This window comes from Anomaloglossus baeobatrachus, chromosome 8 (genome assembly GCF_048569485.1).
Source record: "Anomaloglossus baeobatrachus isolate aAnoBae1 chromosome 8, aAnoBae1.hap1, whole genome shotgun sequence".
NCBI classification, from domain to species: Eukaryota; Metazoa; Chordata; class Amphibia; order Anura; family Aromobatidae; genus Anomaloglossus; species Anomaloglossus baeobatrachus.
Window position 1 is genome coordinate 136,868,379 of NC_134360.1, and position 144,179 is coordinate 137,012,557.

General features: G+C 46.3%; 2 protein-coding genes across 3 annotated transcripts; one reads left to right on the top strand and one right to left on the bottom strand.

The window, feature by feature from the left end:
- Window positions 1-52,437: 52,437 nt before the first annotated feature.
- Window positions 52,438-73,871, bottom strand: LOC142249975 (uncharacterized). Its single transcript, XM_075322023.1, has 2 exons — window positions 73,360-73,871; window positions 52,438-53,790 (listed from the first exon to the last, which is right to left on the bottom strand). Exon 2 carries the CDS (start codon window positions 53,787-53,789, stop codon window positions 52,884-52,886), a length of 906 nt encoding a protein of 301 aa, XP_075178138.1. The 5' UTR covers window position 53,790; window positions 73,360-73,871; the 3' UTR covers window positions 52,438-52,883.
- Window positions 73,507-102,274, top strand: RNF2 (ring finger protein 2). 2 transcript variants are annotated; one of them, XM_075322021.1, is made up of 8 exons: window positions 73,507-73,589; window positions 78,056-78,147; window positions 78,227-78,387; window positions 82,895-83,110; window positions 87,811-88,083; window positions 93,451-93,528; window positions 96,754-96,925; window positions 101,546-102,274. In XM_075322021.1, exons 2-8 carry the CDS (start codon window positions 78,061-78,063, stop codon window positions 101,645-101,647), a joined length of 1,089 nt encoding a protein of 362 aa, XP_075178136.1. In that variant the 5' UTR covers window positions 73,507-73,589; window positions 78,056-78,060; the 3' UTR covers window positions 101,648-102,274. The 2 variants fall into 2 exon arrangements, with proteins under 2 accessions (XP_075178136.1, XP_075178137.1); XM_075322022.1 differs by lacking the exon at window positions 93,451-93,528.
- The last annotated feature ends 41,905 nt before the right edge of the window (window positions 102,275-144,179 follow it).

A 144,179-nucleotide genomic window follows, 5' to 3' on the forward strand; every position in this document is an offset into this window, starting at 1 on the left:
CCGCATTTCCTGGTCGGAATATGGCGGCGCCCTGGAAGGCGGCGTGTGATCCGGGACGGAACACTGGAGGAGGGAACGGGCCCTGTCGTCGCCCAAACAGGTATAAAACCTTGGGAACGGGGAAATGTGCATTCTGTGTGTTTCTGTATAACGACCTACTCACTGCTTATTACAATGGATGAAGGTGACAGGTCAGATGCTAGCCCCCCTGACGAGTCCCAGGGTCACGTAAGTGCAGGTGTGTCAGGAATCTGGCCTGTAGCGGTGTGGGTAGAGCCTGATTCTGTCTCCCCTTCCTTTTAGGATTCTTCCACGGCACGCACCGGCACTATCCCTAAAAAGGTTCAGAGGAAGTCGGCCAGAATAAAAAAGTGTGCAGTCTGTCATTCACATCTGTCAGAGTCCTGCACTAAAATTAGAAATTTAGCCTTGGAACTTTCTAAGTAGATTATGCTGCATGGTGAGGTTGCTGCCTCATGTTTTGCTGGGATCAGCAGACCTCATGTTTAAGTTCAGAATTTACCTGTTCATGGAACCTTATGTGGATCCTCCTGTTGTGGTTTAATAACACATTTGATTCCACTATTATCTCACCAGACCGGATTCTGTCTGATTTACTCCTTCTATAGGAGGGAAAATTGTGGCTATAACACATTATCTCACATTTGGAACTTGCCCTCCAGCTGAACCTCCAGATGAGTTAATTGGTTCAGGTGTGACTAATTTGGCATTTAGGATACCACTCATGAAGTAGGTGTATCCTGAAGTTCACAGGTGAATTACACTCTTAGGGGTAAGGGTATGTGCGCACGTTGCTTTTTACCTGCTTTTTTGCTGCTTTTTCTTCTGCGCTGTTTAATGCCAAAATGGATGTGTTCTTCTATTCAAGCAAAGTCTATGGGAATTTGGGTTTCTTGTTCACACTATGTTGTTCAAAATGCTGCCTTTTTGTGGCAGAACTTTGGTCAAAAACTCAGCTTTGCAGTGCAAAACCCAAATGGCAAAAACAATTGACATGTTGCTTCTTTGAAAAGCTGAGTTTTTGACCAAAGTTCTGCCACAAAAAGGCAGCATTTTGAACAACATAGTGTGAACAAGAAACCCAAATTCCCATAGACTTTGCTTGAATAGAAGAACACATCCATTTTGGCATTAAACAGCGCAGAAGAAAAAGCAGCAAAAAAGCAGGTAAAAAGCAACGTGCGCACATACCCTAACTCTGATGGGGCCTCACAACTCTGGCCTCGCGCCTCAGGGTTCTGGCCTCGTGATGACTCTGGCTCACGCCTCACTGCTCCGGCCTCCTGGCTCCGGCCTCCTGGCTCCAGCCTCGCGCCTCATGACTCCAGGCTCCGGCCTCGCGCCTCCTGGCTCGTACCTCACAACTTGGGGCTCCGGCATCGCGCCTCACGGCTTTGGCCTCGGCCCACATGCCACACAGCTCTGACCACACGTTGGCTTGCCACCTTGGGTCTGTCAAGGCCTCACTGCTTGACGTCTCTGGTCTTACTGTTTCTCAGCCTTGCCCTTCATGGCTTGGCTTCACTGGCTCTTGGCCTCTGGGCTTGTGCTTGGGCCTCTGGGCTTGTGCCTTGGGCCTCCGGGCTTGGGCCTTGTGCCTCTAGGCCTGTGCCTCTGGGCTTGTGGCTTGTGCCTCTGGGCTTGTGCCTCTGGACTTGTGCCTTGTGCCTCTAGGCTTGTGCCTCTGGGCTTGTGGCTTGTGCCTCTAGGCTTGTGCCTCTGGCCTTGTGGCTTGTGCCTCTAGGCTTGTGCCTCTGGCCTTGTGCCTTGTGCCTCTAGGCTTGTGCTTCTGGGCTTGTGCCTTGTGTCTCTAGGCTTGTGCCTCTGGGCTTGTGCCTTGTGTCTCTGGGCTTGTGCCTCTGGGCTTGTGCCTTGTGTCTCTAAGCTTGTGCATCTGGGCTTGTGCCTTGTGCCTCTGGGCTTATGCCTTGTGCCTCTAGGCTTGTGCCTCTGGGCTTGTGCCTTGTGCCTCAAGGCTTGTGCCTCTGGACTTGTGCCTTGTGCCTCTGGGCTTGTGCCTTGTGCCTCTGGGCTTGTGCCTTGTTCCTCTGGGATTGTGCCTTGTGCCTCCGGGCTTGTGCCTCCGGGCTTGCGCATTACGCTTCATGCTTCTGGCCTTGTGCGTCTGGCATTGCGCCTTGTGCCTCTGGCCTTGCGCCTATGGCATTGCGCCTTGTGCCTCTGGCCTTGCGCCTCTGGCATTGCGCCTTGCACCTCTGGCATTGCGCCTTGTGCCTCTGGCCTTGTGCCTCTGGCCTTGTGCCTCTGGCATTGCGCCTCTGGCCTTGCGCCTCTGGCATTGCGCCACTGGCCTTGCGCCTCTGGCATTGCGCCTTGCGCCTCTGGCATTGTGCCTTGCACCTCTGGCATTGTGCCCTGCGCCTCGGGACTTGCGCCTTGCGCTTCATGTTTCCGGCCTTGCGTGTCTGGCATTGCGCCTTGTGCCTCTGGCATTATGCCTTGTGCCTCTGACATTGCGCCTCTGGCATTGTGCCTTGCGCCTCTGACCTTGCGCCTCTGGCCTTGCGCCTCTGGCCTTGTGCCTTGCGCCTCTGGCCTTGCGCTTCCGGACTTGCGCCTTGCGTTTCATGTTCTGGCCTTGCGCGTCTGGCATTGGGCCTTGCGCCTCTGCGCCTTGCGCTTCTGCGCCTCTGCACCTTGGGCCTTGCGCCTCTGCGCCTTGGGCCTTGCGCCTCTGCGCCTTGGGCCTTGCGCTTCTGCGCCTTGGGCCTTATGCCTCTGCGCCTTTGGCCTTGCGCCTCTGCGCCTTTGGCCTTGCAGTGGCCTCGTCCCTTGCGCCTCGGGCTGCATACTTCGCATCTTGGGTCTTTAGCATCGGCTTTGGTTAGAGGGGCCTCACGCTTCTGGAACTGCAATTGGCTTAGCGTGATAGGCATCCATGTTTGAGTTAGCCTAGTATTTCTCCTTATTATGGCTTCAGAACTGGAATGTGAGTTCAGCTACGGTCCTTCCTTTCTAATCAGTAGTATTCAGCGGTGCTTAGTTGCTTAGCTCTGGTCTTTCATTTATAACTTATGACTAAAGAGAAATGTTTATCGAGTTCATCATATGGTGGAAAGAACTGAATGTAGCCGATCATGGTAATAGCCCCGTTTTACTGTGACGGGTCCTTTGATGGCAATTGGACTGGTTTTCTGTACCATTGTTCAACATACAGAATCTCGAAAATACCCTGAGGTTTTCCAACATCTTGTGGCAGGGAGCTCCATAGTCTCCCTCATAGGCTCACTGCTCTCACGAGATAAAATCCAGGGTCTCACCACTGTCAAATGAACTATCACTCTGTGATTATTAGAGGCCCTCACTCCTCTGGAAGATGTTCCCTGGTCACTATGGAAGACTGTGTGGTATGTTTACGCTAATGTCCGATATAGTGGTAATTACATGCTCATGGAGTATAGCAGTAGCATTTCTAGTTGGGTAGTCTGCCCAGGTGGTAGTGGTTTCTTTACACCAGCTCAGGGCAACACTAGACTCCTGTATTTGCAGCCACGGATATGACAAACCACTTCTTTAAATTCCAATATATATACTGTATACAGTGTATCTATGAGGTTTGGCCACCTACATTTTCTGGGACGCTTTCATCACATCCAGATTCCATACCCCGCTGTCCTTGGCATCTGCATCTTGGGAACAATGCTTCCTTCAAGTGGTCGGATGATGTACTTGGCTTGCTAATATCGGAAGACGTGCCTTCCGGACTCCAACTCTTCATGTCTTTAGTTTTCATGATGGTCCTTCTCATTACTCGAGGTCCAGTAGTTTATGCATTGACATCTTGGTCTTCTGGAGCCAAAATGTGAACTCTGGTGGTACGGTGGGCTGGTCTGTGACCAGGGGTAGTCGTTTGAACCTAGGAGAGCTGATGACAGTACTGACCTGGTTTATTAAGCTCGGACAAGTTTATTCTTGATCTAGCCGGTGGTCATTCTATCGGGCTGTGGTTTATTCATTCCTTGATAGGCTGTTAAGGACTTTAACATCTATTCTATAGTTGCGGTGTTAAGAATGTTCATTTAACCCATTTTCGGGTATATCTCACTATATCTGGTCTCTGTAGTATAAGCTGTCTACCTCATTTATTCTCATTCCCAACATGAAGAACACCTTCACTCTTTGGACGTCAGACGAGCGGTTCTGGCATATTTGGAGGCTACCCGGAGCTGGCGCGTAGATTCTGCCCTCTTGGTGCAATTTGCGGGAAGGAACCGAGGGAAGACGGTGTCTAAGACAACTCTGTCTCGGTGGGTTAGGTCCACTATTTCAGCTACTTACCAGTCCGCGGGTCGGGACCTCCCAACTCGCATTAGGGCCCACTCCGCCAGGGCTCTGTCCACTTCTTGGGCGGAGAGGGCGGGGGTTTCCTTGGAACTGATTTGTCGTACGGCAACGTGGTCGGGTGCCCACACGTTTTGTAAGCATTATAAACTGGGCCTTCTCAACGATCAGCACATGTTGTTCAGTAGAAGGGCTTTGCAGGCTGTGGTCCCCCCCTCATAGGGATTACTTTGGCATTCTCCTACCGTGCTGTCATGAGGCGTCCTGGAAAATAGGAATTACTACTTACCGGTAATGCTGTTTCCAGGAGCCATCATGACAGCACTATTGTTTCCCTCCCTTCTTGTTCTTTTATGTGTCTATTGTAAGATTATGCATTAATAAAATGGTGTTATCTACCATCCTGGTGTGGTACTTGAAAAATCACTGAGGAGAGGGGGATGGGGAGGGGCTTTTAACCTCTTGCGTTTCCTGTCCCTGTAAAGGTCAAAGGAGCAACTCCTACCGTGCTGTCATGATGGCTCCTGGAAACATCATTACCGGTAAGTAGTAATTCCTATTTTTTGTGCGCTTAAAAGTTGGGCCAAAATCATATCTGATTTGGGAATGTTTCGATTATAATGTTTTTCTATATGTACCCAACTATTTTTAAATTCTGTAATTAGACAATATTGGCTCTGTTTAATGAGACTAGTTAAATAATAAGGGTAAATATTGGTTAAACCTAGGCCTCCATTACTCTTATGTTTACATAAGATTTTTTGGGAAATTCTAGGTTTCTTATTTTGCCAGATGAATAGTGATAACTGAGATTGTAGTTTCTGGATCCAGGGCTTAGGAATTGTTGTTGTTAAACATCGGAATAGGTATAGAATTTTCGGCAAAATAATAGATTTATATGATATGACCTTTCCCATCCATTAATCTTCAGTCATCTTTAAATTTTTCAATTCATTTTGGATGTTGTTTAATAATGGGGTAATGTTCATAGATACAATTTTTTTGGTTCGGTTTGTGATGTATATCCCTAAACATTTCAATTTTTCAGTTTCCCACTTGAAGGCAAATTCCTTCTGAATACAATCTTTTAAATCAGGGTCTATGTTATAACCCAAAATTTAAGATAGGATAGAGAAGGGGTTAATGCCGCGCATCAGCCAAATGGAGACGTATAATGTTGATGAAATTTTCTTTTATTCCATAGGTCTACGCGTTTCGAGGTAAAACCTCTTTCTCAGGACCAATGTATCAACAACAAGTACAACATACATGAAGATGACAGATATATATACACACAACCGGTGAAAAGAACCGCCTACTGAAAGAAAAAAATCAGCGGGAAGATCCTCCACCTCCATGACATGGCAAATTCATAGTGGTACAACAAATTCACATATATTCAAGAATAATACATTATTGTGCAAAAAATATTACATCTATACATTTTAATAAAGAGAATTATAAACAAAAATAAAGAAAAGAAAAAAACAAAAAATTGTATGTGTGTGTGTTTATAAACGGACTAGAACCCTTGTATGGGTAATAACCCTATACTTAAAATCCAAGTCACCATTTTAGTGGTGCTCACCATCAATAGTTCCACAAGAAAGACCAAGAAAAAAAGAAACAAGGAGGAGTGGAAACAAAGAAAAAAAGAAAAAATATGTGAGCCAAGCAGACCTCTTCATTTGGGTCTCCAAATAGTGATTAGAACACTTGCAGTGAACAGAGCAAGGAGTTCACCAGTGCCTACAAGAAAAAAACATACTACAAAAGCATGTTCGTGTGTAAGAAGGGGTGTTCACAAGAAAAAAAATAAATATATATATATATAACTATTTTTTATAATATATAGAAAATATATACAAAATTATATATAATAGTGATATGTTAGTTCATATCCACATGTGCGTGCACTTAGAATTAAATGTGTAGAAACCCGTGAAAACATAAATGTGTATCATAAAATATATATCCATTTATATAAAAATATATATATATACATTAATATAAAAAGGTCCTGATGGATCATAAAAAATGAAGACCAGAAAAAAATAATATATAAATATATTTTCATTAAAAAAGATTTTTTTAAAAAATTATTAAATTAAAAATTACCCAATTAAAAACTATTAAAAACAAAACTTCTTGTGACCAAAAGATTTACACTGAAAAAGTATTCTATCCACGAAGGGGGAAGAGAGACAGGTAATACTATTCAGGCCGTGTTATACTAAAAGCTCCGGAGCGAGCGCTATACCAAGCCGTTGATCAGATCAGGTCACATAAGTTCTATATATTTACTATTATATATAATTTTGTATATATTTTCTATATATTATAAAAAATAGCTATATATATATTTTTTTTTTTTTATTTTTTTTTCTTGTGAACACCCCTTCTTACACACGAACATGCATTTGTAGTATATGTTTTTTTCTTGTAGGCACTGGTGAACTCCTTGCTCTCTTCACTGCAAGTGTTCTAATCACTATTTGGAGACCCGAATGAAGAGGTCTGCTTGGCTCACACATTTTTTCTTTTTCTTTTTTTCTTTTTTCTTTGTTTCCACTCCTCCTTGTTTCTTTTTTTCTTGGTCTTTCTTGTGGAACTATTGATGGTGAGCACCACTAGAATGGTGACTTGGATTTTAAGTATAGGGTTATTACCCATACAAGGGTTCTAGTCCGTTTATAAACACACACACATACAATTTTTTGTTTTTTTCTTTTCTTTATTTTTGTTTATAATTCTCTTTATTAAAATGTATAGATGTAATATTTTTTGCACAATAATGTATTATTCTTGAATATATGTGAATTTGTTGTACCACTATGAATTTGCCATGTCATAGAGGTGGAGGATCTTCCCGCTGATTTTTTTCTTTCAGTAGGCGGTTCTTTTCACCGGTTGTGTGTATATATATCTGTCATCTTCATGTATGTTGTACTTGTTGTTGATACATTGGTCCTGAGCAAGAGGTAAGAGGTTTTACCTCGAAACGCGTAGACCTATGGAATAAAAGAAAATTTCATCAACATTATACGTCTCCATTTGGCTGATGCGCGGCATTAACCCCTTCTCTATCCTATCTTATATGCTCATCCACGTGGGGCTGCAGCAGACGCCATTATCTCATGCGCACTAGTGGTTGTGACTGTCACAACTGATCCAGGTGAGTGTATAATTCTCCAGGTATACCCCACTGATCTCCTTTGGTGTTACACTATCAGCGCTCCTTATTTTCAGATCTATAACCCAAAATTTGGGACTTAGAATAATTGATTCTATAATATGATACGGGTGAGAAATCATCCAGAATATTAATTGTATTTCTAAGTGACTCTAGTGGGTCCGTTATACTAAGAATTACATTGTCAGCATATAGTGTGATTTTATACTGTTTGTGAATTGTGGCAATACCTTTTATATTTTTTCTTACTCTCATTTTTTTCAGCTAGGGGTTCTATCATTATGGCAAATAATAAAGGAGAGAGTGGGCAGCCCTGTCTGGTTCCATTGCTTATAGGGAAATTACTAGAGAGGAAGTTATTGACATAGATTTTTGCAGTGGGTTGGGAATAAATTTCTAATATTAATTTTAATTTCTGACCATTAAATCCGAATGTTTTTAAGGTTGCTATCATGTAACCCCAGTGGATCCTATCGAAAGCCTTCTCTGCATCCAACGAAAGGAGCAGAGAAGGCTCCCGATTTTTCTCAACCAGATCCACCAGGTTCAAAATTTTACGTGTCGCATCAGACGACTGCCTGTCTTTAATAAACCCCACCTGATCCAAGTAAATCAAATTAGGGAGAATTTTCTGAAGCCGGTTTGCAATAAGCTTAGAGATTAACTTCATATCTGTGTCAATCAAGGATATCGGCCTATAATTTGACATGTCTAAAGGATCACCTTTAGTTTTTGGGATAATAGTAATATTAGCTGTAAGCATTTCTTTTGGGATATGTCCTTCTGTAGATAAGTAGTTAATTAATCTCGTCAGATATGGGGATAATATATCTCCAAATGTTTTATAATATTCATTATTTAGCCCGTCGGGACCTGGTGATTTCTCTAATTTAAGCTGTTTGATGACTAATAAAACGTCTTCTTTTGTGTATGGCTTATTTAAAGTTTTTAAATCATTATTTGAAATTTTGGAAAGGTCAATTTTGTTTAGAAAATACTTTATTGATTTTTCAGTAGGTTGTATTAGGTTATCGTTATCTTTCAAGTTATATAAATCGTGGTAGTATCTTGCGAAGGAATTTGCAGTATCTTTAGGATGTTTACAAAGGATACTGTTTTTATTTTTAATTGCTGGTATTCTACTTTTAACTCTCTGTTGCTTAATTCTTGTCATCATTAATTTTGTGGTTCTATTATTAGAATGGTAAAAATTAGTTTTGTTTATTAACGTCACTTTGTTGTACTCTTGGGCTAGTAAAGAATTTAGTTCTAATCTCAGATTCAGAATGTGGGAGTGATTTGCATGCGATGGGTTTTTTATTTGTATGTGTTCAGCTTCCCTAATTTTGTCTGAAATTTCTTTGAATTTCTTCAATTTTTGCTTTTTATCTTTGCTGTTAATTTGTATCATTATCCCTCTTATGACCGCTTTATGTGCATTTCAAAGAGAGCTAATTAAAATGTCGCTTGTGTCATTTTCCTTGAAATAATTTTTAAGGGTTTCTTCAATTACTGCAGTATGTTTTGAGTTTCGAAGCAAATACAAATTGCACCTCCATATTCTATCACTATTATCTAATTTTCCAGAACCTATCTGAAAATTTACAGGGGAATGGTCAGACCAGGTTCTTTGACCTATGCTTACAGATTTAAATTTATTTATTGTAAATAATGTATTTAGAACCAAGTCTATTCTTGAAAAAGTCTTATGGGAGTCAGAATAATAAGTATACTCTCTTGGACTCGTATTTAAGCACCTGAACATATCAAACAATTCTTCATCTTTAAGCCAATTATCTAAAGTAAGTAAAAGATATCTTGTTTTAGATGTTGAATCTAGCATGCCATTTGGTACCATATTAAAATCACCAAAAAGAAGAAATCCCCCTTCTGAACTTCTCTGATAATAGTCATCAACTTATTAAGGAAGTGTATCTGGCCTCTATTTGGTGCATATACATTAACAAATGTGTATATTGTGTTGTTGATTTTGCACACTATTATGCAATACCTACCTGCATTATCAGATACCTTAGTAATAAGTTCAAAGGTTACAGAATCTCTAATTAGAATAGTCACTCCAGCCTTTTTGTTTTTCATTTGAGGAAGTATATTTGTGGGGAAAACGTCTATGGTTGAATAAAGACAGTTTGGATTTTTTAAATTTTGTCTCTTGGAGACCTACAACATCTGCCTTTGATTCTTTCAGGAATTTCCATACCGCAAATCTCTTTTTCGGACTGTTTAGTCCCCTGACATTATATGTCAAGAAGTGTCATTAGCAATAGTATTGAAAAAAGTGGTTATTCCGAATGTTGTGTGGAGTAACCAAAGATTAGATTTGTACAAACATATAACTTGACTATTATTTTGTTCCTGTATGGAAGGAAAAAGGTTAAACACAAGTAATACAAACAAGAAAACATAACTGTATGACAAAAGTCCCTAAGTCTTCCTGGAGGATTTTGATATGGAAATGAAATGAAACCCATTTCAAGGATCACTCCTGATGGGGGTAAAGTTCAAGAGCCAATGTCTTACTCCAACCTCTTTTACGAATGGATATCCAAATCCAGTGATAATGAAGTATTCTTCAATTCCAGGTGGTGGACCATAAATATTGTCCAACTAAATTGATGAGCCTAGGGAAGAAATAATAAATCAAGTTGTAATGAGTCCAAGATCCTTTAGCACCTTCTTGCCTTCTTTGGCAGAGATGATAGACAATGTCTTTCCTTGATGATAGATTAGAATCTTTGTAGGAAATCCCCATCTATATGATATGTTGTTCTGTCTAAGTACTTGAGTGATACTATTGAGACTTTTCCTCTGTAGAAGGGTTTCCTTAGCTAAAGCCGAAAAAAATCTTTAAATTTTTGTAGGGTGAAGGAAGATTCTTGTGAAGTCTTAGGTATTCAAATAGTTTTTCTTTCGTTTTATAGAAATGTATCCTGAGAATGGTATCCCTCGATGTGTCTTGTGATATAAATTTTGGTCTAGGTAGCCTATGAGCCCTATCTACAGTCAAATCCAATTCTGACATGTTAGGCAGGGTTGTTTTCAGTAGTTTCTGAAAGTAGTTCAGTTGTTTTTATTGCAAAAGTTCGTTACTTTTGACATTTTCAGCAATTCCTCTAACCTTCAAATTATTCCTGCAATTCCGGTCTTCTTGGTCAGTTAGTTTTTGTTTCAAAATTCTGATTTCTTCTTTCATTTTTAATTGCTCTATAGCGACCATTTTGGTATCTTTTTTCAATGAATCGACTTCAGTTTTTGGTTTTTTAATTCTTGTGGACATAGAATTATCAGTTGATTTCATCTCGTTGAACCGTTGATCTAAGTCCGACTGAATTGACAATCTGAAATTAGAAAGTGAGTCCGAAATGAATTTTTGGAGTGAGAGTATAGCTGGGTTTACACACAGCAACATCTCAAACGACATCGCTGTAACGTCACCGGTTTTGTGACGCAATAGCGATGTTGTTTGCGATGTTGCAGTGTGTGAAACCTATCAGCGACCTGGCCCCTGCTGTGAAGTTGTAATCGTTACAAATCGTTCAGGACCATTCCTAGGTCCTTTGTTTCCCGCTGTGCAGCATGAAGTTTCAGTGTGTGAAGACTTTGCAGCGACTTTGTTAGCAACTTCCCTTTCAAAAGGCTGCTTATCAACGTCCCCAACAACCAGCTAGGTCGCTCTGCAGGTCCGGATCGCTGTTGAGTTGTTGGCCAGGTTTCCCTGTTTGAACGCTCACCAGAGACTTAGCAGAGACTTAGGGAGGTCGCTATTGCGTCACCAAACCGGTGACGTTACAGCGATGTCCTTTGCGATGTTGCAGTGTGTAAACCCAGCTTATGTCTTGTGATAAACAAACATTTTAATTTTCGGCTCCTAAGTCCATAGGTGAGGTATCAGGTGAGTTATTTTCGACATCCAATCATGCCCTTTGTTTATCTGGACTGTTGAGTGAAGAAAAAAGTTAATTTCCAGAATCAATCTGAATCCATGGCCCAAGCATCCCAGTCAGCATCTCTGTTTTTTGACGCATCCTTTTCTTTTTGTCTTGAGCCTCTTTTCTTCCCTTGTTGGCGTTTGTCTTTAATTCTTTTGGGAATTGCTCCAGAGCTTGGATTCACAGGTGAAATATTTGTTGTGTTAGGCCTAAGCCACACGGCGAGAAAATCGGTGCGAGTGGAGTGCGATAAAACATCGCATTCCACTCGGACCAATTCTAGCCTGTGTGTCAGCGCACATGAGCGATTATTTTCTCAGCCCTAATCGGACCGAGAAAATAATCACAGCATGCTGCGATTGTAATGCGAGACTCTTTTCTCTCGCACCCATTCAAGTGAATAGGGCAAGGGAAAAAAAAAAAAAATCGCACTGCACTTGCGGTACACCGGTGTACCGCGCGTGCAGAGCGAGAATCGCAATAGCCGCCTACGGAGGAGAGAGGGAGAGAAATCACTCACTCTCCTCCGTGCCAGCCCGCCCCTCCACAGTGCCTGCCCACCCCTCCTGAGAGCCTGCCCGCCCCCTGCAGCTGAGGTCCGTTCGCACAGTCGGACCGCAGTCGCAGGGATACAAGCATGACACTCGGCTCCTGCTGTGCTGCCACCGTGAGTCGAGTGTCATGCGAGCATCGCAATAGTGCCTCGTGTGGCCCCAGCCTTAGTTGGTGCCTCTTTGGTGTTTGTTGATGTAGTCAAAGTATTTTCCACTTTTTCTTTTGTGTTATCTTTTTGAGACATTTTGTTTCAGAAATATTAATATTATATAGTAGGTCACTTAAGGGTTTAATTATAGTTTTTAAACTTGGTCTATAACTAGCTTGCCTAATCTATTATATCTCTTTGATGTCTAGAGAGCTTTACTATCTATTATTGCTGTCAGCAATCCCGCAATGTTTTAGGCTCACTAACTTTTTTGTGCCAGCTTTATTTTTCTTGAACAATGTCTAGAATTATGCAGGAGAGAGTCCTCTCTCCCTTGAGTATTGAGATTAGTTGGACCACACTTTAGTTTAGGCTGTCAGATGTTCAGAAGTGACTGACATGCAAGGGTTTATATTAAAGTTGCACTGGTATTCACCTATGCAGTTTACACAGGCAATAATAATAATAATTACGTTGTACCAGCTTAATTTTTCATAGGGAATGCCTAGAATCATTCAGTAAAGGGCTCTCTTTCTGCCAAGTGTCAAAACAAGTCAGACCAGGTTTTAGTATTAGTGGTCAGAAGTGTCGCAACTGAGGCTATATAAGATCTCTGATATGTAAACTGCATATAAGTCTCTGTCAGGCTGGCCACAGTTGTAGGCACCACTGATTTCAGCCGCCGATTTATCCTGTGAATTTGCACAGATATTATCAATTATGGTCTTAATATATATATATTAGGGTCTCTTCTTATCAAGAACAAGAACAATTTCTCCAAAAAGCTGTCAAGAATGATTCTGTCAGGGCAGTTATCCTGTCATAGATCATAGTTAAACATGGCTCATAGGCACCACTGACAGAAATTCAACACTGTCAATTTCAGCTTAATAATTCTCTTGTACCGAGTCAGAATTGCTCCAAAAAGATCTTAAATTGTAGGTGGGGATGTTTCTTACTCCTTTGAGGGCAAATTTACTCGAACCAAATCTCGTGAAGAGCTATAACTTATGCTTTCTAACGTATTCCCATGACAACTAGATGGCTCCCTCACTACATAAAAGCAGTTTCCAGTCTTCTCAGAGGGATGTTATTCAGCAGTGTGAGGAGATTAACCACAAATTGTGGGATAATTTAGATTATTGATAGGAGCAGATAAAGAATATTAGATTATTTTGTGAGAAATTATCTTCTCTGGTGTTTAGTAGTAGAATAATTGCCCTGTCACAAAGGCACCTCCATACGCCACTTACAGCCTACAGCCTACAGGAGACCTGGGTTACAACTATTTTGATATGAAATCTGTCAAATTTAGTCTCTATAGGCTCCTCGGCTCCTCATGTCTTCCTGAAGCTTTTTTACCAGAAATGGATCAGTTTTATCTTCTTCTATGTCGCTTTTGAGGTTGGAGATACAGCAGCAATTAAAAGATACGTCCTGTGTCGTCCATCATTAGGCCACGCCCCCCCATTCAGATCTGTTTGATGACAAGGGATGGAACCTTTGTTTTTTGTAACATACTTTCTTTGTCTCACAGGAGGTGATATGCCTCATTTCATACAGATTACAAGGCCATACTACAATATTGCCATCTTTGAGGGTTTATAGACAGCAGCTTTAAGTTTTTTTTAAACGATTAAGACAAAGTCGTTCATCAGATGATAATCCCTGGAGAGCTTAGTTGGTAGGTCTTCAAAAGCCTTACAGACTAGTTGGACAAAAATATCCACGTTTGTACAAACAGACAAAGGTTGAAATTTCCGCAATTTCTGCGATAAGGAATTGGAAACCTTGCCTAGTTCTGAGGATTCTTATTCACTGCTCAGTTCTTGCAGGATCTGTATAGCTTCTTTTTCTGCAGGTACAGGAAAATGTTTGTTCATATCACTATTCTGGAACCATTTTTTGAAGATGATTTATGTTGCAAATATGTTACGATCCTTTATGGCTATAGAGGGATCAAAACACATACAGGGCGAAAGAGATATTTATGGGCTAGAAAAATAATGATTTGATAAATTAATTACTGGTATCTTTGGGGTGTTGCCCACAGTCATTTTTACGTTTATTATTTGAGAGTTTTTGTGCTCCCATTTTTTTTTGGGTTCTTCCCAAAACAGGTTACAATACGTAATGTGAAGAAACTGATTGTTCACCATTAGAGTTCGTCCACATGATCAGTGTCTGTAGCGTTTTGGACACAGCATTTTTTTCACTGAGTTTAAAAATGCTGCATTGTACAGTACAAGCACAGTGGATGGGATTTATAGAAATCCCATGCCCACTGTGCTTTCTTCTGCAGCGTAAATTTCACATTAGTTACGGGGGAGTACCAAGCAAACGGCGGAAGGGAAGGGAAACACTGCGTCTAGAGAAGAGAGAGATGGTGATCCCTGACCAAACCTACCGCTGGCCTCTAAGGTCCCTCACCACCCTAGAAACGTTCTGTACCTATGCACCAAGCCAGATACCTAACCCTAGGATAACCCTAAAGCTGGACCATAGATAGGGAACAGATGGAATGAGCTCTTCCTCAACCACACTAAATGCTAAATAACACCCAGGGAGCACACACATGGGGAAAGCGCATGAACAACATATCTCCAGATGCCTCAGGAAGAAGTTCAACAAAGAGTTGCAACAATCCCAACAGATGAGTGCAAGCTGCCTGCTTGCATCCAGAGAAGGAACTGAATATCACTAGCACAAGTCCAGGGAAAATTAGAGTATTTAAACCAAAGGAGAAATAGAGATAATTAGCAGCTGAAGGGAAGAGGAGCTACGCTGGGTCCTTAAGGGAAAAGGATGAAAACCAAGCGGAGGAGATAGCTAGTGCACTGAATACTAACACAATGAATAATAGAAAGTCGGAGCATTTTGCGCAGCCGAAAGCTATGACCTTCTGTTGCTGGACACCACAGGGCTGTCTGTCACCCATGGCAGTACCCACCCTTTTACGAGTGATCTCCGGATGGACAGCATGAAATGAATAAAAAAAATCTTGTGGTATTAACATCGGATGCTGGGACCCACATCCTTTCCTCCGGTCCGTAACCCCTCCAGTGTACCAAGTATTGAAGTATTGAAGGGAATGATGTAGAAAACGAGAAACAACAATCTTAGCTGTTTGAAACTCCAGATTACCATCAACCATGATTGGGGCTGGTGGCAAGGAGGATGGCTCCAAAGGTACCACATACTTTTTGAGCAGTGCCCTGTGGAACATATTGTGGATCCTAAGAACCTGAGGTAACTCCAGATGAAATGCTACTGGGTTAATGATGGCGGTTATTTTATAGGGGCCAATAAACCTAGGTCCCAGCGTCCAGGAAGGAATCTTCAACTTTATGTTCCTGGTAGACAACCACACAGTCATTCACACCTAGGTCCAGACCTAGCAGGCGTTTTTTTATCAGCCATACGTTTGTATCTGTATCCCATCAGCCTCAAATTACTCTGAACCCCTTGCCATAAAGAAGAGAGCAATGAGGCAAAACGCTCCTCCTCAGGAACTCCCAAAGCACTCCTACCACTAAAAGGTACCATATTGCGGATGAAAACCATATACACCAAAGAATGGTCACTTGCCAGTAGACTTCCGGTGCTGATTATTTAAAGCAAATTCGGCCAGTGGTAAATAATATGCCCAATCCTCAAGGTTCTCAGAGACAAAGCATCTAAGGTAAGTTTCCGAATTTTGATTTATGCGCTCAGTCTGCCCACTCAACTGAGGATGGAAGGCAGAAGAGAAAGACAACTGTATGTACCCCCAGTCGAGCACAAAATGCTTTCCAAAATTTGGAAACAAACTGGGTTCCCCAATCTGAGACCACATCGAAATGAACCCTGTGAAGCTTCACGATCTCATTGGTGAACACCTGAGCCAGAGTCTTGGTATTCAGAAGTGTCGGCAACGCGATGAAATGCGTCATCCTACAGAACCGATTCACCACCACCAAAACTGCAGTCTTTCTGGAAGACAAAAGTAAGTCAGTAATGCAATCCATGGATAAATACGTCCATGATCTATTAGTGATAGCCAATGGCAGGAAAGATCCTGATGGATGAGTATGCGTTACCTTGGAGCGTGCTCAAATACTGCACGCAGACACATAGTTAATCACATCCTGATTAGAGATGAGCGAACTGGTCCCGGTTCGGCTCGAGGCCGGTTCGCCGAACGGGGGTCCCGTTCGAGTTCGGTTCGTCGAACGTTCGACGAACCGAACTCGAACGTATAGGCTATAATGGGAGGCAATCACAAACACATAAAAATGCATGATAAATGTACACAAACAGTTAATAAACATTGCCATAACACTTACCGGTCCTAGCGATCCCTTCTGCACTCTGTCTCCTGCCGCTATTCCATCCGATGATCGCTGAATCCTCCCGGTGACCTGCACTGCCAGCAGAGATGCAGGACCTATCGTGACGTCAAAATAGCCATGTGACCAGTCATGTGGCTATTATCTCATTGGCTACAGACTGGTCACATGACTATGACACGTCATGTAGGACCTGCGAGTGCATCTCTCCGGTACACGGTGCACATATGTGTATCGCCGTGTACCGGCGACATGCTCTAGCACACGGTCGACTCCCCGTTCCGTTAGGGACCGGCTGACACAGCCGGTCATTAACGGAGATCACCGTTGCCATAGCAACGCAGTTAGCGGTGACGTCACCGCTAACCGCGGCTCCAAGAGCACCGTTGCTATGGTAACGCGTCTGTCAGCGTTACCGCTAGCAGCCAGCAGTGATCACTCACGGAGTGAAGGCTGCACGCTGCTGCACGATTGTAGTGAGCATTGTAGTGAGGATGGAGGTTCCCCAGCCCCAAGTGATGAGCTGGTGATTCTCATCCTCACTACAATCGTCACTACTACTACACTAGAAAGAAAGAAGACAGAAGAGCAGGATCGTGGAGGGCTGACAGGGGTAATAAAGATGGAGTCTCTAATGTGTCTGTGTATTTATTTCTATTAAAGTATTTTTTCTCTGTGTGGTGTCTTTTTTTTAACCCTTTATTGGAGATTCTTAATGGCCGGGTCAAACGTGCCTGACATTAAGAATCTCTGGCTTAATACTGGCTGGTAAAACAAAGCCAGTATTAACTCATGATTACCCAACAAGCCACACGGCTCCAGGGCTGTTGGAAGAGTTGGATACAGCGCCAGATGATGGCGCTTCTATGAGAACGCCATTTTCTGGGACGGCTGCGGACTGAAATCCGCAGCAGAGGCGCCCACAAACCTCGGGCTAACCTGTGCTGCGGATTCCAATCCCCAGCTGCCTAGTTGTACCCGGCTGGACACAAAAATGGGGCGAAGCCCACGTCATTTGTTTTTTAATTATTTCATGAAATAAGTGAAATAATTAAAAAAAACGGGCTTCCCTATATTTTTGGTTCCCAGCCGGGTACAAATAGGCAACTGGGGGTTGGAGGCAGCCCGTGGCTGCCAGCTGTACCTGGCTAGCATACAAAAATATGGCGAAGCCCACGTCATTTTTTTGGTGGGCAAAAAACTTCTGCATACAGTCCTGGATGGAGTATGCTGAGCCTTGTAGTTCTGCAGCTGCTGTCTGCTCTTCTCCATACAGACAGACAGCAGCTGCAGAACTACAAGGCTCAGCATACTCCATCCAGGACTGTATGCAGAAGTTTTTTGCCCCCTGAAAAAATTATGTGGGCTTCGCCATATTTTTGTATGCTAGCCAGGTACAGCAGGCAGGTACGGCTGCCCCCAACCCCCAGTTGCCTATTTGTACCCGGCTGGGAACCAAAAATAAAGGGAAGCCCTTTTTTTATTATTTCATGAATTTCATGAAATAATTAGAAAACAAATGACGTAGGCTTTGCCCCATTTTTGTGTCCAGCCAGGTACAACTAGGCAGCTGGGGATTGGAATCCGCACCACAGGTTGGCCTGAGCTTTCTGGGCCCCACTGCTGCGAATTGCAGTCTGCAGCCACCTCAGAAAATGGCATTTTCATAGAAGCGCCATCTTCTGGCGCTGTATCCAACTCTTCCAGCACCTGCCTGCTATACCTGGCTAGCATACAAAAATATGGCGAAGGTCACGTCCTTTTTTTGTAGTTTTTTGGCAAAAAAAATAAAAAATGCTTCCCTGGATTTTCCATTGCCAGTGAAGGTAACACCAAGCAGTGGGGGTTAGCAGCCAGTAGCTGCTTGGATTACCCTTAGCTAGCAATACAAAAAATGCAGCGGGAGCCCATATATATTTTTTTTAATTATTTATTTAAATAACTAAAAATAAAATGGGCCTCCCTGTATTTTGATTGCTGGACATCACAGTGCTGTAAAAATAAATCTTTAAAAAAATGACGTAGCGCTCCGCGGTATTTTTGATTCTCAGCGCAGATAAAGCAGACAGCTATGGGTTGCCACCCCCATCTGCCTGCCGTTACCTTGGTTGGCAATCAAAATACAGGGAAGCCCATTAATTTTTTCTATTTAAAAAATAGTTAAAAAAAAAAAAATGACGTTGGGTCCCCCCATTTTTGATAGCCAGCTAGGGTAAAGCAGACGGCTGTAGCCTGAAAACCACAGCTGGCAGCTTTACCGTGGTTGGCGATCCAATGTGGAGGTCCCCTCAGGCTCTTTTTTATAATTATTTTATAAATATTAATAATTACACAATAAAAGTAGGGTCCCCCCCAAATTGGATCACCAGCCAAGGTAAAGCGGACAGCTGTGGTCTGGTATTCTCAGGGTGGGAAGGTCCATAGTTATTGGGCCTTCACAGCCTAAAAATAGCAGGCCGCAGGCACCCCAGACGTGGCGCATCCACTAGATGCGCCAATCCTGGCGCTTCACCCCAGCTCATCCCGTGCCCTGGTGCAGTGGCAAACGGGGTAATAAATCGGGTTGATACTAGCTGTAAAGTCACCTGAGATCAAGCCCAGCAGTTTGTGATGTCATGGCGTCTATTAGATACCCAACATCATAAACTGTCAGTACTAACAAAAACAAAAAAAATCGACAAAAGAAATTTATTTGAAAAAACAGTCCCCAAAACATTTCCTCTTTCACCAATTTATTGTAAGAAAAAAAATAAAGGGGTCCCACGACGACTCTGGACCGTCTAGAATATGGGGGGGGAGACACTCAGGGAACGTATCCCCCATTTTCTAGGAGTGCGGACCCTTCATGTGGGGAGTGTGGGTGCAATGAATCTGCACTCACTCTCCCCGGGTCCACAGCAGCAGAGTCCATGTCGTAATGGTTGCTACCAAAGCTGCAATGCCCTGCTCATGAGGTAAGGGCATGCCGAATCAGGAGAACTACTGTAGAGGAAACTCTGCTCACTGGTATATAGGTGCTCAGAGGTAATAATAGATAAAATTAGTGAGTAACCTCGGCACTCTAAATCTCCCAGACTAAGTCAGTAAGTCACAATGGATAGTAATGCAAAATCACTCTTTATTGGTCCATATTAAGAAAAAAATTTTTTTCATAAGCATATATGTTTTTGTCCAAAACAAGTTACAAATGACGTTTCGGCCTGAGCCTTCGTCAGATTGGACTTATCTGCATGTAATCATGAAAAATGACAATAATCACTATCACATAAGAGTGAGAGAACAATAACATAAACTCGAACAATGTAGAGGTACAATTGGGATGCAGCAAAAAAATTGCAACACAGCAAGAAATGAAACACATGATACAAATGTCATAATACAGTACAAGGACAATATAGTAATGACAAATATGGGGTCAGAGTAGACTTAGACAGCTCTGGTACGAAAGAGATGTCAATGATAAAGTAACATGTGCAGTAGGTGTAGAGCTACAGTATGCATGGCAGAGCTAATGGGTAGACCGACCATAGAAAAAGAACGGAGAAAAAGTGGAGAAAAAGTGGAGCATAAGAGGAGAAAAAGTGGAGAAAAAGTGGAGCATAAGAGGAGAAAAAGTGGAGATAAAGTGGAGAAAAAGTGGAGCATAAGAGGAGAAAAAGTGGAGAAAAAAGTGGAGAAAAAGTGGAGCATAAGAGGAGAAAAAGTGGAGAAAAAGTGGAGAAAAAGTGGAGCATAAGAGGAGAAAAAGTGGAGAAAAAGTGGAGAAAAAGTGGAGAAAAAGTGGAACATAAGAGGAGCATAAGAGGAGAAAAAGTGGAGATTAAGAGGAGAAAAAGTGGAGATTAAGAGGAGAAAAAGTGGAGAAAAAGTGGAGCATAAGAGGAGAAAAAGTGGAGATTAAGAGGAGAAAAAGTGGAGCATAAGAGAAGAAAAAGTGGAGAAAAAAGTGGAGAAAAAGTGGAGAAAAAGTGGAGAAAAAGTGGAGATTAAGAGGAGAAAAAGTGGAGAAAAAGTGGAGCATAAGAGGAGAAAAAGTGGAGAAAAAGTGGAGAAAAAGTGGAGAAAAAAGTGGAGAAAAAGTGGAGAAAAAGTGGAGAAAAAGTGGAGAAAAAGTGGAGATTAAGAGGAGAAAAAGTGGAGAAAAAGTGGAGCATAAGAGGAGAAAAAGTGGAGAAAAAGTGGAGAAAAAGTGGAGCATAAGAGGAGAAAAAGTGGAGAAAAAAGTAGAGATAAAGTGGAGAAAAAGTGGAGAAAAAGTGGAGAAAAAAATGGAGAAAAAGTGGAGAAAAAGTGGAGAAAAAGTGGAGAAAAAGTGGAGCATAAGAGGAGAAAAAGTGGAGAAAAAGTGGAGCATAAGAGGAGAAAAAGTGGAGAAAAAAAGTGGAGAAAAAGTGGAGAAAAAGTGGAGAAAAAGTGGAGAAAAAGTGGAGAAAAAAATGGAGAAAAAGTGGAGAAAAAGTGGAGAAAAAGTGGAGAAAAAGTGGAGCATAAGAGGAGAAAAAGTGGAGAAAAAAGTGGAGATTAAGAGGAGAAAAAGTGGAGATTAAGAGGAGAAAAAGTGGAGAAAAAGTGGAGCATAAGAGGAGAAAAAGTGGAGAAAAAGTGGAGCATATGAGGAGAAAAAGTGGAGAAAAAAGTGGAGAAAAAGTGGAGCATAGGAGGAGAAAAAGTGGAGAAAAAGTGGAGCATAAGAGGAGAAAAAGTGGAGAAAAAGTGGAGAAAAAGTGGAGAAAAAGTGGAGCATAAGAGGAGAAAAAGTGGAGAAAAAGTGGAGCATAAGAGGAGAAAAAGTGGAGAAAAAGTGGAGAAAAAGTGGAGAAAAAGTGGAGAAAAAGTGGAGAAAAAGTGGAGCATAAGAGGAGAAAAAGTGGAGATTAAGAGGAGAAAAAGTGGAGATTAAGAGGAGAAAAAGTGGAGAAAAAGTGGAGCATAAGAGGAGAAAAAGTGGAGAAAAAGTGGAGCATAAGAGGAGAAAAAGTGGAGAAAAAAGTGGAGAAAAAGTGGAGAAAAAAGTGGAGAAAAAAGTGGAGAAAAAGTGGAAAAAAAGTGGAGAAAAAGTGGAGAAAAAGTGGAGATTAAGAGGAGAAAAAGTGGAGAAAAAGTGGAGCATAAGAGGAGAAAAAGTGGAGAAAAAGTGGAGAAAAAGTGGAGAAAAAGTGGAGCATAAGAGGAGAAAAAGTGGAGAAAAAGTGGAGAAAAAGTGGAGATTAAGAGGAGAAAAAGTGGAGCATAAGAGGAGAAAAAGTGGAGAAAAAAGTGGAGAAAAAAGTGGAGAAAAAGTGGAGAAAAAAATGGAGAAAAAGTGGAGCACCCTTTGGTACCTTTCATGTGGCACTAAGGGGTGCTTAGCTTTGTATTTAGCCAAAAAAATGAAAAAAAAATGTCGTAGGGTTCCCCCTAGTTTTGTAGCCAGCTAGGGTAAAGCAGACGGCTGCAGCCTGCAGACCACAGCTGGCAACCTCACCTTGGCTGGTAATCCAAAACTGAGGGCACCCCACGCTGTTATTTTAAATTAAATAAATAATTAAAAAAAAAAACACGTAGGGGTCCCCCAAAATTGGATCACCAGCCAAGGTAAAGCAGACAGCTGGGGTCTGATATTCTCAGACTAGGGAGGTCCATGGTTATTGGACTCTCCCCAGCCTAAAAATAGCAGGCCGCAGCCGCCCCAGAAGTGGCGCATCCATTAGATGCGCCAATCCTGGTGCTTCGCCACAGCTCATCCCGCGCCCTGGTGCGGTGGCAAACGGGGTAATATATGGGGTTAATACCAGATGTGTAATGTCACCTGGCATCAAGCCCTGGGGTTGGTGAGGTCAGGCGTCTATCAGATACCCGACATCACCAACCCAGTCAGTAATAAAAAAAAATAGACGACAAACACATTTTTATTTGAAAAAACACTCCCCAAAACATTCCCTCTTTAACCAATTTATTAGATTGAAAAACAAATCCAGGTCTGGTGTAATCCAAGGGGTTGCCATGACGATCCACACTGTCCCAGTCAATGAAGAGCAGGATGTTCCCCATTGGCTGGGAGAGCAATGCAGTGACCTGAGCTAACATCAATGGGTCAGCCCAGGTCACTGCAGGGGGGTGACAAGTGCTGCTGTCAGCGAGGTACATTACCTGCGCTGATCTCCAGCACTGCCGACAGCCCCTGTCACTGAGGTCAATGACCGGCTCCTTCACAGCCAAACATCGTGAGAGGTCCGTGACGTCACCGCCAGTGTCAGTCTCGGGTCGGAAGCGATAGGTGATGTGACAAGCGGCGGCCATGGAGGACAGTGACAGCGCTGAGGTCGGGATGGCGGGACTTCATCACCGCAGGTAAGCCGAGCGGGGGGGGGGGGGGTGTGTGTGTGTGAGAGTGTGTGTGCGTGTGTGTATATGTATGTATACATGCCGCAGGCAGGAGGGGGCGGGGTGAGCTGAGCGGGAAGTGTGGGCTTCCTGCACGTAACTAAGATAAACATCGGGTTACTAACCAAAGCGCTTTGCTTGGATACCCGATGTTTATCTTGGTTACCAGCTTGTGGCAGGCTGCCAGCGATGGCTCCTGCACACTGTAGCTGGGAGGGGGGGGGGGGTGTGTGCGTGAGTGAGAGTGTGTGTGTGTGTGTGTGTATATATGTATGTATACATGCCGCGGGCAGGAGGGGGCGGAGTGAGCTGAGCGGGAAGTGTGGGCTTCCTGCACGTAACTAAGATAAACATCGGGTTACTAACCAAAGCGCTTTGCTTGGATACCCGATGTTTATCTTGGTTACCAGCTTGTGGCAGGCTGCCAGCGATGGCTCCTGCACACTGCAGCTGTAAAAAGCCCTGCTTTTTGCTGCTAGAACCGTTCTCGAACGTATCTAGAACTATCGAGCTTTTGCAAAAAGCTCGAGTTCTAGTTCGATCTCGAACAGCCCCAAAAATCACTCGAGCTTAGAACTGGAGAACCTCGAACCGCGAACCGCGCTCAACTCTAATCCTGATGCAACTTCGGCCACCAAAAACGAGAGAGGAGTTTTGAGGTTGCTTTACTACCTGGATGACCCGCAAGTACAGAATTTTGATGTTCCCCAATTAGTTTACAGAGCAAATTGGGTTGAACAAACAACCTCCCTGAAGGGCAAGATGCCGGGGGATCCCCTTGAGCCACCAAAACCCTCCAGGTGTGTGCACAAGGCCGAAACAACCACCCCCTTCTGCAAAATGGGTACAGGGTTCACATGATCACTACCACCAGGGATGCTCTGGGATAATGCATCTGCTTTGATGTGTTTAATCCCTGGACGGTAAATGACAGTAAAATTAAACCTGGTAAAAAACTAAAACCATCTAGCCTGCCTGGGATTGAAACGTTTGGCAGACTTGAGATATGGCAGGTTTTTATGGTCTGGGATTACCATAATGGGATGAACTGGCCCCTCCAGTCAATGGCGCCATTTTTCGACAGCTAACTTAATTCGCAAGAGCTCTCTATTGCCAACATCATAGTTTCTATCGGCCGAGGACAATTTCTTGGAACAGGAAGCACATGGACACGATTTACCAGGAGACAGACCTTATGACAACACAGTCCGAACCCCCACCTCAGATTAATCGACCTCCACGATATAAGACTGTGAAACATCAGGCTGACTGAGTATAGCTGCAGTGGAAAAACATGTTTTTAAAGAGGCAAAAGTCTGCTAGGTGGAGTCTGACCATTTAGAGAAATCTGTCACCTTTCTTTGTCATGTCAGTGAGAGGATTTACAATTACCGAATAGTTCTGAGTAAATTTCTGATACAAACTAGTAAACCCAAGAAAACGCTGTAACGCATTCAGGTTGTCTGGATGATCCCAGTCAAGTACAGCATAGACTTTCTCTGGAGACATCCAAAAACCAGAAAGAGACAACAGGTATAACAAAAATTGTACCTCTTGGACAGCGAAAACACACAACTACAGTTTAGCATACAGTTTGCTATCTATCTAGATCTGTAAATACCTGTTTAATATGTACCTGATGTGTCTCAATATCAGGTGAGTAGATCAAGATATCATCCAAATAAACCACCACAAACCTGCCTACCAAATGATGAAAAGTATCATTCGCAAAATGCTGGAAACCAGCAAGGGCATTAGTGAAACCTAATGGCATGACCAGACTTTCAAAGTAACCCTCAGGTGTATTAAAAGCTGTTTTCCATTCATTACCTTCTCTGATTCTAAACAGATTGTAAAGGTACCGTCGCGCTTAGCGACGCTCCAGCGATCCCACCAGCGATCTGACCTGGCAGGGATCGTTGGAGCGTCGCTACATGGTCGCTGGTGAGCTGTCAATCAGGCAGATCTCCACAGCGATGAGAGATCAGCCACCAGTCACCAGCGACCCGTGTAACGACGCTGTGCTTGGTAACCATAGTACACATCGGGTTACCAAGCAAAGCGCTTTGCTTAAAGTTACCCGATGTGTACCTTGGCTACGTGTGCAGGGAGCAGGGAGCCGGCTTCTAGAAGCTGTGGACGCTGGTAACCAAGGTAAATATTGGGTAACCAAGCAAAGTGCTTTGCTTGGTTACCCGATGTGTACCTTGGTTACCAGCGTCCGCAGAAGCCGGCTCCCTGCTCTCTGCACATTCAGATCTTTGCTCTCTCGCTGTCAAACACAGCGATGTGTGCTTCACAGCGGGAGAGCAACGACCAAAAAATGGTCCAGGACATTCAGCAACAACCGGCGACCTCACAGCAGGTGCCAGGTCATTGCTGGATGTCACACACAGCGACATCGCTAGCAAGATCGCTGTTGCATCACAAAAACCGTGATTCAGCAGCGACGTTGTAAGCGATGTCACTTATGAGACGTGACCTTTAGCCCTCCTTAAGTCCAACTTGGAAAACCACTTAGATCTGGAATCAGAGGGAGGGGATAAGGGTCACGGACAGTAATCTGATTCAATTCCTGAACATCCAAACAAGGGCTGAGACCCCCATCTTTCTTTTTAACGAAGAACCCTGCCGCGACAGGTGAAGAGGAGGGTCTCATATGTGCCTTCTCCAGACTCTTGCCAATGTAATCTTTCATGGCCTGTCTCTCTGGGCCAGAAAGATACAGTCTGGACTTGGGAAGTTTTGCTCTAGGAAGCAGATTAATGGGCCAGTTATATACACGATGAGGAGCCAAATCCTGACTCCCCCTCTCTGAAAAGTATGTCCTCAAATCCAGACAAAAATGCAGGTAAAGTCTCTGTAGAGACCACAGAGAGCCATGTTCAGACAATTATCAAAACAGTAGTTTCCCCACTCTACAATTTCCCTGGATTGCCAGTCTACCATAGGATCATGTTTCACCAACCAGGGTAGAACCAGTACAATGAGAGTGGGAAGGCCCTCCAAGACATAGCAGGAAATTACTTCATAACGCATGGGGCCTACCCTAAGTTTTATATCATGTACAGTCTGTGTCAGGCATCACTGTACAAGAGGTGTTAAGTCAGTGGCATAGATGGAGATGGGTTTAGATCAGGGCCGGCTCCAGGTTTTTGTGGGCCCCAGGTGGAAGAGTTGCAGCGGGCCCCATCCACACGCAGACACACAAATACACAGATACGTACATGTACATATACATATTTAAAGACAAACTCACAAAAATACATATAAAACAGACAAATCTATACAGTTATATACACTGACATACATAGATACACATCATACATGCATACAGACAGACATACACAGCTCTGCTGCATACAGATAGACACACACAGCTCTGCTGGCTTCATAAAGACAGACAGACACACAGCTATGTTGCATACAGACAGACACACACAGCTCTGCTGGATTTATATACGCAGAGACACACATAGCTATGCTGCATACATGCAGACAGACACACACAGTTCTGCTACATACATACAGACAGACACACACAGCTCTGCTGCATACATACAGACACACAGCTCTGCTGCATACATACAGACACACAGCTATGCTGCATACATACAGACAGACACTGCTCTGTTGCATACATACAGACAGACACATACTGCTCTGCTGCATGCATACAGACACGCACACTGCTCTGCTGCATACACACAGCTCTGCTACATAAATACAGACACACACAACTCTGCTGCATGCAGACACACTGCTCTGCTGCATGCATACATACAGACACACACTGCTCTGCTGCATACAGACACACAGCTCTGCTGCATGCATACAGACACACACTGCTCTGCTAAATACATAAGACAGATTGCTCTGCTGTATACAGACAGACTTCTCTGCTGCATACATACAGACACACACAGTGCTCTGCTGCATACATACACACACAGCTCTGCTACATACATACACACACAACTCTGCTGCATGCATACAGACACACACACTGCTCTGCTGCATGTATACATACAGACACACACTGCTGTGCTGCATACATACAGACACACAACTCTGCTGCATGCATACAGACACACACACACTGCTCTGCTGCATGCATACACACACACTGCTCTGCTGCATACATACACAGCTCTGCTACATACATACGGACACACACAACTCTGCTGCATGCATACAGATACACACACTGCTCTGCTACATACATAGACACACTGCTCTGCTGCATACATACATACAGACACACTGCTCTGCTGCATGCATACATACAGACACACTGCTCTGTTGCATACAGTGCAGTAAATGATACCTCGCTGTAATCAGGATCTCTGCCCCTATGTTATGCTGATTTCAGATTAGGTGGCAAAAACCTGGTGACAGATTCCCTTTAACGTTATTAAGGCTTGCTACTTAGTATCGTAGGAATTTATGGACAGGAATGAGTCCTCACTGTGTCAATCAAATTTATTCATTACAAAAAACAGTGGTACACACATTAAAAAGACAAATGTGGTATAAAAACATGTGTAAGGGGACACCTATGACTGTAGCATTAAGTATTCGGCAACACAAACCACTAAGTAAGAAACAGTCAGTGGCATGAAAATTGAGACCTAAAATCCTAGTGAGAGGATCAATGAATGTTACAGCTACACCCCCTTTTTTTAATTGTATAAGTATTAAACCCCAAAAATATATCTTATATAGGGGTAACGATTCAACCCAAATACCTAAAACAAAGACAATGATAGATGAAAACTACATCATGTCAGGGGCTCAGCAGGGGTACTAGTGTCTCACAAAGTCATGAATATATACAAAGTAAATGCTCATATCAAAAATTTGTGCCCAAGAGTAACCCTCTTGTACATACCGATATACAGTGCTGGCCAAAAGCAAAAGGGAAGGAAAAATCAGCTCACACCCAGGCTAATGAAGACTCCAATGAGGGACAGGTGCACGGAAAAAAGCCAAAAATAAACTTTATTCACATTTCATTAAAACAGGGGGGTGATAGAAATCACATCCAAGACATAAAAATCCCCATGGGAAATAACGTGATACAGATGGTACGCGTTTCGAGCTATTCGCTCTTAGGCTACTTTCACACATCCGGTTTGAGCCCTGCGGCTCAATCCGGCTGTGAAAACTATGCAACGGATGCGGTGAAAACACCGCATCCTTTGCATAAGTTTTTACATGCGGCCGGTCCGGTTTTTTCCGGTTGCGGCATGCTACTGAGCATGCGCAGTGGAAAATACCGCATGCGGCGACCGGATGCGGTTTTTTCCGCATCGCGCCGCATCCGGCCTCCATAGGGATGCATTGAAAAATGCGCCGCAGCGGCCGGATGCGGCGCGATGCGGTGTTTTTTGCCGGAGCAAAAAACGTTGCAGGGAACGTTCGATCCGGCCGCCGCATCGGCTACATCTGCCGCATGCGGCAAAAACCGGACCGAACGCAATCCCCTGCGGCACAATGCGGCACTAATGTAAGTCAATGCAAAAAAAACCGCAGTCGGCGTTACAAAAGCCGGTTGCGGTTTTTCTGCAGAACGCCGTATTGTGCCGCAGAGCAAAAATCCGGATGTGTGAAAGTAGCCTTAGTCCCAATCCATACTGTTTAGAGAACTAGTGGAGATTTAAAGAAGAAAGGGGAGGAGGAATAAAGGGGATATGACATCACAAATGTAAAAGAAAATAAAAAAATGTCAGACATGCTTGCGGGAAAATGTGACATGTATACTAGCAACAAACTTGGAAAACATAATTCACAGGAACAGCAATAAGGAAAATACATAAACAGATACAATGACAATGAATCATAAATATGCGTACACATAAAAATGCATACTAATAGATAAGAAAAATACCCCTATATATGCCACAAGGCTGTAGGGTTTGAAAAAAAGTAATAGTTCCACAAAATAACAAAAAATATATGGAAAATTCAACGGTGAATATAAAACATGCACACATATAAATACATTAATAAACAAGGAACATGTGCCAGGTATGAATCTGAGTGATACCATTATTCATATTAGGTTCAAAAAATAAAATACATTAATTAATTAATAAGTTTAGTATATATTTTTCAATTCATCTCTCAGATTCATACCCAGGGGTGATTTCTTTTATTATTATTTATTTATTTATTTTTCATACCTTGGACGTGGATGCTGGATCCCCCTTTTGTTCCTGGAATGCAGGCCAAACGTATTGGCACCCCTGCAATTCTGTCAGATAATACTCAGTTTCGTCTTGAAAATGATTGCAATCACAAATTCTTTGGTATTATTATCTTGATTTATTTTGCTTGCAAAGAAAAAACACAAAAGAGAATGAAACAAAAATCATTGATCATTTCACACAAAACTCCAAAAATGGGCCAGACAAAAGTATTGGCACCCTTAGCCTAATACTTGGTTGCACAACCTTTAGCCAAAATAACTGTGACCAACCGCTTCCGGTAACCATCAATGAGTTTCTTACAATGCTCTGCTGGAATTTTAGACCATTCTTCTTTGTCAAACTGCTCCAGGTCCCTGAGATTTGAAGGGTGCCTTCTCCAAACTGCCATTTTGAGATCTCTCCACAGGTGTTCTATGGGGTTCAGGTCTGGACTCATTGCTGGCCACTTTAGTAGTCTCCATTGCTTTCTATCAAACCATTTTCTAGTGCTTTTTGAAGTGTGTTTTGGGTCATTGTCCTGCTGGAAGACCCATGACCTCTGAGGAAGACCCAGTTTTCTCACACTGGGCCCTACATTATGCTGCAAAATTTGTTAGTAGTCTTCAGACTTTATAATCCCATGCACATGGTCAAGCAGTCCAGTGCCAGAGGCAGCAAAGCAACCCCAAAACATCAGGGAACCTCCGCCATGTTTGACTGCAGGGACCGTGTTCTTTTCTTTGAATGCCTCTTTTTTTTTTTTTTCTGTAAACTCTATGTTGATGGCTTTTCCCAAAAAGCTCTACTTTTGTCTCATCTGACCAGAGAAAATTCTTCCAAAACGTTTTAGGCTCTCTCAGGTACGTTTTGGCAAACTCCAGCCTGGCTTTTTTATGTCTCGGGATAACAAGTGGGGTCTTCCTGGGTATCCTACCATACAGACCCTTTTCATTCAGACACCGACGGATAGTACCGGTTGACACTGTTGTACCCTCGGACTGCAGGGCAGCTTGAACTTGTCTGGATGTTAGTCGAGGTTCTTAATCCACCATTCGCACAATCTTGCGTTGAAATCTCTCGTCAATTTTTCTTTTCCTTCCACATCTAGGGAGGTTAGCCACAGTGCCATGGGCTTTAAACTTCTTGATGACATTGCGCACCGTAGACACAGGAACTTTCAGGTCTTTGGAGATGGACTTGTAGCCTTGAGATTGCTCATGCTTCCTCACAATTTGGATTCTCAAGTCCTCAGACAGTTCTTTGGTCTTCTTTCTTTTCTCCATGCTCAATGTGGTACACACAAGGACACAGGTTGAGTCAACTTTAATCCATGTCAACTGGCTGCAAGTGTGATTTAGTTATTGCCAACACCTGTTAGGTGCCACAGGTAAGTTACAGGTGCTATTAATTACACAAATTAGGAGGAAGCATCACATGATTTTTCAAACAGTGCCAATACTTTTGTCCACTCCCTTTTTTATGTTTGGTGTGGAATTATATCCAATTTGGCTTTATGACTTTTTTTTTTTTTATTGAAGACAAATTAAATGAAGATAACAATACCAAAGAATTTGTGATTGCAATCATTTTCAAGAAAAAAATGAGTATTATCTGCCAGAATTGCAGGGGTGCCAATACTTTTGGCCAGCACTGTAAGGTGCCCATTGCAAGGTGCAGGAGTAGGGGTTCCAAAGAGGGAATGTTCCCCCAACACGCATTTCGCCAGAGAAAGCTGAATTTCGAATGCGGCTTCTTCAGAGATGGAGAGTACATTTGTCTTTTTAATGTGTGCACCACTGTTTTTTGTGATGAATAAATTTTGATTGATACACTGAGGAATCCTATTCTTCTGTTCATAAATTCTGGCATTATGGAGTTTGTGTTTTCAGTGGATTGACGATAGTCTGGCATCCATTTGCAAGTATGCTTTATACGGTTATAAGGAGTTTTGTATCTTTCATTAGGGTAGTAATATTGCACATAGACCTGGTATAATCCTGATTGTAAAGTGATCTGTACTGCTTATGATTATTCTGTACTACTTCTAATTCTTTGTTTTTATAAAGTAAATAACTTTTGTTAAGTCATCTTTGAGTCACCTTTACTGCACTGTTGCATCTCGCACCTGCTTCACAGGTACCGTATGTGTAATTTTAAAATGAAAATTATTTTCAGATGAATTTTTCAGCACAAGGTGAAGATACTTTTGTTTGTTTTTTTCTTGGTTTTATTTTCAAAACATGCTTTCCGTGACACCCCTGCTTTTGTAGCTACAGTTAGGTCCAGAAATATTTGGACAGTGACACAATTTTCGCGAGTTGGGCTCTGCATGCCACCGCATTGGATTTGAAATGAAACCTCTACAACAGAATTCAAGTGCAAATTGTAACGTTTAATTTGAAGGTTTGAACAAAAATATCTGATAGAAATTGTAGGAATTGTACACATTTCTTTACAAACACTCCACATTTTAGGAGGTCAAAAGTAATTGGACAAATAAACCAAACAAAATATTTTTATTTTCAATATTTTGTTGCGAATCCTTTGGAGGCAATCACTGCCTTAAGTCTGGAACCCATGGACATCACCAAACGCTGGGTTTCCTCCTTCTTAATGCTTTGCCAGGCCTTTACAGCCGCAGCCTTCAGGTCTTGCTTGTTTGTGGGTCTTTCCGTCTTAAGTCTGGATTTGAGCAAGTGAAATGCATGCTCAATTGGGTTAAGATCTGGTGATTGACTTGGCCATTGCAGAATGTTTCACTTTTTAGCACTCATGAACTCCTGGGTAGCTTTGGCTGTAAGCTTGGGGTCATTGTCCATCTGTACTATGAAGCGCCGTCCGATCAACTTTGCGGCATTTGGCTGAATCTGGGCTGAAAGTATATCCCTGTACACTTCAGAATTCATCCGGCTACTCTTGTCTGCTGTTATGTCATCAATAAACACAAGTGACCCAGTGCCATTGAAAGCCATGCATGCCCATGCCATCACGTTGCCTCCACCATGTTTTACAGAGGATGTGGTGTGCCTTGGATCATGTGCCGTTCCCTTTCTTCTCCAAACTTTTTTCTTCCCATCATTCTGGTACAGGTTGATCTTTGTCTCATCTGTCCATAGAATACTTTTCCAGAACTGAGCTGGCTTCATGAGGTGTTTTTCAGCAAATTTAACTCTGGCCTGTCTATTTTTGGAATTGATGAATGGTTTGCATCTAGATGTGAACCCTTTGTATTTACTTTCATGGAGTCTTCTCTTTACTGTTGACTTAGAGACAGATACACCTACTTCACTGAGAGTGTTCTGGACTTCAGTTGATGTTGTGAACGGGTTCTTCTTCACGAAAGAAAGTATGCGGCGATCATCCACCACTGTTGTCATCCGTGGACGCCCAGGCCTTTGAGTTCCCAAGCTCACCAGTCAATTCCTTTTTTCTCAGAATGTACCCGACAGTTGATTTTGCTACTCCAAGCATGTCTGCTATCTGTCTGATGGATTTTTTCTTTTTTTTCAGCCTCAGGATGTTCTGCTTCACCTCAATTGAGAGTTCCTTAGACCGCATGTTGTCTGGTCACAGCAACAGCTTCCAAATGCAAAACCACACACCTGTAATCAACCCCAGACCTTTTAACTACTTCATTGATTACAGGTTAACGAGGGAGACGCCTTCAGAGTTAATTGCAGCCCTTAGAGTCCCTTGTCCAATTACTTTTGGTCCCTTGAAAAAGAGGAGGCTATGCATTACAGAGCTATGATTCCTAAACCCTTTCTCCGATTTGGATGTGAAAACTCTCATATTGCAGCTGGGAGTGTGCACTTTCAGCCCATATTATATATATAATTGTATTTCTGAACATGTTTTTGTAAACAGCTAAAATAACAAAACTTGTGTCACTGTCCAAATATTTCTGGCCCTGACTGTATAAGTTAGGGACTCTGAGAAGTTAGGGAAAGGGAGTAGGGTGGTGTTCCTTGTGAACATATTGATATACTCAACCCTATCCATCAATGTGCATTTCTTGGACGCTTCATTGTGGGACACAAGAACCATGGTACAAAGTATATGAAGAAACACAAATATATACACAAACAGAGCAGATACATGGTCTAGGACACAACAGAAACAATATGAAAGTTGTTAAAAGGACAATAAAAGGTATCACAACTACAAGATTATAATTTTGTTTCTCCCACTGAGAGCAATCAATCTTTTGTGAAAAAAATAGTGGTGTCAATCAGCGTTTTTAACGACTGTCATCTGTATGTCTGCTTTTACCATCAGTGTGTCATCAGTATTTTTCATGGACAGATCACTAAATAAATTACTCAGCTTCTCCGATCCTTTTCATTGTTAAACATGTACAGCACACAGTTGTCAGACAGATGCCAGCCATGTGTTGTAAGTGCTTTTCATGGACCTAGAAATGTATTGGCCCTTGTCATCTGTGCTGCTGAAAAAAAAATATGTACATGCCTCAATGTGCTTTACATTGACACGATCAGTGTGAAAACATGGTCAATGTAACTATCATCATAGATTATAATGGGCATGTGCCAAAATCCGTAAAAGAAAAAAAAATGGATACTACATGTGCGTGCCACACAGATGTCTGAATGAGACCTTTGGTTGGTAGCAGAACAGAATGGTACCACTCTTTTTCACCCCAATAAACGACAGAGTACAGCCTGTAATGGTCAGTTGGTATCCTCTCTTGTCGGTAGGGCAAGCCTATTATACTTTAACGTAGAGAGCAAATGATAGATCCAGGACTCTCAGGATCATATGATCAAACCTCTTTAGGACAGTAAAGAAGTTCACTTAGGCTGCTTTCACACACCTGTTTTTTGCCGTCAGGCGCAATCCGGTTTGTGCCTGATGCAACGTATCCGTCGCAAATTGTGTTAAAACTGATGCGACGGATCCGATAAAAAACCGGATCCGTTGTAGCAGTTTGTACAGAGTATCCAGCTGTGGCCGCGGGTAACCTGAGTGACGTCACCGCTGACAGCGCGACTCACTTCAGTTGCTCCATGGAGCTCACAGTGAGCGGCGGTGTACCTGGATGGGTATTTGGGGAATAATAAAGTGGTGAAAGAGGGTATTTTTTTGTCTTATTTCAAATAAAAGGATTATTCGGTGTTTGTGTTTACAGTGGAACCTTGGTTTACGAGAACAATCTGTTTTGGGAGTGTGCTTGTAAACCAATTTACTCATCTAGGAAAGCAAGATTTCCCATAGGAAATCATTAGAATGCGGACAATTCGTTCCACAACTTGTAGTAATATCCCATCCTGGTCCCCCATTGTGCCATTCCACAAACGCACACACATGCACAAACACGTACGCGCACACACACACGCACATTATGCTCACTTATTATCCATTCCCTCGCTCTCCTGGTTCTTGCAGTCCACCGATAACCATGGCAGCCGATGCAAGATTTTACGGAGCCGCCGATGTTAGGAGTGCACCTCCCTCCTGAATGTGCTAGAACTCTGTCTCAGTGGGGAGCCAAGCTGAAGAAGGTGTCATTATCTTTGGTTATGGTCATAAAGTATCCAACAATTTCCTCTCTGTCCCTTGTGCATCTCCAAGAGTGAGTCAAACCCACCAACTAAGGCCTTACAGCTTTGTAACGCCCTTAGAGATCCTGAAATCCAGATGTTACACTGACTGCCGTCTAGAGTGAGTCTACCTTAAAGATGTAACCTCACATCTGTTGTATTCTACAGGTAAAACTGCAATCCGGAAGCTATTTGGACCACCTCCCACTACAGGAGGGATTGCATTTCAAAAGTGATCCATATACCATTCTGACCTCTTCCTTGGGTGAATTACATCTACCAAGAGCTACCTCCATATGGCAAACCCCATATGTAATGATCTGCAGGCTCTCTGACCACTTCCTTTAGTGAGTCAGAGCCCCTAGCAGAGACCTCTTGAAAGTGGTAGGTAATCTAGGTAGTGTCAGTTGTACCTTACAGTGCTCTGACCACTTGCCACCGTGTATCAGACCAACAAACAGATTTGGCTCAGAGGGGTGTATTACTCACAGTCAGTACCCTTAACTATTCTGACATATTCAGAAACCTGGTATCAAAGTCCTCCCAACATTATGTATTGTGAGGACAGTTATGGCTGTGCCCTCCCTTAGGGGTAGACCTTAGTGCAGACTATAGACGTTTGTGTAAACAATGCCCAAGAGGTCAGACCATTAAGTTCCAGTCTGTGCCTGACAGATCACTGATTTTACACTATTCTCTCTCTCTCCTAGATGGGATGAATTATCATATATATATATATTTTCCTTAGTAGGACATAACCACTAGAGAAGAGCGGGCCCGAACTTTAAAGTTTACAAAAAAAAAATCATTATTCAAGCTTGAGTGCTTTATGTATGCAAACCACTCGCTACGCTCGGTACTTGGCCACGTTCGGTGCTTGGCCCAGTGAGATCAGCTTGCAGTGTTTGAATGGCTCACACTGAGGAATAAATCAGCCAAATTGTTTTTTTTTACACTACAACCTAACAAAAACACACCTTTCCTTCCCCAGAAGTGCTTTGTTTATGGTTGGCTGTATGTGGGCGGAGAGTCGAACTGTGCAATCAATGACTTGCAATAAGGTTTGGGTCAAGTTCAGGTACAGAACAGAACTTTATCTAAAGTCTGACTGAAAAAGCAGAAACCAAACTTCCACAGGTCTGCTCATCTCTAATAATCACACAAAGGAAACCTGACTTTACTAGAGTGAGTCTGATGTTTCACCAGTGTCTTCTCTAATTTTTAGATCATATAGCTTAAGTGAACCACACAGTACACAGACCTCGCTCTGGGTATTTCAATCAAAAGTCTACAAAGTATACCTCAGGAAAAAAAAAATAACCTCTTCCAAAACTGCACCAGGAAAAAAAAAAATCCTCAAAAACACTCCCCAAGTCAAGAGTTTCCTGAAGCGTTTTTTGATCTCCTCAAACAACTCAGTGTGAACATACTTTCCAAGTAACCATAGCCAATTTTGACCACAAATAAAATTGACAACCAAAAGTTTAGCATTTTTTTTTAAAGTGTGATTACTTTTGTCTGGTTGTTGTGATGTCATTTTCCTGATGGTTTTAGTAAACTGGAAACAAATTGCTATCAGCTCTAAAGGATGAAAAATGTGCTTGCCATTGTTTTATCCCTTTATGTATTAGTTTTCCACATTTGCTGGTTCAAATGTTTTACATATTTTGCATGAGAAGTCTAATTTTGCCCAATTTTTTTGTGTGTGTTTTTTGATTAAAACATGGCAAAGACAAAGCTAAATTTATCACCAGATGTCAGGAAGCTTATTATTCTGAGAATGAAGTTAGACAAAAGCCAAAAAGAGCTAGCTATTGGACTTCATTTGTTCTCAGAATGAAGTGTCAGGTATAATAAAAAAAGAAAGTTATGGAACAGCTGACAAACTTAGAGGTGGACTACCAAGGAAAAGGTCCTCCAAAGTCAATCACATTATTAAGGAAAAGTCTGTATCTGATGTCCATAAAAGTAGTGTGCAGATATCGCAAGAAATTAATGAAGAATATGGGGTCAAAGTGAGTTGCCAAACTGTGGAGCGACGGTATGCTTGAATGCAAGAGTTCCAGTCAAGAAGCCTTTCATCTCTGCAAAGAACCTGAAGGTCCGAACTTGAGTTTGCCAAAGAACACAGCCATTGGAAAGAGACAGTTTGGTGTAAGGTGTTGTGGTCGGATGTATCCAAGTTGAATCTGTATGGTAATGATGGCAAGCACTATGTATACCTCCCAATTGGAAAACGTAATGATGTAAGGTACAAAAACCTACAGCGAAACATGGTGGTGGCAATGTAATGGTTTGGGGCTGCTTTTCTGCATCTGCCATTGGTCCTCTGCATAGAATTGCTGGAAATATGAATGCTACCATGTACAAGGATATACTGGAGAATGTAATGCTGCCCCGTGGTAAAACCACAGTAGGCAGGGGCTGGAAATTCCAGCAAGACAACGATTCTAAGCACACATCCAATTTAGTAAAAAATTGGATAGAAAAGAAAAATGTTCGCCTGTTGCAATGGCCAAGTCAAACACCGGATTTACACCCTATGGGGCACCTTTGGGATGAGTTAGGGAGATGAGTTGGGGCCAGTACCCAGAGCAGTAAAGATGGATTATTTGCAGATTTACAAAAGGAATTCAGCAAGATCCCTCAAGATGTCTTGGCCTAGTGGCTTCAATGCCCCGTCGCTGTTGCAGTAATTAAAGCAAAAGGCTATGCTACAAAAAAGAGAATTTTGTTACTTACCGTAAATTCTTTTTCGTATAGTTCCGTATTGGGAGACCCAGACCATGGGTGTTTAGCTTCTGCCTCCGGAGGACACACAAAGTAGTACACTTAAAAGTGTAGCTCCTCCCTCTGAGCTTATACACCCCCTGGTAGCCAGTCCTAGCCAGTTTAGTGCAAAAGCTGAAGGAGAATAGCCACCTACAAGTAGAACCGAGTAAGAACCGGAACAACCGGAGACTCTGTCCACGACAACAGCCGGTGATAACACACGGAACAAGAAAATTGCCAACAGGCAACAGGGAGGGAGCTGGGTCTCCCAATACGGAACTATAAGAAAAAGAATTTACGGTAAGTAACAAAATTCTCTTTTTCTTTATCGTTCCTTTGGGAGACCCAGACCATGGGACGTTCCAAAGCTGTCCCTGGGTGGGAATAAACAGAAAAAACTAAGAAGTAGGCGGAGCCTAACTTCACAAGTGGGCGACAGCCGCCTGAAGGATGCGTCTGCCCAAGCTCGCATCTGCCGAAGCATGAGCATGCACTTGGTAGTGCTTCGAAAAGGTATGCAGGCTAGTCCAAGTGACAGCCTGACAGACTTGTTGAGCCGTAGCCTGGTGCCTAAAAGCCCAAGAGGCACCGACAGCTCTGGTCGAGTGTGCTTTGATCCCCGGCGGGGGAGGCACCTGAGTACTCTGGTAGGCGTCCGAAATGGTCGATCTAATCCAACGGGCCAAGGTCGGCTTAGAAGCAGAGAGACCCTTGCCCCGCCCTGTGGTTAGGACAAAAAGAGAGGTGCACCGCCTAAGCGCAGCGGTGCGAGACACATAGATCCAGAGAGCACGCACCAGATCTAGAGTATGCAGCGCTTTCTCAAAGCGATGAACAGGGGCCGGACAGAAGGAAGGCAAGGAAATATCCTGGTTAAGGTGGAAGGGAGAGACCACCTTAGGAAGAAAGTCCGGGGTCGGACGGAGAACTACCTTGTCTTGGTGAAAAAACAAAAAAAAAAGGTGACTCCGAGGAGAGCGCAGCCAAATCAGAGACTCTCCTGAGAGAAGTTATGGCAACTAGAAATGCCACCTTTTGAGAAAGACGATACAAAGAAACCTTCCTAAGGGGCTCGAAAGGGGGTTTCTGCAATACCGTGAGGACCAAGTTAAGGTCCCAGGGATCCAAGGGCCGCCGATAAGGCAGAATGATGTGAGACGCACCTTGCATGAAGGTGCGGACCTGAGCCAGCCGGGCGAGACACCGCTGGAACAGCACTGATAGAGCTGAGACTTGTCCCTTGAGAGAGTTGAGGGACAGTCCTAGCTGCAGACCGGACTATAAAAAAGACAGAAGGGTCGGCAACAAGAATGGCCAAGGAGAATGGCCGGAAGAGCGACACCAGGACAGGAAAATTTTCCAAGTCCTGTGATAGATCTTGACGGAGGAAGACTTACGGGCCCGAGTCATAGTGGAGATGACTTCAGGAGGAATACCAGAAGCCGTCAAAATCCAAGACTCAAGAGCCACGCCGTCAATTTGAGTGCCGCAGAATTCGGGCGGAAAAACGGACCTTGCGAGAGCAGGTCTGGACGGTCCGGAAGATGCCACGGCATCTCCACGGACAGTTGGAGCAGGTCCGGATACCAAGCTCGCCTGGGCCAGTCCGGTGCAATGAGGATGACTCGACGGCCCTCCATTCTGATCTCGCGCAGGACTCTGGGCAAGAGAGCTAGAGGGGGAAACACGTAGGACAGACGAAACTGGGACCAGTCTTGAACCAGAGCGTCCGCGGCGAAGGCCTGAGGATCGTGGGAGCGAGCCACGTAAACCGGAACCTTGTTGTTGTGACAGGATGCCATTAGGTCCACGTCCGGAGTGCCCCACTTGCGGCAGATTGACTGAAACACTGCCGGGTGCAGGGACCACTCGCCACGGTCCACGGATTGACGGCTGAGATAATCTGCCTCCCAGTTTTCTACGCCAGGGATGTGGACTGCGGATATGGTGGACTTGGAGTCCTCCGCCCATTGAAGAATGCGTTGGACCTCCAACATTGCCAGGCGGCTACGTGTCCCGCCTTGGTGATTGATGTAGGCAACCGCTGTCGCGTTGTCTGACTGGACTCGAATGTGCCTGCCCGCCAACAGGTGGTGAAAGGCTAGGAGAGCTAGAAGCACAGCTCTGGTTTCCAGCCAATTGATTGAAAGGGCTGACTCGGACGGAGTCCAAGTGCCCTGTGCTCTGTGGTGGAGATGTACCGCTTCCCAGCCGGATAGGCTGGCATCCGTGGTGAGAATCACCCAGAACGGAGTCAGGAAGGAGCGCCCTTGGGACAGGGAGAGGCGTCGAAGCCACCACTGAAGAGAGCTCCTGGTCCGTGGCGACAGAGCCACTAACCTCTGTAAGGAGGAAGGCCGCTTGTCCCAACAGCGGAGAATGTCCAGCTGCAGAGGACGCAGATGGAACTGGGCAAAGGGAACCGCCTCCATGGAGGCCACCATTTGACCCAGCACCTGCATCAGACGCCTGAGGGTATAACGGCGGGGCCTCAGGAGAGAGCGCACCGCCAACCGGAGTGACAGCTGTTTGTCTAAGGGCAACTTCACAAGTGCCGGCAAAGTCTCGAACTGCATCCCTAGGTACGTGAGACTCTGGGTCGGAGTCAGAGTGGATTTGGGAAGATTGACAATCCACCCGAATTGGGCTAGGGTGGCGAGAGTGAGCGAAACACTCCGCTGACAGTCTGCGCTGGATGTACCCTTGACCAGAAGGTCGTCCAGATAAGGAAGCACTGCTAACCCCTGGAGGTGCAGGACCGCAATCACTGCCGCCATGACCTTGGTGAATACCCGAGGGGCCGTGGCTAACCCGAAGGGGAGAGCCACGAATTGGAAATGATCCTCTCCTATCGCAAAACGTAACCAACGCTGATGTGACACTGCGATTGGCACATGTAGATAGGCATCTCTGATGTCGATGGACGCCAGGAACTCCCCTTGGGTCATAGAGGCAATGACTAATCGCAGAGACGCCATGCGAAAATACCGCACCCGGACATGCTTGTTGAGAAGCTTGAGATCCAGGATGGGCCGGAAGTACCGTCCTTTTTTGGAACTAGGAAGAGATTTGAGTAAAAACCTCTGAACCGTTCCTGAGCGGAAACTGGGACAATCACTCCGTTTGCCTGCAAGGACGCCACGGCCTGCGAGAAGGCGGCGGCCTTGGAGCAGGGGGGAGTTGAGAGAAAAAAAATCTGTTTGGAGGGCTGGAAGAGAATTCTATCCTGTAGCCGTGAGATATGATGTCTCTCACCCACTGATCGGAGACTTGCTTTAACCAAGCGTCGCCAAAGTGGGAGAGCCTGCCACCGACTAAGGACGTGGCTGGAGCGGGCCGAGAGTCATGAGGAAGCTGCCTTAGTGGCAGAACCTCCTGCGGTCTTCTGCGGACGCGCTTTTGGGCGCCAGTTGGATTTCTGATCCTTGGCTGAGTTAGAGGACGAGGCGGAAGGCTTAGAGGATGACCAGTTGGAGGAACGAAAGGAACGAAACCTCGATTGATTCCTACTCTGGGCGGGTTTCCTGGTCTTGGTTTGTGGCATGGAAGTACCAGCAAAAGGGAGCCCAGCAAGAAACTTCTTGGAAGAAGCATCTGCCTTCCACTCTCGAAGCCACAAAATCCTGCGGATAACAAGAGAATTAGCTGAAGCCACCGCAGTGCGGTGAGCCGCCTCTAGCATGGCAGACATGGCATAGGATGAAAAAGCTGAAGCCTGAGCAGTTAAGGTAACCATCTCGGGCATAGATTCCTTGGTGAGGGAATGCATCTCCTCTAGAGAAGCAGAGATGGCTTTGAGAGCCCACACTGCTGCAAAAGTCGGGGAAAACGCGGCCCCCGCAGCTTCATACACAGATTTGGCCAGAAGGTCAATCTGACGGTCAGTGGAATCCTTAAGTGAGGTGCCGTCAGCCACCAACACAACGGTCCGGGCTGATAGCCTAGACACCGGAGGGTCTACCTTTGGGGAGTGAGACCACTCCTTGACCACCTCAGGTGGAAATGGAAACCGGTCATCAGAACCACGCTTTGGAAAGCTTTTGTCAGGGCAGGCCCTGGGTTTGGTCACAGCGGTCTGAAAACCGGAGTGGTTAAAGAACACACTTTTCACTCTCTTAGGCGAGGTAAACTGATGTTTTTCTGCCAAAGAGAGTTGCTCCTCTGACACTGGCGGATTGAGATCCAGCACAGAATTAATAGAAGCAATCAAATCACTAAGATCTGAGTCACCCTCAGAGAAATCGATGGGATACATAGCCTCCGAGCCCCCAGTGAGGGCATCCTCCTCATCTTGAGAGTCAACTCTTGAGGCAGAGACGTGGGATGGGGAGGGGGAGGAAACCCTGCGCCTTCTCTTAGAAGGACGGGGTCTGGGATCAGATGATGAATCCTCCGTGAGCTCCGATGGACGGAGGTCAGAGGATAGGAGTCCTCTGTCAAGAGTATTAGAGGCACCCTGTGAGGGGGGCTGATGCATATTCATCAAAGTCCTGGACAAAAGCCCCATGGACTCAGCAAATGACTGGGATATGGACCTAGAAAAGGACTCTACCCAGGCCGGGGGTTCAATCACAGGTGCAGCAGCAGCCTGAGAGACCACTGGGGGGCGAGACTCCAGGCTGTGGCACCGCCAAGTTAGAGCAGACATCACAATGTGGATAGGTGCTCGGCTCAGGCAGCAGGAGCTTACATGCAGTGCATGCAGAATCAAGCTTTGGAGCCTTGCTCCTTGTGTGAGACATGCTGCTGGAGTGGGGGCTTTGCAGAGAATGAACCCCAGGGAGAATATACAGAGGTCCACAACCGGAGACCGGCTGTGGCTTACCAGACCGCTGAGCGCGGTGTTGTGTGCCCTCCAGATCCCGAAGCCCGGTCCCCCAGTCGCAGCACCTCAGCAGAGATGCAGAATGCAGGATGTCCCAGAGCAGAGTGAACTCTGCCTGAGAAGAGGGCGTTCCTATAAAAGAGCGGGAACTGGAGGGCTATAGAGACCTGCAGGGAAGGAGGGACGCCCCAGCAGTGGGGAGTGTCCCTCCCCTGTGTAGAACGGCCGCCGGGAGGAGCCGAACCTGTTCCTCTGCATGAGTGACATGCGAGGGCAGGAAAATGAAACTAGGCCTCCGGCGAAGCCAGGGCCTAAATTTGAGCGGCGAGGCCGACAAGCAGGCACCATCGGCGCGGTTCTCAGGCAAAAGCTAGAGAACCCACCGGAAAAGTTAAAACACATACAGTATACTCTCCCCTTACAATAAAAAACCGGGACCCCCAACATAAACGTCTCAGGTACTTAGCTGCTGAGACGCAGGGCGATGTCCCTGGGGATGAGTGCTCCGGTCCAACAGAATCCTCAAGGGGCTGTGGATGGAGACCGGACTCCTGCCAGGCATGGAGACCGTGCTAGCTCCCACTTCAAGCCAGAGCCCAGGAGGGATGGTGAAGGAGCACGGCATGTAAGGCTCCAGCCTTGTAAATCAACCTTAACAACACCGCCGACACAGTGGGGTGAGAAGGGACATGCCGGGAGTCCAGACATGGACCCGCTTTTCTTCAAACTCTTTCCAAAAGTCAAACAAATCAGATGAGAATGCATGTGTGGATGTATGCCTCCTGACACAAAGCAATAAACTGGCTAGGACTGGCTACCAGGGGGTGTATAGGCTCAGAGGGAGGAGCTACACTTTTAAGTGTAGTACTTTGTGTGTCCTCCGGAGGCAGAAGCTAAACACCCATGGTCTGGGTCTCCCAAAGGAACGATAAAGAAATACTCAGTTATGGCATTGTAAACCATGAATAAAGCCTGCTTTACACGAGTCGATCTCTCGTGCGATAGCACGAGCGATCGTACCAACCCCCGTCATTTTTGCGTCACGGGCAAATCGCTGCCCGTGGCGCACAAACTCGTTTAACCCCCGTCACACGCACTTACCTTCCGGACGACCTCGCTGTGGGCAACGAACGTCCACTTCCTGAAGTGGGAGGGACGTTCGGCGTCACAGCAACGTCACACGGCAGCCGGCCAATAGAAGCGGAGGGGCGGAGATGAGCGGGATGTAAACATCCCGCCCACCTCCTTCCTTCCACATAGCCGGCGGGTGCCGCGGGAGGCAGGTAAGCGGTGTTCATCGTTCCCGTGGTGTCACACGGAGCAACTTGTGATGCCATGGAAACGATGAACAACCGGCGCCATTTTAATTGAACAATTTTATGAAACCTAGCGACGAGTACACGACTCACGATTTGTGAGCGATACTGTGACGCTAGGAGGTGTCACACGAGACGACATCGTGTGCGATGCCGGATGTGTGTCACGAAAACCGTGACCCTGAAGATGCATCGCATGATAGCTCATCTCGTGTAAAGCACCCTTTACTCTCTATATTGTGATCAATAAATAGTATATGCAAAACCTTTGGCAGTCAGTTTTCTTTAATTAAATGACCGTACCTATATTCAAAAGCATTTTGGTTAAAACTAAGTTCTTGCATGACGACAACTTCATGCACTTCAATTCATCACCACGAAAAGGGGTCACAACAACCAGAGAGAAGTAATCACACGTTAAAAAAAAAAAAAAACTTTTCGTCACTACTGTAGCTCTGCTCAGAAGGACTGTAATACATAACTGCAGAATCAGACTAAGTGCTTATTCACACAAATGATGTGCACATGCGAATACTGTTCAAGTATGGATGAAACAACACGTGGAATGAACACCAATCCAATTATGTCAATAGGCTAGTCTTCCTGGGGAAATTTCTGTAAGGACCGTCTATCCGTGCATAGAATCGCAGCATGTGGTACTTTGCACTTCACTAAGTAGTGGAAATAAAAGTAAAAGTCCAATAAAAGTTAATGGATCTGTGAAAAACAGAGAGCACACAACTGATTTTACCCAGCCCAAAACCTAAATATACCAAAAGTTGCTGCAGATTTTTTCCACAATTTGAGATAAGATTTGGTAATGTTATTCCATCTGCTCCAAGTGTAATATTCTGCTGCGATTTCAAAAAAAATGTGTCCCAAGTGAACATGGTCTTAAAAGGAATTTTTCATCCTTTGTCAACGGGACTGACATCACTTTATGAGCAGTGGTGGTCTGATCTCTGGTTCTTAAAGGTAAGGTGTCACTTTTTTTATTTTTGTATTAATAATAGTGATTATGGAATCAATTATTTTTAATACAAGAATTAATTGTTTATTTAGTTTTTATTTAATTCTATTTTTACTGAAACACTGGGGGCTGCCATCTTGGAATAACAACAGTTACTCACTTCAAATGCAGCAGCCCTTGAGCATTGTCTGATAGTTGGTGTCCGACCCTATACTTAACACTGACACTGCTTCTGCTGTGAGCTGGACACGCCCCCCTGGGCTGTCCAGATCACAGCAGAGGTAGGAGATCGCTGACATCTTTGTGGAGCTCACAGAGTATGCTGCACTTTCCCACTGTCACCCGCACTGGCTGGGGGGGTGAATATCGGAGCCAGGCAGCGGTGATTTCTCTCTAACTGTTCCTGGAATGCTGCCCCCCCGCCATTCACCACCCCCTCCCCTCATCACCCTCTCCCCCGCCGCTCACTGTCCCTCCCCCCGCTCACCTCCGCTTGTGTGTGCTCACCTCAGGCCTCCGCTCCTAGCAGCTCCTCACTGCTCTGTGCTGTGATCGCTGATGGGAGGAACAGACACCAGGCTGGCAACAAGACAGGCTGCCGATGTCAAAGGTCTGAAGTAAATGCATGCGGCTGGGAGCGATGATAGTGGCGTGACATCAGTGCCGCTCAGGCTGCAGATCACCCCTCCTAACCGCATGTCACCTCAGACCTCCGATCCCGGCTGGCAGCACAGTATACGGAGGCATGGGATACAGTGGGGCACGGGATACAGTGGAGCACTATGCCAGCTATCATTAGTGACACTTTAGACATATTAGCATTACTTTGCGGTCACAAACAAAATGGCTCCGCACTGTGATCCTAAACTTCATTCTCTCTTATCCTTTTGGAAACACCCAGAACAGGAGGGCGAGGTGTGACATCAGACACAGAAGAGCAGATTCCACCCACTTTTACTGTAGCTGTAATGGGAGCTACTTCTACAGTAATTTTACAGTAGGATTTCTGCAGAAGCTCCCCCTAGTGTTTAAGTATGGAAAGTATAAAACTTTTCAATTTTTTTTTTATATTTTGCTCAATTAAAAACAAAAATATTTAAACAAAACATATTTTATATTTTTTCAGTTATTGAATTTTTTTTTTTGACGACATCTTCCCTTTAGGAATGAGTAACTAAAGTGCTGATGTACTTCTGCAACTCTTTCAATTTTTCCCCAGTGGTGTCCAAACTACTGGATGTGCAGAGACCTTCTGTGTGGTGGCAAGTAAAGGGACTGTCGGCACAGGATGACTGTGCAAAGTACAAAAAATATTTTGAGAGTAAATTTATATGATTACAAAATGTCCAAGAAGCTCCCTATGAAGTCAGCTGTATTTGAGCATTTCACTGTGACTCAAGATGAAAAATATTTTGTGTGGCAATGTATGACAAGTGAAAACAAATGCTGTGATGCCAAAATCAGTACATACTCAGGCAGTGATAAAAATGCTCCTACAAGGGCTTCCAATCTAAAAAGACATTTACAACGCTTCCACCCAGAAGTTTTCAAAGCTGTGACTGAGAAAGATAACAGCAGCACCAAGAAACCAGTTCCCAGCACTTCCTGCCAGACAAAAGGTGGAGGAAAGAGCATCTCAAACATCATTAACAAGATATTTTGTAAGTGACAAAGTTCTGTAACAATGACAGCAGATATGTTTAAAAGACAGCTCATACAGCTTGTTGTGAAGGACGGTGTACCATTATCATTATTTGCACGACCAGCTTTTACAGCTCTTAATGGAGAAACGGCCCGCAAACTTGGTGTTTCTCTGGAAAGAGAAAGTATTGGAAAATTAGTGATTGAAAAAGCCCTTAAACAAAAAGAAGATCTTAAAAAGCCATTCAAAAGATGCTTCATGTTTCTTAAAATGGATGCATGCACAAGTCACAGAGTGAACTATTTTGCCATCAATGTTCGATATGTATGTGACAACAAAGAAATTGTTACCAAGACACTGGCAGTAAAAGATACTAAAACTCATCACACCGGCCAGTTTCTCCAGGCCTTAGTGGAAAAAGGTCTGCAAGATTACCAACTCAAAAAATAATAGGTTCTTGCTATTGTAAAGGACAATGCTTCAAACATGATAAGTACAATTAAACTGATGAATGAGAGTAATGAAAAACAACTAGAAGTACATTTAGGATTCAGTATGTTTGAAATGGAAGGCCACAGTGCTGTTCATGTAACTGAGGAACAAACAGATATTACAACAGAAGAACAGCAAAATGATACTTCTAGATGATCTTGTTAAAGCTGCTTCAAAACACTTTCATATTCACCACATGAGCTGTGTTGTGCACATGCTGCAGCTGGCAATAAGAGATAGTCTGCAAGAGGGACATGCTGGAAATCTGATTGGAAAAGTGAGGAAATTGGTTATTGCCACCAGAACCCCTAAAATTGGTTCCATTTTGAAGAGACGTGCTGGAAAAGGGGCAATTGTCGATCAAGCCACTCGGTGGGGCAGCACTTATTTAATGATTGGTGGCTGAATTGAAGGAATTGCTTAATCACCCATTTACCGTGACTAAAAAATTACAAGCTGAGGATTTAACTCCTGGCATTTTCATAAGGGAGTGGAAGAACTTGCTGTTTTGCCTGTCCCAAAGAGGAGAAATAATTGCAGATGGCATTCCTGCTTCAATGAAACAGAGAGAGAAACAGCTATTGGAAAATAAAATTCTTCTGGCAGCTGTTTATGTGGGCCCAAGTCATCGTATACTGCTTGATGACCAACAGCTTACCAAAGGAAAAGAAGCTCTGACTGAGGTAGCAGTTACCGTGTTTTTCCAAAAATAAGACACTGTCTTATATTTTTTTTGCCTCATAAAAAAGCACTAGGGCTTATTTTTGGAGGAGGTCTGATTCTTGGAGAAACACGGTTGGGGGGTAAGTTTACCCGCAAAAAAGCAGACCCCTCCCACTTCCCAGGAGACTCATACTCACCAGTCCCGGACGTCTGCGTGGTTCCCAGGTCCTCCTGTGATCTCCGGTGGTTGCTGCACGCCGTTCTCCCCTGCTGCTGGCTGACACACACAGCCCGATCGCAGACACACACAGCAAATCACACACACACAGCAGATCCCAGACATACACAGCAAATCACACACACAGCAGATCGCAGACACAGACAGACGATCGCAGACACACACAGCTGATCGCGCACGCACACACACACACACACACATCACATCCAGCGCTTCCGGCCGCAGGGAATGATGAGAGCAAGTCACATGTCTGGCCGCAGGTCTTGTTCTGCAGGTCGTTGCGCTCCACCGCACTGCCTCTCAGGATTCTGCCGGTGAGAAGAGATCGGTGTCGCTGGATGAGGTGAGTGTGTATGCGATCCGATGTGTGTGTGATCCGATGTTTGTGTGTGCGATCTGATTATGTGTGCGATCCGATGTTTGTGTGTGAGATCTGGTGTGTGTAAGATCGGATGTGTGTGTGTGTGTGAGAGAGATCGGATGTTTGTGTGTGAGATGATTGTGTGTGTGTGTGAGAGCTGAAGTGTGCGGGTGTGCGATCACTGCAGGTCCTGCCACTCAGCGTCGGGTGAGTGATTGCAGGGTGCCGCTGTCTGTAATGAAGTGTCCTGCAGTACCTGTATCTTTTTTTAGCTGCAGGGACACTATTACTGAACCGCGACTAGGGCTTATTTTCGGGGGAGGGCTTATATTTAAGCCTTGCTCCGAAAATGCTGAAAATTTCTGCTAGGGCTTATTTTTGGGGGAGGGCTTATTTTTGGAAAAACACCATAGGATGAGTGGCCTACAGGACTGCCAGGCGCAAGAGGACTTGGGTCCTGACAGTGCTACTGCTGCCATATCCTCATCATATGAGGAGTTTAACTTTGACAAGTATTTGGATGATATGGAGCAGGCAAAGCGTTGCCACAAGGAAAAAGATTTCACTCCGCTTCCTATAGCAAGCAGATTGATCATATTTCAGCAAAAAAGTTTTCACTTGCTCTCAAAGAAATAGAAAAATTCAACTGTTCATCAAAACTGACTGTGCATGAGGCAATTCCTTTATACCCGGAAAATTGTTAGAGATGTTGCCCATGTGGTTACGGCTTTGCCTCTAACCCAAGTTACTGTAGAGAGGTTGCTCTCTAGCCTTAAAATAATTAGGTCAGATTTGAGGTCATCTATGAAGGAGGATCTGATGGAGGCAATTCTATTCCTTACAACAAATTCATAGACTGCAGAAAATGTTTGGTATGTTTTTGTTTAAAACTTTTTTGCCACTGACCCAGGATTATTATAGTGTTACACATACATCTATATATATATAATTGCCTTATTCTGTCTGTCTGTCTGTCTTGCTCCAAAATTGTGTCCTTACGGTGACACAAAGCTGATTGCCCGCTGGGCTCGCCATGGCCCCGCCTCCCCGCACGGATTGGCCGCTCGCCCAGGCTGCGCCCCCACACGGATTGGCCAGCCGCTCGCCCAGGCTCCGCCCCCCCACAGATTGGCCTCTCGCCCCGGCACCTTGCAGGCATTGGCAACCCGGCCACGCCCCGCCCCCTCACGCAATGCAAGCTAGCTCTGGCCCCGCCCCCCCACGCATTCCCCGAACCGACACGGTCACGATTCCCAGGTGAGTACTGTACCCCCGGGAGCCCACATCAGCGTACGCCGCCGACACACACCCTCGCATTGCTGGGGCTGGCCGGCGTATGCTTGTGTGGGCTCCCGTGCGAGCGGGGGACGATATACGCTGGTAACCATGGTAGCATAGTTACCAGCGCATCAAGGTCCTGCAGCGGCGGAACATACACACACCCGCACACACATAACAGCACACACACACACATACACACACACACATCAGATCACACTCACTCTCACACACACCTCACACACACATCACATCGCATCCACACACTCACAACATCCTGGGATATCGCTTGCTTCTCGGCGGCGATACTGTGCTGTGAGCTTCCAGGACCTGCCGGAGGATCACATGGCCAGAAGCATGTGGTATCTCCGGATGTTGTGAGCGCGTATGTGCAATATCGTCAATGTGTGTGTGCGTGAGTGTATGCGATCGGGTGTGTGTGAGTGTATGCGATCGGGTGTGTGTGAGTGTATGCAATCGGGTGTGTGTGAGTGTATGCAATCGGGTGTGTGTGTGAGTGTATGCAATCGGATCTGTGAGTGTCGGCAGAGGAGCACGGCGTGCTGGAGGAGGCTGGGAGAGAGGCTGATCCTGAGGAAGGCTGGGATGGGGAGGCTGAGAGAAGAGAGGCTGATGCTGGGGGAGGCTGAGGCTGGGGTAGACTGGGAGGAGAGAGGCTGATGCTGGGGACCGAAAAGGCTGAGAAGCTGATGCTGGGGGAGGCTGAGGCTGGGATAGGCTTGGAGGAGAGAGGCTGATGCTGGGGGAGGCTGAGGCTGGGGTAGGCTGGGAGGAGAGAGGCTGATGCTGGGGACCGAAAAGGCTGATGCTGGGAGGAGAGAGGCTGATGCTGGGGGAGGCTGAGGCTGGGGTAGGCTGGGAGGAGAGAGGCTGATGCTGGGGTAGGCTGGGAGGAGAGAGGCTGATGCTGGGAAGAGAGAGGCTGATGCTGGGAGGAGAGAGGCTGATGCTGGGAGGAGAGAGGCTGATGCTGGGGGAGCCTGATGCTGGGGGAGGCTGAGGCTGGGGTAGGCTGGGAGGAGAGAGGCTGATGCTGGGGACAGAAAAGGCTGATGCTGGGAGGAGAGAGGCTGATGCTGGGGGAGGCTGAGGCTGGGGTAGGCTGGGAGGAGAGAGGCTGATGCTGGGAGGAGAGAGGCTGATCCTGGGGACAGAGAGGCTGATGCTGGGAGGAGAGAGGCTGATGCTGCGGGTAGAGAGGCTGATGCTGGTGCAGCATGGGGGATGGAGCACGATGGGGGTGCGCAGCATGGGGGATGGAGCACGTTTGGGAGTGCGCAGCATGGCGGATGGAGCACGTTTGGGAGTGCGCAGCATGGCGGATGGAGCACGTTTGGGAGTGCGCAGCATGGCGGATGGAGCACGTTTGGGAGTGCGCAGCATGGCGGATGGAGCACGTTTGGGAGTGCGCAGCATGGCGGATGGAGCACGTTTGGGAGTGCGCAGCATGGCGGATGGAGCACGTTTGGGAGTGCGCAGCATGGCGGATGGAGCACGTTTGGGAGTGCGCAGCATGGCGGATGGAGCACGCAGCATGGCGGATGGAGCACGTTTGGGAGTGCGCAGCATGGCGGATGGAGCACGTTTGGGAGTGCGCAGCATGGCGGATGGAGCACGATGGGGGGTGCGCAGCATAGGGGATGGAGCACGATGAGTAGTGCGCTGCATGGGGGATGGAGCACGATGTGGGGTGCGCTGCATGGGGGATGGAGCACGATGGGGAGTGCGCTGCATGGGGGATGGAGCACGATGGGAAGTGCACACCTCCCCCCAACACACACACACACACACGCACGCGCGCGCGCACTGCACAACACACCACACACACACTGGGAACCACAAACAACTGCCCTACACAGACACCCACACACACAGACAACGCTGCACACACACAACACCCAACACACAAACACCGCGGCACACACAAATATACGCACATACCGCACAACACACACATTGCAAAAAACATACCTCCCCCAAAACACACCACACCCACACAAACCGCGCAACACACACACACACAATGCGACAGACACACAGCGCTCCACAAACAACGCAACACACGCAACACACATACAACACCGCTCTACCCCCCGCCACACCCAGACAACACCCAGAACATGTACAGCGCCCTACACAAACACTTGGTAACTACAGACAACAACATCTATATATAACAAAAATCATACATTAACTACACAATATGTAAATTCTAGAATACCCGATGCGTAGAATCGGGCCACCTTCTAGTATATATATATATATATATAATATATACACACATTATATATATACACATAATCATATATATGTATCATTATATATATATATATATATATATATATATATATATATATATATATATATATATATATATATATATATATATACACACATATACATACACACACACACACACACACATACCACACGCACACAATACATTGCACATATATATCTATATTACATAGTGTATTACATATTTACAATTTATTACAGTTTTTTGTGTTCTAAAGTTGTATTCCAATAAATATATTTTATGTTCTAAATATCTTGATTATTGTATCATAAAAATGATTAAATGTCTGTTGGAGGTTCACATTGTACTATAATAAATGTTTCACTTAAATATAAGCAATATATGTGGGAGTCGGTGCAAGGAAAATTGAGGAGTCGGAGGTTTGGCTTACCGACTCCACAGCCCTGATAACAGCAGTGGTCAGCAGGGAAGCCGATCTCTGCTGTTAAGAGGCAGAGGGCAGCTATATAATGTAGCCCGCATCTGCTTTCTGTAGTGGCCTATGTTTCTGAGCTCACTCCAAAGTCCTTGACATACTTCATGACAGATATATCAATCATGGTGCGTTAATGGGAAAGTGTACGGCACCAAAGAAAGTTTCTTGCACAGAGAGACTCCCAGGAGCACTGTTGTTCAGGGACAACTCAGAAAAGCTTGTTGATCTCCGATACCTTTCATTTTCAGAAGGAGTGGGGGCCCCAGAGGTCAGACTCTCACTGGTTATACAGTAATGACATTTGTAAAAGTCTGGGAAAACTCTGTTAGTATGCATTTCAGTACAGAGCAAAAATGACTGCAAATAAAAGGGCAATATCCTGTGGCACGTATAATGTCAATCAGGAAAAAAATGGTTTGGCCATTAATATTTTGTTATCTACTATGCCATCGTTAGACTTACAGGGGTATATCCAACATATTGGGAAACTGAGGAATGCAATTAGAAACATGTTAAAAAGAAAAATATTAGAGTTTATTAGATTCTTCCTTAGTTATAGGCCAATATTTCACTCCAGATTGAACCATCGACAGTGACAATACAATAAAAATTATATTAAAAAAATTCCAACAAGTATATACATATTTGTATTAACAAAAAAAAAAAAGAAGATGCAACTGCGACCTGGCGAGAATTCAACGTACATTGGTCCGGTGTTGGACTATTAAGAATGCTGCCCAGATCTGGATTGTCAGCTGTTCGGCATTTTATGCTTGCTCCAGGAGGTTTACATTGGAGGCAGCACTGCACTTATAGCTCCTATTATACTGATATTTCTTATTCTTTGCCATATACTATAGTCCTCTTTATCCATATGTATGTATGTTGTGCAGTGACAGCCGACTTCCAATATAGTATGAACATTTTGGTCTTCAAACTGGTAGCTCCAAAATTCCCTCTAGATCATATAAAATATTGGATGTTGTCTTTCTAATTGCCTGCAGATAACCCTCCTGGATTTTGGGGGTATGGGTGCAATCCATACCTGAGGTGTATTTGATGTGCAAACATGTGGTGACTCCTGGTTAAGGTTATTTTCAGACGTCCTACTGCTTATGAGTGTGCCACGTATTGCTTCTTCGACTACATGACATTGTATACCCAGTGATTTATTTGATTTGGATATATTAGCCAATACTTTCTTGTTTTTTGTGCCAAATAAAGGATCCGTTTGTGTGGACTTATGAACTTGACCTGGAAAAAATTCAGTCATAGTACCAATGGATCGAGTAGGACACATGCGGGTACCCTTTCTTAAGCATCCTCTGCTACGAGACTCTCGAGAAGAGTGGTGAATCGGTAATTCTATAACGGTCACCGCAGGTTCTTCTAATAAGCTTTCTTCAGAATCAACGTCAATCTCATTGGAAGGAGAAGCGATGGACACAGATATTGTATTAGGACACGAAAGAGATGGTGATCGAGCGTATAAATGATCAAAGCGATCAATGCCTGCAAAGCTGCTCATTGGTCTCTCACCTTTCTTGACACTTTTGGATCTCGTGGTTTTGTTGACCCATGACTCTGATGGAAATACAGTTGGGAGCGCATTTTTTTTCAAACATCGAGTTGTTCCTCTGACTTCGTAACAGTCAAAACTAAAGTGTTTGGAGCAGATACGAAAGGCACCTTTTGCACTAATGAAAATTTTTTGGCACATGGCATCGAAGTCTCCGAAATCTTGCTGTGTCTTCATCAGCCATCTTTTAATTATATTTATGTCCTTCGGAAAGGAATGCAGAACTAAATCAGGATCTTTAATCTTCCAGGAGCTGTTACATCCATTCACAATGCACGACGGCATGCTGTTAAGGAAGAAAATAAGTGTTAGTATCCTGAATCACAAAGGAACAGCAATATGGACGGCAATTTAAACCCAGTTTAAAAAAATATTATTTTTATTAGGATTGGATAAAGAGTGAGATAAGTAAAGTCTGGATGATTTTACGCTGTAATATAAGATGGGGTCAGGAATTTCATATGTACGTACTTTTAGATGCCTCTCCTTCCTCTGCCCTCATGTTTCCATGAGTAAAGACCGAGTTTCAGTTCGAAACATGTAGGAAAAGCGCTCACATATTAATATTTTTTCTATAGTAGTGGGATTGATGTTTTATTCAATTCTACAAATAAAAATGTTTACTATTTCATTATGCAACAAACAGCTGTGTATCCCCATCTTTCCCTCATTTTCTCACCTCAACCCTATGTTTTTCTGTTGCGAAGTCACCACCTCTAATATATGCTATGAATGGTTATAGGTTGTATTCCAATGAGATTTTATTTCAATAAAAAGATGGCTGATATGAAAAAAAAAAACAAAAACAAAAAAAGAGAGAAAAAAGGTCTTATGGAAGACAGAAAATGAGAAGCTGAGGCAAAGAGTACAATGATGGGAATTAACTACTTGACACCAGACATTTGAGCTCAATGAGGGGAGTTATAAATGTGATCAGACATCTAAAATGTATTTTCTACATATCTATTTTTACAACCAAAGCACTTTTGTAATTATCTTTATTACACAATACCCTACATTTCTCAATATCAAGCCAATCCCTAAATGTGTGTTTTGTTTTTATTTTACTTCACTTCCTGTAATATTTTGTTTGAGAGGAGTCAGGAGGCTGGAGCTGCACTCACTTCCTGCAGTGTCTCCTACCGGAACAGTACATCACCAGGGTGCGGCGTTGCAGTTACTTACTAGTTTCTTGCATCTTCGCCCCCTTGTGAAGACATCCTGGGATCAATATTGATAGATGCTGTGGGATAGGAGTGCAAGTAGTGCCATCACATCGCTTCCCGACAACGTCTTCTTTCACAGAAGCAACGGTGGCAGAGGAGTAAGATCAGATATAGAAGCAGTGACATCAGTACAGCCCCACAGCTTCTAGCACAACACTCAAACGAATTGTAATCAGGGGACTGTGCTAGTGTCACTCACACATCTTCTAAAACCGCCACTTGTCGAAATGTGTCAACATGATGCTACCATCACCTGTTGATATGCACATACATTTTCCGCACCCGCGATAAAAAAAACGCGGCAATCCGCACCCGAAAACCGCATGCGGTTTGACCGCGGTATTGCCGCGTGCGGGTTGCTACATGTGTTTTAATGCATTCAATGCAATAAAGCACATTGAAGAAAAAAAAAAAAAAAGTAATTTCCTTCTGAGATAGATAGACAGAGAGAAGAATAGATAGAGGGATAGATACCGTAGATAGAGTCCCTGTGAGCACACGCTGCATTTCTCCCGAGCGGTAGTGAGTTCACATTACCGGCCGTGGGAAATGACCTGTGGTTACCTCCGCTGTCTCGCTGCGAGGCTGCATTCAGCAGTGTCAGCGTCAGTCGCGGCTGGATGCAAGCATCGCAGGACGTGGATTACGTCGGAGCTTTGTTTTGGGAAAGGTTAATAAAGGGGTGAAAGAGGAGGCTTTTTTGTGTTTTATTTAAAATAAAGGATTTTTAAGTGTGTGTTTATTCACTTTACTTACGGGTTGATCATGTCAGCTGTCACATAGACGCTGCCATGATCAAGCCTGGACTTAAGCCCGCTACACACGCTTCAATATATCTCACAATCCGTCGTTGGGGTCAAGTTGTAAGTGACGCACATTCGGCATCGTTTGTGAGGTATCTGCGTGTGACATCTACGTGCGATCAGGATTGAACGCAAAACCGTTGATCGCAAACACATCGTATCTTTGTCTAGAATTGAGCGTTTTGTTGCACGAACCTAGTCAATTGTAACGTGTGACATCCCTCATACGATTTTGGTGTCTGATGCTATGTGCGCAGGTGTGCGCTCTGCACCGCAGCTTAAAAAAGGTCCGCTTCAGAGCGCAGCTGAAAAGCTGCATTCTGAAGCACCTTACAATGTCTGTCATTCACTAATCTCTGTCAGTCGGTCACTATCTCTGTCCCTCTCTCTCTGTCCATGTCAGTCTATCCCTCTCTCTCATATACTCACCGATCCCCGGCGCTGCACGGCGTTCACACTGCTCCGGCGGCTTTTACTGTTTTGAAAAAGCCGGCCGCCCATTAAACAATCTCGTATTCCCTGCTATCCCCGCCCACCGGTGCCTATGATTGGTTACAGTGAGACACGCCCCCACGCTGAGTGACAGGTGTCACACTGCACCCAATCACAGCAGCCGGTGGGCGTGTCTATACTGTGTAGTGAAATAAATAAATAATTATAAAAACGGCGTGCGGTCCCCCGAATTTTAAAACCAGCCAGATAAAGCCATACGGCTGAAGGCTGGTATTCTCAGGATGGGGAGCTCCACGTTATGGGGAGCCCCCCAGCCTAACAATATCAGCCAACAGCCGCCCAGAATTGCCGCATACATTAGATGCGACAGTTCTGGGACTGTACCCGGCTCTTCCCGATTTGCCCTGGTGCGTTGGCAAATCGGGGTAATAAGGAGTTATTGGCAGCCCATAGCTGCCAATAAGTCCTAGATTAATCATGTCAGGCGTCTCCCCGAGATTCCTTCCATGATTAATCTGTAAATTACAGTAAATAAACACACCCACCCGAAAAAATCATTTATTAGAAATAAAAAAACACAAACATATACCCTGGTTAACCACTTTAATCAGCCCCAAAAAGCCCTCCATGTCCGGCGTAATCCAGGATGCTCCAGCGTCGCTTCCAGCGCTGCTGCATGGAGGTGACTGGAGCTGCAGAATACACCGCCGCTCCTGTCACCTCCACGCAGCAAGTGCAGACAGCGCGATCAGCTGAGCTGTCACTGAGGTTACCCGCTGTCACTGGATCCAGCGGTGGATCCAGCGGTGGCCACGGGTAACCTCAGTGACAGCTCAGCTGATCGCGCTACTCACCTCAGTTGCTGCGTGGAGGTGAGAGGAGCGGCGGTGAGTAGCGCGATCAGCTGAGCTGTCACTGAGGTTACCCGCGGCCACCGCTGCATCCACCGCTGGATCCAGTGACAGCGGGTAACCTCAGTGACAGCTCAGCTGATTGCGCGGCTGTCTTCAGTTGCTGTGTGGAAGTGACAGGAGCAGCTGTGTCTGCTGCTCCGGTCACCTCCATGCAGCAGCGCTGGAAGCGACGCTGGACCATCCTGGATTCCGCCAGACATGGAGGGCTTTTCGGGCTTATTAAAGTGGTGAACCAGGGAATGTGTTTGTGTTTTTTATTTCTAATAAAGGATTTTTTCGGGTGTGTGTGTTTATTTACTGTAATTTACAGATTAATCATGGAAGGTGTCTCATAGACGCCTGACATGATTAATCTAGGACTTATTGGCAGCTATCGGCTGCCAATAACTCCTTATTACCCCGATTTGCCAACGCACCAGGGCAAATCGGGAAGAGGCGGGTACAGTCCCAGAACTGTCGCATATAATGTATGCGGCAATTCTGGGCGGCTGTTGGCTGATATTGTTAGGCTGGGGGGCTCCCAATAACGTGGGGCTCCCCATCCTGAGAATACCAGCCTTCAGCCGTATGGCTTTATCTGGCTGGTTTTAAAATTGGGGGGACCGCACGCCGTTTTTTTTAATTATTTAATTATTTATTTCACTACACAGTATAGACACGCCCACCGGCTGCTGTGATTGGGTGCAGTGTGACACCTGTCACTCAGCGTGGGGGCGTGTCTCACTGTAACCAATCATAGGCGCCGGTGGGCGGGGAAAGCAGGGAATACGAGATTGTTTAATGGGCGGCCGGCTTTTTCAAAATAGTAAAAGCCGCCGGAGCAGTGTGAATGCCGTGCAGCGCCGGGGATCGGTAAGTATATGAGAGAGGGCTGCTCAATTCAGTTACTCAGGAGTTTAGCGGTCACTGGTGAGCCGCAGCATGACCATGAAGTCGGGTAAAGTTCACCCGAGTTCATTCTGACAGTGCGGCTCTGTCTGTGTCTGCTGTCAGCGGCCATGTAGCAGAGCCGAATGGCAGATGACATAGTAAAAACGCATCCCTACACATTACACACGCTTGTCAAGTCAATAAATAAAAAAAAAAAATAAAAAAAAAAAAAGGTGCCCAATGCATACGTCACAGAACACATGATCTAAAGGATCACACATAAAATTGATCAATTTAACATAGACTACTAACGCTCGTGTGACAGCAAATGAACGACCTACGTACGATCTCATAAGATCCCGTATGCAACCTGGGCGTGTCACATCGCAAATGCGATTGTACAACTAATTGCAACGTGTAAAGCAGGCTTTAGTGGCGGCGATCCGCCGCCATTACTCCTTATTACCCTGACTGCCACCGCATCACGGCATCTGGAAGAGCTGGGGACACTCCGGGACTGCCGCATAATGGATGCGACAGTCCCGGGGCAGCTGCGGGCTGATTCTCGTCTGCGGGAGGCGGGGAGGGGGCATTAACCCTGCCCCTCACCCTCCCCAGCCTGAGAATACCGGGCGGCCGCTGTGTGCTTACCTCGGCTGGACGGTAAAAATACAGCGAAGACCACGTGTTTTTTTTTCTATTTGTCCGTTTGCTTTCTATGTGTATTCTATATGTCTGTGTGTGAGTGTGATGTGTGTGTATTATTCTATGTCTGTGATATGTGTGTGTGTGTGTGTGTGTGTGTGTGTGTGTGTGTGTGTGTGTGTGTGTTGTGTGTGTTTATCCTCTGCTCAGCTTCCTCTTCCTGTCATAATGACATCACTTCCCTGCAAACCGCAGGGCAGCGATGAACATTACCGCAGGTAAACCGTGAAATACTGGAGGGAATAACGCAGGAAAACGCAAAGAACCGCACAGAATTTGCTGCCTGCGTTATTCCCTGCGGGATTTCACGATTACATTGCAGTCAATGGAGTGAAATACCGCAAAACATGCAGCTGTCAAAATCGGCATAGTGCGCACAGCATTTTTTTTCCCATAGGTTTTGCTGGTGAATCACTGCAGAGATGTTATGAACATAACATGCAGCGAAACATGCAGCAAAACCGCAGGAAATCCGCGGCAAAAACCGGCAAGTGCGCACAGGGCCTAATAAAGGATTCCAATGATTTCATGAAAATCCAGCAGTAGTTTTTTCACTGTGAATTACATACCCATGTTTAGCCTTTGAAAATAATAAAACGCAATAAAGATAACTTAAACATGAGTGAAGAAAGCCATATTGTATATTTGTTTCATAAGTTTTATAACGTTTGTTGAAAGGATAGCGACCATTTACAGCTGTACCAATAGTTTCTACAGCAGTTTTTCCATTGATATTTTATTAATCCCTTACCGATATATGACATTTGCATCATATGCCAGCTACCACACTCTGATGCGGGCTCGCAAACTGAGCCTGCATCTTCCCTGGCAAATGCATGTGATATTCAGCCATCATCTGCCTCTCCCAGCTGTTAAATGCCACTGTCAATCATTGTCAGGGATATTTACTGCACGATGTAGGCATTTTTTTTGTTTAAATAGCGGTACAAGTATTGATCCAATAAAACAAAATTTTCCAAACATATATATTCAAACAATATAGGCATTTGCAGAAAGTATGTACATATATGCTGAAATATACACCTCTCCAAGCCATTCCATAAAAAACAAAGTTTCAACCTAAGAGGCATTAATCTCCAGCTTCCCTTGTGATCCACTCAACTTCTCCATGTGGTACCATGCTGAATCTTTAAAAGGTGTGACTATGTGAAGCATCTCATCTGCAGTACAATATGTCTCAATGAATGACTTCCAAATTTTGAAATATTTAGATATCCGCTTTTTTTTTTTTTCAGCTTCTCACCTCTCCAAGTGTAATAAATGTTTCGATTATTCTAAGAATTTGTTAAGTGAAGGAGTAGTAGGATCCATCCAGTGGTTAATAATGACATTTTTGTGTACTCACCGTAAAATGTCTTCCTTGGAGCCTTTCATTGGGGGACACAGACAGTGGGTATTATGGTGTCTCCAGGGAGGCTTGACACGATTTGCAAAAGTGTTAGCTAGTTTCCTGCCTAGCTAGGGTATATGCTGTGGGGGGAGGAGCTGAGTTTGGTGTAAAAGCAGTAGGAGAAGGACAACCAAAACCACAAGGGCGGGAGCTGTGTCCCCCAATGAAAGGCTCCAAGGAAGACATTTTACGGTGAGTACACAAAAATGTCATTTCCTTTCTCGGCTTTTCATTGGGGGACACAGACAGTGGGACGTCCCAAAGCAGTCCCTGGGTGGGAACTGAACTATTAACAGTGTATAACATCAGACTAAGAGCTGACTAACAACTGCAACTGCAGTGAACACATATCAACACGGTCAACAAATCGAGCAGTGGCCACTTATAAATGGGCCACTGCCGCCTGAAGGACTGGTCTTCCAAGAGCAGCATCCGCAGAGGCATGCATATGCACTCTGTAGAATTTTGTAAACATGTGCACACTGGACCAGGTAGCGGCCTTGCAAAGTTGGGCCGCCGAAGCCTGATGGCGGATAGCCCAGGAGGCACCCACTGCTCGTGTAGAGTGGGCCTGCACAGATTGAGGGGGAACGACACCTCGTGCTTTGTAAGTTTCACAGATGGCAGTCCTGATCCATCGAGAAATCGTGGATTTGGAAGCCCAGTCGCCCTTTTTGTGTCCTTCTGAGAGGACGAAAAGGGCATCGGACTTGCGCAACGGCGCTGTTCTGGAGATGTAGATCCGCAGAGCCGTGACAAGAGCGAGAGTGTGAAGGGCTTTCTCAAAAGGAGTGGATCGGGGCCGGGCAGAATGACGGCAACACAATATCCTCGTTCAGGTGGAAAGAGGATACGACCTTCGGAAGGAAGGCGGGGGAAGGCCGAAGGACCACCTTATCATGATGGAATATCAGGTAAGGTGAGCGACAGGACAGAGCTGCCAGTTCGGACACTCGCCTGATAGAGGTAATAGCGACTAAAAAGGCAACTTTCCAAGAAAGTCGTTGAAGAGAGATTTTGCTCAAGGGTTCGAAAGGAGGAAGCTGAATAGCTCCGAGAACCAAATTCAGATCCCAGGGATCTAAGAGTTGACGATAAGGGGGGACCAAATGCGCCACCCCTTGAAGAAAGGTACGGACCTAAGGGCGAGAAGCCAGCTGCTTCTGGAAAAAAAAATGACAAGGTAGAAACTTGTCCTTTAAGGGTATTGAGAGCAAGACCCGAGTCCAGACCATCTTGCAAAAAGGCAAGAACATTAGGGATTGAAAAGGTAAGGGGCGACCGATTATGACGGTCACACCAGGACAGATAGGTCTTCCAGGTCCTGTGATAAATGCTGGCGGAGGAAGGCTTGCGAGCATTAAGCATGGTATGAACTACCCTGGAAGAAAGACGCGATTTGGCTAGAATCAAGGATTCAAGCGCCACGCCGTCAAATGCAGCTGTGCTGTATTCTGGTGGAATATTGGACCTTGCGACAGAAGATCCGGGCGGTCGGGAAGACGCCAGGGAGTGTCGCCGATAAGATGGAGGAGCTCTGGAAACCAGGCTCTTCTGGACCAGTCCGGGGCTACGAGGATCACCGGGATTCCCTCCGCTTTGATTTTCTTGATTACTCTCGGAATGAGAGGGAACGGAAGTAAAACATATGGCAGGCGAAACTGCGACCACGGGAGGACTAGAGCGTCTGAGCGGAGCGCTAGCGGGTCTCTCGACCGGGATACGAAGGGATGTACTTTGGCGCTTAGCCGAGACGCCATGAGGTCCACATCTGGGAGCCCCCAACGAAGAGTGATCTGATGGAACACCTCGTCGTGGAGGGACCATTCCCCTGCTGCTAGACCTTGCCTGCTGAGAAAGTCTGCGGCCCAGTTGTCTATCCCCGGAATATGGACAGCTGAAATAATGGGAATGTGCATCTCTGCCCAAAGAAGAATCCTGGAGACTTCTTTCATCGCTGCCCTGCTGCGAGTTCCTCCCTGACGGTTGACGTAAGCCACAGCCGTGGCATTGTCTGACTGGATCCGAAGCGGGAGGCCCAGAAGAAGGGGTTGAAAGGTTTGAAGGGCCAAAAATATGGCCCTGATCTCCAGAACGTTGATATGAAGGGATCGCTCGGGGTGAGACCAGCGTCCGTGAGCAGTGTGGTGGAGAAACACCGCCCCCCCAGCCTAACAGGCTGGCATCTGTTGTGACTACGTGCCAGTGGACAGGGCGGAAGGACTTTCCCTGAGATAGGGATGAGACCTGAGTCCACCTGATGAGGGAGCTGAGCGCAGTCCGAGATAAGCGGACTGACCGGTCTAGAGGCTGGATTCTTGTCCCAAGAGGACAGAAGATCCAGTTGTAGAGGGCGCAAATGGAATTGAGCAAACGACACGGCTTCCATGACTGCTACCATCTTGCCTAACACTCTCATCCCACTCCGGAGGGATGTGTAATGGCGGGAGCGGAGGGATTGGGCGGCCCGGATCAGGGAAGACCTCTTGTCTTCTGGAAGAAAAACCCCAGGCCTGAACCGTGTCTATCAGCATACCTAAAAAGGTGATGCGCTGATGAGGAATGAAGGATGACTTGTTGAAGTTGAGAAGCCACCCTAGCCATTTGTTTTTGCCATTTGGGTTTTGCACTGCAAAGCTGAGTTTTTGACCAAAGTTCTGCAACAAAAAGGCTGCAGTTTGAACTGCATAGTGCGGACAAGAAACCCAAATTACCATAGACTTTGCTTGAAAAGCAGAACACAACCATTTTGGCATTAAACGCTGCAGTTGAAAAAGCAGCAAAAAAGCAGGTAAAAAGCAGGTAAAAAGCAACATGCGGACATAGCCTAATAAGTAGGTCGTCCAAATAGGAAACGACCAGGACGCCTCTGGAGTGTAAAATGGACATGACGGCTGCCATGACCTTTGTGAAGACCCGAGGCGCAGTAGCCAGTCCAAAGGGAAGGGCCCTGAATTGGAAATGACGGTGTCCTATGGCAAAACAAAGGAACCGTTGACGCGATACACATATGGGAATGTGTAAATAAGCATCTTGAATGTCTATGGAAGCTAGGAATTCTCCCGGTTCCATAGCAGCTAGTACTGCTCTCAAGGACTCCATTCGGAAGGTCCGAATCCGTACGGATCTGTTTAGCCTTTTGAGGTCCAGGATAGGACGGACAGAGCCATCTTTTTTGGGGACGACAAAGAGGTTTGAATAGAAACCTTTGCTGCGCTGTTCCAGGGGCACTGGAATGATAACGTTTGCTTTTTGCACAGAGGCTATGGCCTGACATAAGGCCTGGCTTTGCGTTGTGGACTTTGGAAGCCGAGAACGCAGAAACCTGTTGGCCGGTAGGGAATGGAAATCGATCTTGTAACCTGAGGTGACAATTTCGCGAACCCAAGCATCGTGAGTATGGTCTAGCCAGATATCCCGAAAAAGCAGAAGCCGCCCTCCAACAGGAGTCGGCTCTGAGGGGTACCCGGCGTCATGCTGAAGGGGCCTTCGCGGGGCGAGGTCCCTTGGGTTTAGATTGCCTGGAGTGGGAACGCCAGGAAAAGTCCCTTGAGGGACCAGATCCCCGATCTGAGTGTTGCGACGACCCCTGTGATGGTTTTTGGGGGGGCGGGCCGAAAGGACTGCCTGCGCCAAGAAGACTTTTTAAAATTTTTGGATACAGGTCGCTTTTGTGGTAGAATGGTACTTTTACCACCCGTCATCTCAGATATAAGCTTGTCCAGGGATTCTCCAAACAGACGAAGACCCTGGAAGGGGAGTGTGGACAGGGATTTCTTGGAGGCACTGTCCGCGTTCCATATCTTTAGCCACAGGACTCTATGCGCAAAAACAGCGTTGGCTGCCGTTAGGGCTGACAAACTAGCTGCATCTAAGGCGCCGTGAAGCAAGTAATTAGAGCCTAGAGAGAACAAATCAAGGATCTCAAGAGCCTCTGAAGGAATATTGCAAGAGCGAAGCAACTTGCGCAAGTTCCCACTCCACACACTCATAGCTCTCGCCACCCATGTCAAGGCAAACGGGGCGCAGAGAGGAGCCTGAAGCCTGGAAAATAGATTTGACCACAGCATCAACTGCACGGTCGGACGAGTCCTTGAGAGAGGCGGTGTCTGAGACAGACATAACCGTGTGTTTAGCCAGCCTGGATACTGGCGGATCCACAACGCGGGGTACTGACCAGAGCTTAACCAGTTCCGATGGAAAGGGTTAAGCGAATGAAGAGGAGGATTTTTTATTAAACCTCCTATCAGGGTGATCCCACCGTTTAGATATGATTTGCTGAAAAATCGGATCCTGGGCAAAGGACTTAGGAGGCTTCTTGGCCCGCTTGATTGCCGACTGAGAAGTCGGGTCCGAAGGCTGATCAGAAATCGACAGAGTGATTGACAGCCGAAATTAATGTGTCTTCCATATGTCTAGACTCAGAAGGGACATCTGAACCAGAGTCAAAGTCTCGGGAATCGTGACTACTAAAGGTCACGGAACCTGAGTCAGACTGATCATCGTCCGAGTCGGACGAGACGTAACGGTCGCAATGGCGCCTTTTGGAGACAGCCTTTTTACGTACTGGGAACGAGACACCAGACGAAGGCGGGCTCCCCTGGGGGAGCTGAGCCGGGGGGAAGGCTGTGAGAGCCTGTGGAAGGCTGGGATATCTGAGCGGCCAGGTCATCTAACCTCTTTAGATATTAGAAGAGCCCAGGCAGGAGTAACGTCATCAAACTGGGGTACTGCCTGGATAGTGGCCGCAGCCAAATCCACAGACTGCACGACCTCCTGGTCCGGCAGCGGAGGCTGTTGTGACACGGTAGTAGGGGCATCGCAGCCCCGGCATAGTGGATAGCTTCGGCCATTAGAAAACGAGCGTCCACAGGTGGTACAAGCATAGTACAGGTCCGTAGAGGATGCCTGGGAAGCTTTATCACCCTTGCGGTTCCGCATGTCAGCAACAGTTCCACAATAAGTACAGTGAGCCTCTAGCAGTATTATAAAGGGACTGCTGTGGGTGAGGAGCTGCTAGCAGTATTATAAATGACTGCTATGCAGAGCCGGTGTATACCGAGTAAAGTAGCACACCCTGTCAAACAGTCGGTATATACCTGCAGACACAGTCAGTATATACCACTAAAAGCTGATATACACCGCCAGCCAGCAGACACACACCGCTAGAAAGACAGGGATATACCACTGAGCAGAGCGGTATATAGTGCTGCAGAATCGCAGAGTCAAGGAGGCGATCTCACCCGTGTCTGCTCCCCACATGTAATGGCGTCCAGTGTTCTCTGGCAGCATGGAGGGGAGAGACGGCCCACTTGAGGGAGCAGCTTCTATATAGCAGTGGAGGGGGCGTTGCTAGAATGCAGGCCGACGCCGGGAGCTAAATTAATGATGCTTCCCTGGGATCACGGCCTGCATCGCCCCACCGGCGCCTTTCCAGGCGGCGGTTTGGATGCAGGGGACAGATGACTCGTCGTCTCCCTACCTGCTCCTGGCTCCGTCTGAAGACGCGTCGGTCCTGGGATGCGGGGATCTCGGGGACGCATCTTCGGGTCAAGGCTGAAGCAGGTCCTCGGCTCTGCTAGCCCTCTGGAGCTACCTTGGTGTGAGGTGCTTCCAGAGAGCCTGGAGGGGTACGCAGACCCGACCACTTGGGCGCGAGGGAACACTGACGGCTTGTGCATGCCAGGTTTCCGTACACGGGGGGAACGGGGGTGGCAAGGCACCCTGGTATTGCCCCTATCCAAAATAGAATGAATAAGAAAAGAAAAACAAAATAAAAAGTAAAAATAAGCTGGCCTGAGGCACCTCTGGTGGAGCTCAGTCCAGACATGTCAGCCTCCCTGCTGACACTAGGAAAAAACTGAGCTAGTTTCCTGCCTAGCTAGGGTATATGCTGTGGGGGTAGGAGCTAACACTTTTGCAAATCTAGTGTCAAGCCTCCCTGGAGACACCATAATATCCACTGTCTGTGTCCCCCAATGAAAAGGCGAGAAAGGAAGCCTTTTTCAGAAAAGCAACACCACATGGAGGAGACGAGGTGGAAAAACGCCAGCTACTCGTCCTCTCGTTATTTTCCAACCAATAATGAAACAGAATCAACGTATGCGTTAGCGTGAGCTTAAGGGACCAGTTAGTTTCATCACATTTAGTAATCACCTCCCAAAATTCTGTTGACTGGGCAAATCGGTAGAGGGAGTTTTGCATTTCAGCATCGAGTGATCCTGTCTGGTTAAAGAGGGGTAGCTGGAAGGTCGAAAGCATAGATGGCTCTATACATGATTTTAGATTTAGTCTCCCTCCATTGTTCATTAAGAACATGTTTTCGTATGACATTCCACCCATCCCTTATTTTAGTCCCAATGTCCAGGTCGTTAAGTTGTTTTCCCATTGCTTAAAAAATGTCTGGGTGTATGTCTAGCAAATCCTCTCTCATTACAGTATACAAGGACGAAATCGAGGCAGAGGGTGCATATCGTGGCAGAAGATTATCGACATTATTACGCCCTAATTCCTAACGTCTTTTAGAACATTTAGGAAGGAATGTTTTATTTGCTCATATTGAATAGCTTGGCTGGGGCTAAGTCCGTATTTGTCGATTATGTCTTCCCTCCTCAACCATCTTGACTCTAAGTTATGCAAGAGATGACCAATGTTTTGGATCCTTCATTACCAGAATAGTTTATTCTCATTACCTTGTCTAAACTTAGGGTTGTTCCATATTGGAAGATACTTTGAAATTCTAAAAGACAATTTATATTTTTTCATTAATATCCTACAGGATGCAATAGTATATTTAAATGGAGAGGAACATTTTAACTGAGGGGGTAACTTAGATTGGCTACAATGAAGTACAGCCTTTAAAAACCATGGTGACGGGAAGTATTTTTCTAGCAAGATTGCGGAGTGACGACTTGAGTTATGGAGGTAGGCTCATTTTATGTACCCATTAGAGCCACCATTACACAATTGCGGGGAGCTAATGGGTTGACATTACAGCCGGAGGTCTTCTTAAAGGGAACCAATCACCAGGATTTTCGTATATAACCTAAAGCCAGTGCTTGTCCTTGCCTTTCGTCTTGAAAAACTCCTCAATCTGAGCTCTCAGGTCCCATACTCTTTTAAGCACCTTTCCAAGGCTGAGCCATCTCACAGCTGTATGGTAGCCTATGTCACTATGTTCACTTTCATGCTCCTCCAACAGTGCAACAAATTGTCTGATTCAGTGCTCTTGCCCTGATGAAATTAACTGTCTTAGTTACAACATCAACAACATGGCTGATTTTTAGCACCGACTTGCACAGCGCTTCCTGATGAATAATGCAATGCAAAAATATCAATTTCTGTTCTGGGTTTATTTCATTCACTTTATCTTGCATCCGCTTCAAAAGTCCGACATTTTTCCCTGTCAGATTTGGACAGCCATCGGTTGTAACGCTTACTAATTTGTTCCATTTTAGTCCCAGTTTGTCCATGGATGCATTCACTTCGGTGAACAAATCACTCCCTATCGTGGTACCTTTCATTGATCGCATAGCTGCCAGCTCTTCAATCATCTCAAAGTTTTTTGTTATTCCATGTAGAAAGATAAGTAACTGGGCTGTATCACGGACATCACAACTCTCATCCAGAGCCTGGGAAAAAAAAATAAAATTATCCACTTTGTTTTGCAGCTGAAGCTCCAAATCCCCTGCGATGTCTTCGACCCGTCTTGTGACGGTTCGCCTGGAGAGGGGCACATTTGCAAACGCTTCTTTTTTCTCAGGACAAATTAGCGCTGCAGAGTCCACCAAACATTCTTTGACAAACTCCCCATCAGAGAATGGCTTACTGTTTCTTGCAATTTTGTGGGATATTACAAAGCTTGTCCTGACGGCTGCATCCCTGGAAGAGTGGAGCTTTGTAAAAAATCCTTGCTGCCTTTGCAGTTTTGCTAGCAAATCTGCAGATGCCCGTGACCGCTCTCTCTCCGTCAGGTTTTTGTATTTCTCTGCGTGTTTAGTCTCGTAATGGCGATTCAAATTGTCATCTTTAAACACAGCTATCTGCTCTCCACATACTAAGCACACAGCTTTACCTTTGGCTTCAGTAAATAAATATTTAGAAGTCCATTCCTTGTTAAAAACTCTGCATTCTCCATCAATCTTTCTTTTTTTAACGTTACAGATATTTAAGGGCTAACAGCTAACCTTGGCTAATAGAGTAATACACAGCAAGCTGTTTCCATATAATACTATAGCCCAGCAGAAGTATGCTGCCCCAAGAAGAGAGCACAGACAGCAACAATAAAGAAACGCGAGTATAATCAGATCTGGGTATGACTTGTATATAACCACCCTGTATCCACACTTACTAGATGCGCTCTACATACTTATGTGCTCATTAAACCACTTCAAAAGGAGCCTTAGTAAAAGACATCTTCTCAGTTACCAGCCCCGATCACTCACCACAATTGATAAAAAGTAGTAGTTGTAGTTATTAAACGTAATGTTCAGAGTGTTGCTGACACTGAGCTTATCCTGCAGAAGATGGCCTCTGGCTTGAAGTGGTGTAGAGAAAATGTGGGTGAAGCTGGGTCCCACCTTGACGTATGTACAGGGACTGCACTTAGTGGGGTTATGGCAGCAATAGACGGGAGCAGGACAACGTATAACGCGCAGCCGGGCTCTGTAATATCCGACAGTCTACCTGGCAACGGTGTGTCTGGACGTGCTTGCTCTGCCTGTCACCGGTGTATCTGGACGTGCTTGCTCTGCCTGTCACCGGTGTATCTGGACGTGCTTGCTCTGCCTGTCACCGGTGTATCTGGGCGTGCTTGCTCTGCCTGTCACCGGTGTATCTGGGCGTGCTTGCTCTGCCTGTCACCGGTGTATCTGGACGTGCTTGCTCTGCCTGTCACCGGTGTATCTGGACGTGCTGTCTGTCACCGGTGTATCTGGACGTGCTGTCTGTCACCGGTGTATCTGGACGTGCTTGCTCTGCCTGTCACAGGTGTATCTGGACGTGCTGTCTGTCACCAGTGTATCTGGACGTGCTTGCTCTGCCTGTCACCGGTGTGTCTGGACGTGCTTGCTCTGCCTGTCACCGGTGTGTCTGGACGTGCTTGCTCTGCCTGTCACCGGTGTGTCTGGACGTGCTTGCTCTGCCTGTCACCGGTGTGTCTGGACGTGCTTGCTCTGCCTGTCACCGGTGTATCTGGACGTGCTTGCTCTGCCTGTCACCGGTGTATATGGACGTGCTTGCTCTGCCTGTCACCGGTGTATATGGACGTGCTTGCTCTGCCTGTCACCGGTGTATCTGGACGTGCTTGCTCTGCCTGTCACCGGTGTATCTGGACGTGCTTGCTCTGCCTGTCACCGGTGTATCTGGACGTGCTTGCTCTGCCTGTCACAGGTGTATCTGGACGTGCTTGCTCTGCCTGTCACCGGTGTATCTGGACGTGCTTGCTCTGCCTGTCACAGGTGTATCTGGACGTGCTTGCTCTGCCTGTCACAGGTGTATCTGGACGTGCTTGCTCTGCCTGTCACAGGTGTATCTGGACGTGCTTGCTCTGCCTGTCACCGGTGTATCTGGACGTGCTTTCTCTGCCTGTCACAGGTGTATCTGGACGTGCTTGCTCTGCCTGTCACCGGTGTATCTGGACGTGCTGTCTGTCACCGGTGTATCTGGACGTGCTTGCTCTGCCTGTCACCGGTGTATCTGGACGTGCTTGCTCTGCCTGTCACCGATTTATCTGGACGTGCTTGCTCTGCCTGTCACAGGTGTATCTGGACGTGCTTGCTCTGCCTGTCACCGATTTATCTGGACGTGCTTGCTCTGTCTGTCACCGGTGTATCTGGACGTGCTTGCTCTGCCTGTCACCGGTGTATCTGGACGTGCTTGCTCTGCCTGTCACCGATTTATCTGGACGTGCTTGCTCTGCCTGTCACCGATTTATCTGGACGTGCTTGCTCTGCCTGTCACAGGTGTATCTGGACGTGCTTGCTCTGCCTGTCACAGGTGTATCTGGACGTGCTTGCTCTGCCTGTCACCGGTGTATCTGGACGTGCTTGCTCTGCCTGTCACAGGTGTATCTGGACGTGCTTGCTCTGCCTGTCACCGGTGTATCTGGACGTGCTTGCTCTGCCTGTCACCGATTTATCTGGACGTGCTTGCTCTGCCTGTCACCGATTTATCTGGACGTGCTTGCTCTGCCTGTCACAGGTGTATCTGGACGTGCTTGCTCTGCCTGTCACAGGTGTATCTGGACGTGCTTGCTCTGCCTGTCACCGGTGTATCTGGACGTGCTTGCTCTGCCTGTCACAGGTGTATCTGGACGTGCTTGCTCTGCCTGTCACCGATTTATCTGTCACAAATCCCTAAACATTCTCTGGATTCGGGCAATAACTACATAGCAGGCAGGAAGGACTTATTACTGCAGCCCTCAGTCTCTGAGGTCACGGATCTCTGCAGATACTGCTACACAGCAGGTATATGGGGTCCAGCTGCAGCATCTCCCTCATACCAATGGGAGTGTGAATAGGCCCTGTAATGGCGACGCAATAATGCCCTGTAATGACGTTGCAGGGAGCGGGGGAGGGAGCACATAGTGCCCCACCACCTGCAGCGTCTCCCTCGCGCTGATACGAGCGCGCTCATGCTCTGTAATGACGCTGAAGGGGGCGGGGGAGGGAGCACATAGTACCTCCCCACCTGCAGCATCTCCCTCGCGCTGATAGGAGCGCACTCATGCTCTGTAATGACGCTGCAGGGGGCGGGAGCACATAGTACCTCCCCACCTGCAGCATCTCCCTCGTGCTGATAGGAGCGCACTCATGCTCTGTAATGACGCTGCAGGGGGCGGGGGAGGGAGCACATAGTACCTCCCCACCTGCAGCATCTCCCTCGCGCTGATAGGAGCGCGATCATGACCTGTAATGACGTTGCGGGGGAGGGAGCACATAGTACCTCCCCACCTGCAGCGTCTCCCTCGCGCTGATACGAGCGCGATCATGCCCTGTAATGACGCTGCAGGGGGCGGGGGTGTGAGCGCGTGGTTCCCGATGTAACTGCTGAAAAGCTCGTAACTGAGAGTGGTAATGGAGTTACATCGGGTACCACACGCTCCCTCCCGAGCCACGCCTCCAACTCTGAGTATGACGGGCGGGCCGGTCACAGAGGGTAGGCGGGCCGGATGTGGCCCGCGGGCCGCCCATTGCCCAGGTCTGTTATAATATATGGAGGACTATGGAGCCTACCCTATACATGGACTATGGGGGCGCATTATAAAACATGAAGGACTATGTGGTGCAGTATATGAAGTACTATGGGGTGCAGCATAATATATGAAGTAATATGGGGTTCATTCTAATATATGGAGAACTATGGAGTGAATTATAATACATGGATAACTATGGTAATTCCATAATAATAATTGGAGGGCTACTTATACATGGAGGACTATGGGGTGAATTTTAATATATGGAGGACTATGGGAAATGCATTATAATACATGGAGGACTATGGAGCTGCATTCTAATATATGAAGGGTTATATAGGTCCCTTTATACTATATGGAAGGCTATGCGAGGGCCATTACTGTATTTGGAGAACTATATACGAGGGGGGACAAAGATACAATCAGGGGATGGGAACGTTTTGTGCTGAGGGAAAAGGGCTCTTTCCCATGCTCTGCTGTACATCTCTCAGCACCCAGCTTTCCCATGCTCTGCTATACTTCTCTCAGCACCCAGCTTTCCCATGCTCTGCTATACTTCTCTCAGCACCCAGCTTTCCCATGCTCTGCTATACTTCTCTCAGCACCCAGCTTTCCCATGCTCTGCTGTACATCTCTCAGCACCCAGCTTTCCCATGCTCTGCTATACTTCTCTCAGCACCAAGCTTTCCAATGCTCTGCTGTACATCTCTCAGCACCCAGCTTTCCCATGCTCTGCTATACTTCTCTCAGCACCCAGCTTTCCCATGCTCTGCTATACTTCTCTCAGCACCCAGCTTTCCCATGCTCTGCTGTACATCTCTCAGCACCCAGCTTTCCCATGCTCTGCTATACTTCTCTCAGCACCCAGCTTTCCCATGCTCTGCTATACTTCTCTCAGCACCCAGCTTTCCCATGCTCTGCTATACTTCTCTCAGCACCCAGCTTTCCCATGCTCTGCTATACTTCTCTCAGCACCCAGCTTTCCCATGCTCTGCTATACTTCTCTCAGCACCCAGCTTTCCCATGCTCTGCTATACATCTCTCAGCACCCAGCTTTCCCATGCTCTGCTATACTTCTCTCAGCACCCAGCTTTCCCATGCTCTGCTATACTTCTCTCAGCACCCAGCTTTCCCATGCTCTGCTATACTTCTCTCAGCACCCAGCTTTCCCATGCTCTGCTGTACATCTCTCAGCACCCAGCTTTCCCATGCTCTGCTATACTTCTCTCAGCACCCAGCTTTCCCATGCTCTGCTATACTTCTCTCAGCACCCAGCTTTCCCATGCTCTGCTATACTTCTCTCAGCACCCAGCTTTCCCATGCTCTGCTATACTTCTCTCAGCACCCAGCTTTCCCATGCTCTGCTATACATCTCTCAGCACCCAGCTTTCCCATGCTCTGCTATACTTCTCTCAGCACCCAGCTTTCCCATGCTCTGCTGTACATCTCTCAGCACCCAGCTTTCCCATGCTCTGCTATACTTCTCTCAGCACCCAGCTTTCCCATGCTCTGATATGAGAAAGCTGGGTGCTGAGGGAAAGATGTATAGCAGATCCAACAACAGGAAGATGAAAAATCGACCGCAAACAGCTGCTATGCCAAACAATTTCTTTTTTATTCAAGCGTTCTTTTCATCAGTATGAAACCGATGAAAAGAACGCTTGAATAAAAAAGAAATTGTTTGGCATAGCAGCTGTTTGCGGTCGATTTTTCATCTTCCTGTTGTTGGATCTCCTAGCTGCTCAATACCGACCAGCACGCTGCGCCTGCAAACCAGCGCTACATGGCAGTCATCAGCACGTGAGCCACTGAACTTGGAGGTAATCTGAGGGCAGGCGGTGCAGGACTTGTTCACTTGTTGCTACAGTAAAGATGTATAGCAGAGCATGGGGAAGCTGGGTGCCGAGGACAAGATGGATATCAGAACATAGGAAAGCTGGGTGCTGATCGAGGGATTTCAGATCATGGGAAACCTGGGTGCTGAGGGTAAGAGCCAAGTGTCAGCATCATTATCCTGTACCCCGAGTGTCAGTGTCATTATCCTATACCCCAAGTGTCGGTGTACGTGGGGAGGGGAGATCCAAACTTTGCACCGGGGCCCATCAAACTCTAGTTACGCCACTATATGTATGTACAGTATATATATATGCACACGCACTGTCAGCTATAGAGCCTGTACATACACGCTGCTATATTCCGTGCACAGTGCTAAATACCCGGCACTGATAAGCCGCCATCCGTCTATGTCCCTGTGCACACTGCCGGTGTACCGCACTCACCTCCTGACATGTCCCTGCTCCTCCGTGTGTGGCGGCCGCTGCCTTGTGTCGTCGCCTCTTCCCGTCCTTCCCTTTCCGCCTCCTCCTCCCCTCCCCTCACTGTGTGCGGCATCTTCCCGAGCTCCATTGCGGATGCTGCTGGGCCCGCGCCATATTGTATCGGTGCTTCTCTGGCAGGCAGCTCTCCGCCCGTCCTCCGCCTCGGCTGCAGACCTCTCCGGCAGAGCGCAGTGAGTACGGCTCCCTCCTCAAGTGCGCCATGTTGTCTGCGGCTCTCGGTGCGGGGATCAGTGCGGCGCTGTGTGCTGTGCAGGGGATGCCATTGTCTGCGGAGGTGGGCGCTGTGCCCACTGCTGTCTACAGACCTGCGGCCCCATAGCACAGGCGCACAGCTCGGGGGTCTGTACAGTGTGTCAGCTCCGACTCTGTACTTTGGTGAGAGGAGCTGAGCCCGGCTGTGGCCGGTACACCGAGGAGTGCCGGCAGTGATGGAGCCGGGCTGTGTCCTCACAGCAGCTGCACCACTGGTGTATCCCGTACAGTCAGCGGAGACACTGTGACCAGAGACCTGAATGGGGTAAAAGCTGTAGTGGCCCCATATTACATCTGTAGGCCCGCAGAATGGGGGGGGGGGATCTGTGTCAGGGATCTGCTGGAGAAACCACAAGTGGGTTTTCCCCCATTGTGGAATAAATTTATATGTATATATTAAAAAAAAAAAAGCGTCTGGAAAATGCCAATAAGAAAAATGTACAAAAAAGCCCCACCGGAGGTCCAAACCATTAGAAATTTACTAAGGAAATGATGAAAAACACTAAAAAAAAAGAGGCTTTAGGAAAAACTTTGCAATGTCGTACAGACAAAGGCGGCGTATGGAAAAGTAAGGCTGCTTTCACACATCCGGTTTGAGCTCTGCGGCTCAATCCGGCTGTGAAGCCTATGCAACGGATGCGGTGAAAACACCGCATCCTTTGCATAAGTTTTTTACATGCGGCCGGTCCGGTTTTTGCCGCTTGCGGCATGCTACTGAGCATGCGCAGAGGCAAAAACCGCATGCGGCGGCCGGATGCGGTTTTTGCCGCATCGTGCCGCATCCGGCATCCATAGGGATGCATTGGGAAAAGCGCCGCATCGGCTGGATGCGGCGCAATGCGGTTTTTTTTGCCGGAGCAAAAAACGTGCCAGGGAACGTTCCATCCGGCCGCCGCATCGGCTAAATCTGCCGCATGCGGCAAAAACCGGACCGAACGCAAGCCCATGCGGCACAATGCGGCACTAATTAAAGTCTATGCAGGAAAAACGCAACCGGCAGCAAAAAAAACGGTTGCGGTTTTCCTGCAAAGTGCCGGATTGTGCCGCATTGCAAAAGCCGGATGTGTGAAAGCAGCTTAAGGCATCATACTGAGGGAGGCAGTGGTGCATGGAGGAGGAAGGCACCGTACTGAGGGAGGCAGTGGTGCATGGAGGAGGAAGGCACCGTACTGAGGGAGGCAGTGGTGTATGGAGGGGTAGTGTATGTGTCGCGGGCGGAGGAGGGGACGCTGCGGCTGCTGCTACTGCTCGGTGGTGGCTCAAGCGGTGGGCCGTATCCCGGGTTCTCGGGCGGCGTTCCTCGCCCGTGAGTGAAAGGGGGTGGTGTGGTTTGGGGATATTGTCCGTGACGCCACCCACGGTTGTGGTGAGGTTGTTACCCCACCGCTGCTCTGGACGGGGATCCCGGGAGCGACGACAGGGAGCAGCTTAGTTGTTGTTCTTCCCCTCCGTGGGTAGGGGGGTTGGTTGTCCCGGGGCCCGGTGAGGGAGGAACGGCAGGCGGGTTACGGGGCCTGGTGAGGTGCAGGGTCGCGGGGGCAGCGCTGTGCCGCACGGCACGGTGGTACTCACTCAGCCAGTAATTCACACAGAGTCTCTGGTCAAACAAACGGCTGGATGGACGGGTCCCACAGGCAGCTGCGGTTGTTCTCCTCCCGGCAGGTTGATGGTGACTGCCTTTCCCTGCACCTGTGTTGTGTTTACGTTCCAATGGCTTCCCACCGGTAACCCGCTCCCCAGCTTGGATGGATGCTGAGGGAGCCAGTTTTGCCCGCAGCCTCTGGCCCTGGGAACTGTAGCCTTGGCGGTGACTGTGTTTCCCTCTACGGTGTGAGCTGTTGCCTTCAATCAGGTCTTGGCTGCTGGGAAACCCCGGAGGTTCCCTTCGCTAACGGATTTGACCGGTTTTACGGCGACTCCTAGCCTGGTCGGGGTCCGTAGGCCCTGCCGAATGGTGCTGGCTTCTCTTCACTCCCCGATCCGGTACCGGCGGGCCACCGCCCGTCCCCGGTCCGTACGGTTCACTCTAATCAGCCTCTCCTGCAGACGGTCACCACCGTCTGCCAACCTTGCTGGGTGCCCGGGCCACACACCCGGACACGGTCAGTCCCCTCTCCTACAACTTCACTCTCTCTAACTCAACTCTAAACTGATCCCTTTTCCCGCCTCCAGGACTGTGAACTCCTCGGTGGGCGGGACCAACTGCCTGGCCCACCCCCTGGTGTGGACATCAGCCCCTGGAGGAAGGCAACAAGGATTTGTGTTTGACTTCGGTGTGCCTAGCCGGGGTGTGTTGGTGTAGTACCTGTGACGACCTGGCTTGTCCAGGGCGCCACATTCCCCCTTAGTAAAATGCAGACCATCCGCGGGCTGCCCGTCCATCACCGGTTTTATTTTCACAACTGAAAAAGAGTAAAAACGGTAAAACATGTAAAAACATTATAAACAGTTTCAACGGTACGGCTTCCGCTCTTCTCCCACCCAAACAACCTGGCCCTGATGCTGCTCCTAAGAAGCGGGCAACACCCCTTGACCCCAGTCCAGCACCAAGTTGCCCGAGCGGGTTCTGTCTCTTTCAGGGGACCCGCGTCCAAGGGGACCCCTGAACCCCCGGAGGATTGCCACCGGTTACGGTAGTGGCGGGCCTGGGCCATCCCTTTCCTCCAGGCCCATCCTCCCAAATCAGCCTCTCCGGAGGCGGTAACTGTGTCAAGCCAAAACACATTTTTATTTACATTCCACTAAGTTTGTGGTTGCTCTGCAAGTTCTCGGGCTTGTCCGTAAGCAGTTCTTTACGCAATGGTTGCAGATAGTCCCTACGAGGACAACAGTTGCCGGTAACGGCCGGTTTAATCACGGTTCAATCAGGTAAACTTCTTCGGTTGATTAATCTTCACTTATCATTCAAAACTTTCAACTTGTTAACAACAACGGTGCTGATGGTCCCAACAGGGACAACTTTTTGGCGGGGGAACCGCCGACTTCACTTCAGATCCAGCTCACTGACCGGGGTAGAGGGCTGAGCGGGCGCTTGAAGCCCCTGGCCTACTCTCAGCTGGACACCCAGGGTGTACCATCCCCTCTCCCCACAATGTCGGGTGTAATTGACGAGGTCACCGGGGAGCAGATTGCGGCTGGGTTGGTCTTCCGGTAGGCGATCATTCACATGTCTCCGGGCCACGAAAACTTCGGCCTCCAGGCCCGGTTCATAAATTAAGCCATACCCCCTTCGGGTATCAAATCGCCGGACCTGTCCCTCGTATCTCAGGCCCGGCACCCGGAAGGTGGCTCTTCGAAGGCGCTCCTTTTCTTCAATGGTGCGGGCCACCAGCTCCGCCTTCCTTCTTTCCCTCTCGGCAATCTCCAGGCCCAGCGGTGTCTGCTCCCTGTCCCAATACGGGGCTGCTGCGAGCCCCTGCGCATGGGTCGGGCCCCGTGAGACCTCCTGGACGCTGCCCACCACTGGCAATCTGGGTGGAAGGTCCCGCGGTGACTTGGCCTGAGGTGCTGCCTTGCAGCGGCGACCTGGCGCAACCTCAGCCGAGGTGTGGGGAACCTGAGAGAAAAGGTTTTAGTTCAAGCAATCGCTCAATCATTGAAAACATGCTGCCTCACCGAGTGGCTGGATCGTCAATTGCTTCTTTCCCAGCACGTCTCTTCAAGATGGAATCAATTTTAGGGCTTCTGGCGGCAATAACCAATTTCCTCACTTTTCCAATCAGATTTCCAGCATGTCCCTCTTGCAGACTATCTTATTGCCAGCTGCAGCGTGTGCACAACACAGCGCATGTGATGAATATGAAAGTGTTTTGAAGCAGCTTCAACAAGATCATCTAATCCTAAAGTATAATTTTGCTGTTCTTCTGTTGTAATATTTGTTAGTTCCTCAGTTACATGAGCAGCGCTGTGGCTCCATCTCACACATACTGAATCCTAAATTTTCTTTTACCTGTTGTTCATTACTCTCATTCATCAGTTTAATTGTACTTATGTTTGAAGCATTGTCCATTATTTTGGTAATCTGCTTTTGCTATTAAAAACATTATCTATGAGCTCAGAAACCTTTCAGGTGATGCGGTTTTTTAAAAAGCTGATCTGCTTTTGCAGCTGAAAAACGTATCCTCAAAAAACGCTGCAAAAACGCTGTGTGTGAATGTAGCCTTAGATCATGAATAGAACAGCCATTTATAGGACATTTCATAACTTTCGTAAATTCCTATGAAAAAATATTCAGCACATTCTGCATTGAACTACTGTCCCCAATTTATTATATATTTTAGGAGTCGGTCCATTTTATACCGACTCCGACTCCACCAAAATGAACACCGACTCCACAGCCCTGCATGCTTCACACTAACACTATTGTGTCCTTTTCTCCTTTCAGTAACCATGTCTCAGGCTGTCCAAACCAACGGTGCTCAACCTCTGAGCAAAACCTGGGAGCTGAGCCTCTACGAGCTGCAGAGGACACCGCAGGTAGTGTCAGGACCCAGAGCTGTCAGGAGCGGCTCTATGGCTCCGGCTTCGGTTTAATCAGGCTTGTGTCTTTTAACAGGAAGCGATTACAGATGGCTTAGAAATCGTAGTGTCACCGAGAAGCCTGCACAGCGAGCTGATGTGCCCCATCTGCCTGGACATGCTGAAGAACACCATGACCACCAAGGAATGTCTGCACCGCTTCTGTGCCGACTGCATCATCACCGCCCTCAGGAGCGGGTACGTAATGACTACCACAGCGCATGTGCCACACGTATTAGATTTTGTTTTTATTTATATTCTGTTCCTGTAAATATATAAAGAGGATCTTTAACCCCATGATGACCAAGCCTGAAAGGGACAAATATATATATTTTTATCTCGCCTATTTTCAGCATTTTATTTTTTTTTTTTATTCTTCACTGACTAGTTTCTGATTACATAGAAAAACCTGCTGACAGATTCCCTTTAAAGACCATGGAGATTTTAATTTTTGACTTTCATTTATCCTTCCAGTTTCAAAAGCCATCATTTTGTTTCTATCGGCTTGGCCATATGAGGGCTATCTTTGTGCAGGACAAGCTGTAGCTTTTATTGATGCCATTTATTTTAGCATGTAATTGAAATGAAAATTGGGGAAACAAATCCAAGTGTGGTGCCATTTGGTTTTTGGATTTTGTTTTTACAGTGTTCAATATGTGGGTAATATGACCTGACAATATATTTCTTCAGGTTGGTATTACAGCAATACGAAACTGATCAGGTTTTTACTTATATTTCATAGTTCAAAAAAAATTCAGAGCCCTCTAAAATAAAAAAAATACAAAATTGTTTGTCACCAGTTACTGAGACTTGTAACCTTTTTAACCTCTTTATTTTTCTTTTCATAGAGTTGGGGGAGTGCTTGGTTTTTGTACAATGAGCTGTAGTGTAGCTTTAAATGGAACCATTCACCAGGATTTTCCTGTATAGCCCAAAGTCCGTTCTATACTGGCCCTATCATGCTGATTCTCTACATACCTGTAGTGGTCTGCTCGGATGTTTATATTTTGAAATCCAAGAAAGTAAAGTTTATAAAATTAGCAGCTTTTTGAGTGACCGCAGCTGAGAATCAGATATTATCTGGTGGGGTATTCATAGTTATCCCCTCTTTCTGTTAGAATTAGCATACGTATTGCAGAGATAGAAGGAAGAAACCAGGATATACCGCGCTGACATGAAACGTCAAGTAGTTGATTCATTTTCTTGTATTAAATCAGGTCTACACGTTTCGGAGGACGCAGCCTCCTTCCTCCGGACATTTTCGTCCTCCGAAACGCGTAGACCTGATTGAATAAAAGAAAATGAATCAACTACTTGACGTTTGATGTCAGCGCGGCATATACCGGTTTCTTCCTTCTGTCTCTGCAATATGTTTCTCCGGGGCCGCAGCAGACGCCATTTCATGCCTGTATAGGAGTTGTGACTGGCACAACTTCTATAGGTGAGTACATTTACCTGTTTGAATGTCATATCTTACCAGATAATATCTTACCAGATAAGACCCTATCTGCGCTTTTTATCCGCAGTACACTTCTAGAATTAGCATAAGTATTATATCTATCCATTTACTTGCAGGACCTATGGTGAGGTCATACCCATGTGACCAGCTGGTATCAACTTTGTTGGCTGAATCCTCTCCCCTTCTGGTCACATAAGTATGACCTCACCACAGGTCCTGCAATTAAAAGTAAATCAATTATATAATGCTTATGCTAATTCTAACAGAGGGAAGGAACAACTATGAATATATTATCTGCTCTTCTGCTGCTGTCACTCAAGAAGCTGCAGATTTTTATAAACTTTACTTTCTTGGATTTCAAAACCTATACATCCGAGCTGACCACTAAAGGTATGTAGAGAATCAGCCTGATGTATAGCACTGGCTTTACCTTATATACGAAAATCCTGGTGATTGGTGCGCTTTAATTGATAGAATTTTTTGGGTACATATGACATTTTGATTATTTTTCTTATGTTTTTTGGGGAGGGGGAAATGTCAATTCTGCCTTTTCCATGTATGTAGCACAGCTCTATCAGTGCTCTGCCTTGGCTGGGGATTGCATATCCGCCCCTATTTGAATGCAGTACTTCGCCATTTTAAGCATAAGTACCAAAATTAAAAGAATTGATTTCCTTCCGTTCACCGGATTACAATACAAACTGCATAAATTGTTAATCAGACTAGTGTACTTACTATGAATAGCCATGTTAGAATGGCTGAATAATCCTGATATTAAAGAATCACCCCCACATTTTTTATTGCCTACAGTTGTGTAAATGTTTATGCAGTATAGCACTATACTCATCATTTACCGTTGTCTCTAGTTTCCAGCGCTGCTCCGTTCCTCTTTTGGGTCATCTGTATTCTATTCTGTTTTCACACTTGGGCTTAAGTGTCAGCTGGAAGTCGCTATTACAATTTATGACTCCTCTTTCTTAGGGCTTGAACACACGGCGAGTAATACGATAATTATACGATAATGCGATAAAAAATTGCATTCCATTTGGACCAATATTACTCTATAGGGCAGCTCCCATGAGCAATATTTTTCTTACCCCTAATCGGACCGAGAAAACAATCGCAGCATGATGTGGGTGGAATGTGATCCTGGTTTACTCACACCCATTCAAGTCTTTGGGGGTCAGAGAAACATCGCATTGTACTCGCATTACAGCGGAGTGCAATGTGATTCTCGCATCAGCCAGCAACGGAGGAGATAGGGAGATAAATCCATCCCTCCCATCCGCAGCTCTGGCGCTCCCCTCCGCAGCTGTGGTCTGATTGCAGGATCGGACCACAGTCGTATGACACTCTGCTCCCGCTGTACTGGGAGCGGGAGCAAAGTGTCATGTGAGCACTGGCAGTAATCCCCGTGTGGCCCCAGCCTTACACTCGCATTGTAAAAGTGACTTCCGGCTCACTCATAGACCCCGATGTGATTCAGGTAGTCGAACTTCAGTAATATGACTCAGAAGAGAACCGTAGCGGTGCTGGACACCGTAGAAGCCGGCGATCATTGAGTATATTACTGCACTTCTAATTCACTACAGTACATATACATTTTAAACAGGTTCAGGTAATGACATTTTGTGGAAGTGCTTCTTTAAAATGAGCATTTTGTAAATCCATCAATAGACGGAAATAGCCGGTGTCTAATTGTCTTGAGTCTCTGCCCACCCAGCCTGACAGCTGCAGCTTGTACTGAGCAGTGCGATATCTCAGCAGTTGGAGGGACTCTGTGTGGAGCTGTCAATAAAGCTAGTTAAGTGAAGATTGGGGGGGGTGGGGCTGTCCAAGAAGTTGTCTGAAATAATTGCCACATATAATTCAATCAGCGATGTATCCTTAGGGTGCATTTTTAACGAGTGTTCTGGAGAAACCAAGCTTGAGACACATGTCCATGCATTATGTGAGAATAACGTCTTGTCAAGCTCCGCAGCATTGTGAACAAGCATAACTGATCTGCTCACTTTAAACTGGACACAGGTGTTCAACTGGACATGGAGCAAGGCAGAAGCCGGAGACCCATTTTGGTTAGTCAGCTTTGACGACTCTACAGCCGGGCACAGAGGCTGACTGTAGATCAAGCTGAGACGTGAGCACAGAGCACGGTAATAAAGCCCCTTCTGCAAAGTCCTCCTGCTTAAGCCCTGCTCCACGTCCAGTTGTAAAAATATCAGGTTGAGTGAGAATTGGTTATGCTTGTTCATGATGCTGCTCCTCAGCATAACTGGATCTTACTTTAAGGGTGTATTCACACTCAGTTTACTTGTTCAGTATTTTGGGTACAAATTATTCGAAAACCATGAAGAGCTCAAAACCAAAAGTTTTGATTGGATAGTTTCTGCTCTGAAGACTCAGCAAAAATACCCTCTGTGTATGCACACCCTTACAGTGCTCAGATGTTTTCTGGGGTGGCATTTCTTCATCCTAATGCGTGCCTGAGATTCCCTTCACACATCCGTGATTCCGGTAAGTACGATGTCCATTTTCATACGTACCGGTGACGCTGACATACGCAGACCCATGCGTAAAATCAATAGGTCAGCGCACACATCTATGTTTTCTCACGAACATGTGTCCATGTGGACATGTCTGTTTTTCTCCGGCACCACGAGTTTCACACGGACCATACACTGATGTGATCCGTATGACACGTACTGGAGAAAACGTGTCTTTGAAATAAAATTATTTTCTATTCTCGCCTGTTTCCAGCCTTGCTGTCTTTGGCGCTGCTGTCACTTGCTTCCAGACCCACTCATTATGCTCATGAATACTCACTGCACCGCAGACTCAGCAGTAGCCGGGGACAGGTGAGTATAGAAGTTCCTGCTGTCTATGTGCGATCACAGATGGCACATGCTAAACACACACATGGAACACTCACATACATACGCACCTACACCACGGACTGTGAAAAAAACGTGTTTTTATCACGGACGTGTGCAGGGGGCCTAAGACGGATTGCAGTCGGAAATATGAAATGTCAGACATTTTTGACAACAACTTTTTTTTTTTTTTGCTGAAACTTTCCAAAAGGATTATATCTAGTCTGATGTTTATTTTAAAGGCAAAAACACCGGGTCTATGCAATCGATTTAATATTTTTTGTTTTTGTTTGAAACCCAATGATCCCATTTACCGTTACAAAGTTTACTATTACGTCTATTTTTTTTTTACATTGCCCTAATTTTTTTCAAACAGAAATAAGGAGTGTCCGACATGTCGTAAAAAACTGGTATCCAAAAGATCACTACGACCAGACCCAAACTTTGATGCCCTGATAAGCAAAATCTATCCAAGCCGAGATGAATATGAAGCTCATCAGGAAAGAGTTCTGGCCAGGATCAGCAAACATAACAATCAGCAAGCGCTAAGCCATAGTATTGAGGAGGGCCTTAAAATCCAAGCCTTGAACAGGTAATGTGATTGATACTGTATGCTATAATGTGCAGTATGAATGAGGGTCTATTAAACCAGGTATGTGGCCCTCTTCTTTAGTTTTTATAGCTTGGTAACAATTCAAATTAAGCCCAATTTTAGCATTACTGTTAGCAAGAGCTCAGTATTCCAGTGCATGGAAGTAGAGCTGCCAATGCCAGACACCTTGTATAAAACTGCAACAGCCAATTGTCTCATCCTCCATAATCTGGTGCACGGAGCATGGTGGTCCACACTGTAAGCACAGTCTGTGCAAACATGTTTTTTTTTTCCTGTATTGGCCCATAACAAAACACATAAAAAAGAAACTATGAAAAAAGATTATTTTCTAGAAAATGTTAAAGGGCATGTCCAGGGTGAAACTCCTGATGATCTATTCCCAAGATAGGTCATCAGTATGAGATCTGTCAGGGTCCGACACCCCCACCAGTCAGCTGATATTTGCTTCAGCAATGTTAAGAGCAGAACTCCATATCTCCATACACTTACCGGTGTCTACTGGCCTCCTTTAAGTGAATGGGAAGTTTACTGCCGTACAACAACCATGAAGCAATGTTAGGGGCTGCTGGTTCTGCTCCATGTATTGAGCAAACAGGTGATTGGTGGGGTGCTGGGTTTTGGACCCTCACTGATCCCATTGATGTATACTCTCCTAAACTATGGAACTTAGTTCCAGAAAAAACATTTATCTACTAAATGGCTTCATTATTTTTTTTCTCTCCAGCACTTCCTAGGAAATAACGTTCTGTTTAAAGCGCACCAATCACCAGGATTTTCCTATATAATCTAAAGCCAGTGCTATACTGGCACTATCTGGCTGATTCTCTACATACCTTTTACTTGTCAGCTAGGATGTATATGTTTTGAAACACAAGCAAGTAAAGTTTGTTAAATGAGCAGCTTTTTTAGTGGCAGCAGCTGTGGAGCAGGTAATAGCTGGGATGGGTATAAATGGTGATTCCCGCCCTCCTGCCTGTCCGTCCTCCCCCCTATTTATTGTTATTCTATTATAGAATCGTTTTATTAACTGACTAAAAGGACCTGTGCTGATGTCATACCCATGTGACCAGAAGGGGCGGGGCCTCATTAAACAGAAAAATGTTGCTTCTTGGTATCAGCTATGTTGGCTGAGGGCCCACCCCTTCTGGTCACATGGGTATGACATCAGCACAAGTCCTTCTAGTCACTTAGTAAAACAATTCTATAATATAATTAGCATAAATAACGGGGAGTACGGACAGGCAGGGGGGCGGGAATCACTATGAATACCCACCCCAGCTGTTCGGCTGCCACTGAAAAAGCTGCTCATTTGACAAACTTGCTTATGTTTCAAAACCTATACATCCTAGCTGATAAGTAACTGTATACAGAGAATCAGCCTGATAGTGCCAGTATAGTACTGGCTTTAGGTTATATAGGAAAATACTGATGATTGGTGCGCTTTAAGGGCTCACTAACACCACAGTATTGTTGGCCTGTGTGCGATCTGACAAAATATGAATCGCACTCCGACCAATGTTATTCTATAGGGTTGTGCAGAAGTCTAATTTTCTTTTTCCTGTGACAGAATCAGTCTAGGTAAAAAAGAAAAAAATCGCAGCATGTCAGAGTTGCCTCTTTAAATCGGGTCGCACTCAGCTATGCAAGTCTAAGGGTCCATAGAAAAGATTGGGCCACACTCGGATGACTGATAGAATGGAAAAGATGAACTTTTTTTTTTTTTTTTCTATCTTCTCCACATCTGAGAAAATCGGATTACACTCTGATCAGAGTGTGATTAGCATAATTGATCTGATTTTCTTGGATGAGAAGAAAAATGGTTGTCTGACCCTAGCCTAATTCACATTCCTTTAACATTCTGCTGCGGCGTTCACACGGGTTACTGCCAAGAACACAGTTCATGGCCTCCATACCATGATTCCAGTTACCGGGGAAGTGCTGGGTTTGGTTTGGATGCTTAAGATCATCAGATCAACAGGAATGTGAGGAGCGGAGAAGACAAGGGTGAGGGGTTAATTTGGTTTGTACCTTAAGTTTTTTGCTGCTCAAAAATGTAATTGATAGTCCATTTGATCACTGCACGTTGCCTTGTTACTGGAGATTTATTGCACAGGCAGCAGCAGGCAGTGTACAGAAGCATATAGCAAACCATTGTATCTCTGCAATGTATTTAGAGCACTCATGTATTGTTACATCTTTGTATTCAACATCATTGTGGTGAAATTATATAATATTAAATGATTTTTGGGTATCCTATAAATAAGGGTCAATGCAAGCTGCATTGCCTGTATTAGGACAATATACGATGGCACATGGAGCACTTATGGGTCTGTTTTGTGGTCTTACATGCCCTCTGGGTATCATGCTAAGGGGTCCCAGTGAGTACCCATATTTCCCAAGTATTACTTCTATGGAAAGATCTCTGTAAAATGGGATGGCATGGAGATTCTTACAGGGCCATTGAGGTATAGTTCAGATCTAAAGCATGCCAAGGGTGCCCTAGTAAGGAGCTATACAACGATGACCCAGATTACGGCTGTGGACTTTTTGGCCCCATGTTTTTCAGAGATATTTACCCATTGATATGATATCTATCCTCATATGAGTTGAATGCACAGGTAATTATTAGAGGTATCTTCTGTTTTGTGCTGTGTACAGGGAAAGGAGAACATTCTAAGCTGCTTACCAGTTTCTTCTTCTGGAAAATAATCCAACCGCAGGAGAAGAACATTATGGTAAGCCAATTTAGAATTTTCTCTTTTTTTTTAGCATCAAAACATTTATTTAGGTGAAGAGAACCATTAATTTTTAATGTTGAAGTTTCTTGTCAAATATATCTAAAAGTATCTGAACAACACATTTCACAAATGTCTGTGCAAAGTATAGGCAAGATGCTGGAGTTGGATTAACACCTTGTATGCTGTGCACTATGAGAACATTCTTCAATATATCACAATTTTACTTGGTTTTTAGGTTTTTACAAGTGATTACTGGTGAATACCTACTTTGTAAGAATTGTTAAAGCAGTAGTCCAGTGTTTTGTTTTTAGGTCTTAACGCTTGAGTGATGCTTTAACTCTAAGTCCCCTGCCCCTTGTCTTATACTTATCCCCGATGGCTTCATCCTTATTCGGCGTTGCTTCAGTTCCGCTGCGCCATCTTATGCCTCTAACATCTCACTGCCCCGAAGTCAGAAGTTTTGTCACAAGCACTCAATACCTGTCTGAGGGCCAGAATGAGGCTCTCCTAAGCAGCCGGCAGGTCACGAAGTGCCCAAGACCCACCGGAGCAACCGTGGACACAGATGAAGATGACAGCAGGTGAGTGAGACAGGGGGCAGGAGACTTACATTTAAAGCACCACTCTGGCGCTGAAATAAAGAATACACTGGAGTGATGTTTTAAGTATCAGTTTAGGCCAGGTCCTACACTATGGTGGCACCACTTTGTTCTTCTATCTCTGTTACCCTTCCATGATATTCTAAAGAATGCAGTGGCATACAAAGGCACAAGTGTATTAAAGGGAACCTGTCATCAGAAATGTAGCTATAAACCTAAAAGTTTCCCCCTCTGCAGCTCCTGGGCTGCATTCTAGGAAGCTTCCTATAGTTTTTGTGGCCCCTTTTATTCCAAAATAAATACTTTATAAACTTGTACCTTTTCGTATACAAATTTCTTAAATCTTCCATGGGGGCGGGCTGCCTGATGTACGTTGCTGTCCTCCTGCCGATTTACGCCGCCACCGAATGCTGAATTTCAAACCTCAGGACGCCGCCCCTGGGCACCCGTGGTCCCGCGCATGCGCTGTGCTACTGTAGCGGTGCCGTGCACTGCGTGCACGTGTGACCGCTGGTGACGCTTTGCGCGGGCACCGACTGCTCCGTCCGCTCCTCCCATCTATTTCCTGCTGCTGAGCAGGATGGGAAGGAGGTGACGTCCGGTCATCTGGCCAGCGAGCGTTTGCGCAGAACGCTGGAGGAATAGGCGAAAGTGCGGTCACGAGGTTATGGGCGGCACTTGCTGATGACACTCACAGCGCCGCCCATAACCTCGTGCCCGCGCAAAGCGTCACTAGCGGTCACACGTGCACGCAGTGCACGGCACCGCTACAGTAGCACAGCGCATGCGCGGGCCACGGGCGCCCAGGGGCGGCATCCTGAGGTTTGAAATTCAGCGTTCGGGGGCGGCGTAAATCGGCAGGAGGACAGCAACGTACATCAGGCAGCCCGCCCCCATGGAAGATTTAAGAAATTTGCATACGAAAAGGTACAAGTTTATAAAGTATTTATTTTGGAATAAAAGGGGCCACAAAAACTATAGGAAGCTTGCTAGAATGCAGCCCAGGAGCTGCAGAGGGGGAAACGTTTAGGTTTATAGCTAAATTTCTGATGACAGGTTCACTTTAAGTCATCTTAGAAGTAGGTTATGCACACTTGTAATGCTGCTTTATGTTAACTCATCCTAAGATACTCATAAGCAAAAAGTAACAATTTGCAAGGTTTATATGTCTTACATTACAAATACTGTTCTACTGAGAATACCTCTGCCCTAGTTAAACAATATTTACAGTGGGAGAAAAGGGCTGTGGAACCTCATCCAAAAAACAGGATGCATAGTCATAAGCACTTGTGCGTGGTTTGTTACATGCAGGTCATTACTGAGTGATTGCCTTTCATTGCAGGTTACAAAGAGGTAAAAAGCAGCAGGTGGAGAATGGGAGTGGGGCAGAGGACAACGCAGACAGTTCCCACTGCAGTAATGCTTCTGTACATAGCAATCAGGAAGCGGGGCCGAGCAACAAGAGGACCAAAACGTCCGATGATTCGGGGTTAGAGCTGGACACGAACACTGAAGCTGTTACTATGGATCCTGCGCTGGATGGATCCAGTGAGATCGAGTTGGTGTTTAGACCGCACCCTACACTGATGGAGAAAGATGACAATGCCCAGACTCGGTAATGACAATAATAATGTAGAATTGTTAGAATAAAACCCCACGCGGTGAAGGCCAAAAACGGCGCCCAGATGTGGGGGCCAATGAGTGTTATAGCTTCAGTGTAACCTTCAAACTTGTGCTCATTTACCCCCACATGTGACCGACACAACGTGTGATCCTAATTTCTATATATTTCAGCCCATTCATTGTTACATATGTTTAAAAAAGACCTAGGTCCATCTAGTCCAACCTTCTTCCACCAATTATACATTTTGTCATTAAGTAATTTATAACTAATAATGTTGTGTACTGAGGAAATCATCCAGCCATTTTTTAAAAGTTGTTATAGTATCTGCCATTACTACCCCTTTTGGTAGGGCATTCCACAGTCTGGCTGCTCTAACTGTAAAGAACCCTTTCCTATTTTGCTGTCGGAATCACTTTTCTTCCACTTGCAGTGACTGCCCCCTTATCCTTAGTATAGTGTTTGGAATGAATAAGTCATGTGCCAGTCCTTTGCATTGACCACACATGTATTTATACATATAAATGAGATATGCTCTGAGACACTTTTTTGCGAAGCTAAACAAAACCAACTTTTCTCTTTCGTTTCATTGGGGGACACAGAACCGTGGGTGTATGCTGTCACTAGGAGGCTGACACTAAGTAGACAAAAAGATGTTAGCTCCTCCCTAGCAGTGTAAACCCCCCCAGCCGGAGGCGGATCTAGGCCAGTTTTTTGCTTAGTGTCGTTGGAGTCTGATGTTGGCTCTCACGGCCCCCTCAGCCACCCTTATTTTTTCATCGGCGCGCTCATCGCTCTCACTATTACATTTCTTTCAGGTATTCGTCTAGCCATGGATGCCCAGCTCCTCCAGGGATTCCCTGGGTGTGGAGCGGGCACATCTTCAAGAGCCCCCTCCCCTGCTCCATCTCCTATGGGTACCGTCCGAGGGATGCACAGGGTCGAGTCGACACTGGCCCCCTCCCCTGCTCCATAACCTAGGGTGCCGTCCCAGGGATGCACAGGGTCGAGTTGACATGGTCCCCCTCACCTGATCCATCACCTAGGGTGTCGTACCAGGAATGCACAGGATTGAGGCAGCAAGGGGCTCCCCCTCCGCCCCCTCCGCAGTGTGGTCCGTGGATCTTTATGCCTCCCCATGTACCCTCAGGACACGGGCATTCAGAACGCATCAGGCTGAATGCACAGGCCGCTCCGTGACCCCCCTGGTTATTCCCCAGAGGCGTCCAGTGCTTACCAGACCCAGGAGGTGTGGCAATCCAGAACTGCAGCGACCTCCATGTCTTGTTTGTACCGCACCGCTGGCGGAGGGCTTCCCCTGAATAATTTAGGCCCCGGTCTGGGCCTACTCTGGCAGCTCAGCACTCCACGCCCCCTCCCTGCACGCGAGAGCGGCTGATTCGCCCATCCAGATAGTCCCTGCCTCTCCCCGCCTCCTTCTTGGCTTCCCGGCTGCACTTCTTTTAGGGGCTCCTCCCCCTCTCTCTCCTCTGCATCGCTCCTGGCCGCACTTCTCACAGGGGCGGCAGAAAACTCAGGAATCTCTCGCGGCACCTGCGTTCGCGCCCTCTGGCTGGTACCCTCCCCCTTACTCAATGCCCCTGGCCATCTTCCTGAGCACTTCTTTAGGAAGGCTCTTGGTCCCGCGGCGTCATATCACAGGGCACAGCAAGATCATCGCAGCTGCAGCACCTGATCTCTTAGCATCACAGCACCTAGAGGGGAGGACACAGGACCTGGGTAAGCGCTGCTTTAACCCTTTCCTCTGCCTAGAGCCCCCTCTTTTCACCCCCTCCCCTCGTGACTCCACCCTGGCAACGCTAGAAAGAGAAGCAGGACAGCCATGCCTAGCTCAAAATCCTCCCGGCCCAAGCAGGTCCCCATCATAATGTACTTTGCATGCACCTCCTGCAAAACTAAATTCTCCTAGGGCCAGGCCGCACCCCTATACTCGGACTGTTCCCCAGACCTGCAGCTCGCCCAGGAGCCCTACGACGCCGCAGCCATCGACGACGCTCCCGGCCCCAGCACGCCGCCTCCCCTGGAATTGTTGGCTTCGCTGTCCCAGTCTGTAGAGTCTCTCTCCAGGTCATCACAGACCATAGCGCAAGCTTTGCAACTTCTTCCTGCGCTCGGCCATGACTCCCGGGAGCGGGCAGATGGCGATAATCACTCTGATCCAGGGACCTCTACAAGAGCGTAGAAACGCGCCCCCAAAGCCTCTTCTTCAAGCTCATCTCAACGGTCCCTCTCACCCCCGGGACCCGAGCACTGCTCATCCCCGGACCCATCCAATGTCTCAGGTGAGGATTCAGACAAGGGGCTTCAGCTCAATCCGGATCAGACGGCGGACATACGGCGCTTGGTGGATAGCCTGGTCGAGGCGGTAAGTCAAACGCTCAAGAAGAGGCTCCAGCGCTGTTTCTCAGGAACAAGTCCGTCGGAGTTCGGAAGTTTTGAATGGAGTCCCTACGTTCTGTGATTTCCTCCATGGAGGCTGGCGAATTCCTAGCATCCCTGGACATACAGGACGGTTTTCTTCATGTGCCAATAGCCCAGCCACACCAACAATTTCTCCACTTCGCAGTAGCAGAGGAACCTTTTGAGTTCACTGCGCTTCCATTTGGTCTCGCCTCGGCACCCAGAGTGTTCACGAAGGTCATGGCGGCTGCTATGTCTATTCTTCACTCTAGAGGGATCATAGTCATTCCCTACTTGGATGACCTCCTTGTCAAGGGTTCTTCTTTTGATGACTGTCTCGAAAGCCTTCGGATCACCATCGACTTGCTTTCTCGCCTGGGATGGCTAATCAATCGACAGAAGTCCTCTCTGACCCCGGCCCGTCGGATTACTTTCTTAGGCATGGTTTTCGATACCAACCAGGGACAAATCATCCTACCACAAGAAAAGATTCTCTCTGCAACGGGGACTACAGGTTCTGCGTCACTCGAGTTCCTTCTCCATCCGATTTGGCATGAGAGTCCTTGGTCAAATGGTAGCGTCTATGGAGGTAGTTCCATCTTTGCCCCCTTCAGCTGACCATACTACGGGAGTGGGACAAGTCACCTTTTTTGCTGGATCGCAGGATTCATCTGTCTCCAGGAACCCATCGGTCCCTTCAGTGGTAGACCAGACGACACAATCTCTCCCGAGGAAGGTCGTTTCTACCGCCCTGCTGGCAGATAGCCACCACCGACACCAGCCTCTTGGGCTGGGGTGCCGTCTTTCACCATCTCACGGCCCACGCAGGAGAGTCGGCTTTCAATCAACATCCTGTGGATCAGGGCCATTCTATTAGCTCTGCAACAGTTTGAGCACCTCCTGGGGGGCTCCCCTGTCAGGATCCAGTTGGAAAATGCTACGGCGGTAGCTTAAATCAACCACCAGGGAGGAATAAGGAGCATTAGGGCTATGAGGGAGGTCAAGACAATCATTCAGTGGGCAGAGTCACATCAATCCATGATCTCGGCAGTGCACATCCCCGACATGGAAAATTGGGCGGCAGACTTCCTCAGCAGGGAATGTCTTGCCTCTGGCAAATGGTCTCTCAACAGGGAAGTCTTCAATCAAACCTGCCTCCAATGGGGGACCCCAGATGTAGATCTGATGGCCTCCTGGTTCAACAATCAGGTTCCTCAGTTTCTCTCGCTATCGCGACTAGCGGGCAATAGGAGTCGACACCCTGACCCTTTTGTGGAGTCAGTTCTCCCCCCCCCCCCCATCCTCTTCCTCTGATCCCTAGGGTCCTCAAGAAAATCAAGAGGAAAGGGGTCCCAGTCATCCTCGTGGCCCAGGTGGGCGTGGTTCGCAGAGCTCGCTCAGCTCATCACAGACGCTCCCTGGCATTTCTCAGACCGCCCAGAACTTCTGTCTCAGGGCCCTCTTCCATCAGAACTCAGGGGTCCTAAATTTGACGGCCTGGCTATTGAATCCTGGGTGCTAGCCCAAGCGGGCTATTCTCCCAGGGTGAATCAGACCATGATCAGGGCCCGAAAACAGTCTTCGTCAAGGATCTATTACCGCATGTGAAAATCCTTCTTCTGTTGGTGCGAGGACAACAACAACAACCCATCTCCTCTCTCCCGGTCTATCCCTCCATCCCAGCAATCCTGTCCTTTTTACAGTCAGGGTTGGACGCGGGTGTCTCTCTCAGAACTCTTAGGGGCCAGGTGTAGGGTCTCTATCCTTTTCCAAAATACTCTTGGTACTCGCCCACAGATCAAGACCTTCATTCAGGGGGTCGCTCACCTGGCGCCTCCATATCGGGATCCCCTTGAGCCATGGGATCTGGTGTTGGGTTCACTCCAAGAGTCTCCCTTCGAGCCATTGAAAGAAGCCTCTCTTTCTCATCTTTCCTTGAAGGTGGCCTTTCTAGTGGCCATCACCTCCATCAGGAGAGTGTCAGAGCTTGCGGCTCTCTCCTGTCGGTCACAATTTCTGGTTTTTCACTAGGACAAGGTGGTGTTGCGTCCGGCTCCCTCCTTTTTGCCTAAGGTGGTGTCTCCCTTTCATCTGAATGAAGAGATTGTGCTCCCTTCCTTCTGCCCAGGTCCCTCGCACAGCCTGGAGAAGTCTTTACACACTTTGGACCTGGTTCATGCCCTCAGAATATACGTGTCAAGAACTGCGCCTTTTCGAAAATCGGACGTGCTGTTCGTCCTTCCTCTAGGACCCAAGAGAGGAATGTCTGCTTCCAAGGCCACAATTGCAAGATGGATCCGGTCGACCATATCCGAGGCCTACAGGATCAGGAGCAGGTCACAGTAAAGTCACATTCCACCCGCGCGATGGGAGCGTCTTGGGCAATCAGGCATTGGCCGCGCAGGTCTGCAGGGCCGCCACGTGGTCTAGCCTACATACTTTTGCTAGGTTTTACCAGATACACACCAGGCTTCGGCTAACGCCGGCCTAGGGAGAGGTTTTGCAGACGGCAGTCGCACACCTCTAAGGGTGGTGCGATTTTCATGTGTTAGACACTCTCGTTAACGGAGCCATCTATTCTTACAACTTTAGTGATTCCCACCCAGGGGCTGCTTTTGGACGTCCCACGGTTCTGTGTCCCCCAATGAAACGACAGAGAAGGATTTTTGTGTACTCAACGTATAATCTCTTTTTCTGAGTCTTCATTGGGGGACACAGCTCCCACCCTGATTGTTTGGTTTCTACATTTTGCCTACTTGTTACTGTGGGCATTGTCCCGGACCACATATGGCCGGATTACATGTTATCGGTCATTACCTTGTCTTATGTATGGTTGTTCTGTTTCTTTTCCTACTGTTTGTACACTAAACTGGCATAGATCCGCCTCCGGCTCGGGGTGTACACTGCTAGGGAGGAGCTAACTTTTTTTTGTCTACTTAGTGTCAGCCTCCTAGTGACAGCAGCATACACCCACGGTTCTGTGTCCCCAAATGAAGACTCAGAGAAAGAGATTTTACGGTGAGTACACAAAAATCTTTTTTTAACCTCTCACCACATGGGAGGCCTTCCATTCCTTGTAGTAGTCTAGTTACCCGCCATTGAACTTTGATCTGACTTTAACCACTGAATATCCTTTTTAAAATGTGGCGCCCAAAACTGGATCCCATATTCCAGATCTGTCCTTACAAGTGCTTTATAGAGGGGTAGCAATATGTTGGGATCACTGGATCTAAGCTCTTTTTAAACACCTTAAAATCTTGTTTGCTTTAGCAGCTGCTGCTTGACATTGAGTGCTGCTGCTCAGCTTATTTGTAATGAGAATACCCAAGTCCTCCTGTTCTGTAGTCCCGAGTTTTCTTACATTTTAATGTATATGCAGCTATAGGATTACTCCGTCCTAGGTGCATTACTTTACATTTATCAACATTTAAATTTCATTTGCCAAGTATCTGCCCATTTTGACATCTTATCCAGATTGCTTTGTAATATTGTACTATAAAGGTCAGTTGTTAATATCTTACACAGTTTGGTGTCGTCAGCAAAGACTGACACTTTACTAACAATCCCATCCACAAGGTCATCAATAAATAAATTCTAAAGAATTGGTCCTAGCACATATCCCTGTGGCACCGCACTGCTGACTATAGCCCATTTGGAGAATGTACCATTTATGACTACTTTGTTTCCTATTGTTTAGCCAATTCCTTACTCATTTTCATATAGTTTCCGCTAGTCTTTGCTTCTGGAGTTTTAGTATAAGGCTATTATGTGGTACAGTATCAAATGCCTTTGCAAAGTCCAAATAAATCTCATCAGCTGCATTACCGATATCCAGATTTGCACTTACCCCCTCATAGAACCCCAGCATGTTGGTTAGACATGACTTATCTTTCATGAATCCATGCTGTCAATTATAATATTTTCTGCAATATATTTTTGCATGTCATCCCTTAAGATGCCCTCAAAAACTTTGCACACTACGGTTGTCAGACTTACTGGACTGTAGTTGCCTGGATCCACCCGCTTACCTTTCTTAAATATCGGTACCACATCAGCAATCCTCCAATCCTGAGGCACCAACCTTGTTACAAGCGAGTCTAAGAAGATGAGATACAGCGGTCTGTCAATTACTGAGCGCAATTTACTCAATAGTCGTGGATGAATGCCATTTGGCTGGGGGATTTGTCAGTGTTTAGATTACTCAGGCGCACTTGTTCTTGTGTTAAATTATATCAGATGGTGAACTTTTGATTTTTGACTTGTTGAATGATCCTTAGAACAGTAAGTTCCTTGATGAACACTGATGAAAAGTGCGGTTTTAAAATCTCAGCCTTTTCATTGTCCTCTATAATTAAGTTATTAAATTTTTAAGGGGCTGATACCATGATTTGTTTTCCTTTTGGCATTAATGTATTTATAAAAGATTTGGTGATTTATTTTAATATACTTAGCAATTTTTGTTTCAGTAGCTAATTTTGCTTGTTTGTTTTGTTTTTTTTTTCATTTCCCATTGAGAGCTTTATACTCCTGAAATGCTATTTCTGTATTCTCAGCCTCAGAAAAACAATGGGAAACTTATAAGGATAACTCCAAACTATGCTCTTGTGTCAAACGATGATATTGTGTTTAAACTATGGACTTACTGTACCCTTGAACTTTACTGCACTCTCGCAAGCTCAGTAACCCTCGCTTGCTGTGGCTGGGATACGTAGTTCTGGAACAATCATTTATTATTATGCTGATTTTAAATATATATATTTTTTTTATCTTCTTACTGCGCAAATGTGAATAAGCTCATGCACTTGGTGCCAGATTAAAGTCTGAAACCATCTGGGCCATCAGTGGTCTTGGGCATAGTTTTTATTGTAACCTAATATTTCAGTTTGTGACATTTTTAATTCCCATGTTTGGAATCATGTATATTGTTCATATAAATTCAATAGTTTTAACTTGTGTATTATTTGGTTGGTATTGCTGTGGTGTCTGCTGTTGTGGTGCTTTACTTTGTAGCTACATCAGCTTATTATAGGACAGGAAAGGCACAGGAGAATACTACTTAGTGCTAAAGGACGTATGTGTATGTCATCACTCATGCTAGTGTGTATAGATGGGGCTCAGGAGCTGCGATCACAGTAGATGCTGGCTCCGTTTCTTATAATCTCTGTCCAACAGCTGAGCTCCGATCGCTGCTGTTAACCATTTAGTTGTCACTCAATCTCTTGATAGCAGCATTTCAAATCATTGGCTTCCATTGGCCCAATGTGATCGCAGGGCGTTTATGGGTTAACACAGCAGAGCAGGGCCTAATGAAGGCCCAATTGCTGCTAGCTTGATACTCCTTCAAAGCTCAGCAACACACTTGTCTTCATAGGAGACAGCAACTTTTACCACAGTATATGCTGCAATATGGTTTCACAGTATCGTGGTTTATAATATAAGCTTATAAGGTTTTGAAAATATATATTAAAAAAATATACAAATTCAACTTTTGCCCCATGAAAAATAAATTAAAAAATAAACATATTTGATATCTGTAAAGGTCTCGTTTATCAATTTATAAAATAAACCCAAACAGCTTTGTGCCTGAACGAGAAAAAAGTCAAAATGCAAGAATCGTGCGTTTCTTTGTTTTTTTTATTGCATCTTTTTTAGCGAGGTGCTGTGACCCCTTCCCCCCTGAAAAAAAAAAAACAACAAAACAAAAACTGTCTTAAGTACCCTAAATTTGAATCAATAAAACCTTGAGCTCAGATTCCCAAAATTAAGCCTCCAAACGGCTTAGTCAGTGGAGAAATATGCACGTTACTAGCGTCCAAACTATAATTTTTCATTTTTAAGAAACGTTTGAATTTTTTTTCACACACACACACACACACACACACACACACACACACACACATTTTCAGCACATTATATGCTAAATAAAATTGTGTCATCATTCAACACTTCAACTTATCCTGATTCAAAAGGAAAAAAAAAAGTTGTGGCTCTTAGAAGAGAGGGATGAAAAAAATGAACATTTGCTGCAGAAGCTAAGGGTTAGCGGGATTATGTGGGGAAAGAATTAATGTGACTTTCTCCCTGCTCACCCCTTGGTTATGAGACAGAGGTGACCTTTCCATGTGGATGTGCTCTGCCCTCCTGCCATATAACAGGTTGTTTGTCGATAGGGCGATATGTTCTGTACACTCCTGCCTGCACTTATAACACTTGCTGCTTGTTGTTGTGTTTCTACATTATAAGGTACATAAAGACTTCTGGAAATGCTACAGTTGATCATTTATCCAAGTACTTGGCGGTAAGGTTGGCACTTGAAGAATTTCGAAGTAAAGGAGAGACAAACCAAATGAGTCTGAACACGGCCAGTGAAAAACAGTACACCATATATATTGCTACAGCCAATGGGCAATTTACAGTGAGTATGCCGTATCCAAGCCTTACATACACCAAGCCAACCCTTTGGGTTTTTTTTTTAATTATTTATTTTAATGCATCTATAATTATCAAACCATACAATTTGATTAGCTTTTGGGGAGAAAAGTTTCAGCAGTGTTTGTTTTTTTAGTGATGGGTCAAGGGTTGCTATTTCATGGATCAGTACAAATACTATAAAAATATGCTCCATGGAAAATCTTTTTGTGTCTCTGCATTCAGAGATTGCATTACACAGTGGTGTTTATGGATGATTCTACAGCTCCTTGACTGCTATAGACCCAGATGATCAACGTTCACTCAGATTGGGTCAGGGGATCCAATGTGCATTGAATTTGATGCTGATGGGTTTTGCCTTATTATGAGCTGCGGTCTCTCCAGATGTAAGAGCATAATAAACACCATAGGCCCCAATTCATCACTGCCGTTTCTCCAGTTTTCTGGAGTAATTTTTATTTTTTTTATTTCAGTGGTTTAAGTATTTGCTCCTTAATTTGCTATAAGATTTATGCCATTCTTATTTTAATATTTTAGACAGATTCCTCTCTTACTAAATATCACACATTTTGGTGCCTCTCTCCAGTCCCTGCATGGAATAAGGTTTCTGCTGCATTGTTACACATTTTAAAAAATGTGTGACTTTTGATCTAAAAAAAAGACACAAAAAAACAGTTAAAGAAGCCAATTGAGTATTTTTGACTTTGCTCTAAATTCATGAAGCACATGTGCCATTTTGAACAATTTTGGGCAAAAAAAACCTCAGCAAATGTAACAAGGCAATGAAATAAATATGCCCTCAATAACTTGCAAATGATTTGTGATGAGAAGGCACTGCCAGGCTCGGGTGCTCAGTACTTGTAATGAGCAGTTGGATGCTCGGAGGGGCACGACTTGAGCACCAGACCATAGTGGAAGTCAATGGGGGGCTTGAGCATTTTTCCGGAAGAGTTCCCAAAAACATGCTTGATTTCCATATACTCGTGTACTATACTCACACTCATCCGAGCATCCAACTGATAATTACAAGTAGCAAGCACCAGAGCATGGTAGTGCTCACTCATCACTACAAATGATGCGTTGGGGCTATGGTGGTTATAAGTAGAACTAGAAGGTGGCCCGATTCTACGCATCGGGTATTCTAGAATTTACGTATTGTGTAGTTAATGTATGATTTTTGTTATATGTCATATATATATATATATATGTTTGTAGTTAGCAAGTGTTTGTGTAGGGGCTGTACATGTTCTGTGTGTTGTCTGGGTGTGGCGGGGGGTGAGAGCGGTGTTTTGAGTGTTGCGTTGTTTGTAGAGCGCTGTGTGTCTAGATCATTGTGTATGTGTGTTGCGCGGTTTGTGTGGGTGTGTGTGTGTGTGTTTTGGGGGGAGGTATGTTTTGTGCAATGTGTGTGTTGCGCGGTATGTGCGTATATTTGTGTGTGCCGCGGTGTTTGTGTGTTGGGTGTTGTGTGTGTGCGGCGTTGTGTGTGTGGGTGTCTGTGTAGGGCAGTGTTTGTGGTTCCCAGTGTGTGTGTGTGGTGTGTTGTCAGTGCGTGTGTGGCAGTGTGTGTGTGTGTGTTTTGGGGGGAGATGTGCACCTCCCATCGTGCTCCATCCCCCATGCTGCGCACCCCCCATCATGCTCCATCCCCCATGCTGCGCACCCCCCATCGTGCTCCATCCCCACTCCCCATCGTGCTCCATCCCCCATGCTGCGCATTCCCCATCGTGCTCCATCCCCCATGCTGCGCGCCCCCCATGCTGCGCACCCCCCATCGTGCTCTATCCTCCATGCTACGCACTCCCCATCGTGCTCCATCCCCATGCTGCGCACTCCCCATCGTGCTCCATTCCCCATGCTGCGCACCCCCCATCGTGCTCCATTCCCCATGCTGCGCACCCCCCCATCGTGCTCCATCCCCCATGCTGCGCACTCCCCATCGTGCTCCATCCCCATGCTGCGCACTCCCCATCGTGCTCCATCCCCCATGCTGCGCACCCCCCATCGTGCTCCATCCCCCATGCTGCGCACTCCCCATCGTGCTCCATCCCCCATGCTGCGCACTCCCCATCGTGCTCCATCCCCCATGCTGCGTACCCCCCATCGTGCTCCATCCCCCATGCTGCGTACCCCCCATCGTGCTCCATCCCCCATGCTGTGCACTCCCCATCGTGCTCCACAGTCACACATCGGACATTAAACACGCACACATCTGATCGCATACACTCACACACACACCCCACTTCTCCCTGTGCCCACCGGTGGACGGTCCCAGCAGCTGTGCTGCACGCCGTGCTCCTCTGCCGAGACTCACAGATCTGATCGCATACACTCACACACACATCCGATCGCATACACTCACACACACACATCCGATCGCATACACTCACACACACACAGATCCGATTGCATACACTCACACACATCCGATCGCATACACGCGCTGACACAATCACAACATCCGGAGATACCACATGCTTCCGGCCATGTGATCCTCCGGCAGGTCCTGGAAGATCACTGCACAGTATCGCCGCCGAGAAGCAAGTGATATCACGGGATGTTGTGAGTATGTGGATGCGATCGTGTGTGTGTGTGTGTGCGTGCGCGTTCCGCCCCTGCAGGACCTTGATGCGCTCACCTCGTGTGGGGGGCGGAGCCTGGGCGATCGGCCAATCCGTGCGGGGGGCGGAGCCTGGGCGAGGACAGCGGCCAATCCGTGCGGGGGGCGGGGCCATGGCGAGCCCAGCGGCCAATCCGCTGTTTGTCACCGTAAGGACATGGCCAATCCGTGCGGGGGGGAGGAGCCGAGGCGAGCGGCCAATCCGTGCAGGGGGGCGGGGCCATGGCAAGGCCAGCAGCCAATCCGCTGTTTGTCACCGTAAGGACATGTCCCGGGACACAATTATGGAGCAAGACAGACAGACAGACTGACAGACAGACAGAATAAGGCAATTATATATATAGATAGTAGTCATCCTACTGCTCTCTTCTTCTGGTGTTCTCTGCCCATGTCTTCTCTGGTGGATCCCTCCAGCTTCGACCCTTTCTGGTCTTCTCTCCTATCGCTTCCCCTTTCTAAGTAGGCCTTACTCAGAGTACAAAGCTGATTGCAAAAAAAACATTTAAATTACAGTATATGTATATAATTCAAATTGTTCAATTTGTTTTATTGCAGCCATTCAGTATATTCAAAAAAGTTCATTTTTTTTCTCATTAATGTACACTCTGCACTCCATCTTGACAGGAAGAAAAAATATGTAGAAATGTTTGCAAATTTATTAACCAAGAAAAACTGAAATATCACATGGTCATAAATATTCCGACCCTTTGCTCAGTATTGAGTAGAAGCACCTTTTTCAGCTAGTACAGCCATGAGTTGTCTTGGAAATGATGCAACATGTTTTTCACACCTGAATTTGGGGATTCTCTGCCATTCTTCCTAGCAGATCCCCTCCAGTTCCGTCAGGTTGGATGGTGAACATTGGTGGACAGCCATTTTCAGGTCTCTTTAGAGATGCTAAATTGTGTTTAGGTCAGGGCTCTGGCAGGGCCAGTCAAGAATGGTCACAGAGTTGTTCTGAAGCCACTCCTTTCTTATTTTAGCTGTATTCTTAGGGTCATTGTCTTGTTAGAAGGTGAAGATTTGGCCTGAGTCTGAGGTCCAGAGCACTCTGGAAGAGTTTTTCATGTGGTTTTTTTTTTTTTGTAAACTCTATGCGGGTTTTCATATATCATGCACTGAGAGGCTTCCCTCGGGCTACTCTGCCAAAAAGGCCTGACTGGTGGAGGGCTGCAGCGATAGTTGACTTTGTGGAACTTTCTCCCATCTCCTTACTGCATTTCTGGAGCTCAGCCACAGTGATCTTGGGGTGGTTCTTTACCTCTCTCACTAAGGCTCTTCTCCCACAATTGCTCAGTTTGGCTGCACGGCCAGGTCTAGGAAGAGGTCTGGTGGTCCCAAATTTCTTCCATTCAAGGATTATGGAGGCCACTGTGCTCTTAGAAACCTTGAGTACTGCAGAAATTCTTTTGTAACCTTGGCCAAATAGGTGCCTTGCCACAATTCTGTCTCTGAGCTCCTTGGGCAGTTCCTTTGACCTCATGATTCTCATTCAGTCTGACATGCACTGTGAGCTGTGAGGTCTTGTATAGACAGGTGTGTGTGCCTTTCCAAATGAAGTCCTATCAGGTTAAACACTGCTGAACTCCATTGAAGGGGTAGAACCATCTCAAGGAGGATCACAAGGAAATGGACAGCATGTGACCTAAATAGGAGTATCTGAGCAAGGGGTCTGAATACTTATGACCATGCGATATTTCAGTTTTTCTTAATAAATTTGCAAACATTTCTACATATCTGTTTTTTTCTGACAAGATGGGGCGCAGAGTTTACATTAATGCGAAAAAAAAAAACTTTTTTGAATTTACCAAATGGCTGCAAAGAAACAGAGTGAAACATTGAAAGGGGTCTGAATACTTTCCGTACCCACTGTATGTTTGTGTAACTAGAGGAGATTTAGTTCTGTCTTGATCAGATTTGCCCACCTGGTTTAGGACATTCTCATTTTTGTGAATCAATAACTAATTTAAGCCTCATTTCTTCTAGGTGCTAAATGGTTCATTTTCCTTGGAACTAGTCAGTGAAAAGTACTGGAAGGTGAATAAACCAATGGAACTTTACTATGCTCCAACTAAGGAGCACAAGTAGTGGTGAACTCGGTGAGAAGGGCTCTTCCTTACCTTGGACATTAAATACCATATGGACTTTGCACTTGTGAAGCCGGTGACACCTCTGACCTGACGGACACTTGTTAACGTATTTACAAAATCTTTCTGACATTGTTTTTGGAGACTGCCTCTTAGAGCAAAGAGACTTGTTTGACACATGGACTACGGCTTTATGTAAGGGTGCGTCTCGTAATTTGTATTTATTTATTTAGTAAAATGTTGGTTACAGGTAAGTATGCAATGTACGGACCCAAATATAGTGCTGGCAAAATGCAGGCTATGTAACGAAACTCCATTTTGGAGCACAATAAATGTGGTAAATAGGAACATATACTACATCATTTACATTTTACTTAATGCTATATTAGAACATGTTCCAAAATGTAATTTTCTCAAGTCCCACGCCATTTCCATCTGTCAGAATAGAACTAGTGGGCTTGTGTTGCATCTTAATGGTTAACAGAGGGAGACGCTGTTATAAATAACTCTGTGCCATGTGTATTTTAGGCATGTGAGGGTTTGACATTATATAATTGTGAAGGTTTGAGTCCTCAGATTATCATGTATATATCTATGTAAATAAACACTGAGCTGCATGAGTTATTTATGCACGGTGTCAATATTTTTTTTTTACATCTTTTGCTCTTTTTAAATTCATAATGGTTGCAAAGGATTAAGCAACAATTTTTATTGCTGCATCTTTAGACCAAAATGTTGCAGTCATCTGTTAATACCATAGCAGAAAACTAAAGCTTTTTAGGATTCATAGCGTTCCTAGGGTGAGTGGATTTTTAGCAGAACAATAGCATGCTCTACTTATTGTGTATTCCTCAATAGCCATCTGTATTGAACCTTACAAATGCCTGGAAAAACACATGTACAAAATGTCACACGATAAAAAAAACACCAATAACCAGGTGCAAACGTGGCTGACTTATGGTGCTGATTCTGCGGCAGGCTTGGGGTGCTGATTCTGCGGCAGGCTTGGGGTGCTGATTCTGCGGCAGGCTTGGGGTGCTGATTCTGCGGCAGGCTTGGGGTGCTGATTCTGCGGCAGGCTTGGGGTGCGGATTCTGCGGCAGGCTTGGGGTGCGGATTCTGCGGCAGGCTTGGGGTGCTGATTCTGCAGCAGGCTTGGGGTGCTGATTCTGCGGCAGGCTTGGGGTGCTGATTCTGCGGCAGGCTTGGGGTGCTGATTCTGCGGCAGGCTTGGGGTGCGGATTCTGCGGCAGGCTTGGGGTGCGGTTTCTGCGGCAGGCTTGGGGTGCTGATTCTGCGGCAGGCTTGGGGTGCGGTTTCTGCGGCAGGCTTGGGGTGCGGTTTCTGCGGCAGGCTTGGGGTGCTGATTCTGCGGCAGGCTTGGGGTGCTGATTCTGCGGCAGGCTTGGGGTGTGGATTCTGCGGCAGGCTTGGGGTGCTGATTCTGCGGCAGGCTTGGGGTGCGGTTTCTGCGGCAGGCTTGGGGTGCGGTTTCTGCGGCAGGCTTGGGGTGCGGTTTCTGCGGCAGGCTTGGGGTGCGGTTTCTGCGGCAGGCTTGGGGTGCGGTTTCTGCGGCAGGCTTGGGGTGCGGTTTCTGCGGCAGGCTTGGGATGCGGTTTCTGCGGCAGGCTTGGGGTGCTGATTCTGCGGCAGGCTTGGGGTGCTGATTCTGCGGCAGGCTTGGGGTGTGGATTCTGCGGCAGGCTTGGGGTGCTGATTCTATGGCAGGCTTGGGGTGCAGATTCTGCGGCAGGCTTGGGGTGCGGATTCTGCGGCAGGCTTGGGGTGCGGATTCTGCGGCAGGCTTGGGGTGCTGATTCTGCGGCAGGCTTGGGGGTGATGATTCTGCGGCAGGCTTGGGGTGCTGATTCTGCGGTAGGCTTGGGGGTGATGATTCTGCGGCAGGCTTGGGGTGCTGATTCTGCGGCAGGCTTGGGGGTGATGATTCTGCGGCAGGCTTGGGGTGCTGATTCTGCGGCAGGCTTGGGGTGCTGATTCTGCGGCACAAATGTGTAATAAATTTGAAGTACGAGTGGATGAAGTTTTGGAAACCTTGTGTGCAGAGCATGCTCAGTATCCGATCTGCACATGCTTATCCATTTTACACTTTTAAGTAAGGTCTGTGCCTGCACTAGGCATAAGGCTATGTGTCCACGGTAGAATGTTGCTGCGGATTTTTCTGCATGAAAATCCGCGACTTTCGCGGCAAATCTGCACCTTTTTTTGCCGCGGATTTGCTGCGGATTTACAGCGGATTTACCGCGAAATTGCCGCAGATTTTGATGCAGATTTCCCCCCCCCCCATTCTATAGCCAAAATCCGCACCAAAATCCGCAACAATAATTGACATGCTGCAGATTTTTCCGGATCAAAATCCGCGGCAAATCCGCCACGGAAAAATCCACAGCATGGACACAGCATTTCCAAAATGCCATTGAAATGGCTTTAACGCTTACTGAAATCACTTAAAAACTGACATATTGCTTTTTTTTCTTTTTTCTTTTTTTTTTTTTTTTTTTTTTTAACCCACGGTGAGATAATAATGCTCAGGAAAATCAAGCCCTGTTATGTGCATTATAAGAGCATTTTTTACTTTTGAAATTAATATGAAGTTTATTGAATATCCCTAAATATTAGCAATTTTTTACAATATAGATTTCTGCTCCAAAACTCATATGAAAAGCATTAGCTGAAGGGAAATTACAGCTTTTTAGTTACAGGGGTCCTATATAAAAAAACTTGTTCTATAGCCTCAGCCCCCTGATGAAGCCAGTCATGGCGAAACATGTCGGGGAGGCTATTAGCTGTTAGGTAGTTTTTAACAGGCAGTGTAGGTGATAGCCAGCCATACTACGTTAGGATTTATCCAGAGCAGTGTCGGTCCGCGGCCGCACTCATCTAATACGGAATTGGCCTCCCACCTGACAATTTTAATCCTTGTCCAATTATATAATTTAATAAAGTTTATTTGATTAGGTCTTTAGTTAAGGCCCCGTCACACTAAGCAACATCGCTAGCAACATCGCTGCTAACGAACAACTTTTGTGACGTTGCTAGCGATGTTGCTGTGTGTGACATCCAGCAACAACCTGGCCCCTGCTGTGAGGTCGTTGGTTGTTGCTGAATGTCCTGGGCCATTTTTTAGTTGTTGCTCTCCCGCTGTGAAGCACAGATCGCTGTGTGTGACAGCGAGACAGCAACAACTAAATGTGCAGGCAGCAGGAGCCGGCTTCTGCGGAGGCTGGTAACCACAGTAAACATCGGGTAACCAAGAAGCCCTGTCCTTGGTTACCCGATATTTACCTTTACCAGCCTCCGCCGCTCTCACTGTCAGTGCCGGCTCCTGCTCTGTGCACATGTAGCTGCAGGACACATCGGGTTAATTAACCCGATGTGTGCTGTAGCTAGGAGAGCAGGGAGCCAGCGCTAAGCATTGTGCGCTGCTCCCTGCTCTGTGCACATTTAGCTGCAGCACACATCAGGTAATTAACCCGATGTGTGCTGTAACTAGGAGAGCAAGGAGCCAGCGCTAAGCGGTGTGCGCTGCTCCCTGCTCTGTGCACATGTAGCTGCAGCACACATCGGGTAATTAACCCGATGTGTGCTGTAACTAGGAGAGCAGGGAGCCAGCGCTCAGTGTGCGCTGCTCCCTGCTCTCTGCACGTGTAGCTGCGTGCGCTGGTAACCAAGGTAAATATCGGGTTGGTTACCCGGTATTTACCTTAGTTACCAAGCGCACCATCTTCCACGCGGCGCTGGGGGCTGGTCACTGGTTGCTGGTGAGCTCACCAGCAACTGGTGTAGCCACGCTCCAGCGATCCCTGCCAGGACAGGTTGCTGGTGGGATCGCTGGAGCGTCGCAGTGTGACATCTCACCAGCAACCTCCTAGCAACTTACCAGCGATCCCTATCGTTGTTGGGATCGCTGGTAAGTTGCTTAGTGTGACTGGACCTTTAGGGTACCTCTTGTTGCCCTTTGTGCAAATAGTGTTTGTCACACCCGGTCAGCGTCGGGGTAATTATACAATCAGAGGTTAGTGTTTGTGCTATATAAAAAACTGATCCCAGATTGTCCCTACAGTACAATAACAGGAGGAATGAAGCATTTTTTGGTGCCCGCTCAATACATTTTTCCATTACATAATACAGTGGACCCTTGGATTACGAGCATAATTGGTTCCGGGAGTGTGCTCCTAAACCAAGTTACTCTTATATCAAAGCAAATTTTCCCATAGGAAGCAATTGAAACACAGACAATTATTTCCACAACCCAAAAATATTTACTGATTTTATACAAACTTATTACAGTAATACAAAATAATGTACTGTAATCATATTATTACAGTACACTAATACAAGATACTGTACAGTACAGTAAAAAACAAAAAATTAAACTGCACTTTAGCTTACAATAAGATTGTTGGTGTTCGGGAGGTACAGTACAAGCAATGTGCTGCACTGGTTAGCAGAAAGTACAATACTATATCCACAAATGCAAATTGATAGTCATGATATATAGTATATACTGAACCGTACAATGCTATACTGTATACAGTACATATGTACAGAAAGTTACTTCCAGAGCGGGTAAGAATGCGGTGAAAGGTCAGAACCGGAAGTGTACACGGTGAGTATTTGCTCTTATTGCAAGGCATTGCTCTTAAACCAAGTTACAAAGTTGCAAAAATCTTTACTTGTCTTGCAAAACGCTTTCAAACCAAGTTACTCTTAAACCAAGGTTCAACTGTATATAAGTTTAAATTTTTTTAAAAAGTGTTTACTACTGGAAAACCCCTTTTCAAGTTTCCAGGTTACTGTATGAATGAAAAGAATGTCTATCCTTAACTTCGGGTCCAGTGCCGCTCCTGAGTCCTCGCTAGTCTTCTGCTGTAATCGGTGTCATAACTGCTGCAGCCTCTATATTTCTGATGTGCTCCGAGGAAGGTGCTGGATTAGTGCTGAAACACACAACCCTGCTTTTTATTCTACGTTTTTTGCACAATGAAAATACACAGCATCAAAAATCCATCGAAGGTACTTAATAGGAATGCTGGAATACCCTATTATTCGCTTCGACGGATATCTGACAAATACCTCGCTGCTATTCGAGGATTCGTGAATATTCAACCCCCAATGTAAGTCTATGGGAAACCAGAATAATTTTACGTCGGACCTGTCGGTGACCTGTGGTCACTGAGGAAAAGGCTGAAACAGTATGGGCACAGCCTGTAGAAGGTGCCTCACTGCATTTCTGGTGTCTAGGAATAACGTGGTCAGAGCAGTACGCGGCATTTATATAGTCGCCAGAACAGCTCTCAAACCAAAGTAAAAGAATGGATATTGCTAAGAAACAGTTTCTAGTGCCTAATAACTGTAATAAAATGTCAAATCAAGCCCCCACCTTCCAAAAAAACCATTTTAGCATATGTTCACAGGTTTCGGTTTTTACATTTTTCCTTTTTCAGTTAGAAAGGACTGTAACTTATACATTATATTGGTGTCTGTCTCGCAACTCCTTTTGGGGCATATTTGACAGCACTTTAAGAGGTCAGCTACAATCTGCCCGTTGGGATGTTGACCTTGTCCTCCTCTTCCTCCTCCTCCTCCACCAGCACCACCGGCTCCAGTAGCCCTCTAAGGGCCACTGACTGTTCTCATATCTCAGACTTCTTAGGGCTCTCAGGTGGGCCCTGTAACATACATTGGGAAGGGATGGCAGTCATTTGTAGTTTTCTGCGTCCCCTATATATTAATGTGAAAGTTTGAATGCGCACTCCATAACACTTTACAGTGCTATTGCCAATGTGGCCATTTGGATGTTGGCCTTTCCTTCTTCCTCCTACTCCTCCACCAACACCACCGGCTCCAGTGGCCCTCTAGTCAAATGATTCAGAAATGTGTTTTATGGACAAACAAACGCCACGCTGGGACATCGAAGCTGATGTCGTTGATTATGATTTCATCTGACCAAAAGCAGGTTGGGAGCAGGAGGCATCATCGCCTGCTTTCTAGACCGCAGTTTGTGAAGCATGCAGCACCGTGGAAGTGGCAGTTGTTTCACTCTGGAACTCAGGCTTTATTCCACTAGCTAACACTGAGGATTTCAAAAAATTCCGTTTCCCCAGGGGATAATGGTTCAAAGACCATGTAGCACAGCATCAGAAGGTACTCCCAACAGCTTATTTAAAAAAATGGTAGGATAAGCAACAGGGCATAACATGCCAAGGAGTTTAATACATTCCTTTTCCCTAGGGTGTAAAGGCATCATGTAGTTAAGCATCACAAGGTACTCCTAAAAGCTCCCAACAGCTTATTTTTTAAAAAAAATTGGTAGAATAAGCAACAGGGCATAACATGCCAAGAAGTTTAATACATTCAGTTTCCCCAGGGGATAATGGTTCAGACACTATGGAGCACTGCATCAGTAGGTACTACCAACTGCTTTTTTTTTTTAAAAAAAATAGTAGCATAAGCAACAAGGCATAACATGGGAAGGAGGTAAAAAAAAATAATTCTGATTTGGCAGGAGGCCATGTGTAATACACCGTGGAGCACAGCAATAAAGAACACAAAGAGACTGCGTGACCAATTATTCTAGACAGTGTAGCCTCGACAGTGCTTGTGCCAGTTCATAATGTACAAAGGCTTGAAAAATATTGCCCTGGGTGATTGGGCCAAACAATTACATGGCAGCAGCATAACAAGTTACATTAGTCATGCGGTGTCATTAGATGAAAGAAGACAAAAATAGTCTTGAATGAGAAACAATGGAACTTATTTGAGCTTAAGAAGTCCAAATTTTGGGGCAACACTTATTATTGGGTCTTGTTAACAGGCGGCCTGAGATACTCTGGGGCAATCCATTTATAGTTAATTTTGATCATCGTCAAACTGTGTGCACTTTCCGTGGATAGTCGTGTGCGACTATCTGTTATTATTGACCCTGATGAGCTAAAAAAGACGCTCAGACAACACACTCACAGCAGGGCAAGCTAGCACTTCCAAAGCATATAAGGCGAGGTCTGGCCAAGTGTTGAGCTTGGAAACCCAATAGTTAAAGGGAACAGTAGACTCAGAAAGCACGCTGATATGGTCACCTACATACTCCCACACCATCTTACTTAACTGTTCCCTCCTTGTCATCGTTCTCCCAACCGGTATCTGATTCGCATTTGACTGTTTGTGGAAAATGGACCAGTTTTGGCACATTAGTCCCCCGCCTGTGTTGCTCCTACTATGCATAGCCCTCTCTTGTAATCCTGTTGCGTGAGATGACACGCTACCTCTGACGGCAGCATGATCTCAGGGTAATAGTTTCATCAACTGCTCCACTACAGCCCTCTTGAATGTTTCTGTAGTACAATCCTTATTTGCCTCCACAAGTAGCGAAACAAGTTTGTCTTTGTAGCGTGGGTCAAGGAAGGTATATAACCAGTATTTGTTGTCTGCCAAAATGTGCACTAGCTGACAGTCATGAGAAAGGCAGTGTGACATAAACTGTGCCATGTGTCCCAGACTCCGGACTGGAAACCTTTTGTGTGTCACTGCTAAGAATACATTCTGTCTCCCTAAACCTCCTCTCCTCCTCAGTCTCTCTCTCCTCCTCAGGCCATCCATGCTGGATAGCCCTGAAGCTTGGGTTGTCAATCCCTTGGTTACCAACTTCAAAGCATTACTGTTCTTCATCATCCTCCTCATCCTCATGATGCTGAGCAAAAGTGGCCTGAGCTTCTTGGCCGAGGTTGTGTGGATTACCAGCAACCATTGTGAAGTCTGGATCCACAGACAACTCGGGTGCATGAACACTTTGGTCAGTCAGAGCATCCAGAGAGCGTTTCAATAAACAAATCAGTAGAATGGTAATGCTCATAACAGCATCCTCACTGCTCACAATGTTGGTTCAGTAATCAAAATTCTCCAAGACCTGACAAATGTCTGCAATCCACACCCACTCGGCAGTACTTATGTCTGGCAGCTGCGTCTGATGGGCATGTTCCAGCTGGAATTGTGATACTGCCCTCTGCTGCTCATGGATCCTGGCCGACATATGATAGGTTGAATTCCATCTCGTAGGGAGGTCACATATTAGTCTGTGACGAGGCAAGTATAAGCGCTGCTGCAGTACTGCCAGGCCAGCAAAATAGGGAGATGACTTGCAGAAATGTGCGCTAATACGTCGTACCTTGGTAAGTAGGTCTGGTATCCCAGGGTATTTATTCAGAAAGTGCTGAACTACTAAATTTACAACGTGGGCCATACAAGAAACGTGTACAAGCTTTAAAGCTGCCACCAGATTACGACCATTATCGCACACTACCATCCCTGGATGGAGATACAAAGGCTCAAGCCACTCATTTGTCTGCTCAGTTATTACTTTCAAAAGCTCAGGTGCTGTGTGAGGTTTGTCACTGATACAGATGAGCTTCAGTAGAGCGTTTTACCGCTTAGCCGAGGCAGTGCTGCAGAGATACCAGCTGGGGAATGATGTCGACGGTTGGACACCGGCGGATGTTGAGGAGGCTGCACAGGAGCCAGATGAAGAGTAGGAGGAGGAGGGAGTTGTTGCTGTGTAGGAGGCTACTGAAACTGTGATTGAAGTGGGCCCCGCTATTCTAGGTGTGGGAATTATATGGGATGTAACCGGTTCAGACTCTGTACCACCCGTTACCAGGGTCAGCCATTGTGCCGTCAGTGAGATGTAACGTCCCTGTCCACTTCCGCTTGTCCACGTGTCTGTGGTTAAGTGGACCTTCCCTGTTATGGCGTTGGTGAGAGCCCATTTGATGTTTACCGACACGTGATTGTGGAGCGTGGGGACGGCACAACGAGAAAAATAGTGGCAGCTAGGCACAGAGTACTGATGTTCTAACACCGCCAAAAGGTCGCAGAAAGCCTCTGTTCCCACAAGCCGATGCGGCAACATGTCAAGGGCTATCAATCGTGCAATATGTGCAGTTATGGTTTCTGCCCTTGGGTGCGTAACTGGGTATTTTCGCTTTTTTTTCAAAGGTCTGTGGTAAGGACAATTGAATGGAATGCTGGGACATCGAAGCTGATGTCGTTTATGATTGAGTTAAGCCAAAATCAGGTTGGGAGAAGGAGGCATCAGCGCCACCTTCTTGCACACCACTTTTGGAAGCAGGCAGCCAAGGGGAAGTGGCAGAGTTTTGAGTCTGGAAATCGTGTTTTTTAACCTAGAGCTGTCAACCACCTAGTGGTGTGCTTGGCTTGGTTTCTCATGCTGGAGGTGCCCAAGCTGGAAGTATTTTTGCCTCTACTAAGTTTGGTCTGACAGATTTGACAAATGGCAACCGTTTGGTCCGAAGGACTATTGGAGAAAAAACTCCCACACAATCGCACCACAGACCCTTGGATTCTGAGATGGCTGAGGTGGTGCACGGACCCTTGGACTTTGAGATGCCACAGGTGGTGGTGTCATGTACACAGTTGATTGACCTCTGGCAGTGGTCGAAACCCTATGTCTTACAGTCTTTTTGCAGATTATGGGCACATGCTCCTCTGCACTGCTGCTCTCGCAATCCATGCCACACGTCCATGTTGGATTAGTCACCTCATCATCGACGAGGTCGTCTTCAAATTCCTGAAGGTCAATATCTTCGGGAATGGAGGTTTCAGGCTGACCTGAGGGCAACTGTGTCTCCTCATCCTCTAACATTTCCACCTGATTACCCAGCTTGTCACAGCCAACAAAATGGCTTTCTTCTGGCCTTGGGTGCTCAAAGATCTGTGCATCACTGCACACCTCGGTCTCACCTGCGTTGGTGGTGTTGCGCGGTGAGAGGTAAGAAAGGTCAAAGGGTCCCGTAAACAGTTCCTCAGAGTAACCTGCTTTGGTGTCATGTTTCCTTAGAATACTGATGTTATGATGAAGGAGGACCAGGCTGAGGATTCGATGGGCCAGCCTCTGGGCTACTCAAGTCTGTCTGTGTGGATCCTTGGGATTTGCTACTCGACGTGTAACTGGAGGCATTTTCTGCTATCCAACTCGTTACCTGTTCGCACTGTTCAGGGCGCAAGGATGCTTTCCCACATGGACAAGAAAATTGGGATAGGAAGGCAGAGGTAGATAAAGCAGGAACCTTTTTCTTTGGCTCGATCACACTGCTTGGACGACCACCACTGTCACTACCACCTCGTCCACGGCCCTTACCCCCCTCTTTTCCCATTTTTTTTTGTTTGATTATTTGAAGGTGAATACTGTAATGTGACCTTTTTCTACAGGCAGTGGAACAACACTTATGCCGGATTGTTAAACTTACGTTAATAGTTTCTCACAATAGCTGTTTCCGTAAGTCTAAAAACCAAAAGGTACCTTTATTGGTCAAACTACCACTTGAAGGAGTCGACCAAGATGTTGTGAATGTCTTTCAGCCCCAAACGAAAACAGGGTTTGACACCACTTTTATTTTACTATTGGTTTTTGGCACTCAGACTGTGTTAGTTGTAGCAAGTCACTAGGTAGGTTCTGTAAGATATGAAGCCCCCCAAAATATGCATGCTTGTTGCTAGGAAGGTACTGGCTTTGAAGCAGAAGTTGTGTGCCCTTGACACCAAATATTAATAAAAAATTGGGTAACACTGAGACTGTGTTTAAATAAGGGCAAGCCACTACGTAGGTTCTGTAGGATAGGAAGCCCCCAAAATTAGGCTAGTTTGGTGCTATGAAGGTATTTTGCTTCAGGGACACGTGCCACTGACACCTAGTATTAATAAAAATTTGGTAACACTCAGATTGTGAATTGAGATGGTGGCTGACAGGCACTACACTACACCTGAACCCATTGTTTTTACAATTTTGGGACCTTTTTTTTGCAAGTTGTAATACCTATTGTTAGTATAACAGACACAAGGGATGTAGCAGTGCTGAGATTTTTGATTATTGGTAGCAGATGTCAGGACAGCTTTAAATCTCTCCCTGTCTGTGAGTAAGCTGTCCCTATATCACACACTGCAGTAACAGACCGTATGCAGCACTAATATGAGGATTTTTTTTTGCAGCAGCAGTTCTATTATTTACACAGCTGCTAGCACACAGTGGACACTGTCTTCAGCCTTTAGGCTATGTGCTATGTGGATGTTTCCGCAGGTACGAGCTCATGTTTCCCGCAGCTGCCCGCCGGCGTCCGCAGCTATTTTTAGCTGCGAGATTATACGGAATATCTGCGGGAAACATGCGGACATTCATGCGAATTACCTGCGGACGTCCCGGCCTCTATCTCCATAGCGGAGGGCCGGGACATCCGCAGGTAATTCCGCATGAATAATGGACATGCAATTATACATGCGGATGCGGACATTCGCAGCATGTTCGGCAGCCGCACTTTCCTCAGCGTGGACACAGCACTCCCCATGTCCCATACGATACCATGGGGAGTGACTGTACATGCTAAAACCTGCGGATTTATCTGGAAAATCCAGAAAAATCCGCAGGTTTTCCGCGTCAAAATCCGCACAAACAAGCTCCCGTGGGCACATAGCCTTATAAGGACTATTTTGGATTCTGCAGCAGGAACACTATCTCATAGAACGCACTGCACTGTCCCTATACCTGTTTCTATGATTTACACAGTCGCTAGCAGGTAATGCTAAATAGCTTCAGCCCTTAGAAGGGCTAGTATAAGTTGGCTGGAAAAACGTTGTACCGCACAAAGTACAGTCTCGCTACACCGGCAGCTCAGGAATGAATGCGTGCACACAAAATGGCGGCTGCCTTATAAAGCCCCTATGACGCTGTGCAGCCAAGCCAATCACAGTAACACCACAACAAAGATGGCTGCGGCGTTACTGTGAGGGCAAGCAACATCAGATGTGTTCATTGGCTGGAAAAAGTCCTGAAACGAAAATGAAAGTATTGGAGCGAATACCTCGAATTCCCTATTATCCGTCAGATACCGAATAGTGGCGAATATATTCACTCATCCCTAGTACTTAACCTTAATGAGGGGCAGGCAGGAATAGGATGTCCCAAATTAATTTGAAATGCACATGGTGTACCCCTCACAGGAATTATTACTGCAATCAGGGACTGTTTTCATTTCTGGCATTAGAAATGCCACCAATTTCTATGAATTGGACAGGCGAATGTGGCCACTGGCCACGTACTGCCTCACCTGCCAATTTTGGCTTTTTGAATCAGGCATGAAAACAGTAAGTCTGAACATGTGCAATTCCACACTGATTTCCACCAGTTTACTAGCTCCCCATATCTTTGGTATGTCATCAGTTTTATTTGGATCCTCTGGAATTTAGCGATCAAGTCTAATCTGTAAAACTGATGAGAATTTTACATGTTCTGAGTCTCATGGACCGGAGGATCTGATTTTAAAACTGATGTGTCTTTAGATCAATAATAAATACTCTATGGGTCAGTGGTAGGATGTGTCACACGAATGTGCGAATGGAGTCTTCTCTTCGTTGATGTGCTCGCTTTCCAGGGCTGTCTGAGTTGAATCCTCAGTGCTGCACACACTGACTGCAGGAGAGCTCAGTGTCAGTACAGGCACACACTCTTCTCCCTCTCCTGTCAGTACTGGTCAGTGATAGGAGCCTCTCTGATGAGAGCACACACAGCGGCCCAGCAGGCGCCAGTGTATACACAGTGTCTGTGAGTGCACTAGAGGAATTGCTTTATTGAAGGGAACCTGTCATCAGAAATTTAGCTTGAAACCTAAAAGTTTCCCCCTCTGCAGCTCCTGGGCTGCATTCTAGCAATGTTCCTGTTGTTTATGTGCCCCCTTTCTGACCAAAATACTTTATAAAGTGGTACCTTTTTGTATTCAAATCTTGATAATGGTACACGGGGGCGGGCTCTCTGGTGGCCGTTAGTCTGGCTCCTGTCGCCTTAGGCCGTCCCCCATCGCTCCATGCCATACTTCAGAACGCTGCCCACTGCGCCCGAGGTGCCGCGCACGCGAGGACCGCTGGTAACATGTGCGCAGGCATGAGGTTATGGGCGGTGCTGTGATTGCATCGCAAGTGCCCGCACATCATCTCGTGGCCACGCTCTCCCCTCTGCCTCCAGCGATCTGCACAATCGCTGGCCAGATAACCCGACGTTGGAACGTTCTGCGCAGAACGCTGGAGGCAGAGGGGAAAGGGCAGGCACGAGATGATGGGCAGGCACTTGCGATGCTATCACAGCGCCGCCCATAATCTCGTGCCTGCGACACACGAGACCAGCGGTCCTCGTGTGCGCGGCACCTCGGGCGCAGTGGGCGGCGTCCTGAAGTATGGAATGGAGCGATGGGGGATGGCCTAAAGCGACAGGAGGCAGACTAACGGACACCAGAGAGCCCGCCCCCGTGTACCATTATTAAGATCTGTATACAAAAAGGTACCACTTTATAAAGTCTTCATTTTGGTCAGAAAGGGGGCACATAAACAACAGGAACATTGCTAGAATGCAGCCCAGGAGCTGCAAAGGGGGAAACTTTTAGGTTTCAAGCTAAATTTCTGATGACAGGTTCCCTTTAAAAAAAAGGTTTGTGGAATCTATAAAGGATGCATAGAAGGCTGGTTTAACACCACTTTTCAGACTCCTGCTATCCATCAGGGGCTCCAGTCTTAAAAATGAAAATCAGGTGGCGACCCTATTAAGTCATTGAGTGAGTTGAGGCAAAATGCTGCAACTTTGACAACAGCCTGTGCAGTGCATCAGTACACAGCCGGCTGTTAGTCAGTGTGCAGTGTTATTACAGTTGCAGCTCACTGTACTGAGCGGCGACTGAAGACACGCCTCTATGACTGAAAGCTAGAGGCTGCTGGGAGGAAGAAAGTTAATTTTCTCCCAGAAGCTGTGCTTCCAGTGCAGTGGCCGAACAACTTAAAGGGAAGGTGCTGCGTTTTTTTATTTTTGTATTAAAATAGTGATTATAATATCAAGTATTTTTAATACAAAATTTAAATCACTGCTTATTTAGTTTTTATTTCATTCTAATTTTACTGGTGGCACTGGGGGCTGCCATGCTGGATTTGCTGTGTGAGTAACGACAGTTACTCACTCCTTTATGGCAGCCCCTGTGCATAGACTCTGATAGTCGGAATCCGACCTCTAGGCTTATTACAGGAGAGCTCCTTGCTGTGACCTGGACGCACCCCCTGGGCTGTCCAGATCACAGCAGAGGGAGGAGATCAGCGCCATCTTTCTGCAGCTCACAGCGGTCATGCTGTGTGCTGAACTTTTCCCCCTGTCACCCGTTTGGCCCATGGGAGTAGTGTACCGGCGCCCCTCCCCCCGCCGCCGATGCTACAGTCTCCAATGACACCCGCACGCTCTCCCCCCCCCCCCCCCCATGGCTTGTCACCTGGCGGCCTGTGTGAGTAGTGTACGGCCCCCCTCCCTCCCTGGCCGCAGCGGGCATGCTTGTGTGCGTGTGTGTTGGCAGAGCATTTTGTGTGTGTGCGTGGCAGAGCATTGTGTGTGCGTGCATGTGGCAGAGCATTTTGTGTGTGTGTGGCAGAGGATTATGCGTGCGTGTGGCAGAGCATTATGTGTGCGTGCGTGGCAGAGCATTGTGTGTGCGTGGCAGAGCATTTTGTGTGTGCATGCGTGAGAGTGCATTGTGTGTGCGTGCGTTTGGCAGAGCTTTGTGTGTGCGTGCATGGCAGAGCATTGTGTATGTGTGCGTGTGGGAGAGCATTATGTATGCGTGTGGCAGAGCATTATGTGTGCGTGTGGCAGAGCATTATGTGTGCATGGCAGAGCATTTTGTGTGTGCATGCGTTGCAGTGCATTGTGTGCGTGCGTGTGGCAGAGCATTGTGCGTGTGTGGCAGTGCATTGTCTGTGCATGCGTGGCAGTGCATTGTGTGTGCGTGCGTGTGGAAGAGCATTGTGTATGCGTGCGTGTGGCAGAGCATTATGCGTGCGTGTGGCAGAGCATTATGCATGCGTGGGGCAGAGCATTATGCGTGCATGTGGCAGAGCATTATGCGTGCGTGCGTGTGGCAGAGCATTGTGTGTGCGTGCCTGGCAGAGCATTTTGTGTGCATGCATGTGGCAGAGCATTTCGGGTGGTCGTGCATGCAGAGCATTGCACCGTCATGCTGCTCGGTCACAAACACAGTATATACCCAGTGTACACATGGTATATAGTATATACACACGCTGGCTCCGCCTCCTTCATGCTGCTCGGTCACACACACAGTATATACACAGTGTACATACGGTATATAGTATATACACTTAATACACAGTATATATTATATACACACGCTGGCTCTGCCTCCCTCATGCTGCTCGGTCACACAGTATATACACACTGTACACACGGTATATAGTATATACACACAGTACATGGTATATAGTATACACACACGCTGGCTCCACCTCCCGTCATGCTGCTTGGTCACAAACACAGAATATACACAGTGTTCATACGGTATATAGTATATACACACAGTATATACACACAGTACATGGTATATAGTATATACACATGCTGGCTCCGCTGCCCTCATGCTGGGTGCTCGGTCACACACACAGTATGTACACACACACACACACATACTGCGTGCGTCTCTGTGTCAGAGAATTGCGGGCGTGCATGTGGCAGAAAGTTGCCAGTGTGTGTGCATGCGGCAGAGCATTGCTTGTCCAGGGCGTGCAGAGCGTTATGTGGGGAGCACTATGTAGCTGTCATTGGTGACGCTTTAGACATTTGTGGTCACCAACAAAATGGCTCCGCACTGTGTCCCTACACTTGATTCTCTCTTATCTGTTGGAAACCCCCAGATTGGGAGGGGGAGCTGTGACATCACACACAGGAGAGCAGATTCTGCCCACGTTTACTGCAGCTGTAATCCAGGCTATTTCTATAGTGGGATTTCTGTAGGATTTCAGCAGCTGCTCCCCCTAGTGTTTAAGAGTGGAAAATATCAAACTTTTTTTTTATATATATATTGCTCAATTAAAAACAAATAATAATATTTAAACAAAACATTAAAACATTAATACTTTACATTTTTTCAGCTATTGAAATTTTTTTTGTGCACGACACCTTCCCTTTAAGAACTCTTAACCTAGAAAACTAAAAGAGAATAATCCGATGTAAGGTCAATGAATGGAGTACAAAAATAGAGAGAATACAAAAAATCTTTTTTGATAACACAAGTGTGTGTGTGTGTGCAGTGGAGATGCCGAAGAAGAGGCACACAATAAATAACCATCATAAAAACAGCATGAAAAATGTAAATGTGCAAGGAGGGCCTGTGGAAATGTATGAACATGTATAATATAATATATACAGTCACATGTAGGAGTGAAAATTGCTGGTTATAAAAGCTCGATTGTTAGACTTAGAATGAAGGGGGTGGGGGGCAACGGAGAAAGCTCCCGAGATCACCCCCGGCACGTAAGGCAGTAAATGATAGCAAAGAAGTAAAAGAAGTGCCAAATAATGTGGGATCACCAAACAATCAATTTGTAGTAAAAAAAGATATATCATTTTATTGGTACAAAATACTTACAAATGCAAAAATGCAGTGAAATAACCGTGAACAAACTTCTGTTATATAACAACCACTGAAACATACTAAAACCATTTAAAAAAATTATACACAGCAATGGCTGCAGAAACACTGCATAATGAATGCAGCTTTTTTTGTTAAAAAAAGCCGATTTCATGCTCTATGGCTGCTGCCCCCACCATAGACAGAGTGGGAGCTGCATCCAGAATGCACAAATTATTGACATGCTGCTTTTATGAACGCACAGATTTGGGTCAAAATTTTAGCACCCAAATCACTGCGCTCATAAAAGCAACGTGCACACGTCTCATGTACAATCTTCATAGATTGTGCTGGGGACGCAGGACGCATGCATTTACGCTGCAGTGCTATACACAGCATAAATACATGCTATTACGTGACATGCGCATGAGCCCTTATAAAAAAAAAAATATGTGTATGTAAGTGAGGGAGGGAAAGGAGAGCATTCACACAGCAAAAGTAGAAAGGTAAGCCGGTTTGAATAGGTGAAATGCCTATATCCAAAAAGGGCAATAACAACATAAATGGCACCTTAGAATAAGCAATATTTCCACAAAGGATTTTTAGTTAATAGCCCAAACAGCAAAGCATGTAGGAAGCAATAATGCAAGTGTGGGCTGAAACCAGAGAGACAAATTGCAATAGCTTAAGTGCAGAGGCAAAGAACCCAGCTTGACAGTCAAATCCCTGGTTAAATACCATCAGATGCTGCATGAAGGAACTAGTTTTTCCCCAGGAACATATTACCAGACCATAGACCCACGCGTATCGTCACACTAGGTGACTTCGTCAACGGCAAAAGAGCATAGTGCGGATAGACAAACACAGCGGTTTTTTATATCATGAACCATCAGGAACATACTGTACACCTGTGTGGCAGACAATCAAAAGCTTGCTCTGTTGTTCCTAGAATGCTTCCGGTAACGTCAGATATTAGTGCATGCGCAGCGGTCGGAAAGATCTCCAAGGCCATGGCGCATGCGCCGTCGCCAAGGTAAACAAGTGAGCAGACAATTTATGCGTATTTGCAGATTACGTAGATGTATTAGCGCATATCCTAGGTAAAAAGCGTAGCGCATGCGCAGATGAATGCCAGGAAGAAAAATCCCAGGTTAAAGCCACAACAAGTTATGGTGTAGTCCACAAAGTACATGGTATCAATTTAAACACATTTCATTCATATATAGGGGGCAGTGGCAACAGTGATTACGTAGGCAGTTGACTTGGCATCACTGAAACCTGGCTCACCCCCTCTGACACAGCCTCTCCTGCTGCACTTTCTTATGGTGGTCACCATCTGTCCCACACCGCCCGCCCCAGTAACAAGCATGGTGGAGGAGTTGGTTTGCTCCTGTCCAACCAATGCTCCCTTACACCAATTCCACTGCCACCTTCTGTTACTCTCCCCTCTTTTGAGGTACACTCTGTTCGCATCTACTCCCCCCTCCAACCTCCAACTGGCTGTCATTTATCGCCCTCCAGGGCCAGCCACCGCCTTTTTTGACCACTTCACCACCTGGCTACTTCATTTCCTTTCCACAGACATCCCCACCATCATCATGGGTGACTTTAACATCCCCATTGACACTTCCCACTCATCTGTCTCTAAACGTCTAAGGTCGGAGTCACACTTGCGAGAAACTCGCGCTAGTCTCGCTTCGCATTACCTGGCACGGCCTCACACTCTCCTGACAGGAGCCTCTCAGCTGCACAGAAATACATGTAGCTGACCCTGACCCACCATGACAGAAGATCATCTTTCCACTCTACTCTCAAGATCACATCTCACAACCTGCCCGCTTGATCCACTCCCATCCCACCTCATCCCCAATAACACCACAGTCTTCATCCCAACCCTAACCCATCTCTTCAACCTATCACTAAAAACTGGTGTATTCCCTTCATGCTTTAAACATGCCTCAATTACACCCATCCTCAAAAAGCCCTCCTTTGACCCTTCCTCTGTGTCAAACAATCGCCTCATATCACTTCTCCCCTATGCCTCAAAACTACTGGAACAGCATGTCCATTTTGAACTGTCCTCACACCTCTCTTCCTGCTCGAGCTTTGACTGTTTACAATCTGGCTTCCGACCCCATTATTCCACTGAAACTGCCCTAACTAAAGTCACTAATGACCTACTAACTGCCAAAGCCAAGTGACACTACTCTGTCCTCCTCCTCCTGGACCTGTCCTCTGCCTTTGACACAGTAGACCATTCCCTTCTACTACAAATTCTCTCATCTCTGGGCATCACAAACTTGGCACTATCCTGGATTTCCTCATACTTAACCGACCGAACTTTCAGCATGTCTCACTCTCACACCACCTCCTCATCTCGCCCTATCTGTCAGTGTCCCCAAGGTTGAGCTCTAGGACCCCTGCTGTTCTCCATCTACACCTTTGGCCTGGGACAGCTAATAGAGTCCCAGGGGTTTTGCTATCACCTCTACGCTGATGATACGCAGATCTACCTCTCTGGACCTGACATCACCTCCCTACTAACCAGAATCCCACAATGTCTGTCTGCTATCTCATCCTTTTTCTCTGCTCGATTCCTAATACTGAACATGGACAAAACAGAATTCATTGTCTTTTCTCCTCCTCACTCAACCCCTCCACCTAACATATCCATCAATGTCAATGGCTGCTCTCTTTCACCAGTCACACGTGCTCGCTTCCTGGGAGCATCTTTAGACTCTGATCTCTCTTTTAAGCCACACATCCAAGCCCTCTTTACCTCCTGCTGCCTTTAACTCAAAAATATTTCTCGGATCCATACATTCCTTTTCCAAGAAGCTGCAAAAACCCTAGTACATGCCTTTATTATCTCCCGCCAGGATTATTGCAACCTCCTGCTCTGTGGCCTCCCTTCCAACAGTCTCGCACCCCTACAATCTATTCTAAACTATGCTGCCCGGCTAATCCACCTATCCCCCCGCTACTCCCTGACCTCTCCTTTCTGCCAATCCCTTCACTGGCTTCACATGCCCAACGACTCCAGTTCAAAACACTAACCATGACCTACAAAGCCATCCACAACCTTTCTCCTCCCTACATCTCTGCTCTAGTCTCCCGGTACTTACCTGCACAAAACCTTCGATCCTCACAAGATCTCCTTCTCTACTCCCCTCTCATCTCTTCCCACCATCGCATCCAAGATTTCTCATGTGGCTCCTCCATACTCTGGAACGCCCTGCCACAACATATCAGACTCTCGCCTACCTTGACAAAGCTTCAAAAGGAACCGGAAGACCCACCTCTTCTGACAAGCCTAGAACCTGCCGTAACCCTCTCTCTGATACAGCGCCGCACGACCAGCCCTACCTTTACCTACTGTATCTTCACCCATCCCTTGTAGATTGTGAGCCCTCGCGGGCAGGGACCTCTCTCCTCCTGTACCAGTCTGTGTTTTGTATTGTTTATGATTATTGTACTTGTCCCTATTATGTATACCCCTTTCACATGTAAAGCGCCATGGAATAAATGGCGCTATAATAATAAATAATAATAATTTGATAGGCATGTCTTTCATGCAAAAAGATTTTTTTTTTCCTCTTCTTTTTTCATTTCTCTCCCTTTTTTTCCTCCCCTTCTCTTTTCCTTTTTATATATAATGCAACAGATGATAGTTAATGAGTCATATTAATAAAGAAGCATAACTGTAATCAGCCCCTAGAGACATAGTGGAAGCATATATGAGAGGCCAGAACAATAGCAACTAAATATATGACTAAATATGTAGACATGTTGTACATGTGGGACACATAAGGTCAAATTATAAAGACATTATAGTATTTGTGAGATAATAATTGAGGTCAATTAATAGACATAAGGTTTCAGTCCTAGATAAGTGCCTAATTATATAGAGGGATCCCGTCCATACAGAATATTATATAACAAAAAGTTAATTAGTGAAAATATAAGTAGGTCACACACCTAGAAAATGCATCATATAATTTTGAGTTTTTGAACATACCCCGATGGTTATGTAATATCTATTAAAGTACATGTGTGACATAACCCACAACCAAACAAAAATATTTTGTATGTTTCATCCACTGGGAGACTCAAAGTCCCACCCTGTCCCATGCTCGATTGTTAGTATGATTGTTTATAAATAAACAGTGGTGGCTAAATAAGCTAGAAATCAAATATTAATTTATCTTACAGAGAACCAGAAGCATAAGTGTGGTGCCCACCCTGATGCACGTTTCAGTATTTACCTTAGTGAGGGGGTGACATATGGGAAGTAGTTTAAAAAAAGTGCAGCAGCCAGTAGGAGGCGGTCAGGCAATGGTGGCGCATCAGCAGCCAGGAGAGCCCGGAGGCCAACCAACACTCTTGTCATGTGATCCTCAATGTCAGATCTACTTCAGCTTTAACCAAAATGGCCAGAATATATGATTACCAGGCGGTTTTTCCAGCCTATATACAAAAAAACCCCATAAAAAAGTAACCTAAAAATATATCTTTATTAATATGCTCAATATTCAGTAAATAAAAAAATAGAAGAGAGGTAAGAAGAGAAATAAACACGAAAATATACTACATCAGTAATAAACTTGTATAGAAGTGCTATTTACATACAGTCATAAAAGGATTATCATACCAAATCTTTCTCAGGATGACCAAGATTTACACAATGTGATAAACGCCAACAACAGCTGGGGAGAATCAGTTCATATACATAAACAATAGGTGTCAGCAGAGCTGCATGTCTATCCAACTGGAATAGCCTTAAAAAGTCAAGGGACAAGTCATCAATTAATAGCCTAGATAACCCCAGCACAGAACCACAGGAGCAAGTAAGCACATCTATAATGATAAAAGATAATTACCGAAGGAATCCCTTAACATGCGTTTCGAAGTCTCACTTCCTCATAAGGGGCATTTATTTGTATGCAAATAGCACTTAGTAATTCTTTGCAAGTGTATTATTGATGTATATTACCGTAAGGGTTTTTTTTTCTGTTTTTAACTCTCCTATTGTTTTTTATGTAATTGTTTTTTTTTATCATTGAGTATATTAATAAAGATAGTTTTAAAAAACCTTTCTATGGGTTTGTTTTATTTGTATATAGGTCCTGTTAAAGGTAAATTAAAATTTGATTCTTTAGCCAATTCGGCCACATTGATTTATTTCTAAAAAATGATACTATAGCATAGAGCTATGATCTTGCATATATAACAAGTGATTTTTACTCCCGCATGTGACTGTATGGCTATATTATATACTAGCTGTAGTACCCAAATGTTGCCCGGGATAGTAACTGTCTCTCTCCCAGTCTCTGTGTCGCTGTCTGTCTGTCTCTCTGTCTGTCTCTTTCCTTATCTGTCTGTGTCTGTCTCTGTCTGTCTATTTCTATTTCTGTGTGTATTTGTATCAGTCTATCTGTCTCCATCTCTGTGTCTGTCTGTCTCTATATCTCTGTGTCTGTCTCTATGTGTGTGTCTGTCTCTTTCCCCATCTGTCTCTTTCCCGTCTGTCTTTGTCTGTCTCTTTCCAGGTCTGTCTCTTTCCAGGACTGTCTCTTTTCAGGGCTGTCTCTTTCCCCGGCTGTCTCTTTCCCCGTCTGTCTCTTTCCCCGGCTGTCTTTTTCCAGTCTGTCTCTTTGCCCATCTGTCTCTTTGCCCGGCTGTCTCTTTGCCCGGGCGGTCTCTTTCCAGATATGTCTCTTTCCCCATCTGTCTCTTTCCAGGTCCGTCTCTTTGCCCATCTGTCTCTTTCCAGGGCTGTCTCTTTCCAGGTCTGTTTCTTTCCAGGTCTGTCTTTGTCTGTATCTTTCCAGGTCTGTCTCTTTCCCCGTCTGTCTCTTTCTCCGTCTGTCTCTTTCCAGGGCTCTCTCTTTCCAGAGCTGTCTCTTTGCCCGGCTGACTCTTTCCACGACTGTCTCTTTCCAGGACTGTCTCTTTCCAGGACTGTCTCTTTCAGGACTGTCTCTTTTCAGGGCTGTCTCTTTTCCGGTCTCTTTCCAGATCTGTCTCTTTCCAGATCTGTCTCTTTCCAGGTCCGTGTCTTTCCAGGTCCGTCTCTTTGCCCGTCTGTCTCTTTCCAGGGCTGTCTCTTTCCAAGGTTGTCTCTTTCCCCATCTGTCTCTGTCTGTCTTTTTCTGTCTCTCTATCCATCTCTCCACCGACATCATATAACCTCACGCATAAGCTTCAACTAACAGTTTATTTTGTTAATATAGCAACCACTGACCGTTGCTATTAATAACCTATAGCTCCCACCTCCATTCAGATTAATGGCGGCAGGATTTTAGAGACTAACTGTAAAGCACAGGGTTACATTTTTCTGTCAAAACATAGTCTACGACGTTCCCTGGGTCACATGAGGCGTCTGTGCAAAATTTCGTGATAGTAAATGCGACGGTGCGGATTCCTTTAGCGGACATACACACACACACACACACACATACACACACATACACTCAGCTTTATATATTAGATGTTCATACATTTCTACAGGCCTTCCTTGTACATTTACATTTTGTTTGTTGTTTTGCATGTCCACTGCACACTAACTTGTGTTATAAAATAAAGATTTTTTTTGTATTCTCTCTATTTTTGTACTGCAATTATTGTCCTTACATCGGATTTCTGTCTTGGTTTTTTATCAATTAGTCCAATCATTTTTCCTCAGAAAGAGTTGTGTGTATTATTCTACAGTTAAGTTGAACCCTGCATATACAGGTAGTGCCCATATGCACGCCCATATACAGTCATATGAAAAAATGTGGGCACCCCTATTAATGTTAACCTTTTTTCTTTATAACAATTTGGGTTTTTGCAACAGCTATTTCAGTTTTATATATCTAATAACTGATGGACTCCGTAACATTTCTGGATTTAAATGAGGTTTATTGTACTAACAGAAAATGTGCAATCTGCATTTAAACAACATTTGACCGGTGCAAAAGTATGGGCACCCTTATCAATTTTCTTGATTTGAACACTCCTAACTACTTTTTACTGACTTACTAAAGCACTAAATTGGTTTTGTAACCTCATTGAGCTTTGAACTTCATAGGAAGGTGTATCCAATCATGAGAAAAGGTATTTAAGGTGGCCACTTGCAAGTTGTTCTCCTATTTGAATCTCCTATGAAGAGTGGCATCATGGGCTCCTCAAAACAACTCTCAAATGATCTGAAAACAAAGATTATTCAACATAGTTGTTCAGGGGAAGGATACAAAAAGTTGTCTCAGAGATTTAAACTGTCAGTTTCCACTGTGAGGAACATAGTAAGGAAATGGAAGAACACAGGTACAGTTCTTGTTAAGCCCAGAAGTGGCATTCCAAGAAAAGCACTTGCTACCCACAGTAAAATTTGGTGGCGGTTCCATCATGCTTTGGGGTTGTGTGGCCAATGCCAGCACCGGGAATCTTGTTAAAGTTGAGGTTCGCATGGATTCAACTCAGTATCAGCAGATTCTTGACAATAATGTGCAAGAATCGGTGACGAAGTTGAAGTTATACAGGGGATGAATATTTCAGCAAGACAATGATCCAAAACACCGCTCCAAATCTACTCAGGCATTCATGCAGAGGAACAATTACAATGTTCTGGAATGGCCATCCCAGTCCCCAGACCTGAATATCATTGAATATCTGTGGGATGATTTGAAGCGTGCTGTCCATGCTCGGCGACCATCAAACTTAACTGAACTGGGATTGTTTGGTAAACAGGAATGGTTAAATATACCTTCATCCAGGATCCAGGAACTCATTAAAAGCTACAGGAAGTGACTAGAGGCTGTTATTTTTGCAAAAGGAGGATCTACAAAATATTAATGTCACTTTTATGTTGAGGTGCCCATACTTTTGCACCAGTCAAATTTTGTTTAAATGCGGATTGCACATTTTCTGTTAGTACAATAAACCTCATTTCAATCCAGAAATGTTACTGAGTCCATCAGTTATTAGATATATATATATATATATATAACTGAAATAGCTGTTGCAAAAACCCAAATTGTTATAAAGAAAAAAGGTTAACATTAATAGGGGTGTTCAAACTTTTTCATATGACTGTACATTCTACATGTTTTTTTATGAACGTTATTACACTGAATATTAATCCTATATCTCCAGGTTAATAGCATTTGGGGATGTGACATGTTTCCTTTGTGTGCCCCATCCCCCTCAAGACTGCTCCCTTTTATACTGGGCATCCTTTTCACACGGTCTCCCCCTTATACTGCCCAGTCCCCTTACCATATTCCCTTCTCACAGTGGTCAGCATATGGTCAGCTATTCTATACTGCCCTCCCACTCCTCGCAGATTGTCAATTTACACACCAGCACTATACTGTTCCCATACACATTCCCTGCATACTGTTTCCTCACACAGTTTCCTCAAATTCAACCCCATACTTCCCCCTCACAAGTTACCCCCATATAAAATGAAACAAAACATCTACATTTTTAGGTCTATGGTGAGGAACTCCCCAGATCTAAATCCCATTGAGAACCTGTGGTCTATTTTTAACCCTTTTAGACTTGAGCCTGATTTTCACCTTCTAACCATGCCATTTTTTTCATTTCTGACCAGTGTCACTTTGACAGATTATAACTGGAACGCTTCAATGGATCCTCTTGATTTTGAGATTTTTTTCGTGACATATTGGACTTCATCATGGTGGTAAATTTAAGACCATATTTTTTGCGTTTATTTTTGAAAATATTGTAAATTTTGTGAAAATCTTAAATTTAACAATTTTCAAGCCTTGAATTTTTATGCCCTTAAACAAAAATAGCTAAAAAAAATAACATTTCCCACATGTGTACTTTACAGCAGCACAATTTTTGAAAGATTTTTTTTTTGTTAAGAAGTTCAAAATTTATCAGCAATTTCTCATTTTTCCAACACAATTTACAAAACCATTTGATGTGACTTTGAGAGGCCTAGGTGACAGAAATTACCCAAAAGTGACACCATTCTGAAAACACCCTTCACACTGCTGAAAACCACATCCAAAAAATGTATTAACCCTTTAGGTACTTCACAGGAACTAAAGCAAAGTGGAAGTAAAAAATGAAAATTTTACTTTTTCCCACAAAAATGTTACTTTAGCCACACATTTTGCATTTTCACAAGGGTATCAAGAGAAAATGCGTGTACAATTTGTTGTGTAATTTCTCCTGAGTACACCAATACCACATATGTGGTGGAAATCTACTGTTTGGGTGAACAGCAGCGCTCGGAAGGGAAAGTGCCTTTTGACTTTTGAAACACACAATTGTCTGGAATCATTAGTGGACGCCATGTCACGTTTGGAGAGCCCCTGAGGTGCCTAAACAGAGACGATCCCCCACAAGTGACCACATTTTGGAAACAAGACCCCTCAAGGAATTTATCTAGATGTTTTGTGAGCACCTTGAACCCACCGGGTGTTTCACAGAATTTTATAATGTTGAGCTGTAAAAGTGAAAAACATTTACACAAAAATGTTGCTTGAACCCCAAATATTTCATTTTCTTGAGGGTATCAGAAGAAATTGCAAAAAACAATTTGTTGTGTAATTTCACCTGAGTACGCCAATACCCATATGTAATTGAAAACTAATTTTGGGTCACAGTACAAAGTGAAGAAGGGAATGAGCACCATATTTGAGTTCAGTTTTGGCTGGAATGGTTTGCAGGTGTCATGTCACATTTTGCAGAGCTCCTGAGGTGCCTAAACAGTGGAGCTCCCCTACAAGTGACCCTATTTTGGAAAGTAGACCCCTCAATGAATGAGAGAGAGAATGTTTAAGACATTTTTATTACTTTCTGCAAAGTCAAACGTTTACATACACTAAGGGGTACTTTGCACGCTGCGACATCGCTAGCCGATATTAGCGATGCCGAGCGCAATAGTACCTGCTCCCGTTGCACATGCAATATCTTGTGATAGCTGCCGTAGCGAACATTATCGCTACGGCAGCTTCACACGCACTTACCTTCCCTGCGACGTCACTCTGGCCAGCGACCCGCCTCCTACCTAAGGGGGCGGGTCGTACGATGTCACAGCGACGTCACGCGGCAGGCGGCCAATAGAAGCGGAGGGACGGAGATGAGCGGGACGTAAACATCCTGTCCACCTCCATCCTTCCGCATAGCCGGTGGAGGCAGGTAAGGAGATGTTCCTCGCTCCTGCGGCTTCACACACAGCGATGTGTGCTGCCACAGGAACGAGGAACAACATCGTATCTCCTATTGGTGCAACATTATGAAAATGACCGACACTACACAGATCACCAATTTTCGACGCTTTTGCGATCGTTTATCGGCACATCTAGGCTTTACACGTTGCGAAGTCGTTACCGGCGCGGGATGTGCTTCTCTTTCGAATTAACCCTAATGATATTGCAGTAGCGATGTCGCAGCGTGCAAAGTACCCCTAACAGTACTATGCTTTTAAACAATATGGCACAGCCCATATGATGATGTCATGTTTTTGGAAGCTTCTGATAAGTTTATTGCCAACATCTGAGTTAATTTGAGACACACCTATGGATGAATTTTAATGCACACCTGGAACACACTGCTTCTTTGTGTAGCATCATGGGAAAGTCAAAAGAAATCAGCCAAGATCTCAGGAAGAGAACTGTGGACATGCACAAGTGTGGTTCATACTTGGGTGCAATTTCCAGTTACCTGAAGGTGCCTCATTCTTCTGGACAACCAATTATATGCAAGTACAACATGTGGGAATGTCCAGCTATCATACTGCTCAGGAAGGAGACGGGTTCTGTTTACCAGACATGAACGTGCTTTGGTCAGACATGTGCATATCAACCCAAGACCAAAAACAAAAGACCTTGTGAAGATGCTGGCAGAAGCTGGTAAGATTGGGTCATTATCCACAGTGAAACGAGTACTGTATCAACATGGCCTGAAAGGCCATTCTGTCAAGAAGAAGCCATTACTCCAAAAGAAATATAAAACAGCCAGATTAATGTTTGCAAATTCCCACAGGAACACAGACCTTAATTTTTGGAGACATGTCCTGTGGTCTGATGAAACTAAAATGGAACGGTTAGGTCATAATGACCATCATTACATTTGGAGGAAAAAGTGAGAAGCTTTAACACTTAAGAACACCATCCCAACTGTAAAACATGGGGTTGGCAGCATCATGTTGTAGGGTTGTTTTGTTGCAGGCGGTGCACTTCACAAAATAGATGGCATCATGAGGAAAGATGATTATGTGGCAATACTGAAGCAACATCTCAAGACATTATTGAGGAACTTAAAGCTTGGTTGAAAATGGACAATGACCCGTAGCATACTGCAAAACTGGTTACAAAGTCAATGTTTTGGCGTCGCCATCACAAAGCCCTGATCTCAATCCTATTGAAAATTTATGGGCAAAGCTGAAAAGGCCGGTGCGAGCAAGGCGACTTATAAACATGGCTCAGTTACAAAAATTCTGTCAGGAGGAATGGGCCCAAATTACTACCAACTATTGTGAGAAGCTTGTGGAAGGATATCCAAAACGTTTCACCCAAGTCATACAGTTTAAGGATAATGGTACCAAATAGTAATGAAATGTGACTTTGCAGAAAGTAATAATAATGCCTTAAAAGATTCTCTCTCTGTCATTATTCTGGCATTTTGCAAACATAAATCATTTTGGTTCCTAGTTGACCTAAAACGGGAAAGCTTTATTCTGATTTCATGTTGAATAGTGAGAAAAACATGCAGATGTGTCTTTTTTAGATAGTGTACAGTGCTGGCCAAAAGTATTGGCACCCTGCAATTCTGTCAGATAATACTCAGTTTCTTCTTGAAAATGATTGCAATCACAAATTCTTTGGTATTATTATCTTCATTTAATTTGTCTTCAGTCAAAAAAAAAAAAATGTCAAAAAGCCAAATTGGATATAATTCCACACCAAACATAAAAAGGGGGTGGACAAAAGTATTGGCTCTGTTTGAAAAATCATGTGATGCTTCTCTAATTTGTGTAATTAACAGCACCTGTAACTTACCTGTGGCACCTAACACGTGTTGGCAATAACTAAATCACACTTGCAGCCAGTTGACATGGATTAAAGTTGACTCAACCTCTGTCCTGTGTCCTTGTGTGTACTACATTGAGCATGGAGAAAAGAAAGAAGACCAAAGAACTGTCTGAGGACTTGAGAATCCAAATTGTGAGGAAGTATGAGCAATCTCAAGGCTACAAGTCCATCTCCAAAGACCTGAAAGTTCCTGTGTCTACGGTGCGCAGTGTCATCAAGAAGTTTAAAGCCCATGGCACTGTGGCTAACCTCCCTAGATGTGGAAGGAAAAGAAAAATTTATGAGAGATTTCAACACAAGATTGTGCGGATGGTGGATAAAGAACCTCGACTAACATCCAAAGAAGTTCAAGCTGCCCTGCAGTCCGAGGGTACAACAGTGTCAACCCGTACTATCCGTCGGCGTCTGAATGAAAAGGGACTGTATGGTAAGATACTCAGGAAGACCCCACTTCTTACCCCGAGACATAAAAAAGCCAGGCTGGAGTTTGCCAAAACTTACCTGAGAAAGCCTAAAACGTTTTGGAAGAATGCTCTTTGGTCAGATGAGAAAAAAGTAGAGCTTTTTGGGAAAAGCAATCAACATAGAGTTTACAGGAAAAAAAAGAGGCATTCAAAGAAAAGAACACGGTTCTTACAGTCAAACATGGCGGAGATTCCTGATGTTTTGGGGTTGCTTTGCTGCCTCTGGCACTGGACTGCTTGACCGTGTGCATGGCATTATGAAGTCTGAAGACTACCAACAAATTTTGCAGCTTAATGCAGGTCCCAGTGTGAGAAAGCTGGGTCTTCATCAGAGGTCATGGGTCTTCCAGCAGGACAATGACCCAAAAAACACTTAGAAAGCACTAGAAAATGGTTTGATAGAAAGCACTGGAGACTACTAAAAAGGCCAGCAATGAGTCCAGACCTGAATCCCATAGAACACCTGTGTAGAGATCTCAAAATGGCAGTTTGGATAAGGCACCCTTCAAATCCCAGGGACCCGGAGCAGTTTGCCAAAGAAGAATGGTCTAAAATTCCAGGAGAGCATTGTAAGAAACTCATTGATGGTTACCGGAAGCGGTTGTTCGCAGTTATTTTGGCTAAAGGCTGTGCTACCAAGTATTAGGGGCACTTTGCACACTACGACATCGCAGGTGCGATGTCGGTGGGGTCAAAATGAAAGTGACGCACATTCGGCGTCGCAGGCAATATCGTAGTGTGTAAAGCCTTTTTGATACGATTAACGAGCGCAAAATCGTTGTAATCGTATCATCGGTGTAGCCTCGGTCATTTCCATAATTTGGAAAGGACCGATGTTACGATGTTGTTCCTCGTTCCAGCGGCAGCACACATCACTGTGTGTGAAGCCGCAGAAGCGAGGAACATCTCCTACCTGCATCCTGCGGCTTATGCCAGCTATGCGGAAGGAAGGAGGTGGGCGGGATGTTTACGTCCCGCTCATCTCCGCCCCTCCGCTTCTATTGGCCGCCTGCCGTGTGACGTCGCTATATTGCCGCACGACCCGCCCCCTTAATAAGGAGGCGGGTCGCCGGCCAGAGCGACGTCGCAGGGCAGGTGAGTGCATGTGAAGCTGGCGTAGCGATAATGTTCGCTACGCCAGCTATCACCATGATATCGCAGCTGCGACGGGGGCGGGGACTATCGCGCTCGGCATCGCAAGCATCGGCTTGCGATGTCGTAGTGTGCAAAGTGCCCCTTAGGCTAAGGGTGCCAATACTTGTGTCTGGCCCATTTTTGGAGTTTTGTGTGAAATGATCAATGATTTGATTTTTGTTTCATTCTCTTTTGTGTGTTTTCATTGCAAGCAAATTAAATGAAGATAATAATACCAAAGAATTTGTGATTGCAATCATTTTCAAGAAGAAACTGAGTATTATCTGACAGAATTGCAGGGGTGCCAATACTTTTGGCCAGCACTGTATGTAAACTTCCGGGTTGAACTGTAGTGTTTACCTTGGTGGCCAAAAAGTTCAATTTCAGTCTCATCTGATGACAACACCTTCCTCCATACATTTGGGGAATCTCCCATGTCTTTTGGCAAACTCAAAACGAGCCTTCCTTCCTTGCGTGGGCTGAAAGTTTTGGTGGACATCTCTCTCTTGGCAGCAGGGGCGTAACGATCGCGGTCGCAGAGGTCGCCACTGCGACCGGGCCCGCAGGGTTATAGGGGCCCGGCAGCCGCTCTGCAGAGTCGGCTGCCGGGCCCCTATGTGTAGTGCCGCTGTGTAGTGGCCGACTGTGAGATCGTTAGGGGGCCGGCCTGTGAGTCAGGGGGCCCAGTGTCTGCAGGGGGCAGAGGGGCCCCTGACATGGAGAGGCCACCAGGCGTTCCTGAGCTGCTGCAGAGGAGATGTGCTCCTGCACGGCAGACGGAAACCATCCCTACCAGGACCTGCGATGACGTCACGCCCATGTGACTGTGTGGGAGGAGACAGGATTGCCGGGGAGAAAGCAGGAGAAGATACTTCGAACACATGAGTGGTAATGAGAAAAGAGGGGACATGAGGGGAGGGGCTGCAGGGTGAGTGGGATGGATATGAGGGCTGCAGACTGTGACAGAAGCATGTGAAGGGTGCAGAGTGTTTGAGAGGGGTAAGTTGGGGTACGGGCAGGGTGAGATATGTGGGTCAGGGTGTGTGTGTGATATGGGGGTGCAGGCTGTATAGGGAGCAGGGTGTGTGACATATGGGGGCAGGGGCATAACTACCGCAGTCGCAGGGGTCAGAAGGAGCTGAGAGGTACTTGTTTTTTTATTTTGCTGGCTGCATGACACATATAGGCCCGGGGAAGCTGCCTGCATGATACATGGAGGCCCTGGTGGGGCTGGCTGGCAGGCTGCATTACACATAGAAGCCCTGGGGGCTGGCTGCATGACACATGGAGGCCCTGGGGGGGCTGGCTGCATGACACATATAGGCCCGGGGAAGCTGCCTGCATGATACATGGAGGCCCTGGTGGGGCTGGCTGGCAGGCTGCATTACACATAGAAGCCCTGGGGGCTGGCTGCATGACACATGGAGGCCCTGGGGGGGCTGGTTGCATGACACATATAGGCCCGGGGAAGCTGCCTGCATGATACATGGAGGCCCTGGTGGGGCTGGCTGGCAGGCTGCATTACACATAGAAGCCCTGGGGGCTGGCTGCATGACACATGGAGGCCCTGGGGGGGCTGGCTGCATGACACCTGGGGGGGCTGGCTGCATGACACATGGAGGCCCTGGGGGGGCTGGCTGCATGACACAAGGAGGCCCTGGGGGGGCTGGCTGCATGACACATGGAGGCCCTGGGGGGGCTGGCTGCATGACACATGGAGGCCCTGGGGGAGCTGGCTGCATGACACATGGAGGCCCTGGGGGGGCTGGCTGCATGACACCTGGGGGGGGCTGGCTGCATGACACATGGAGGCCCTGGGGGGGCTGGCTGCATGACACATGGAGGCCCTGGGGGGGCCGGCTGCATGACACATGGAGGTCCTGGGGAAGCTGGCTGCATGACACATGGAGGCCCTGGGGGGGCTGGCTGCATGACACATGGAGACCCTGGGGGGGCTGGCTGCATGACACATGGAGGCCCTGGGGGGGATGGCTGCATGACACATGGAGGCCCTGGGGGGGCTGGCTGCATGACACCTGGGGGGGGGCTGGCTGCATGACACATGGAGGCCCTGGGGGGGCTGGCTGCATGACACATGGAGGCCCTGGGGGCTGGCTGCATGACACCTGGGGGGGGCTGGCTGCATGACACATGGAGGCCCTGGGGGGGCTGGCTGCATGACACATGGAGGCCCTGGGGGGGCTGGCTGCATGACACATGGAGGCCCTGGGGGGGCTGGCTGCATGACACATGGAGGCCCTGGGGGGGCTGGCTGCATGACACATGGAGGCCCTGGGGGCTGGCTGCATGACACATGGAGGCCCTGGGGGGGATGGCTGCATGACACATGGAGGCCCTGGGGGGGCTGGCTGCATGACACCTGGGGGGGCTGGCTGCATGACACATGGAGGCCCTGGGGGGGCTGGCTGCATGACACATGGAGGCCCTGGGGGGGCCGGCTGCATGACACATGGAGGTCCTGGGGAAGCTGGCTGCATGACACATGGAGGCACTGGGGGGGCTGGCTGGCAGGCTGCATTACACATAGAAGCCCTGGGGGCTGGCTGCATGACACATGGAGGCCCTGGGGGGGCTTGCTGCATGACACATATAGGCCCGGGGAAGCTGCCTGCATGACACATATAGGCCCGGGGAAGCTGCCTGCATGATACATGGAGGCCCTGGTGGGGCTGGCTGGCAGGCTGCATTACACATAGAAGCCCTGGGGGCTGGCTGCATGACACATGGAGGCCCTGGGAGGGCTGGCTGCATGACACATGGAGGCCCTGGGGGCTGGCTGCATGACACAAGGAGGCCCTGGGGGGGCTGGCTGCATGACATATGGAGGCCCTGGGGGGGCTGGCTGCATGACACATGGAGGTCCTGGGGGCTGGCTGCATGACACATGGAGGCACGGGGGGGCTGGCTGCATGACACATGGAGGCCCTGGGGGGCTGGCTGCATGACACATGGAGGTCCTGGGGAAGCTGGCTGCATGACACATGGAGGCCCTGGGGGGGCTGGCTGCATGACACATAGAGGCCCTGGGGGGGCTGGCTGCATGACGCATAGAGGCCCTGGGGGGGCTGGCTGCATGACGCATAGAGGCCCTGGGGGGGCTGGCTGCATGACACATATAGGCCCGGAGGAAGCTGGCTGCATTACACATGGAGGCCCTGGTGGGGCTGGCTGCATGACACCTGGTGGGGCTGGCTGCATGACACATGGAGGCCCTGGTGGGACTGGCTGCATAATACATGGAGGCCTGGGGGTGCTGGCTGCATGACACATGGAGGTCTATGGGACTGCATAATAAACATGAAGGACACCTTATACATAGACTATAGCAGCGCATTATACATGGAGGTCTATGGGGCTGCATTATAATACATATAGGACTATGGGGGCTACATTATAATATATTGAGGACTATGGAGGCTACCTTACACATGGTCTGTGGGGGTGCATTATAAAGCATGGGGGACTGTGGTGCAGTATAAAATATGGAGAACTATGGGAAATGCATTATAATACATGGAGGACTATGGGGGTGCATTCTAATATATAAAGGGTTATGTGGGACCCTTTATACTATATGGAAGGCTATGTGGGGGCCATTATAGTATTTGGAGAACTATATATGAGGGAGGAAAAAGATACAAGTATGGGATGGGAATGTTTTGTGCTGAGGGAAAAGGGCTCTTTCCCATGCTCTGCTATACATCTTCTCTCAGCACCCAGCTTTCCCATGCTCTGCTATACATCTCTCAGCACCCAGCTTTCCCATGCTCTGCTATACATCTCTCAGCACCCAGCTTTCCCATGCTCTGCTATACATCTCTCAGCACCCAGCTTTGCCATGATCTGCTATACATCTCTCAGCACCCAGCTTTCCCATGCTCTGATATGGGAAAGCTGGGTGCTGATGGAAAGATGTATGACAGAGCATGGGAAAGCAGGGTGCTGATAGAGGGATTTTAGATCATGGGAAACCTGGGTGCTGTGGGTAAAAGCCAAGTGTCAGCATCATTATCCCGTACCCTAAGTGTTGTGTACATGGAGGGGGGCCCCGGTCCAAAGTTTGCACCAGGGCCCATCAAACTCTAGTTACGCCACTGCTTGGCAGGTTTGTTGTGGCACCATGTTCTTTCCATTTGATGATAACGGATTTGTTGGTGCTCAAGGTGATCATCAGTGATTGGGATATTGTTTTAGAACCCAACCCTGACTTGTACTTCTCAACAAGTTTGTCCCTGACTGGTTTGGAGACCTCCATTGTCTTCATGATGTTGTTTAGTTAGTGGTGTCTCTTGCTGAATGGTGTTGCAGCCTCTGTGGCCTTGCAGAAAAGATGTGTATATACTGACAGACCATGTAACATTTGGATTGCACACAGGTGGACTCCCTTTCACTAAGCATATGACTTTTGAAGGTAATTGCTTGCACCAGAAATTTTTAGGGGCTTCATAGCAAAAAAGGTGAATACATATGCACATGGTAATTTTTATTTTATCACATAAATGTAACTTTTGCCTATATTTTTCTCACTTCACCAAATCAGACTAGTGCTGATGCATCACACACAAATCTAATTACAAAATATTTAAACACAGGTTGTAATGTAGCAAAATAGGTAAAAAGCCAAGGGGGTGGATACTTTTGCAAGGCACTGTATACAGTATTAGCCCTCCACAGCCACTGGACACAGTATAAGCCCCATAAAGCCCCTATATACAGTATAAGCCGATTACATAGCCCTTCTGTATACAGTACGAGTCCCCACATAGCCCTTCTATATAAAATGTGAGCCCCCACATAGCCCCTCTATTTACAGTATGAGTCCGCACATAGCCCCTGCATATACAATATGAGCTCCCACAAATCTGTTCTATATACATTGCGAGGCCACACATAGCCCCCTAGCTACAGTGTGAGCCCACACAGTCTCCTAGATACAGTATGAGGCCCCATATAGCCGGCTATATAAAGTATGAGCCCTCAAAGTCTCCTAAATACAGGATGAGTCTGCACATAGCCTCCTAAATACATTATGAGCCCCATGTAGCCTCATATATAGAGCATGAACCCCCACATGGCCTCCTCTATACATTACTGAGCTCCCACATAGTCCCCTATATACATTTATGAGCCCCCACATAGCCACCAATATACTTTATGAGCTCCCACACGGCCTCCTACATACATACAAACATCCCACAGACATGCAAAAAAAAAACAACCACATACTCACCTCAATCTTGTTCCCCCAATGCTCTTCTCTGGCATCCGATACACTGACACTCCACACAGAAAACGCGACGATGTGACGGCATCGTGTCTTCTGTGCTTTACGCTGATTAGGGGAAGATGGAGCCAGTCTACTGCCCCGCGGGTTCGGCTGGCTGCCGAGCCGCTCGGATCCGTGCTCGTACGGTGGGTGGCTCGAGCTCCTCACGGACCCGGGGGTCACGTCGCTCTGCAAGGGGGTTGGCGCTACACGCAGGGACTTCGGTGGGGAGTTCCACGGCTGGGGCTGCAGTGGTTTGTAAGGGATATAAGTTTGTGACACCACCCACGGGTTGTGGTAAATAGATGGACACCACCGCTGCCGCTGACTAGGCCTCCCGGGGACGGTGTTGCGCAGCTTGGTGTTGACCCCTTCGTGGGTAGGGGAGTGATGGTCCCGGTGGCCCGTTGGGCTTTGTAGTGCAGGGAGATGGGTGGTCGTCTGAGAGCTTCGTGCCCGGTTGGACCGGGGGATGTTGTTACTCACAGTTCGCTTTGTATAAACGGAATAACCTCAAATTCCAATTAAAATGACTATCTTTATTGATACATATTAAAAATGAAAAAAACACCCCGTGATATTGCACACGTAGGGTCACATGAGAGGAGGAGCTGAAATATATGGGGTCCCTACAACTCCCTAGGGGGACCTTGCTCCTACCTGCCAACGGAGGGTTTGACACCGTAACTGTTTTGGGCGCCCCCGTTCCACGTCGGCTGTCCCTCACTAAACCCTAACTGATTAGTGAATTAAATATAAATACACTCTTAGTGGCCACACACTGGTAGTCATGCATACAAGATATTAGTAATTTTCAATATGTCTCAGACTATAAAATGCTTCTAAAACATTGAAAAAGAAGAATGATAATTTTCTATATATGTCAGACTACAAATTGCTTCCAGGTCATTGAAAACAACTATACAGGACCAGAAAGAGGGGAATCATAACTGGACACAATGTGCACCATTCCATCAGTTAGTAATTTTACTCCCTCCCTTGTCCTGATGTATTGTGGCCATAATGCATGGAAACACTCATCAAAAACATGAATATATTCTCTCAGTAGACACTACACAACCCCAATCAAGGCAAAGTATATACAAACAGTGCAGTGTCCAAGGAAAATCAAATAGGCATTTGATATGCCAAGCATATAAAGGTGAACAAGATACACCCAAGGGAAAAAAAATAAAATGGTTACTTCCCTTTAATTACATGCTCTTATATCGCCTCGACGCGTTTCCCCTTCCAGGATACAAGGATCATCAGGAGGCTAAGGATCATGAATATAAGATGTAGATGGAAAGGTGATCCATGGCTGTGCGCCCAGATCACAGGATGTCCGGGGTTTAAAAGCCGGCGCCAATCAGAGTCACATGGACCCGGCAACCAATCAGATTCTTTGGCTACTCTGTCTCCAAAAATCACACTGCGCATGTCACTTCTGTTCCGGTCACAAGAGGTCCTTAGTTAGTCATTGCGCCTGCGTGCGCTCGTTCCAGTTTAGTAATTATGCAGGCTGTAAGTCAGGGGGCGGTAGCCGACCAATTTGCCACTCCGCCCACATGAACCACCACGGAGACGCCGTCCAATGATTACCGCGCCATCCCCGGGGGCACAAACCAGACACCGGAACTCAGGAGCTCCACCACGCATGCGTGCTCTGTTTCACAATAACAGCAGTGCGCTCACCATAGGAGCGATCATGGGAAGGGAAACCAGAAACAATGCCAGATAGCTACCATCCATATCAATTGCCCCCATTTGCCCACAGTTCGCTTTGCAAGAAAACTCACACAGAGTGAGGGATTAACCAGAAATTGCCAGTATCCGTAGCCTTTGGTACGGAGGGTATTCGGATCCCACACCCGATACAGCAGGGCCCTTTCTCTCTCTGTCCACTACTATAAGAAGCCTCCTCAACTCCTCAGCTTGGAACGGGGAGCCCACTCCCCAGCGACAATCCAGAGCCTGAATACTATGCCGGCGGGCCACTACCCTGCCCTGGCCACCTTGGCTCCTTCCCACACTCCTGGAGCTCGCTCCACACTCCACAGCAGCACCCGGGAGCTTCCACACCCCGGTCTGCTCTGCTCCCTTTCCTCTTACACTCTGCACCAGCCCCTCCCCTGCTGCTCAGTTTAGCTCTTACACTGGGGGGAGGGGTGTGTCTGAAGAACTGTACCAGTGTAGGATCAAATTACACATTATCAAATTTTGCCAGGGCGTCACATTCCCCCTTGGTTAAACACAGCCCGTCCGCGCGCTGTCCGGGCACCGACATTTATTGTAACCGGAACTGAAAAAGATAAAGCAAGTTCACAAGCATACTAACAATAAAAGACAATTTTTCTTCCCTTACGGGAGGCACTTTACTTAAACTCAAACATTGCAAAACTGACCGGACCGGATTCCCGTTGTTCCCGCCACCCATATAAACCTGCCACCTGGTGCCACCACTAAGAACTAGATGCACCCCTTTTCCCAAGTCCAGGTAGGTCCGGGTGACACCCACACAGGGCCGGGGAAAATGTTCCCTGCCCGGAAGTCCTCTTGGTGCACAACGAGAAAATGGCACGGAAAAAGGTCAACAGAGAGTTAAAACATTAACGGGGGGGTAGCCGGGAACCACTACCTTTCACTGCCGATGCAGCCTCCTCCAGTCCCTTTCCTTTGTCCACCACAGGGCAGCACGGGTCCCCAATGCCACCTTACTCGCTGTGACACTGTCCAGAAAGACCCCGTTCTCCACTGCCTGCGGTGCGGGTACGGTAGGCTGGGCTCTGACACAGGGACTGACCTTGCTTCTCACAACTTCCCTGCTGTCCTCCACCAGGGGCTCCGACCCCTGATGGTGCCCACCGAGGCTCCGACCCCGGCGGCGTTCAACAAGTCGGGCAGGGTCCGGTTCCTTCTACCCGGCGTACCGGATGGCGTCCCACGGGAACTCAGGAACGTTCAACAAAGGAACACGGTCTCTCGTAGTAGCGGGTCCTTTAAAACTATTAAAACTTTGAACTTCAGGAGGTTAACTTATGGGCGCCGTCTCCGTCGCAGCCGAGCGGACTGTTATGGCCGACATCCTTCCTGCGGCAGGCGGGTTGCAGCCAGCTGTCGCATGGGGAGTCATCACCGAAACCTCAGGGTCTGCCGCTCCTGCGACTGGAGTGGGCGCTGCAGCTTCCTCGCCGGCGGCTTCCCCTGCGGGTGCCGCCGCTCCAGCGGATGGCGCAGGGCCGGCACCAGATTCAGGGGCAGACATCTCCCCAGTGACAATCCAGAGCCTGATTACTATGCCGGCGGGCCACTACCCTGCCCCGGCCACTTTGGCTCCTTCCCACACTCCTGGAGCTCGCTCCACACTCCACAGCACCCGGGAGCTTCCACACCCCGGTCTGCTCTGCTCCCTCTCCTCTCACACTCTGCACCAGCCCCTCCCCTGCTGCTCAGTTTAGCTCTTACACTGGGGGGTAAGGGGTGTGTCTGTAGAACTGTACCAGTGTGGGATCAAATTACCAAGGAGGATTAGCTGTATCTGTGACTCCCTGGTTTTGCCAGGGCGTCACACCAGCAGCACTGTCCTTCACCAATATGTTCACCGCTGTCTGCATCCAGTGGATGCAAATGGCAGTGACATTGGGCAGCGGATGGGGAGCAGGGGAGGGCAAAGTGCGGCTCATGGTCCACTGTTTTCAGCCTCTTGGCTGTCTTGGTCCACTGGCCAGACTGGAACAGTCAGAGGGCCGGAATTGGCAGCAGGTTGCACTTTGGCCAGCCCTGCTATAAAGGACAGGCATCTAATGGAAAAGTAAGAAGTCAGAGATGTCTTAGTTGGCAAACATTTCAGGGTGACACACTTGTGAAGACTTTCCTGAATGAATGGAAAGATTACAAGAAAAAGAAAATTACAATAGTAGAATTTGTTTTTGAGGGTCTTTTATTTGCCATAAATATGTAAGTTTATACCTGGTTTAAGTGTTGATGTTCTCCTGAATATGAGGTTGCCTTTTTTTAGCCTTGCATAAAAATCTAGTCCTGTTAGCAAAGGGGATATCATCCTGAAGATGTCGACAAAGAGTGAAGTATCACGCCCCCTTAGTTAAAGGAGTTATCCGACATACACTCCAAAAAAAATTGTAAGCTAATCTGTGCTGTATTGTCATATAAATCACCCCTACATTGTTATTTTCTGTTTTCTAACTTTTGTTTCTCTTGAATTCACACTTTATTCCCTGCAGCTCTTGTTTACATTTAGCTCCAACAAACATGACAATTTCCTGTATTCTTGGTTGCCAAACCTCAGTCAGAGCTGTCACCGCCCAGCCTCAGTGTACAGGAACGCCCCCTGCCCGGCCTCAGTGTACAGGAACGCCCCCTGCCCGGCCTCAGTGTACAGGAACGCCCCCTGCCCGGCCTCAGTGTACAGGAACGCCCCCTGCCCGGCCTCAGTGTACAGGAACGCCCCCTGCCCTCCCTCTGCACATTCAATGGCTGTCAGTATTCTGCCCAGCACCTGACCTCTCAGCAGCATGTGACAGAGCAGAGATCCAGCTTCTCTCATCTGTGACACAGCAATCAGCTCACATCACCTCTACAATGGTAACAGAAAGAGTTGTTACATGTTCCTCACCCCTTATAGATAAATGAATACTGTGTAAGGCAGACTATATATAGCACCCAATGTGAGTCTATAGTAGATATATACGCCATGTATGTATGGTACATGTGTGTGTGTGTGCGTGGTTTGTGTCATATAGTTATGTGTATACATATACATTATATATATATATATATATATATACATATATATATATATATATAAAAAAATTGTTTAAAAGAACAGAGAGTCCTCAGTGGTTGATACCTTTTAATGGCTAACTGAAAAGATGGTAATAATTGCAAGCTTTCAAGCTTGCAATTATTACCATCTTTTCAGTTAGCCATTAAAAGGTATCAACCACTGAGGACTCTCTGTTCTTTTAAACAATTTTTTTATCTCTACTGGCTAACACGGTACAAAGATATATTTTACTTATATATATATATATACACACATAGATTCTCCAGGCTTATCCCTCTATGTGTCACTATATGAATTGAATACAAGACACGCACTTCATCTTCCTCACAAGGCAAAGTGTGTCTTAGGCCTTGTGCGCACGTGTGCGTATTTCATGCCTTTACGCTGCATCTAGCACTGCAGCGTAAACGTATGCGTCCTTCGTCCCCAGCACTATACTAACACTGTCCTTTGATACTATAGTAACCAATCACAGCTGAGATTAATAAACTGTAGTTCCAGGCTCCATTCACTTTAATGGAGTCATGTTTTTTGGAGAGTGACTGTAAAGCGCAGGGTTCAATTTTCATGTGAAACCGTAGTCTACGACGTTCCCTGGGTCACATGGGTCATCTGTGCAAAAAAACGTTATTGTAAATGAGAGCGGATTCCTTTAGCGGACATACACACACACACGGTGGATGCAGCGGTGGCCGCGGGTAACCTCAGTGACAGCTCAGCTGATCGCGATACTCACCTCATTTGCTGTGTGGAGCTGACAGGAGCGGCGGCTGAGTAGCGCGATCAGCTGGACTGTCACTGAGGTTACCCGCGGCCACCGCTGCATCCAGGTAACCTCAGTGACAGCTCAGCCGATCGCACGGCTGTCTTCATTAGCTGCGTGGAGGTGACCGTAGCGGCGTGTATTATGCAGCTCCTGTCACCTGCATGCAGCAGAGCTGGATGCGACGCTGGAGGAACGTGGATTACGCCGGACAAGGAGGGCTTTGTTGTGGGTAATAAATTGGTAATGAGGGAATTTGTTAGTGTTTTTTATTTCTAATAAAGGATTTTTCCGGTGTGTGTGTTTTTTAACTGTAATTTACAGATTAATCATGGAAGGTATCTCGGTCAGACGCCTGACATGATTAATCTAGGACTTATTGGCAGCTATGGGCTGCCAATAAGTCCTTATTACCCCGATTTGCCAATGCAACAGGGCAAATCGGGAAGAGCCGGGTACAGTCCCAGAACTGTCGCATCTAATGTATGCGGCAATTCTGAGCAGCGCTGGCTGATATTGTTAGGCTGGGGGGCTCCCCATAACGTGGGGCTACCCATCCTGAGAATACCAGCCTTCAGCCTTATGGCTTTATCTGGCTGGTATTAAAATAGGGGGGACCGCACGCCGGATTTTTTAATTATTTATTTATTTATTTTACTGCACAGTATAGACACGCCCACCGGCTGCTGTGATTGGGTGCAGTGAGACACCTGTCACTCAGCGTGGGGGCGTGTCTCACTGCAACCAATCATAGGCGCCTGTGGGCGGGGAAAAGCTGGGAATACGAGATTGTTTAATGAGCGGCCGGCTTTTTCAAAAAAGGAAAAGCCGCTGGAGCAGAGTGAACGCCGTGCAGAGCCGGGGATCGGGGATCGTTGAGTATGAGAGAGGGGGGGAAACTTCAGTCACTCGGGGGATTAGCGGTCACCGGTGAATCCTTCACAGGTGACCGCTAATCATGACGCTACACAGACAGATCCGCGTGGTCGCTGTAAAGTCCCCTTTACACACTGAGACTTTGCTGCACAGCGGGAAACAAAAGGAACAAAGAATGGTCCTGAACGATTTCTAGCGATCACAACTTCACAGCAGAGGCCAGGTCGCTGATGTGTTTCACACACTGCAATGTCGCTGGGGAGGTCGCTGTAACGTCACAAAACCGGTGACGTTACAGCGATGTCGTTTGCGATGTTGCAGTGTGTAAAGCCACCTTTAGTGCCTTTCATGTGGCACTAAGGGGTGCTTAGCCTTGTATTTAGCCAATAAATAAAGAATTAATAAAAAAAAAAAACGACGTGAGGTCCCCCTTATCTTTTGTAGCCAGCTAGGGTAAAGCAGACGGCTGCAGCCTGCAGACCACAGCTGGCAGCTTCACCTTGGCTGGTAATCCAAAACAGAGGGCACCCCACGCTGTTATTTAAAATTAAATAAATAATTAAAAACAAAAAACGTGGGGTCCCCCCCAAATTGGATCACCAGCCAAGGTAAAGCGGACAGCTGTGGTCTGTTATTCTCAGACTAGGGAGGTCCACCGTTATTGGACACTCCCCAGCCTAAAA

Coding starts and splice junctions, on each gene's coding strand:
- LOC142249975 (XM_075322023.1), bottom strand. CDS start 53,789: ATGCCGTCGTGCATTGTGAATGGATGTAACAGCTCCTGGAAGATTAAA.
- RNF2 (XM_075322021.1), top strand. CDS start 78,061: ATGTCTCAGGCTGTCCAAACCAACGGTGCTCAACCTCTGAGCAAAACC. Junction 78,148..78,226: donor AGCTGCAGAGGACACCGCAG/GTAGTGTCAGGA, acceptor GTCTTTTAACAG/GAAGCGATTACAGATGGCTT. Junction 78,388..82,894: donor ATCACCGCCCTCAGGAGCGG/GTACGTAATGAC, acceptor TTTTTCAAACAG/AAATAAGGAGTGTCCGACAT.